We start from the raw sequence: 136,170 nt of genomic DNA, 5'->3' as shown, positions 1-136,170 counted from the left end.
TTGGGTGTATTCGTACCCGTGATGTATGAAATGCCCGTTTGAGCAAAAAAAAGAAAAAAAAAGCTCCCAGATAGCTATGTATGATCTCTAGAATTGAAAAAATCAACATCCAGAGCTAACATCCATATGAACACTAGCCCCACCAATGGTTATAAAGTTGGCATACGAAACATGAATCTATGTCGATTACGAATACTGGCCCTGTTGCGGGTATAAAGTGGCCATAGCACGAATATCTGTAAGCAATATTTTGAGCTATGATATGACTAAATGGCAGAAGAATGATTTATGCATTTATTTGCAAAATGAGCTTAGAGCTATGTTTAAAAAATATGAATGATTTATGCATGCATAATTGGCTTTATGATATATTTGAATATACTATGCTATGAAATGCTTTATTTTATAATTTCTGCTATTTTTTTAAATGATGCATTGACATGCAAAAACTTATGCTTGATCTTAAAAAGTAGTGAAAGATATACTTACTGAGCTGTGTTGCTCATATACCTCTATTTTTTTCTCTCTTCAGACAAATAGACTCGATAGAACTAAAAGATAGTCCAAGCTTGGAGTTTGTACTAACAGGCTTGGAGTTCGTGCTAGCAAGCGTGGCGATCTATATAGCAGAATAGAACTTTAGCTCTTCAGTTGATTGTGAATTTGTAGTTAGTAATTTTTTGAAAATATTATGGGTTTGGTATTTATAGTTGGATTTAGACACTTTGAACTAATATTGGTTTTATTTAATGGGTAATAAAATTAAATTTCTATTTATTCTGTTATATTTATAAGATGGGATTGAAAGCTAAATGTAATGTTGATTTCGTGTTATCATGAGCTTTACCCCTCGGTAGCATGGTCATGTCATGTTTCAAATCTGGGGCGTGACATCAAGTCGTAGAAATTGCTAGAAATAAAAAGCTGAAGGAAGAGAAAGGGGGAGAGCATGAGTACCTTGGAGGGCGAGCATGAAAGAGGGAGAACTAGAGACCATTCATTGAGAAGGGGTGTTCTTCCTTGCAGAGAAGGGGCACTCTTCCCTTGACCTAGAGCACTCTTCTTTCATCGGTAAATCCTAACTGTAACTTCAAAGAGCAATTGAGGAACTTGATCTTTCGAAAAGACTTTGGAACAGGCATTGGGCTACAGGTTTGATCCATTGTATGCCGATAAACTCGTCAGGTTATACATGTATGATTTGACCCAATCTAATTAAGTATACAGGTTAAATAGGTTGAACAAGTTATGATCCCAAAATCCAAACCCAATCCATCTAATAAATAAGTCAAGATAGGTCAACTCCTTTAATTTTTGAACTTGTTTGGCCCAAATCCAAACCTATTTATCGTAAGTTGTATACAGGATGGCTTGACAGGATGGGTCAGAATTTGCTAGCCCTAAGAGCAAGGAAATCTTTGTAGCATAGAAAGGGCTCTAGTTGCTTGCGGCAGAAACTCTTCCTAGTGTAAGCATTATTGGATTACACGTAACTCAGTTCTCCTACCATTCCTTCAAGATAATCCTAAAGCATGAATTAGCTAATCTAAACTACAATCCTTTGTTAGTAGATATCTTCCCATTAGGAGGAATCTGCACAAGTGGATGCTAGAAAGAAGTGTCCGTAACACATTGATTCCAGTTTTGTGTATATTTTTGGATGATGCAAAACAGAAATTCCTAACGCAGATATTCTCAACAAGTTAAAGATGGTACACTTTTCAGACACAACATACTTCCTCCTGCATGTCTTGGGCTTTCAATGATTAAGTAATCATATCTTTTTGCAGGTTTACCGTGGTTCTCTTGGAAGCCTTGAGGTTCTATAGCCCAATAATAATGATCAAGAGAATAGCTACTAAAGATATTATCTTAGGAAACCTGGTGATTCCCAAAGACACCGCATTAATGATAACAATTGTAGTGTTTCCTAGAAGGGAGCTGATGTGATGGTTCCAATCCACTTGTATTCAAGTATGGATATCGAAGTTACAAATCATCCCGAAGCAAAGACCATGATCCGCTCATTCTCTATCAAACTATATACATGCACTAAAGGACGTGCTTGTCTCGATCAAAAAGGACGGCACTCTTCCTATGGGTCTTGATGGGCTGATGGATACAATCCTGTTAAGGCCCGGGAGGAAGAAAGGTTGAGGAATGAAGCACATTCCTGTTGGCGTGAGTTGGCATTGGAGAGATTATAGGATGAGCCTTGAATGTAAATCCCTTGATTTAAGGGTCAACCTTTGTTCTAGCCATAAAATCCGTATAGCCGAGAATAGATAACAATTCTTCTGTTATATATACATTCCATCTCTGTAAAGAAAAAAGTGAATGAAAATATATTTTCCCAAAAGTTGTCATGGTATCAGAGCAAGACCGATCCTTTGCTCTCTGTTATCGCTAGCTTTTGAATCATCATTTTTGATGACCCAAAGATTGATTCATAGATTGATTTTGATGATCACAAAACCTTGAAGTATAGATACTAATGTTTATGTTGCAAGGAGAAAGATATTTATTTTGCAAGGAACATAGCAAGTTAGGAGAACACAAGAAGGCCTCCAAAGCTCTCAAGTTGGAAGAAAGCTACAATTTATTGGCCCAAGCTTAAAGTTCAAAGGATTCAAATTGGAGGAGTAAAATCAAAGAAAAAAATTCAAAAGAATAGTCTTCGAGTCGACTCCTGAGGAATTCGAGTCGACTCCAATGTTTACCGAGTCGACTCCGGGGAAGTATGAGTCGACTCCTAGGAGTCACAGGAAGAAAAGTCAGAGAGCAGTTTTCGGGTCTGAGATTCGAGTCGACTCCAGTGGAACGCGAGTCGACTCCGATGGTTGGTAGGTCGACTCCAAAGAAAGCAAGAGTCGACTCTCAGCGGAACACAAGGAAAAAGTCAGAGAGCATTTTTGGGACTCTGAGATTCGAGTCGACTCCCGCATTGCACGAGTCGACTCCGAGACTCCGCGACCATCAACAGACAGAAAACCAAGTTACTGCCTCTGAGATTCGAGTCGACTCCCAGACAGCTCGAGTCGACTCCAAGGCAGCGCTACACCAAGATGGCAGAAGGCTGTGTTTCGCAAACTGAGAGCCGAGTCGACTCCAAGAAAGTTCGAGTCGACTCCAAGACTGGACGAGCCAAAAGACAGAGGATCGGGAGTACGGGCTCTGAGATTCGAGTCGACTCCCAGGACAGTCGAGTCGACTCGAGAGGACAAAATTCAAAATTGGATCCACGGACTTCAGTGGATGAGCCGACTCCGAAATTGCCAGGTCAGCTCCAGAAGTTGGCGAGTCGACTCCAGGTTAAGCCGAGTCGACTCCCAGTCAAGGCATGCACTTTAATTCAAATTTGGAACAGTGGCCGAGTCGTCTCCAGTAAAGCACGAGCCGACTCCTGCAACAGGCGAGTCGACTCCTGATCGCGCGAGTCGACTCCGATCCCAACGGTAATATTGTCAGGAAGTGCAGACTGTGTCCAACGGCTCTATTTTTGTCTCTAACGGCTATATTCTTGTTTCCACGCCATCTAAAGCTATAAAAACAAGAAGAGAGCTAGGGGAGAAATCATGGAAGTGGGAGAGATCATCTAGGAAAGAGATCTCAAAGAGATTACAAAGGAAATCTCCCACAAGCACAAAAGGGCCATCCAAAACGAAATAGAGAGAAGAAGAGCATCCAAGTGAATCCGAAAGCTTCCTCTCCATCCGTGTGCTGCCTCGGGGATCCTCTACTTCATGCCAAATCAGAGGAGGATCAAGTAAAGAAGAAGCCGAGCTCCTCCATCTTCAAAACTCGTTTGAGGGCTTCTCTTTACTCTATTTGTTTATATTGTCATATCTGCTTGTTTAAGAAGCTTTGATTTGTTTTTATTCTTTGTTTTAATATCTTGTAACTTGATTCAATCAAGGGATTGAATCAAGGGGTTAAAGGTTTGTTGGTGAGCCAAAGGGAAAACCAACGGTGTAAGGTTTGTTGGTGAGCCAAAGGGAAAACCAACGGGATTAAGGTTTGTTGGTGAGCCAAAGGGAAAACCAACGGGGTTTAGGTTTGTTGGTGAGCCGAGGGTAAAACCAACGTGTAAGGGTTTGATTGTGAGCCCGGGAAAACAATCGGGGTTGGTTCTAGTCGGTGAGCCTGGGAAAACCGACCGAGTTCGTTGTGCGCTCGTAAAACAACAAGTTGGGTTGTGAGCTTGTAAAACAACCGGCTGTAATCGGTAGGATTATAGTGAAATTCCCAAGAGGTCTTGGGGAGTGGATGTAGGTGCTGGGGTGCACCGAACCACTATATGTCCTTTGTGTTTGTAATGCCTCTAGTTATTGTCTAACTAACACACTTACTTACTTAGATAAATTGCTTGCTTAATTCTTATCCGCACATCCTTTAGTTGCAAGCATATTTAATCAAGTCGAAGTCTATACATCAAACCCTTGCTAAGTTTAACTTTCACTGTGCATCTATACAACTTAGCATAGTTAATCATAAAGTTTTAGAAGTAGCATAAAAGTTTTAAAAGACCCAATTCACCCCCCCTCTTGGGTTGTATCTACTGGGCAACAAGTGGTATCAGAGCAGGTGCTCAAATATTATTTGTAGTCTTAACCGACTAGAGCCAAAGATCATGACAACTCAAATAGATAGTTTTCTAGGAGAAGGACAATCAATTGATACACCTCCACTGTTTAATGGTATAAACTACCCACATTGGAAAATACGCATGCGCATTTTCATTCAATCACAAAACTATTATCTATGGAAAATCATAATAAATGACCTTCACACACTCTCTCATATTAATGAGAAGGACTTAGCACAATTAAATGCTAATGCTATGAACATATTATATTGTGCTATTCAAGAAACAAAGTTTAATGAAATTTCTGCATGCCTATCTGCTAAGGAGATCTGGGATACTTTAGAAAATATTTATGATAAATCTCAGATTAGCTCTCATATGCTTCAATTATATACTAACAATGAGACTGCAGAAAAGGGTGATGAATCTCCCTCAGTCGAGTCGACTCCAAGTAGCTCAGAGTCGACTCCCAAGTTAGTCGAGTCGACTCCAATAAGGTCTGAGTCGACTCCGAGGCAAATCAGCTTCCTAAAGACAAAAAAGAAGAGGAAGCAAGAAGAAAGGAAGAAAGAGGTAAAGCGCAAGAAAGCCTTGACCAAGAGAAAGTCAGACAAGGAATTGAAAGTTAGGAGCAACAATGAACTACAAGAGGTAACTAACTTATGTCTTATGGTACAAGAAGATAAAGTAGAATCTGAATCTAATCTTACACCAAATGACTTTCATGAAAAATATTCTTATGATGAACTTTTAAATGCTTTTCATGATTTGTATAGTGAATGTAGAAAATTAGCTAGGAAAAATAAAAATCTTAAAAAGCTAAATTTGGAAATTTCAAAAGAAAGAAATTCTATTACTGAAATACAAGACAAACTAAATTCTGAAAATAAAAGTTTAAGGTCATTTTCAGAAGAATTGATTCAGAAAAATCATAGCTTAATTAAAGAAAATCAAAACTTAAGTAAAGAAATTAATCAATTAAAATCTTTTATTAACAAATTCACCGTAAGTTCAGAACGATTAAAAATGATGTTTGAAAGCCAATATGTTGCTTGTGATAAATCAAAACTTGGCTTGATTCCTTTACTTAACAATAAATCTCTAGAAAAAAAGGTTATCAATTCATCAAGCAAACCATTAAATAAGATAAGTTATTTCAAAAATGAAAAGGATGGGAATAACAACTTTACCTATCGTTTTAGTATAATTAAATCAAATGGTAAAGTTATTACTATTAAACAGATATGGGTTCCAAAAGGAACCATATGTCCTAACTCTCAAGGACTCAAGCAAGCTTGGGTACCCAAAATGAGAAAATGAGGATGTACACATAGGTGTACCAAGATACCCATGGAACAAAAGAAACTTAAAATATACTTATGAAAAGTTATTAACAAAAATCAGTAATCCTTGCATCTCATCATTATTTTTGCTTAGTATTTGATATGAATTGCTAGTAGTGATCAATTTTGTGATATAGAAAATACTTTTGGAAATATGATCAAATCACTTCATAGTATACTTTACTCACTATTGGATAAGTTGCAAAATGATTAATTTATTAAGAATAATTCTATGAATTCTCTATATGCTTGATTGAGAGTTTTTATCCATGACATTATTGTTTATTGATCATAGATATGATAATGTGTACTTGGTATGTTTTTAAATATATGCACTATGAATACCAAGATTAAAGAAACCATCTTTAGCATACAAAATCAACTCATGCTAGTATATACTTAATCTCAAAAGACCTTGCCATTGGCTTACTTAAATTATCTTCTTAAAGGTCAAAGTTTTGCTATGCATGCTAACTAAGGAAACAACCAAAAATCATTTCTAAATCTAAAGATGTTGTTTCCATCTCTAAGTTTTCAAAAGCTTACATTGGATTTGTTCTTGGAAAATAAACTTGAAAATATTTTCTGTATTTGCTGAATCTTGTAAAAGTGTTTCAAATGATAAAGGTTTCCTAACTGTGAAGATAAAGAGTATCATGGCACAGTGTTGAAAACCAAAATCCTGATAAAGTTTATGCAGAAATTAACTATTTCAGCACCAAGGACATCTTAAGTAAAATAGGGGTAATAGAATTCTTGAAGAAATGAAAAAGACAATTGTGTATGATAGTCATCTACTTAAATGATTTTTAAAAAGCTATCATCACTGCTTGTCATACATATGATTTCTATTAGATCTATTTTAGATGAAAACTCCTTTTGATCTTCTGAAAAATGGAAAATGAACCATTGCATATCTTTCATATTTTTCAGTCGTACATGTTATGCTTGATATGTTCTTATGAAAAATAATGCCAAATCTGATAGAGATATGTCTATCCTTGGATATCATTCATCAAGCAATGCATATAGAATATTCAATGAAAAGATTTTAGTTGCAAAAATATCAAGTCGTCTTATTCTCTATGAGACTAATGATTTACTGTCAAGATACTAAGATCAAATTATATATGGTTAATCTTTTACATATAACAATCTGAAAACTTGTTAATAATTATAACAAAATTGAGTTTTTCAGAAATGCACTTAATGAAGAAAAATTGATAACTACTAAAAGACTGAATCAAGAAAAGATGAAATAGATCTTGATTCTTGCATGATTAAAAGTAAAGATCACCACTATCATTTGCTTGACTCATGAGCTTTATATTCTGTCAAATGAATGTGTAGAATTCACTCCTATGTGGTTATTTCATTAAAAAGTAGATCTATGTTAAATAACCACCATATTTAAAAATTACACATTACATATATGATAAAGCAATATGTGATTTAAAACAAGCATCAAAAGCTTGATATATAAAAGCTTAGGTAACCTTGTTGATAGAAAGTAATAGTGATAAATCTATGCATCAAAAAGAAGAATCTATGATATCTTGCTTGCTCATAGCACACATTGATGGCATTATTTTTGTTCTACCAATGAAAATTTATATGAATAGTTATATTGCAAGGTGAGTTTGAAATATGATGAATGAATTAACATCTTCTCTCAAACTCCAAATTAAGACAAACAGGAAAGGGGATCTTCATTGACCAACGTTAGTCCACAAGAAAACTCTTATAGAAGATTGGCATGAAGAAGGTATATCTATGACCCCATCTTGTAGAATTCGAAAAAGATGAGAAAAGTAGATCTATTGTGTTAAAGCTGTATTGAAGCATGATAGAATAATTATTTTATCATACAGCTAGTAGACCAGATTGTACGCTCATTATGTGACCGTGTGCAAGACTTCAATCTAATTTTAATGAATCATATTTTATTAATAACCAATAAATCATAATCTGAATTTTGATAGAAACAAACGGTTAAGATAAATTGATTAAAACTTAGTTAACATATCTTACAGATAATTATCTTAAGCAAATAGAATCTAAACTAAATTGATTTGATCTTGATAAATCTATCTATTGCCTCACATGCTTGAACTATCTTTCTATCTCTTTAGTTCAAGTGATATGTGCTTGCTAATATTTAGGCAATCTCTTGAGTAAAGTGACTCAACATGCAACTATTGTCATATCTTATATTGAGTCATCTAATTAAAAAATATATATATGTTGGATGAATGCTTTGTATCTTAAAGAAACTAATGACCTTCCTTCAAGAAAGAAAAATGAGAAATTTCAACTTGAAGGATATCTTCATATAAGATACACTAAACATTCACATGCAAACAAGAGAGAGGATCTTCTTCAGCCAAAAGTTCACACATAAGAAATCTAGTTTGGCTTGAAGAACATATAATGAATAGGTAATTTTAGATACCTTTCTCACAAATTAATTGAGCAAAGTCAATAACTTAAATCCTATTATGGCATGATTAAATTCTTTAATTATTAATTTTTGATATCATGTCTATATGTGTATTGACTGACTTATACTTTTAGAAATTGTTTCATGGTTTGCTCAATCTAAAATATTTCTATGGCTGTATCATAACCATGAAATACACAAGTATATGATTAAAACTCTGATTTAGAATGACTTGTGAGAAGCTACGAATTCTTGGGCATAATGAAAATAGTGTTTGCATGATATACCTCTATACGATACATTTCATTATTTCTTTATTCTGCCCTTTTATGTAGATTACTTGAGAATAACAAAAAGAGAGAGAGATAAAGAAAAAAAAAGGGACATTGTTCAAGAGATGAAAAATCTGAGCAAAGGCAAGTACTTCAATCTTAAGGAAAAGCAAAACAAGCATAATATATTCGGCACATTTGGAAGGGATAAAATCTATAATTAATTACACTCAAACAGGGAGAGTTTGAAGTAAACATTTTAACCTTTCTATATTGCTCATCATAGGGATGGTGTCAATGGGGAGGCTAGTGGTAGTACCCGGCACTATTTGACCCAACTATTCGGTGTAGGGCATATTAGGGACGGCACAAGAGGGAGGCTAGTGGTAGTACCTCGTGCCCCTTCCCAACTCCACCGGATAGGGAGCAAATAGAGTATAGAGCATAAGAAAGTAAAAATGAAAGACAAAGTAAATGAAAGTATATAAGAAGAATCAAGTCTTTTTTATCACTTGAAAACATAATTTAAGGATGAAATCAATGCAAGATAATATTTAAATAGGAGGAGTTTATTTGAAAAGAATTGATTTTGATCCTTGACATGCTTGTTCTTATTATTTTAATGTATGACTTAACACTTAATATAGTGTGCATATGGTATGATGTTTTGAATTATGGGTTCTCAATATTTTGTAATGCTCCATGCTTAGATAATTTAATTGAATGTTTGAAATACTGCATAAATTTTTGGGTATTATTGAAAAGAAATTTCAGATTTGTCGTTCACAATCATCTTTAAAATCTGAAAGTTAAATAAATTTGTAAAAAGGAGAAGAGAAAGATATCTCTATTTAGGCAGAATGAATTAATCTTGATCTATCCTTCTACTTGCCTAACTTTGATACATAATATCCTAATACTTGTTAAAATATCCTCCATTTTGTATCAAAACTCAAAATTAAATACAAAGATTCTGAAAGTGCTCTAATGTTATTGAAATATGCGTTTTCAATCTTAATGATTTAAGATGAGCTATAATGTGGATGATACATATCTCAAATTATGATTTTGAAAGCCTCAATTGAAAATCCTATGTAATTCAGAATCTGATTTTGTATACAAGCTTAGACTCAATATGATTTCTAAATAAAATCTTAATGTAAGAAAAACAGAATTAATTCTGATGCCTTTGGTTGATTGCTCCGATACGCATCCGAAATATATCATTTCTTATCTTCAAAGTGTACTAATATTGGTCCAAATGATGTGTCTTTCGATGATCTTGATTGCAAACAAAAATTTCTAAATATATGATCTTATTTTGATATTAAAAAGATTTATTGTGCTTCATGTATCCATTGCAGAAAAACTATAATTAAGAAATTGAGTTCTATAAATAGATATACTTCAATGATCATCTATATATTTTTCTCTCCTACATTATTAAAGACTTCCATCAATAGAGTGAATGATCTTAAAACTAGAAATATTTCAGTTCACTCAAATGACTCTAAAAGAAAGAAAATGTAAATGCTTTTGAAAGAAATTGAGCTTCAAATGAATCATTTTCTGATTAATATTTCTATACATTTTCTCTAAGATTAAGAGAAAGCATAACTTGTTCGTAAAGGATTAGAAAGAGTAATTACTACAAATTTTGGAATAATACTAGATTACTCTACATTCTCGATATTACAGAATTTCAGTGTTATTCACGTTTATCACTAAAATCTGAAATTCAACAATTTAAAATGATTAAAGAAGAATGCATCTTTTGAGGGGGAGCTTTAGATATTCAGTATCCTATCCCAAAGACACTTTATTTTGATGCATACTTTGAATTTTATGGATTGATTTTGATGAACCTCCTTACATTGCAAGACATGCTTTAATTTCCTTGAGATGAGTTCTATAAAGGTTGTCTTATCTCAAACCTTGAGTCTTATGAAAATAAGCTGAAATATATTTTTGAGATTGACAATCTTATTGAACATTATCTTAGGATTCTAAACTCTTAAATGGAATGATCAATTGAGGGGGAGAAAGAAAATTTCAGAAGGAAAGGTCTTATGGAACTTAATCGCATAAATCTATAACTAAAGGAGAGAGAAAGAACACTAAATGAAAAGTGATTCTAATACTCTCCAATATGTATCATCTGAAATTTAAATCTGAAAATCTGTATGATACACCTTGAGGCGTGTTATTTGGTTAGTATATCTCATGCATCACTCTTGAACCAAATTGCAAATCTTAAGAGCCTCTAATTTAATGAAAAAGGGGGAGAATAATGTGTTAAATTTTCTTGAGTATCTCTTAGAAAATCTATTTTTGGAACTTCACTAATGAGCTCTAATTGGCTTGCTTTTTGGAACTTCAATTTTGTGCAAATTCATTATTTTATGTATCAAATTGTGCTTATTTTCTAAAGAAATAAAAGAAAGTCTTTAAAAGAGCTCTAAGATGTATCAAAAATTGCATGAATGTATATTTTGATATTTGTGCCCCAATGCTCCTATTATCATAAAAGAACTTTGAAGTCATTAAGAAAATTAATTAAATTGCTCTCATGGTTGATAAAATACTTAATAGATTGGGCAAAAGGTCTTAAACGAACAAGCTTTCATACTCAGTGAAGAGAGGTTAGATTTCCACTCATGTTTTTCCTTGAATATCATTTGTAGTACTTCTTGAATTAACCTAAGGAAGATTCCACCTACACTTGATTAGAAAACTATCTGTGGTATCAAATTAGAAAACCTCTTGAATTCACACTCGATGTGTTCTGCTCTGATCTTTGTGCTTAATGTTTCACTATCTTTTTGATGTTGTCAAAAAGGGGGAGAAATATCTAAGTATATGCTATATATACTCATAATGCTTTATTACTTTGAATTGAATACAAATCAGCTTAAAATTTAAATATGTTAATTGTGTTAAGCTGATTAAATCTAAAGCATTATCATGAAGTATGTTTTTACATATATATGTTTTCTACTTCATGCAACTTAGCTATGTATTACTTCTAGAAATCAATATCTTTTATATTGCATATACTCCAAGTTTTGTCATCATCAAAAAGGGAGAGATTGATGACCCAAAGATTGATTCATAGATTGATTTTGATGATCACAAAACCTTAAAGTATAGATACTAATGTTTATGTTGCAAGGAGAAAGATATTTATTTTGCAAGGAACATAGCAAGTTGGGAGAACACAAGAAGGCCTCCAAAGCTCTCAAGTTGGAAGAAAGCTACAATTTATTGGCCCAAGCTTAAAGTTCAAAGGATTCAAATTGGAGGAGTAAAATCAAAGAAAAAAATTCAAAAGAATAGTCTTCGAGTCGACTCCTGAGGAATTCGAGTCGACTCCAATGTTTACTGAGTCGACTCCGGGAAAGTATGAGTCGACTCCTAGGAGTCACAGGCAGAAAAGTCAGAGAGCAGTTTTCGGGTCTGAGATTCGAGTCGACTCCAGTGGAACGCGAGTCGACTCCAATGGTTGGTAGGTCGACTCCAAAGAAAGCAAGAGTCGACTCTCAGCGGAACACAAGGAAAAAGTCAGAGAGCATTTTTGGGACTCTGAGATTCGAGTCGACTCCCGCATTGCACGAGTCGACTCCGAGACTCCGCGACCATCAACAGACAGAAAACCAAGTTACTGCCTCTGAGATTCGAGTCGACTCCCAGACAGCTCGAGTCGACTCCAAGGCAGCGCTACACCAAGATGGCAGAAGGCTGTGTTTCGTAAACTGAGAGCCGAGTCGACTCCAAGGAAGTTCGAGTCGACTCCAAGACTGGACGAGCCAAAAGACAGAGGATCGGAAGTTCGGGCTCTGAGATTCGAGTCGACTCCCAGGACAGTCGAGTCGACTCGAGAGGACAAAATTCAAAATTGGATCCACGGACTTCAGTGGATAAGCCGACTCCGAAATTGCCAGGTCAGCTCCAGAAGTTGGCGAGTCGATTCCAGGTTAAGCCGAGTCGACTCCCAGTCAAGGCATGCACTTTAATTCAAATTTGGAACAGTGGCCGAGTCGTCTCCAGTAAAGCACGAGCCGACTCCTGCAACAGGCGAGTCGACTCCTGATCGCGCGAGTCGACTCCGATCCCAACGGTAATATTGTCAGGAAGTGCAGACTGTGTCCAACGGCTCTATTTTTGTCTCTAACGGCTATATTCTTGTTTCCACGCCATCTAAAGCTATAAAAACAAGAAGAGAGCTAGGGGAGAAATCATGGAAGTGGGAGAGATCATCTAGGAAAGAGATCTCAAAGAGATTACAAAGGAAATCTCCCACAAGCACAAAAGGGCCATCCAAAATGAAATAGAGAGAAGAAGAGCATCCAAGTGAATCCGAAAGCTTCCTCTCCATCCGTGTGCTGCCTCGGGGATCCTCTACTTCATGCCAAATCAGAGGAGGATCAAGTAAAGAAGAAGCCGAGCTCCTCCATCTTCAAAACTCGTTTGAGGGCTTCTCTTTACTCTATTTGTTTATATTGTCATATCTGCTTGTTTAAGAAGCTTTGATTTGTTTTTATTCTTTGTTTTAATATCTTGTAACTTGATTCAATCAAGGGATTGAATCAAGGGGTTAAAGGTTTGTTGGTGAGCCAAAGGGAAAACCAACGGTGTAAGGTTTGTTGGTGAGCCAAAGGGAAAACCAACGGGATTAAGGTTTGTTGGTGAGCCAAAGGAAAAACCAACGGGGTTTAGGTTTGTTGGTGAGCCGAGGGTAAAACCAACGTGTAAGGGTTTGATTGTGAGCCCGGGAAAACAATCGGGGTTGGTTCTAGTCGGTGAGCCTGGGAAAACCGACCGAGTTCGTTGTGCGCTCGTAAAACAACAAGTTGGGTTGTGAGCTTGTAAAACAACCGGCTGTAATCGGTAGGATTATAGTGAAATTCCCAAGAGGTCTTGGGGAGTGGATGTAGGTGCTGGGGTGCACCAAACCACTATATGTCCTTTGTGTTTGTAATGCCTCTAGTTATTGTCTAACTAACACACTTACTTACTTAGATAAATTACTTGCTTAATTCTTATCCGCACATCCTTTAGTTGCAAGCATATTTAATCAAGTCGAAGTCTATACATCAAACCCTTGCTAAGTTTAACTTTCACTGTGCATCTATACAACTTAGCATAGTTAATCATAAAGTTTTAGAAGTAGCATAAAAGTTTTAAAAGACCCAATTCACCCCCCCTCTTGGGTTGTATCTACTGGGCAACAATTTTTCTTTCTCCCACCTACTTCCATGGCGGACACTAGCGACTTAGACCTCTCCGGTGAACCCCAACCAGCATCTATCCTTACAGAATTGACCACCAGAATGACCGAAGCTTTGACCAAAACTTCGTTCCTGACCCCGACCACTGATACTTCTGCTGCTCTGATTGGCATTAAGTTGGACGGCACCAACTATGCTCTTTGGTCCCAAGTTGTTGAGATGTACATCTCTGGCAAAGACAAGTTGGGATATATTAACGGCGATTTTCCCCAGCCTCCTCAGACGGATCCATCCTTTCAAAAATGGCGCACGGACAATGCCATTGTCAAGGGATGGCTGATCAACTCCATGGACCCCTCGCTGATCGGTAACTTCATTCATTTTCCTACTACGAAACTGGTGTGGGATTCCATTACTCCTACCTACTTTGACGGCAGTGATACGTCTCGAGTATATGACCTCCGGCAGCATGTGACCCGTCTGAAACAAGCAGGTGGTTCCCTTGAAAGTACTACAATCATCTTCAAGGACTATGGCGTGAGATCGAATTTCGTCACCCAAACCCGATAGAGTGCACTGCTGATATTCAGCAATATAACAACCTACTTCAGGAAGACCGCGTGTATGTCTTCTTGGATGGCCTCGACGACCGGCTTGACAAAATTTGAGGTGATGTCCTACAGATGCGACCGTTTCCAATTGTTGAACAGGCGTATGCTCATGTTCACTGGGAAGCTATCCGGCAGGCAGTCCTGATTCCTAGTGGCATTGATGATACTCCGAGAGCTGTTCTGGCCTTGAAAGGCCTCAAGCCGGGACAGTGAACTCTGTCGTCTATCCGGTCTCTTTCTCTGGGCAGTGGGAAGTCCGGTATGTCCTCCAAGCCGCGAGCCTCCTCCGATGGAACTAAGTGTTCACATTGTGTTAATCTGAAACATACCTGTGAAAATTGCTTCAAACTACACGAGTATCCCGACTGGTGGAATGAACTTCAGGCCTGGAAATGTCGTGATGCTGCCGGAACTGATGGAGGGACGCGTAAGGCTGCAATGGCTGCAGCAGAGCCGCATCTTTCCCTCACACCCCTTGTCAAGACTTCCCAGGGAGTTTTGTCAGTCACAGATCTGGGTAAATATGGTAATGCCCTCTTTAGTTTTCATCGAGATACCTATAGCAGTGCTTGGATACTTGATTTTGGGGCCACCGACCACATGACATTTGATGCCGTAGATTTCTCACAGACTTCCCCACCACGGCGCACTAGTATTGCAAATGCCAATGGGTTATTTCTCTTGTCACAGGGGCTAGCACTGTGACGTTGTCACCTGCTTTGCTATTATCTAACACTCTGCTTGTTCCCTCTCTTTCCCATAAATTTCTATCTGTCAGCCAAGTTACCACAGACCTGAACTGTGTTGTACTTATTTATCCTACCTTTGTCATCTTCGGGATATTCTCACCAAGGAGATCATTGGGCGTGGTACTAAGAGAGGAGGGGGGGGGGGGCTATATTACATGGATGATTTCAGTGTGGGCCGAGCACATCACATGCATCATCCGATTGGCATCAAAGATCGACAGCTTTGGCTTTTGCATCATCAATTAGGGCATCCGTCATTTGGTTATATGAAGCATCTGTTTTCCTGTTTATTTTCACATGTGTCGAATTTTGACTTCAAATGTGATACTTGCATTTTGGCCAAAAGTTATAGAGTTACCTATTTTTTGAGTATGAATAAAAGTGATGTTCCCTTTGCTTTAATTCACTCAGATGTGTGGGGTCCTTTCCCAATTTCTACTTTATCTGGTATCCGCTGGTTTGTGATATTTGTAGATGATTGTACTCGCATGACTTGGCTCTACTTGCTGAAACATAAAGATGAAATACTGAATGTATTTCAGTCCTTCCATGCAATGGTTCAGACTCAATTCTCAGCTAAGATTCAGATTCTCAGATCAAATAATGGTAGTGAATATGTGAATCAGCGGTTCCATGATTATTTCCAACATCATGGACTTATTCATGAAACCTCATGCATACAGACTCCTTAGCAAAATGGTGTTGCTAAGAGAAAAAACCGCCATATCCTTGAAACTGCCCGGGCTTTGTTCCTTGGAGCTCATGTGCCCAACCAACATTGGGTTGATGCCATTGCCACGGCTGTGCATCTCCTCAACCGGATGCCATCCAAAGTCTTAAATTTTAAGACTCCACTACAGGCTCTTTCGACTTATGTTTTCTTGCCTATGGTGTTGATGATTTCTCCTCGGATCTTTGGATGTGTCGCATTTGTACATCTCCATAAGAACCAGCGCACGAAGCTTGATCCGTGTGCTATCCGATGTCTCTTCTTGGGGTATGCCTTACATCAAAAAGGATACCGATGCTATGATCCGGCCACGAAACGCACATATGTGACTATGGATGTCACTTTTTTGGAATCTGACACTTTTTTCTCTCCTTCATTATCCAATTTTCCTCTTCATGGGGAGACACAAGATGAAGAGCTGAATTGGTTAAGATTTGATTGGTCGGGGTTTAATGACACCAAAATTCTGGTCAATGAAGAACCTAATACAGGGCCGGATGTGTCTTTAGAAGTTGATATAGTTCCAAGAATGGTATCCACACCACCTAAAGCTGAAATAGAACCCCCTCACTCCTCAGTACCTGAAGATCCATCTCCTGAGAATATCCCTGAGGTAAGCTCTCCTATTACACCTCAAAATTCTAACAATATGGATACCCCTGTTGGTTATATTTTACCTTTCAGGCATAATCGTGGCAAACCACCAAATAGATTTTCTCCGGACATTGAGGAACGAAGGTCAAAGTATCCAATTGCCAACTATGTGTCCACAAAAAGGCTTTCCGAACCTCTTAAAACATTTATGCATGAACTTTCCTCATGCCATGTTCCCACAGGTGTTCATGAAGCCCTGACAGACCCTAAGTGGACTTAAGCTATGAAGGAAGAAATGGAGGCATTGCTGAAAAATGAAACATGGACTCTTGTTCCCTTACCCAAAAGGACAAAAGACAGTGGGGTGTAAATGGGTGTTCTCCATTAAACACAAAGCAGATGGATCGATCGAAAGATACAAATCAAGACTTGTAGCAAAGGGCTATACTCAGACATATGGCGTAGACTATCAAGAAACCTTCTCACCAGTGGCCAAGTTGAATACAGTTAGAGTTTTGTTATCTCTCGCAGCCAATCTCGATTGGCCACTGCACCAATTTGATGCAAAGAATGCCTTCCTCCATGGTGATCTTGAGGAGGAAGTCTACATGGATATTCCACCGAGCTACACGGCAGCTTCCGAGACTGAGGTTTTGTGCAAATTACAGCGAACACTGTATAGATTAAAGCAATCACCTCGAGCATGGTTCGGTTGATTCAGCTTAGCAATGAAGAAATATGGATTCCAACAAAGCAGCTCAGACCATACACTATTCCTAAAGCATCAACTGGGCAAGGTAACGGCTTTGATAGTCTGTGTAGATGACATGATTATTATAGGGGATGATCCAGAAGAAATATCAAGAGTCCAAGAGCAATTGGCAACTGAATTCGAGATGAAGAATTTGGGAAGACTTAAATATTTTTTGGAAATTGAAGTTGCTAGATCAAAGCAAGGTATATTTCTTTTCCAATGAAAATATATTCTAGATTTACTATCAGAGGTGGGACTACTGGAGTGTAAGCCTGCACACACCAATTGTCCAAAACCACAAACTTGGAGAATACCCAGATCAAGTGCCAACAGACAAAGAGAGGTCCCAGAGATTGGATGGGAAGCTCATTTATCTCTCACATACTCGCCTAAATATTGCTTATGCTGTGAGCGTAGTAAGTCAATTCATGCATCATCCGAGTGATGATCACATGGATGCAGTGATCCAAATTCTTCGATACTTAAAGTCCTCTCCTAGAAAAGGGCTTTTGTTTTCAAAGAATAATCATCTAAGGGTTAAGGGCTATACAGACACAAATTGGGCAAGAAATATCTCGAACAGGAAGTCCACCTTGGGGTACTTCACATTTGTTGGCCGGAACCTTGTTACATGGAGAAGTAAGAAGCAAAAGGTGGTGGCATTGTGAAGTGTTGAAGCTGAGTTCCATGGGATGGCTAAGGGTCTTTGTGAGCTTCTCTGGCTTAGAAGACTATTAACAGAAATTGGCTTTACCCCAAGCTGCGAGATGGACCTATTATGTGACAACAAGGCTACTATTGATATTTCTCACAACCCTGTCCAGCATGATCGGACCAAACATGTAGAGGTGGATCGACATTTCATAAAACAAAATTTTGAGACTAAGATAATTTGATTTTCTTTTGTTAAGTCCGAAGACCAGCTGGCATACATACTTACGAAAGCTGTATGCAGTAAGAACTTCTACAACTCACTTGACAAGTTGGGCATCAGAGATCTGTATGCACCAACTTGAGGGGAAGTGTCGGCGTGAGTTGGCATTGGAGAGATTATAGGATGAGCCTTGAATGTAAATCCCTTAGATCAAGGGATCCCTTAATTTAACGGTCAACCTTTATTCTAGCCATGAAATCCGTATAGCCGAGAATAGGTAGCAATTCTTCTATTATATATACATTCCATCTTTGTAAAGAAAAAAGTGAATGAAAATATGTTTTTCCAAAAGTTGTCAATTCCTTCCGATGGCAAGGTATTACTGCCCTTCGGTGCCATCCATCTGGACTGGACCTTGGACGGAACCCCAACACCATCCTGCCTCTCTTGCAAATAATTCCTGTAGGTAATATTGAATTTTGTTAGCATAATTTTAGGGATCATGTAACAACCTGTATTGTCCATAACATTTTTTTTATTAGCATGATTCTATATCAACCTATATTATTTTTTTTTATTAGCATGATCTTGTTAGAGTGATTTTAGGGTCGCATAACAACTTGATATTTTTTATTGTTAGTATAATCCTAAATCAGTCTATATTATTTTACTTGTATTGAGTCTGTCCACAAGTATATATAACTCCTGAGATGTACTGAATATGATGGAATAGAGAAATAAAATCACTTTTTTTCTTTTTTTTTGTTTTTCTCTTCTTTTGTAAATGTTTTAACATGGTATCAGAGCCACCGATCACCTAACTTACTATCATCATCTCTTTCGTTTTTGCTGTGGCCATCGTTACTATGTCTAGAAGCTTTGAAGACCCCATTGCCGATCTATCAATGTCTGTTTCCGGATGAATCAACACCCAAAAATTTTCTAATTTTTGGTGGATCCATAGATTTTCTGATCCTCCGCAGATCTATTTTCTAAAGAATCAATATTGATCTCATTTGTAGATATGCATACCCTCTATTTCTAGTAGATTATTACCCAAAGATCTTTTGTTTTCTATAGATCTACAGCTCCTCTCCACCGCTTTTCTCCTTAGGTTCAGATCTTTAGTCGTCTCTCCTCACTGTTGCTTGGCCCCATTTTCTCCATCTCTGATTTTATTTGCTGCCTTCGGCTTCTTCACCCTCCAGTTCGAAGCCAATTTCTCCTCTTTCATGGTGCCTCCATCTATGAGGATCGTCGACCTTCGGTTGCCTTATCTTTGAGCTCTGTCCTCACTGCAACTATCATTTTATGTGTGTCTTCTCGTTGCCACATCATCAGACAAGTCAATTAGCCACATCGACAGGCATGTCAGTCAGTCATGTCAGTCAGACACATCAGTTTATCATTTCAGTTTCTGAGTTGTTATGTCAACTTCTAATCTGCTACATCAGCTTTTGAGTTGTTATAATAGCTCGAATTCTGTCACATCAGGCTCTATGCTGCCATGTCAACTTTTGATCTACCACCATATCAGTTTCTGAGCTACTATGTCAATCTCTAGTCCATCACATTAGCTTCTAAGTTACTACTCCAGCTCTTTATTTAGTATGTCAGTTTTTCGGTACCTTCGTGATCCAATTTTCAAACTTAAGTTGGTACCTATAGTACCATCTTGAGTTTGAATAGAGATGTTAGCATAATTTTAGAGATACGTAACAACCTGCATCGCCTATAATATTTTTTTTATTAGCTTGATTCTATAACAACCTATATTATTTTTTTTTATTAGCATGATCTTGTTAGAGTAATTTTAGGGATTACATAATAACTTGTATCAGTCGGTAATATTTTTCATTATTAGTGTGATCCTAAATCAGCCTTTATTATTTTTCTTGTATGGATTCTGTACACAAGTATATATTGTAAGAACTAGAGAATGAAAAAGTAAGAAAGGAAAACGCTCTAAGGCACGTTATAACGTCGTTTTCCTTAAACAATATTTGTCCCCACCACTTGTGTGCACAAGGGATCAGCAAATTTATCTCCAAGATACAATGGAGCCTAGAAAAATCTGTTTGTTTGATAACATTTTGTCAGAAAACTCTAAGTGTTTGGCTACAATAGCAAGACTAAAAGAGACAAAATTTGAGAAGGAAATAATGAATTTGTTTTTGTCTTTTTTTTTCTACAATAGAAAGGCCTTTTTTATAGTGTTCTTGGTGTCTCTTCAAATAGTCACAATACTTGTTTGAATAGTCACCACTTTTCAGACCATAGATAAAGTCACCTCCTTTTAGCTTGAAGAGTCACCTCTTTTCAGACAGCCACCATTTGTGTCTGTTCAAAGAGTCATCTTTTTTCACCCTTAACTACCTTTTTAGAGTCATATCTTTTCACCTTCTTTCCTTCAGGAAAAACAACACCCAAAACATACATATATATAGATATATAATTTTGAAAATTTTTCAACATTTATAACTTCTGAGATGTACCGAATATGATGGAACACAGAAATAAAATTACTTTTCTCTCTCGTTTTCTTTTGTCATCCTCTTCTTTTGCAAATATTTTAACAAATTCTGCCCCCAAGAAAAAGAGAAAGAGGTCAATAAGATGGAGCATAATTCAGATCTATAATTCCACAAGCACATAATCTAACATTAAAATTATAGAAGTAAATGAGAGGGGGTAGAGCTCGAGTAACCTTCTAGGGTGTAGAAAGGTAGCAACCAAGCCCTACAAATTGCTAGAAATGAAGTGTGCATTCAACTAGGGAAACCAAGCCCTAGAAATCACTAAAAATCAGAGGCCATAGGAGGAGAGTGGGGAGAGCTCGACTTTTTTGGAGGGTGAGCGTGAGAGAGGGGGAACCAGAGAGCTTTCGCCAAGTGGGGGCTCTCTTCCTTTCTCCAAGAGTGCTCTTTCTATCACCAAGAAACCCTAACCCTAACCACAAATTGGAACTAAGGAAATCTCGATTGCTCGAAAGGACTTTGGAACTCTCCAGAACTCTGAATCCATTCTGCTATAGATGACTAAATGGGTAGCGAGCATGGGCATAAGGACAGAGGAACAGTTTAATCCATTTTAAGTAGGTAAATAGTTTGGGTTATACTTGTATGACCCGACTCGACCTAATTAATTAAATAGTTTAAACTAGTTAAAATGAGTTATGATACTAGAATTCGAACCCAACCCATTTAATAAATAGGTCAACTTGTTTATGACCTGAAGTTATTTAGCCCAAATACAAACATGTTTATTGCAAGCCGGATACGGGTCGAGTTGATTAGTCAGGTCAAAATTTGCCCGTCCTAAGAGCAAGAAAATCTTTCAGGCAAAAAAAGAGCTCCAGATGCATGCAATTGAAACTCTTCTTAGTGTTAGCATTCCTAGATTACAAGTAACTGGGCTCTCCTTTTATTCTTTCAAGACAATCATAAACCAAGGATTAGCTAATCCAAACTTCAATCATATTCTTTGTTAGTAGATATCTTCCCACTCGGAGGAATGTGCACAACTGGATGCTAGAAAGAAGTATGAGATTTGGAGAACGTGAAATGGAAATTCCCAATGCAGATACTCTCTGCAAGTTAAAATTGGTACAACATACTTTCTTCTGCATGTTATGTGTTCTCAATGATTACATAGTCATATCTTTTTGCAGGTTACCATTTGAAGGCTCAGAGGCTCTACAACCCAATAGTAATGATCAAGAGAATGGATGCTAAAGATATCATCTTAAGAAACCTGGTGACTCAAAAGAACACCGCAGTTATGACACAAACCGCAGTGATTCACCGAAAGAAAGAGGTTTATATAGGGAGCTAATCCAGATGGTTTTGATCCATTTACATTCACGAATGGATATTAAAAAGCTGCAAAGTATCCTAAAGTAAAGATCATGATCCACACATTCTCTCTCAAGTCTCAAACAATATACACATGCCAATGGACCTGCTAATTACGTTGCATCCTCATTATGGGCTTCCTATGTTGAGATTATGCATGTGGACAGCAAGAACTGGAGCACATTCTCCAAGCTCACTGAAAACCATAGTGATAGCCAACATGATTGCCTTCACCTATTTTGAGGGGACTCCCTCCATGTCCAACCTCCTAACCTACAAAACATCAAACAACCTAAGTGCGTCAAAAAAACATTCTTGTCATGCTATTACACCAAAAAATTGAACATCATTAGGCAAACTAACTAGTAACTACCAGCACCAAGGTGTCAACAAGGAAGGGCTACTTCCCATGGGTCTTAAACAGAAGACACCTCCTTGGACAGCCCTGGAAATAGAAACTAATCCAAACAGAAGACAAAATTCTTCAAGGAAAAAGAAGCTAATTGTATTACTGGTATTCTGCCAATTACATATAAAAGACTTATGTTTATAGACTAGAACTTATAGACTTATATTAAATCATACTTGAAAATCAAGGGACCTAATTAGAGATTTTTAAACTATAAGGACCATGAAAAAATATTTGTGGAATTTAGAAGATAAAAAATATTATTTATGGTTTATAGATGATAATGTGGCACTCAACAACTGAAAACTTTTGGGCAGAAAATCTTATATCATACGCCACATCATCACCCACATGCTATGTCATCACCTATATACCATATCATCACCAATTGACCATGTAATCATTTATCTAAGCTATTTCTGCCACGTAATCATGGGTTAATGCCAACCTGGATTTTTGGTGAAAAAAGGTGGCTGGAGTCGAAGGGAAGGATGATATTAAAATAGTTGTGAAATAATAGGGGCCAATTTAAGCTCTTTGAAGTTTAGGAACTTATTAAAAAACTGACCTAAACTTAGAGGACTAGAAGCATAATTAACCTCGTTAAAGAAAGATTCAACATCTTTCTAAATTGCCAATTTGTCATGTTTGACATGTTGAGGAAACAATATGCTCCGCACGAAAAGAAGCACTTAAACTATTTGTTATTACATTTCTGCTTAAGATTAATTGTTATAAGCCGCTCCTCCCCGCCCTCAATTGGAAGTCCTGACTGCCAATTAGATCTTAATATCTACACAGAATCAGGGATGGAAGCTCTAGCTGATATAGGATAAATCAAGTTTTTGCGTAATGTTGTCTTATGAGAATTTTATGCCTTTCTCAAACCAAAATCTCACTATGTAAGTAGGTGATATTAAATGTATAGCTGCAGCATGATTGAACATAATGATAACAAATTAATGCACTTTATATCTCTGAGGATTGCATATTGCTATGAAGATTAATATTGAAAATTTTGAGTAGCCCCATTCTTTTGTCAATTGCCAATTTTTTAATCTTTAGTGATGCCCTTTTGTATTTAAGTTGCTAAACCTTAATGAAGTACTTTATGTTTTTGATGACTCAGCCCGATTAGATCATTCAAAGTTTTAGTGGCAATATCCATGTTAATCCCAGAGTATTGAGACCTTCAACTCAAATGATGTGCTTTATGTCATTAAACATCTGAGTATGAAATATACTTTTGTGCAACTTATATGCCTTCTACATTTCTTGATATGGAAGAAATTTAGGAATGATTTTTTGACTTTCTGGTAGGATTTAAGAGTTTCTCATCATTTAGATGAAGGTTTTTCATCTTTTGCTGGTGTATATCTATTTTGGTCTTGCGCTAAGAAGGTCAACCATCCAAGTTAATTCTTTCATAGGCAATTAATGTAAAGATTATATAGAAAACAAGGAGTTTAACATGGTGATTACAAATAATATATGAAGTATCAAGAACAGTAATTTTTTGTGCATTTGGTAAAAGGGTTTGCATGGAAAGCACATTGAAATTGTCAAAGACATATATGTCGGTCTAGTACAAGTATTGGAAGTAATTGCGGCAGGACAAGTTCCACTTCAGCTGGCCTACATCAAGGTTCTAAAGTGAGCTAATACTTTCGTAGAATGGGTAAAATATTGCTAATACTCAAGAAGATGCATGTTTTGATTGAATGGGACAAGTTGGAGGTCTAAATGAGAATAAAAATAGGGTGTATCATGTGTAGAATACCTAAATTACGAAGTATAACCACAAAAAGTGATCATATAGTAGAATAAAAATTGGGTGTATCGCGTGCATGATCTAGGTACTAGTCAAAATTTATAGCCAAGATACATGTAATTGGTTTCATTACATTGGATTTATTATATACGAGATTAAAAAAAGATAGGATGTGTTTTGTTTTATAGCACTATACTTAGAGAATGAACTTGAAAGACAATTAGGCCCTCAATGTGGTAGGTTTCAAAATGTTGAGCAAGTATGGCAGTCCAAGCAAACAAAATGAATGAGCTAGATATTTCAATATTGGGTTCACACTTTCATAAACTAGTTTTTTTTTATTACTATTTTTATGTGAAAAAGGTAGACATTGTCTTCTAGATAACCCCTTAGGTTTGCTCATATGGTTTTTTTTTTAATGAAATGTAGGAGTCTTATTTTTACCGAAAAGCTTTTTTTCCATCTATCTTTTTTGAAAACTCGAATTGAACATAAAGTATTTATCTATTTTTCTATTTACGACACTTTTTCCATCTTCTTTGTGCGAATGAGTTCTTAGTTGATTTGGCTATGATGGTTTTGGCATGCTAAAATGGAATGGCCAGGGGATCCAATAGGGCGAACCGCCGTAGGAGTATTTAGGTCCAATGAGGCATAGCCTGATGGTTGTCCATTCCTGAGCCATAGCCTTTCCTCATGCTCGCGAAGTACTTGAGTCCCACATCAACCAAGCCAGTATGGCCATTACCAAAAAAAACAAGCCAGAATGGCTGCAATCTAATAGAACACGTAGGAATGTGATCAAACGGAGCGTGGATCACCCGGCCCCTCTTCAGTTCCGAATTATTGCTGCAGCTCTTCAGAAGGTTGGTGAAGTTACAGACAAACAGAGAGGAGGAGTTCAGCGTGCTTCATGGTGCAGGAAAAAATGAGAGCTTTGTCGAGAGGGGAGTGCTGGGTGGCCTTTGAGCATGGAATCATATAGCGCGTCGGTCTTCTTGGCAGGGCTGCTTCCTGGACGAGCGGCGGAGAAAAGCCAGAGGAGGAGGGAGGAGATGTGGGAAGAGATTTGAGGGGAGCCAGACAGTGAGAGAGAGGGAGTGGAAGGAGGTGTTGGTCTTGGTCTTTTAGAGGAGGAAGAGAGGGTGGAGTAGAAGGGCATATTCTTGATTTCTCTTGGGGTGTCGAGCTGAAAGGACTTAGGGAGCATTTGCTTGGCTACATGCAAATGGATTTTCACTAAATAATAAAAATTCCAATCCAAGTCATTAAATATGATCTACTATTTTTAGACTATTTATATATCAAAAAATTATTTAATTTAGAGATTCATAGCCTATACATCAGGTGGCCAAATATACATACATATATACAGACACATTTATGTGTGTAATTTAATATTATTTAGACTGCCCAATTTTTGATCTTTTGATGCATGTCTTCAGCTCACATAAATTTTTGTATGTAGGTAGTTTAGACATAGTGGATTACATTCAATAAGTCAAATCAAAATTTTATATTGTGATAAATATTTTGCTCCTTGCCCCCACCCCCCACCCCCTTTGTGCCCCTTCCTCTGGTTCATAGTGGATGGCATTCAGCTTTGCATATGACATGAGAAGGCTTTTATCGGACCTCAGAAAAGTAGATTAGAAGCAACAAGTAGGTGGCTGCTAATATGGCACCAAGATCGAACCATTTTGAATCAACACAGTTTCATACTTGGCATTTAGAGTTTGTCAAGCAAATCATCGCCTTCATTTCCTTTTGATATTGTATTTCCAGCTTAATTTTCATTTTAAGGGGCTTGCTTTGTCTCTTTGTAAGGGAACTTGACATTTCTATGTTCATTTAAGAGACAGAAGGAATGAGCATAATCCAGTTACATAAATATGCTAGAAGCCAAAAAAAATCACCTCTCTCACATGCCATGGGGAAATTGGATAATTCAAGTGGAGATTTGACCAATACACCTTAAAATGCCTCCATGCAGAAGTGACACCTGTGTGCATGCCTCAAAGCTTTATTCGATTTTAAAAGAAATAATTTGTTTAACTGACAATGAAACCAAAAGAGTGAATAATGAAAACCATTCCATTTCAACTAATCCCAGGTTTAACTCTAATATTTTCTGACAAGCAATAGAAATTCCACAAGCCTATTACTTTTTCTTGAGTTCCCATGATCGAATGCACATATTTAATACATTTATTTTTTCAGATACCAAAGAAGAGTATCCTTTTTTCATCACCCAAGTCCACATGTCCCCAAACATATATACACACAATGCTAGTTAAGAATAAGCCCTCATATCCACAGGAAGTAGAACACACTCCTCTCCTGTTCTAATTTGCTGAAAAGATAAGGTTCTCGAATTAAAAAGGAAGAAAAGTTTTGGTGATTAAAAGAGTCTATCAGTTCATTTTGCCGAAGCTTCAATCTAACAGAGAAGAAACATGATCTCCAAATCAATCTCAAGTTCACCATTGGCTTAGCACCAGAAGTGCATTTTTGAAATGCCTCCAATTGAGCAATCAAGAGTCAGCAGGAGAAATTCGTGTGATTTGGCAAAAGCACCACGCATGTCTCTTTTCTTTTCTACTCAACTAACAATAAGGAGCTGATGGTCAGAGCCTGATCTTGGCTCATGGTCATCCCAAACTGTTGAACATAACTTGTGTTTACTTTCACATCTATACGGGAGCATTTAGAACCTTTTCTGATGAACAAGTTATAAGATGAATGTCCTATTTTATGCATTTCGCTGCAGTGATCAAGAGAAGCTTTCTGAAGTTGGAGCACACTTTGCTGCAAAGATTGAGCTATCAAGAGTAAATGTTCTTAATTGCTTCCTCAACAGGAAAAATCCTCTCCTCAAACAGTTATTTTCACTGCTTTGACACAATTTCTTCAGCTGAACTTCATATTAATATGGAAAAATCAGATCAATATTTTCAACCGTTCCGAGATAATAAATTGGATAATGATATGAGCTGCTTGACTGAATCCGAAATGAAATTGTTGTTTACAACAAAAACTCTCGCGAATTTTTCTGATAGAAGTATAAGACCACCTGCGCTATGATCAAGCAGACATAAATAAAGAATCTGCTAATTGGATTACTTTATTATGTAAGCATCGGCAAAAATCACGAAAAACCAATGCTTACAAGCTGGGAAGATGGTAATAAAACCAAATGATAAACACTTGTCATTGTAATGTACTACTTCTGACCACTTTCAATCGAATCTACTGTACCACTTGTTAACCTTAACCTTGAAGCCAAGTCATTTATCAGCATATAGATCTCCTCCATCTTTGGTTGTGACCTTTCTTCAACTTTAAAATTGCAAACAATCTCATTTAGATCAACAAGCCTATGACCAGGGATTAATCTCACCCCTCTTTCCTTGAACGTCTGCTTCATTTTATGAACATCTCCCCATTTACCAGCTGCCACATATATGTTACATAGCAAAGCATAGTGAGAAACATTAGAAGGTTCCAACTCTATTAACCGTTCTACCATGCTTTCGCCCAACTCCAAGCCTCCATGAAACCGACACAACCCAAGCAAACCACCCAGCACCCGCGATCCTGTTTCCTCTGGAGTGCTTCTTAACACTTCTACCGCTTCTTGAACAAGGCCAAGACTGCCATAGAGGTTAGCCATGCACCAATAATGAGCAAAATTAGGCATAATCTTATACAAGCTTGTCATTTCATTGAAGTATTTCTTCCCCTCAGCCAACAGACCAGCACGGGCACAAGCACATAGGACTCCGGCAAAGGTAATTTCATCTGGTAAGATCCTAGTCGGTTCATTCTCTAAGCCATCATTCGTTCCACCATCTTCAGAACCCTCCCCTATAAGAAAAATAAAATCAAGAAAGTGAATACTAAAGCTCAAACTGAAAATATGAAAAATAATGTTACACAAATGATAAAATAAGGTGTTCAAAGACCAAGTGCGTCATTAAGCATTCTGTTGCAATATCACAACAGCTACTCTCTAGTAAGGCTACACCTAAGTTATTACAGGTAACATTCACATGGCGCTAAGTTTTCATCAGCTAGCATAATTCCTTGGCAACCAATTGCCAAAACCCCAGATAAAAACAATTCATTTCCTACCTATATTAAATAACCTATGTTAAACCAACTATGCACAGAAATCATGATTCCTTTCTTTTTTCTAATTATATTCCAATTCATTCGGTTAATGATGCTTAAACATACATAGTAGTCTTGCCTGCATCTATTTATTTGTTTATTTTTTAAGATAGACAAGGAAAATTCTAAGACTAAGAAGCCTGAAGATTAGCTAAACATGTAATTCTTGTGTAAAAGGAATGCCGGAAAAAGTGAATGCTGTGCAATAGTATAAAAGTCACACTCATAAGTGATATATTTCCATGACAAAGGAACCACGCAAGCAAGAAACAAGATGCCCACCTCTTCCAACCATCTTTTGGAACAAAGCTAGCCCATCTTCTGGATTCCCAAAAATGCTATGCCCTGTAACCATCGCATTCCAGCACACCAAATTCCTCATAGACATCCTATCAAACACCCTCCTTGCAATCTCCACCCTCCAGCACTTGCAGTACATATCCACCAGTGCCGTCCCAAATATCAAATTCTCCTCCGCAAAGTTCCTGATATAGTAACCGTGCACAGACCTCCCCTCTTTAAGCAGGCCCAGTCTTCCACATGACGTGACCACACTCACCATCGTATTCACATTCCCCCTCAGCCCCGTCTCCCCCATCTCCCTAAAGATCTCCAACCCGCATTCTGGGCTTTTCCCCTTCAAATACCCACTGATCATAACATTCCAAGACACCACATTTCTCTCCGGCATCATGTCGAACAACTCGCGAGCAGCGTCCAGGTCACCAGCTTCCGCATAGCCATCGACCATGGAATTCCATGAGATCACATCTCGGTGGGGCATCTCGTCGAACAAGACGCGAGCGTATTCCAAAAGGCCGCAGACAGAGTACACATGGATGAGGGAATTGCGGACATGAAGGACCGCGTCGACGCCGCGCTTGAGGGCCTGAGCGTGGCACTTCTCGCTGGCGTGGAGAGAGGTGGCGCGGCCGCAGGCGGCGAGGAGAGGGGGGAAGGAGAAGGAATTGGGGGCAAAGCCGGTGCGGAGGTTGGCGAAGAAGAATTGGAGGGCGAGGAGGGGCTCGGGGGAGAGGGAGAGGGCTCGGATGACGGTGTTGGCGCAGAAGGGGTCGGGGGCGGGCAGGTGGCGGAAGAGGAGGAGGGTGTGGGGGAGGGGAGCGGCGGCGGCCGAGGCGCGGAGGAGGAGGCCAGCGCCGAGGGGGTGACGGAGGAGGCCGGAGGCGACGAGCTGGGCGTGGGCTTGGAGGAGCGCGGGGAGGGAGCGGAGGGAGGGGAGGAGGCGGAGCGAGGGGTGGTAGATGGAGAGGCGGCGGAAGGGGGGTGGCGGCTGCGGCGGGGAGAAGGGATTGGGGTTTAGGCGAAGGACGTCGGCGACGGAGACGGCGGCGGAAGTGGGGAGGGGCGGCGGCCGGGCCATTCACCGGGGGGTTTCCGCCGCCATAGATCCTGGCGACTCAATGGCGCCGTCCTATAACAAAGTTGAGACGTAGGATATCATTCTCTTTTGTAATATTTGTATATGATAGGGGCTTCAATGTAAAAATCTTGGGCTAAAACCATCGTCTGCAGTTGTTAACTCTCCAGTTTTTTCCGACAGAACTCCCTACACGATGTAAAATATTTTTTCCATTACCCTACACAAGTTTAAGCTTAATATGCATATTTTCAGGAAGGAACCCCTAGGAGATGTAAATATACGAGGAAAGTCAAACTTAGCTATAGCCTACAGGTCAGCGAACAACTCGTTAGAGCCATTTGTATGTAAATCATAAATATTATGTGGATTTATATGTAGATTTTTTCGCTTTCATGATCCCACAAAAAGTATCACATACTGGCCATGGATTCGAAGAAGGATCCTTGAGTACTCTATGAAGTTTATCCAGCGAACGAAGTGCTTTTAGAGGAGGATTAGACATTTTAGGTTCTTGAAATGTGCTTATAGCTATGAAGAAGTTAGCACATTGTATCTATAAGATTGCTAAGGTGGATAGTGACTTGGTGGAGGTTCTTTTTCACCGAGATAAAATCTCACACCAGCACCCAAGTGTATAATTCTACTGAACGATACACTAACAATTCACCTTATGAAACATTCTTATGTATAGAGGTGTGAATAGCATTGATAGCTTGCAAATGAGAAATAATAGACTACCAAGAAACAATGCAACCTAACTGAGCACATGACAAATAAGAAATAATAGACTACAAAGAAACATATGGCTCTCACATTAGATAGCAAAAGAGTTTGAATCTTTTGTCTTGACTCATGATTAAACACATTGATACATGCTACATGTCGTCTAACATGAAATCCTAGCTGCCTCTAGCTAGATCCCTTTGGGGCTACATATCAGCTCGAAATTGTAGAACATTTTTTGTGTGTATGTGTTTGTAGTTTGTGTTTTAGCATCAGTTGAGATTGTTGCATGGTATCATGGTAGCATAGTGCTACGCAATTATTGAGCTAGAACAAGCAACAAGTATAGTTCGTAAACTAAAATAATTTTTTGTGTAATTAAAATAGATACCCTCAGCTATTCTTCACTAATTGCAACTCAACTGATTATGGCAAGGTTGAATTAATAGAAAAGACATAGTTAGATGGTCTGATATAAATTTGTAATTGTGATTATCAAATACCAAAATAGAACTTGTTGAAGAAAATGAACTTGTATGAGGCAATTATGCTACAATTCTCACATTCTTTTCTTTTATTTAAAATTTTAGATTCTCTTGGTTATTTATTTATCGCTCTCATTTTCCTTCTCTCTCGTGGAAATAACAAAAAGACAAGCAAGTCTTGTAAAAATATTTTTTTAGTGGTTGCTTGTATCAAATAATGTTCCGTGTTCACATAGGACTAGATGATTTCTACTGCATGCCTCTTTGTGACGAGAACAACACATAAACAAGATCATGTCTAAAAAATTGTTATTAAACTCTCAGATTAACGGGGCCATACGAGTAGAGGTAAAAATGGATCGGATATTATCTATCTAGATCTATTTTTATATCCAAATCTATCTAGATATGGATAGCAATTTGAATATCCAACTAAGATTTGTATTGTATTCATATCCGTCAAAGAAAAATAAATATAAATGTGGATAGACAACTACCTGATCTGTGTTGAAATATTCAATTATATTTGTAAGAAAAATAAATGACCATATTAACATACTATTAACTTAATTTATCTTTTAGTTACTAATAGCTTTAATTTTGTATTTATAATCCATATTTATATCTATACTCTAGTATCCGATTTGTATTTGTATCAATTTAAAATAAATATAGATATAAATTGTTGTATTTGACTAACATCCTATTTGTATGTAGATTCATCAAACAAAATATATATGGACATAGACATATTGATATCTGATATCCGATATGTGTCCAATCCGATTTCAGCCCTATATGCAAGTCTACCCATTTACCACCCGAGGAGAAAGGCTGAAAAATTAAAAAAGATGCTATGACAGCTTTTCGAGCATATAGACTGATAGGGGGCAGAATGTATCGTCCTGCTCAAGATAGAAGACCACCCCATTCTAGCTAAGCAGACCTCGGCGTCGACCAGGCAGGACCTTGATCTCGCTAAGAGCTAGTCCGATCTCGGACCTCGCCAAAGGCGCAGCCGACCTCGGCCAGATCTCTCTGCTGCTACGACCTACAGCAACCTCTTCTGGTATTCATAATGACGTCCCGAGCTCGAGCTCGAGGCGCCCTACTACGTTGATCGCAAGTCAAAGAGCTCCCTCGACTGCAGGGATATACGACGATATGCCTCGGCCCAAGCTCGGGGCGCCCTATACGACGACGCGCCCCAGCCAAGTTCAAGGTGCCCTATGTAACGACGCGCCCCGACCCAAGCTCGGGGCGCCTTGCTGGGCAAACCTCAAGATCAAGGAGGCTAAGCCGATCTCAGAACCTGCCAAGCCGACCTCACTGAATATTTGTCGTGGCCCCTATGTCGGCTCGACCTCAGCTCCCTGCCAAGTGGGCAAGGCCGACCTTGGCCCCCGTCGAAGACCGAGCCAACCTCGGCCCCCATTGAAGACCGAGCCGACCTCGGCCTCCGCCAAAGGCCGAGCTAATCTCGCCCAGTATGCGCCGCGGCCATGCCCTATAGCAACCTCACCGCACCATGCTTCGCTTAATGGCCACGCCAAGACACGTCAACAAAGGACTACGCCTTGCCATTCCAACCATACTTGCTGACAAGGGCCATACCCCACGGCACGCACCAGCACCATACCACGCGCAAGAAGAGCTCAAACTGTGTGCCTCAAGCAAGCCGTGGCCGTGCGCCACTTAGCCAGCGCTATCTCTTCCGATGATGAGGACGAGTCATATCTCCGCCACCTGGGCACCTCTACGGGGACTATAAATAGCCCCATCTGGTAACGCCTAAGGACTTTTTGGTCAACATAAACTCCACGCTAACTTAAGCATCGGAAGGCCCTCATCGGAATCACCGGTGAGGCTTTGTGCAGGTATGCTGGCGCACGAAAAGTAGCGTCCTTTCTTTGTCTCGACCGGCTGCTCCCCCGACTCTTCCGGCATGGTCACCCTCAGGCCAAATTTGAACCACAACATGGACGTATGATGTGTTGAAATAGAAGGTTTAAGAGATTTTGTTTTTGTTTTTTTTCCACCATATGATTGGATGAGCCAAGTCTGGATCTAAGCTAGATTGACCCGACCTCAACAAATGGATCCGATCCATTCTAAACTCAATGACCAAACTGAACCCAATGACTCGGTCCTACCCGAACCTAATGATCCAACTCTGACTAGATCTAATGCGAGCCTAATGACCTGATCCAATCTGATCCGACTCGATCCTACTCAATCCGACTCGATCGAGTCGTTTGGCCTGACCTAATCTGAACGTGATGGCTTGATAGGGTCCGAACCAACGACCCAACGCAAGCATGATGAGCCCACACGATAATTTGGGTCATCCCACTGGAGATGATTTGTTCTCCACCGCCTCCCCCTCCCCCTCCCCCTCCGCCACCATCTCTTCTCTATCAACCTCTTCTTCGCCCTCCGGCCGGCGCTCGGCTCCTTCTCGCTCTTCGGCTGGCGTTCAGTTCCATCTCGCTCTCCGACCTATTACAAGAGATGAAGGATGCCCTCTCCATCTATCCAGGATTCTTCTAGATGCCCAGCGATGTCTCGATGCTGCTTTCTGTCGCTTTCGAGTTCGTGGCGGGCAAACTCATCGCCGATCTCAGCAGCAGAGATGGTGGCGACGGTCGCCGCCACTTCAAAAGGGGTCCACTGGCGTCGCCACCGCCATGTCCGCTCTTGGCATGGTCGCAAGAGGAGTGGAGGCAAATGCTGAATCCAGTTGTTTTGGGTATAATAATGCTCCTCCTCCCAGGTCTCCTCCAGTTGGCAAGGCAAACATGAGGCTCAAAACACGAGACTTATTATTTCTTCAGTCCCGCATGCACGAGCTCTTCGAATAATCTCACGTTTTCATGCAATAGAATAAGGTTATTTCCCCTATCTGTACCTAAGATATTGATTACTTGAATCTAGGGCACGATCTAGGTACTCGGAAGGTTCAATGGAAGGAGGCACTCTATCCGCTTCAAACATCTGAGCGTCAAGTAAGCACTTTGGTACAACATGCCATTCTATATATATTAATTTGCACCCCTCTTGTGAATTATACATCCTTGAAAAAGTATCACTACTCCTTGGACATTGTTTCTTTTCGAGTTTGTAAGCTATTTAATAAAATGAAAGGGTGGATGGATTATGAACTCCTTGTGCCAAGGGAGACCAATCTAGGCACCTTTGAACACCTCCTTTAGCTCAGAAGATTCTTCTTTCCAACAGTGGCATTCTATTGAAGGTGACACGACTGCTATCTGAAACACCTCTTTGATCCTATCGAACTAGTTTTCTGTATCTCATTGTCAAGGACAATTCAAATTTATCACATTACTTTGCAAGAGCCTAGGATTCCCTCGGACGTTTCGATGCCATCCAAGTGATCCTTTCTTGGAGATCAATATTTATTCAAATTTGTCACAGATGTATAATTAATCAATAACAAATAGTTGATCGAGCTATGGTACATGTTGAATACCAAATTATATTTACATTGATGAGCATGACAGACAAACTCATATAATCGTCGTCCATCAATGAATTCATCACTACAACTTCTGTCCTTTTTCTCGGTCATCATTTGAGTAATATAAATCAACATTTACCACCTTGGTGATGGTCAAATAGTAATAAATTTTAAACTTCTATTTTTACATTTGAATTGCGAAGTTATTTGTGCCAATTGACATTTTTGATCACCATGATTCCTCTTGAGCTTTCCTTTTTTTTTTTCGTTTTTTTCTGTTTTCCTGGAGGCATGTGAATCGATCAACTATGCACACTTATAAAATAATAAAGATAAATTTTGATAAAACGAGGTAATGATATTTTTGGTTACCAATACTTACACATGAAGTCGTAGATGGCGTAGAATTATAATTCCAAAATACATACACAATAATAATTATCACTTATAAGCACACATTAAAAAAAAAAATCAACCTGTGAATGCAAACAAAAAAATGACATGCTAGAGATCTATTGCCATCACTAGAAAGCAATATTGTTGCAGAGATGCAACCAACCCATAAAACCAAAGTAATGCGGCTAAGGCAAGGGAGCAAGCAGTAGTAAATGATTCCCTATAATTTTCATCATGTGACCTAGGGCACCTATGACTGATGGTACGTGAACCCCAGGGGAGTACGAGACAAGCTGTGGGTCCCGTATAAACTCACTGCGTTTTTGACGTGAGTAGAAGGCTGTGTGCTATTCTGGACAGACAGCTGACCAAAAGATCCCTCCCGTCCCCTCTTGCTTCGACGGTTCGACCCCCTGCATGCTAATGTTGTCTTACTTGGGGGTCTCGTGCATGGGTGAGAGTATGTGGCCACGTGAAGCGGAAGCTCTTGTGCCGTGTCCAAAAGTTGCAGTCTTTCTCACCCATCCTCCCTACAAGCTATCTACCAACTTTCTTCTGCATTGCCAATCGCTCTCTCTCTCTGAGCTACAAAACAAATGTATACAGCCCGATTAATAAATGAAAGCAAAACTTTCTAGCTCACCACCTTTTTTTTTTTTTTTTTGGGGCCAATCTCTCTCTCTCTCTCTGAGCTACAAAACAAATGAATACAGCCCGATTATTAAATGAAAGCAAAGCTTCCTGGCTCACCACCACCTTTTTTTTTTTTTTCAGAGAGAAGAGAGAGAGAGAGTGAGAGTGAGAGAGAGAGAGAGAGAGGGCTTCAAACTCTAGAATCCCAAAGCCACATCCAGGAATCCAGACTCAAAAGCAGAAGGCCCACAGCTCAACTCAGTAGAGAGAGAGAGAGAGAGAGGGAGGGAGAGAGAGGAAAAGTAACTAGAGTCCTGCACTATTTCTTATCTATCCAAAATCTAAACCCGAAGAGAAGGATAAGAGGGGAAGAAGATCTGCGCTTTCTCCAACCCTAAAACCCTCTTCCAAGGTCGTGTCTCTTTCACTCTCTGTTCTACATCCATGCCATGGATAGATAGATGCCAGCAAGGCTGCTCCAGCTGCTCTGTTTTCCATTTTTAGGTCCTCTCTGTCCCCCTCAGAAACTATAGACAGTGTTCAAGATCACTCCCTTCTCCAGCCCAATAGGAGAGTAACTTCCCCATCTTCCAAGCCTTTAGAGCTGATCTCTCCGTTTTGGCTGCTTAAAACCCTAGTAAACCCCTAAAGACATCAGTTTTCCAAAGAAAGGTGGCTCCTTTACGCTCACACTGAATTCCTCTTTGAATCCCATTTCTGGAACCTCTTTATCAGAAGAAAACGCTTTAGATTTTGGTCACCGCGGCTAAAGGGTAAGGGGGAGAAGGTGCAATTTTTGTGCTGGATTTTCCTTGCCGAGTCCTGTTTTCATATGAAAATTCTTCTCTGTCAATGAGTTGGATCGATCTCGATGCTACTGGGGTGCTCGGTTTCGAGTCTGGCGGCGAAATTCGCATTCTTCCCGCCCGAGCCGCCTACCTACACCGTCAAGAAGGACGACAATGGGCGGCTGGTGGCCTCCGGGATCCCACGGGATCATTCACTGGATGTGCTGGTCCTGGACACCAAGCGTGGGAACAAGGTTGTAGCCTTCTACCTGAGGAACCCCTATGCCCGGCTCACGGTGCTATACTCGCACGGCAATGCCGCTGATCTAGGGCAGCTCTATGATCTCTTTGTACAGCTCAAGGTCAACCTCAGAGTTAATCTGATGGGGTGAGTTGATTTTGTTTCTCATCAGTTAGTTTCAGCATTTCCTCCGAATTTTCTGCAGTTCTTGTTGGTGCCTCACTTCATCTAGGTCGTTGGAATTTTTTAATCTAATTGTTTTTTTTATCCATTAACATAATAACAGTTCAGAATGTCTGTTTTGGTTTTTTCTTCTTGATATAAACATATGATAATATCTTCATTCAGATTTTTCATGGACTAAATCTTTGTTTGAATTAAACTTTGGTTTTTGTGATGTTGAATACATCATGTGAACTTTGTGTTGCAAACGCAGAATTTTTTTAAAAAAGAAAAAAAAAAGTGAAGTACAGAGAGTATGAAACACATTGCCCCGAAAACTTGCATCGAAATTGAATTTTATCTGACTTCTGTGTATATTGGGAAGCATATGTGCAGCACATAATAACATGGAGAAAACTAGATGCAGTTGAATATATGAAAGAAAAGATGAGGGAACTGTTAACAGGGTTTCCTTGCAGTTTCTTTATGATTTCTAGTTTGTTTCTCATGTACATTTCCATTAGTGCCTCCCGCACCCGGCACTAGAGCACATCTACAAATTGTTTCTGATTCCTTTTCACTTAGAGTTAATTTCACAAATTTCTCAACTTGGTAATTATGCTGTGATTACCAAATTAATATCTGGCCAAAGAAATGTCTTCAGCATAGGGAAAAAGGGGGGGGGGGGGATCTCTTGCTTTTTTAAAGTGACCATATGATGTCGATGACTGTTGTCATGTCCAATGCTGACAGCATTCTGGTTCCCATATCAATTTATAATGAATTTGCACGCTTGGAATAGGATTGGATTTAGTTTCCAATGCCACGTTTGAGTTTGAATTAGATTGGAATTCAAGCTTTGAGTTCCAGCAAAGTAGCCGAACTAGCTTATTGGTTATTATATGTCATCAGCAGATAGGTGCAGAGTCGAGCTGAAGTCTTGTCCTATTAGAATTACAGTGGGTCTTAGTTTAAAGCATAACAGTTTGAGATTGACTCCACATCTAGTAGCATTTTCCATATTGATTGGGTGTTAGAAGAAGTTACAGTAAAGTGGTATGTTAGTGTCTGGATAGGAGCCAAGCTTCATGGCTCTGAGTTTTGCAGCTTCCTGTGTGGTTTTACCTTAGGGAGCCCTTTAGTTTCTGCGTTGGTGGAATAACAATCCTCAAGTCCGTAAAGGACAGGGAATACATAGTAAACAGTGGTATGACTGGATATCCTCTTAATGTTTTTGCATCATGGGCAAGCAGGGGACATGGCTCTTTGATATTCCAAGTTAGTGTAAGCAGCATGCTGGTCTTGGAGAGAAGGATTGAGAATAGTGGTGTTCCACTCTTTCAGTTTCTTGTAATTTTTTATTTCAGTAGGAAATTTTCTTTTTCACTCTAATTTGTTTTTCTCCTTTTTGGTGCTTATGTTCTATGATCCTAGGTGAGGATCAATTCCCCGACAAAGTGTCAATGTTTTCTACATGGTATATTTCAAGTGTGCTGGTTCGCGAAGTTCATGAATTTGTGTGGTTCTAGAGTTTCCAATAATTAATCATGCTTTCTACAACCATGTTGGCTCTATTTATGATTCCATAAGTGGATCGTGATGGCTAAGGCTACCACCACACTCCCTCTCCATATGTTGAAATGCACTAGTTATTTCTATTGAAAGTTTATCATCAAGTTGTATATAATTGATTAAAACGTATGAGCAAGGATTGTTGTGCTGGTACCAGGGCCCATGGCGGTTGCTCGGTGGCATGGTTTAGTTTGCCCTTAGGCTGTTCCATGCCAAGCCCATACCGACATAGAGAGGGAGGGAGGGAGAGGGAGGGTGGCAGACCGGTGACGAAGGCCGGTGGAGGGCCAAGGAGGGGCAGAGGAAGGGCTCCGCCTTTCGGTTTTCTTGTTTCGTTCAAAATAGAGGTTCTTGAGGGGGCCCCCTTTTTTATTTGGAAGAATTTAAGTGAAGTATGCAACCTTCTTGCCGACTTCATTTAATTTTTTCAAAATAAAAAAGACCTCCATTGGCCATCCACCATCCTTCCTTTCTCTCCCTCCTCCCTCCCTCCCCACCTCTCTCTCTTTTCCTCTCTTTCTTTCTCCCTCTCCCCTCCTCATCGGTTTCTCGATGTGAAGGACAGAACCATTCTGGTTCGCCGCTGATATGGCTCAATATACCTCAAACTAGGCGATTCGGGATGGTCCCGCCAATGTTGCTTATGAGGGTTTGTGAATGAGTTAGAGATGGTGATGACCATTAGATACTACAACACAAAAATGAGAAAACATGTGGTTTAGGTTTTAGGGTTGAGGTGGAAGGAAATACCATTTGCATATCTAGAATATGAAGAAGGCAAAGAAAGCATGGATACTCTTGTTCTTATCCATTGGAGATGGTGCAACTTCAAAGTTTCCTTGAGCAAAATTTGTGGAGTGCCTAGGTCTTGTTGCTAGGCTTCTCTAGTATTGAAGGAGAGGCACAAGATTAGAACAAAGTATTAATATGTGCGGCAAGTGGAGTGTCATGCCCAATTCTATAAGCACAAACCAAACATATAACAGATGGTCACACATCCATAGGTTTTGACCCCACGGGACATGCTCGGTGTTTACACCCTATCTCAACAACCTAGCTGAAGGCTGTGCATAAGCACCACATGGACAAGGTTAAATGGAGTAAAGGCAATTGAAAGTTATGTGACTATTGTTGGGCTAGATAGAGTTCGGCCATGATAAATGCTACTTGTGTATGGAGGTATAGGCTAAAAAGGAAGAATTCAACAATGATGCTGATGAGCAGGCCGCAAAATCAAGACTTAGCTATGATCAACCCTAATATAAGGTGTATGAAGTCAGATGGTTAGTAGAAGGAATAGATCAAAGTCATTAGTGTATGAAGTCTCAAAGATATTCCCAAATATAAAAGACCGTTAGTGTAATGTAACCATGCTAACAAATATGAAGTAGTGGAAGGATAACCGATATCGGTTATCAAAGCCGTCAGAAGTAGAGGCCAAACATGGGTAGCAACTATCAGAATAAGCAATTATTATTATTTTAGTATAAGTAAATGTAATTGTACTCTATAAAAATTTTTTTCCAACAATCCAAATCGATGAATCTTATCTTATCTTAGTTTACTAGTAGTTTTCTTAAGAGTAGTGTTAACTTAACTTAGATCTCTACTTTTTTCGTAGTTTAGGCTACACCCTTATCCCTATCCATATCCTTTGAATGGTGGTATGATGGCAGCGAAAGTTTTTGAAGCTCAAGATATCTAGACCTATGCTACTCTTGTATCCTTCGATCACCATTTTCTCAACTGCTCTAATGCTGGTGGCATGCCCATGTATACATCTATCCTTTGCTATCTAGCTTGTCACCCTTTCTGTCCACCATTGAGTTCTTTGGCACACCCATATGAAACAAGGAAAAGAGCTAAACAAGTTCTTTGGCACACTCGGTGGGGCACTACGTAGCTGCCATCATGTCGTGAAAGAAAATTAATAAAACGGTTGCAGAGAAAGTGGCCTCTATGCTAAAGCCATTTTTGGAGCAATATGCAGTATCTTCAGCTTCCATATTGAAACAGGTTAGAAGATTTATTTCTATGGTTGAGAGTCGATATGTTCAACCATAGTACATTACAACATATCTTGTGGAAGAGGAAATCGATTTCATTTTCATGGTGGATGAATCGCCTTATTAATCTTTGCATAGAAATGTCAAGGGCTTCGAGGAATTTGACTTTGGAATTTCGGCCTATCAAAGGGAAGAGGCCAAAGATTATCTTGAGGAGTCCTTGGGATGCACCGACTGAGGAAATAAGGAAGAGATTTTGTAGGCAAATGCAGAAGCAGATAAGACCGATCAGACAATCAACTATGCTTCGGTCAACATTAGACTGATATTCAAGCCTAAGATAGGTTTCAGCCATCTTGATCTTCAAATGGCTGTTAGGAGAAATGTTGGTGGAATCGCACTCACATCGGTCCCTTTTACCAAAGTCAAACATCCTCCAGTGGTAGCGGATGGTGGACAATAGTTCAACCATCTTGGGATGAAGCCTACTCTTGTTTCGAGGGCTAGGGGGGAACCACCCACCTCCTCTTCATTAGCAATCATGCACATAAAAGCTATATGCCGAAGGGCGTCAGCCATATCATTAGGCACCTTCTCCTTCAAATCAGCCATATTTGCTGTTCTAATGGGCTAGGAGGCAAGCACGGCGATGGATCTCACCTCCACCAAATCCTTTAGAGTTTCTAACCATTGCTCAAGTTTTAGTCTTACCACTATCAAATTTTCCATAATCTTCAAATTGGCAAGTTGAATGACATCCAAGTCTAAAATTAGGTTGATGGATGTGGTGTTAGGATGCATCCTATCATCCTCTTAACCGTCAACTAATGGAATGTGAGGGCATTATTTATACCACATCCAGATCGATTGTGATCTAAAGGCCGATACAACAAGGGAGGTGTATGCTGAAACACCAAGGATGCACGCTGAATGATTGTGGTATAGATCCAAGGGAGTGAGAGTTATTGGCCTATGACAAGATCTTAGTAGAGTAGAGTCCAAAGATGGTAGTGACACCCATCTTACCACTACTTATAACATGGAAGGAGTGAGATAGTTATATTTATCTTCGAACAACTCATGTGGGAGGAGTGGGGTAATTACGCCTATCTTTCCACTTTTCATGATGTAAGTGGAATGGTAGCACTACCTACCACTCTTGGCAATAATGACCGATGTGCCTAGGGGTGCAAATGGGTTGTGTCGGATCGGATCGGGTCCTGAGTGACCCTGACCCGACCCGGTTTCTTGATCGGGTCACCCATCTTACCACTACTTATAACATGGAAGGAATGGGATAGTTATATTTATCTTCGAACTTCTCATGTGGGAGGAGTGGGGTAATTACACCTATCTTTCCACTTTCCATGATATAAGTGGGATAGTGCACTACCTATCACTCTTGGCAATAATGATCGATGTGCCTAGGGGTGCAAATGGGTTGGATCGGATCGGATCCTGAGTGACCTCGACCTGACCCGGTTTCTTGTTCGAGTCCTAATTTTGGACTCAGACCCGACCCAATAGAAAATCGGGTCGGATCGGGTCGGGTCTACAGTAGATTCAACAGATCATTCGGGTTGGGTCGGGTCTATGTATAACTCGGTCCCAACCCAAAAAAATTGGGTCCACTTGTTTGGTCCGGTGCATCACTCAGCCATATCCCTCGCCTCTTCAAGAATTCGCACTTTGGGAGTGCTGGACGAGCTCCCCATCTGGAACTCCCCGAGGCACACGGAGCAGTCGGCGGTGCCGAGGAGCCCGCCGCCAGCCTTGTATTCGGCGACGGCGATGGACTCGATGATCGCCTCATCCAGCTCGATGGTCCGGATGTACCACACATGGTGTGGCCCCTCCCCTTCCTTGGCGGCCCTGTCATCATCGGAGGGGGGAGAGGCAGTGCTGGAGCCGACAGGGACGTCAGCGGGGGGAAGGAGGGGGTGGCGGCGGCGCCAGTGGCAGCGGAGGACGGAGTAGTAGATGAGGGAGAGGAAGAAGAGGGTGGTGATTACGGAGACGACAATGATGACGAGGTTGTGGTGGGTGCTTTGGGATAGCGGGACGGTGTTGCTGCGAGGGCCTTCGTCGCCGGGTAAGAGATTCGACGGTGGAAATCCATCGGGGGTTGGGTCTAAGATGGATCGGACAGTGGAGGAGAGTCGGAGGCCGGGACTCTTTTCATGTCTCTGTCCACCGCTCGGGAATGGAAGGGAAGGAGGGAGGAAGTCGGTTTTCTAATCTGTAGGTCAATGGATGAGCGGGTGGTTTTGCCCTTTTTGTTTTAAAAGGAAACACACACCCACTATTGGGACACTTAACCCACGAATTTATTGGCCCACTCATTGGTGGAGTCGGTGTGGGTCCTGTTGTAGTTGCGTTGAGGTATATTGCTGGGTGTTCATGGAGGTGGGTGCTGTGCGCAATGGGGCTTGATCTTTTTTTGTTTGGATGGGGGTGGATTGGATCAGCGACCATAGGATTGGTAACCCCACTTGCAAAAAGGCCAATTTATTTATTATTTATAGTAATACTTTAATATTTATATGCGGGTCGGGTTGGGTCGGGTCTGAATTTAGTAAACTCAGACTCGACCCAAAAATAGAATGGGTCCAATTTTAGGATCCGACCCAGCCCCACGGGTCCTCCAAAACAAGTCAAGTCGGGTCGGGTTGGGTCAGGTCACGGGTCAACCCTTAGATGTGCCACACAATAGCAAGGACAAGTATCAAGGTTGTTAATGAGGTTCACTTATAAATATCATGTTCTAATGCTAAAAAGGGATCCTTCGACAATCCAAATCAATGCATGTTATCCTATCTTAGTTTACCAGTAGCTTTCTTAGTTTAAATTAACTTAGATCTCTACTACATAGCTTAGGGTACACCCTTATCCCTATCTATCTTTTTTGAACAGGGATGTGACAGCGGTGAAGGTCCTTGAAGATCAAAGCACTTGGACCCATACTACTCTCGTATGCTCTGTTTCAATCACCATCTTTTCGGCTGCTTTAATGCCAGTTGCATGCCCACGCACACACCTACCGCTTGCCATCTGATTTGTCAACCTTTCCATTTGCTAATAAACCTTTGGCAGACCCGGATGGGACGAGGAAAAGGGCCAAACAAGATTGAAATGGGGATGGTAATTCTCGGAGGCTCTTGTGCATTCATGGCCTCAATCTCTTCCAAGAAGACAATAATGAACTCTAGAATCACCATTATAGGAAGGGATAAATACCTCAAACTTGCGTGAATGCATACTTATGTGAAAATATCATGTGTTCATGGTCTAAAATTCCGCTGAAAGTACATTGATAATCCTCAGGATTCCATCATTGTAAGAGAAAGAAATGAGAGAAAGGAAACTAGGATAGTCCAAGGAGCTTCAAAGAATGTCTTGGTAGGCATTCATGACGTCATAAGGTAATGACTTAATGCACTACAAAATATAAACAGAGGCATGGAGAGTGCTCAAAGGAAGGTAGGTGCTTGAAATTCTATAGTGGGATGAGAAAGGGATAAGATGAAAGGAGTCAAGGAGCTTGGACAAATTTTATTTTATTAGTAGGTATTTATTTTTGGGAGTTGATATGGGAAGCTGATGTTATTAAAACTATTTAATTAGGCATTTGAGTTGATAAGGTGAAGATTTATGTTCAACAATGGGTTAAGTGTTGTCAAACCTTTTTTTATATTCTAAAAAAACTTAAGTTATCAGTTTAAATCAAGATATGTCTCTCTATACCGGGCTCCAAACCGGTGCCATCCGATAACTATGTTGGTATGCCTGGTATGTGGCCAATTCGGCATACTGAATGTTGGTACGCCTTCCGTACCATGTATCGGTACCAAACCAGTATGGTACGTATGCTCCGTACCATCCGATATGGTGTGATACGCCCCATACCATTCGGTTCAGTATGGCACGCCTTGTACCGCTCAGTTTGGTACTATATGGCATACTATGGTTTGAACAATGAATTCATTAGCAAATTTTGTTAAATTTACATAAAAAATTGAACTAATGCTTTTTCTTGTACTTCATAATTGTATCAGGAAAAGCCCTTATGCAATTTAAGAAAAAAAAGGAATATATATTGATGGTTCAGAGGAATTTAATGACAATTTTTTAACATCTTTTCATGGTTTGATGTGTTTTCTACTTTTTTTTCATGTTGCTTTAAAATTTTTATTTTGAGTGTCGACTAGTTAATCTTTTTTATCTGATCTATGTTCTATTTATTTCACCATCCTTCAAAGACATTATATTTTTGTTATTTAACTTATTTATTTTTCATCAAAAAAACTTATTTATGTTTTTTGATTTTCCCCATACTCATCCTAACATCCCTCCAACAATCCTCCCTCCTCTCTGTCTCTCCCCCTCTCATGCGCACATGCAGAGAAACACACAAAGACATGCACACATGTGCATGTGTGTGCACACAACAATTGCATTTGCTTCTATCATTCTAATGAAGTTAATGCTTATATCTTTAAATTTGCAGATACGACTACTCTGGTTATGGAGCCTCAACTGGTAAGGTAGGCTGTTTGCTTGTACTTATTAATATCTCTTCTTTTTTTGAGAATATGGTTGCACACTGGTTGTAACTTAAATGGTATTAACTATTAACTGTGAGGTGTATATTTTTATCGAGTTTGCAGAAACCTCTGATAATACCATAAGCTCTTTTGAAATTATTCTACCTAAACTTTCAACAAAATTGCATGAGTGCTGCTAGAAATCTATGTCAAACATCAGCACAAATGTTGGATTTAATCGCTAAACAGTCGGCTGATATTGCAGATAAGGCCATATATACAATCATGTATACATATCGTGAGTGTTATACAAAATAAAAGTGCAAAAGTGAAAAGGTAATTCAGGTTCAACATGATAATTGTGCCTAATTTAGACAAGCAAAGAAAAATTAAGCATCGTATGTTTATTAGGATGTCCTTTGTGATGAATATTAGTATGGTTTGATGACAAATCCGGCAACTCCAATGCTGCTACTTGGGCTGTTGCTCTATTACCTTATCTAGCTTTGTCTTTGCATTTCTGTAGCACTATGTTGAAGCAACATGAATTAATATTTTGTTGATCAACACCTCTCTAACAAGCAGTAGCGTACACGACTGAATATATGTTTATTAGGATGTCCTTTGTGATGAATATTAGTATGGGTTGATGACAAATCCAACAACTCCAACACTGCTACTTGGGCTGTTGCTCTATTACCTTCTCTAGCTCTGTCTTTGCATTTCTGTAGCACTATGTTGAAGCAAAATGCATTAATATTTTCTTGATCAGCACCTCTCTAACAAGCAGTAACGTACACGACTGAATATTAATTATTTCTTCAGAGGCATCTTTCAAAATGTGGATCCTTTTTTTACTAAAGAAACATTCCTCAACATGTAAAATAAGCCTTCTCACACAATTCAAATAACAAGTGGGTCTATTAACAACCTGCAAGTTAATGCCATCTGGTTGGTGTAAATGTCACTGGGCTCGCAGCACGCAAATGTTACCTTTATTTTTAGTCTTATGTTGAAAAGTCTACATGTCGGATGAAGTGACCAACTAAGTTTTCTGTTTGTGGTGTCTAGCCAAGCGAATACAACACTTATGCAGATATTGAGGCTGTATACCGATGCCTGGAAACTGAATATGGAGTCGGTCAGGAAGACTTGATCTTATATGGGCAGTCTGTTGGTAGCGGTCCCACACTGCACTTGGCAGCTCGCTTGCCAAGATTGCGCGGTGTAGTGCTTCACAGTGCTATATTGTCAGGCCTACGTGTGGTCTGCCATGTGAACTTCAATTTCTGCTTTGACATATATAAAGTAAGTCTCATAGGTTGAGGGTTGTCTTTCTTACTGGCTTGTGTATCAGTTGGTAATTTAAGCTAATATTGGTCTACTTGCTTATGCAGAACATTAACAAAATTAAAAAGGTGAAGTGCCCGGTTCTTGTGATTCATGTAAGTCGTCCTTCAAGATTTATGCCATTTGGATATCATTTGCTTGTGTTGACATATCATCTATATATTGAAATGAAATTTGAAGCTCACTGTGTGATTTTTCTGTCACATTTGAATCCTTAGGCACATGATTTATTAAAATATTCAGAATTTAGAATTGACTTGTGTTTGTAGTTGATAAGGTAAAACAACAAATGACAACAACCCATGACTTATTAGCAATTAAAACAACTAGTTACCACCTTGAAGTCCTAATTGATGCAGTATTCCAATACATGATGATAAGGCAGACACCTCTGTTAGAGAAGAGATGACTGCAATAATTAACCTGATAGAAAACCTGATGGAGAAAACCACCGAAAAACACCACTATAAGAAAGAACTTATTCCTTCCCTTGCATAAATAGTACAGCCTTGCCCTGTAGCCTCTTTTAAAGCTTCGTTGGTTGGATGCAAGTTCTAGGCTTCTCAAAGAGTTTCCGACAGACCTAGGTTGATGTTGCCCTTTCTCAGTCGCAAGTTTCAGGATCAATGCCTGAAAGTGGAGTATGGAGTCACCAGCTTGCTGAACTGTGCTCCTAAAACCTTAATCTATCTTCATCTCAAGCTATTGTCTCTATGATATGAATAGAGTACAAGCTTCTTTTGTAAGTTAGTTACAACTTAGTAGAAAAATCTTTGGGCCGGTATGGAGTTATTTTGTAAGCCGCAATTTGATAGAACAGTGCCCAGAGTAGGAGTCCCACAGCAAGCAGTTTGGTAACTTAGATCTAGTAGGTTCATCATTTACTGTTAAAATAGAACATTGACGCAACAGCTCCTGCTCGAACTTTGTTATGCTTTTTTATGAGAAGCTAGATTGTCTAGAAGAATAAAGGCAAGAAATTTTTCCGAGCTTGACTAACTTGTTCAAACTGTGGGAATGGTATCTGATTAGGGAACCGAGGATGATGTAGTGAATTGGCTTCATGGCAATGGGCTATGGAAACTAGCTAGGGATCCGTACGAGCCCTTGTGGATCAAAGGAGGTGGTCACTGCAATCTGGAGCTGTACCCGGACTACATTCACCATCTATGCAAGTTTATCAAGGAAATGGAGAGCATCACCACTGCAACCCGGCTCAAAAAGATCCGACAGAGCCTCCGACTCCCTAGAAAATCTTCTAAGGTGTGCTCCTCCACAACCACTACTTTCACTACTAACTGCTGCTGCCCAATTAGAATCCAGAAGCCTACTTGCTCAGGCTGTTCGCAAACAGGATGTCTAAATTTGCGATGCTGCAAGGGGTCAGTGTACTTCTGCAGCCTGTGCTGCGGTGGAGATGGGCAGTGATATTGGAGTCTGTATAGAAACTTGCTTACATATCTAACCCCTTCCAGTGTAATGCAACAAGTGATCAAGCTTATGTTGTCCAAGAGGATAGAACACATCTAGTTGTTTATTTGACTCTGAGTTGCAGTTCTCCATGCCTTTGTTAAAATATTATTTGATTTGTACTGCGTAATGCTTGGGATTTGTTTCCAGATGCTGCTAATTGGGATCTTGATGCCACAAAAAATGAAGTGACCACTTGGTGCTATCAATGTAATTTGCATACATTTGGCATGTGGCAAGTGCTTGGTAAATTATGCTATGGTAATCAAGGGGAAAAAAGCACTTGCGATGAATAGTAGATATCAGCACTAGTATAATCCTCTGTCCCCTTATGTTGTTATATCCTTTATTTGTACTTTGTTTATTTCGACATATTACCTTAAGGTCTTTTAAATGTTTTGCCTATTCTATTTGCTCCCTTTGATGTGTGTTAGTTGGTGTTAGAGGTGCCTGCAGCCATTAGAATTTCTTAGTGTAGGAAGCTGGCATGCATTTCTTTTATTCACTGGCTGGCGACTGTCCATAGCAGTGGCAGTCACTTGGTGATTGGTCAAATAGTCGGTGAAGGGTGGATGCCATAGGTCACCTAAAACCAACATAGCACCAACCTAATATTGGATCCTCAACTCGTCTCATTCAGTGAGTGGCTCATATGACTAATAAAAATTGCGGCACACGGTAGGCTAGCTGTGGTATTACTTGTTATAGACTCGCAGTCTAAAAGTTTAAGCTGCTGAGAGTAGGACCGACCCAGCCTAATAAACTCATATGGCATTATTTTTGTTAGTCAACATAGAATTATGGCAATATACACTCCCAAACTAGTTTTGAAGTTGTATTGGATGGACATAGCAAAGGATCATCAGGGGGCATATTTAAGGATGAAAGTGCAGTGTGCGTGGAGTTTGAGATAGCAATTTTAGATGAAGTATGATGACCTACACATTAGCTCCACAGTAACATCCATAAAGCTGCTATTCTATGGTCAGTCACTTGCTTCATGATAACTAGGAGGTCCTAGAGTTGGGAAAAAAAAAAAGAAAGAAAGGAAACCATTGGAAAGAAATAAAGGATGAACAAACGAATGGAATGATGGCATTCCGCGCGGAAATGCTCTCCGTTTCCCCTCCATTCACGCAGCGGCCATGTGCATTCTGTGGGTCCCGCACGCGTGCGGGCCCGCTCACACCTCGCCGCACAGTGTCCATCACGTGTGCGCCGTACGGGAACACGACCAAGCCACTTTCGCGGGTGGTTCTATATACACCCCCCCTATTGCTCAGGACACCCCCCAAAAATTAAAAAAAAATTAAATACTCTCTACACCCCCCCATTTGCTAAGGACACCCCTAAAAAATTAAAAATTCCTAAATTACCCCCCACCCTCCCCACCCCCTCACCTAAATTGCTCTCTACACCCCCCAAACCCCCCCCCCTCTTCCCCTCCAAAACACCTCGCCAACGCCCAAAACCCCCCCGTTCCCCCTTCTCCCTCTCGTCGCCGGCATTCTCCCGATCTCCGACCACCTCGCCGGCTTCTCCCGGAACCACCTCGCCGGCTTCTCCCGAAATTTTTTTTTTCACGGTTCGTGCTCCGTTCGGCACTGGATCGCCGAACAAAAGGCTTCTGTTCGGCTGAACAGTGCCGGACAGAAGCCTTCTGTTCGGCACTGTGCAGCCGAACAGATCTGTTCGGTTGAGGGTTGCCGAACAGAAGGCTTCTGTTCGGCACTGTTCAGCCGAACAGAAGCCTTTTGTTCGGCGATCCAGTGCCGAACGGAGCACGAACCGTGAAAAAAAAAAAATTTCGAAACAAGGTGGAACACGTACCTTTGCGGCCGATTCTTCGTCCCAAATCACTAGTTGCTTGTCCATGCTTCGAATGGGGCTTAAATCTCCTTCAAAGATCGCCTAAACGATGTAAATGGATCGAGGGGTTTAAGGGGGGTTTGAGGGGTGTTTTTTTTTTTTTTCTTTTCAAAACGAAACGGAGGAGGAGGAGGGGGGGGTGTATGAGAAAATTTCAAGGGCAATATGGTAATTACACTAAAGGTTAGTTTGGGTATTTTTTTTTTTGGTTTTTGGGGGGTGTCCTGAGCAATAGGGGGGTGTATATAGAACTACCCCACTTTCGCCCTTGGTCCACGGGTAGTTCTATATACACCCCCCCTATTGCTCAGGACACCCCCCAAAAACCAAAAAAAAAATACCCAAACTAATCTTTAGTGTAATTACCATATTGCCCTTGAAATTTTCTCATACACCCCCCCTTCCTCCTCCTCCGTTTCGTTTTGAAAAGAAAAAAAAAACACCCCTCAAACCCCCCTTAAACCCCTCCTCCCCCGTTCCCCCTTCTCCCTCTCGTCGCCGGCATTCTCCCGATCTCCGACCACCTCGCCGGCTTCTCCCGGAACCACCTCGCCGGCTTCTCCCGAAATTTTTTTTTTCACGGTTCGTGCTCCGTTCGGCACTGGATCGCCGAACAAAAGGCTTCTGTTCGGCTGAACAGTGCCGAACAGAAGCCTTCTGTTCGGCAACCCTCAACCGAACAGATCTGTTCGGCTGCTTGGTGCCGAACAGAAGGCTTCTGTCCGGCACTGTTCAGCCGAACAGAAGCCTTTTGTTCGGCGATCCAGTGCCGAACGGAGCACGAACCGTGAAAAAAAAAAATTTTGGGAGAAGCCGGCGAGGTGGTTCCGGGAGAAGCCGGCGAGGTGGTCGGAGATCGGGAGAATGCCGGCGACGAGAGGGAGAAGGGGGAACGGGGGGTTTTGGGCGTTGGCGAGGTGTTTTGGAGGGGAAGAGCGGGGTGGGGGGGGTTTGGGGGGTGTAGAGAGCAATTTAGGTGAGGGGGTGGGGAGGGTGGGGGGTAATTTAGGAATTTTTAATTTTTTAGGGGTGTCCTTAGCAAATGGGGGGGTGTAGAGAGTATTTAATTTTTTTTTAATTTTTGGGGGGTGTCCTGAGCAATAGGGGGGGTGTATATAGAACCACCCGCCCCTCGACGACCCCCGCCCCCAAAATTTGCGCCTCGTTGTCCCCATAAATTACGAGAATACCCTCCTGCGTGTCTAGTGGATTAGGCACTTGCGTGGACGCACGACTGCGACCCATCCGGATAATACATTATTTTATTATTTGTTTATAGTTGGCATTTTCATTTTTTTATTTTCTATCACTATTTTTTATATGACATTTTCCTTATGTGTTTGTAACCCATTTTTGATTTTTTTTACTATTTTATAAGATGACATTTTTGTATATTTATTGCTAGAATCGTAATTAAGAAAGAATTTTACTTGGCTAAAATCAGGTTTTAATTTTGTTCCCTTATTGAGATATATATATATATATATATATATATATATATATATATATCAAGGATGCTTGTGTGGTTAAGAAAAAAATACTAAAAAAAAGAAAAGGGGAGAAAGGGAAAGAAGCACCCCTTATTCTGTAGAACTCAAACTGATTGGAAAACCAAAAGAATATAAAAAGTAAAAGTTTTTCTTGGTAGAAGAAAATAGCAAAATTTAAAAATAATATCAACTCTAACATGGATGCTATATAGAAATCTAACAGGATATCATGGTGAAAAAATAATTTCCTTATTTGACTAGGATTTGGAGTATATTTATTTCGAACAAGTTGGATCACAAAAAAAAAAAAAAATGGGATACAATGAGAAAGGGAAAAAAAATAAAAAAATAAGATGATTGGACTGCGGCTTGAAAAAGCATCCCAAATTAGAGAAATTATTACATAGATCATGTTCAATGGACCAATCCAAATTTTGGGGCACAAATATGGTGGGTAACTAGCACCCATAATTTGATCTCAAATTATTTAAATAAAAAAAAGTAATATGGCGAGTGACTATTGCATTAGTACACTAGATCTAGTTCATCTAATAATTAGACCTAGAGGTGAGAGTTACCTAAATATATTGATTTACCAAAAAAAACTAAAATGAGGAAGAAAGGAACAACAAATGAGAAAAGAAAAACATTTAATGAGAATGATTTTTTAAGAATAAAATATACTTTTGTGAATATAATAGGACATATTCTTTTCTTTTTTTCGCTAAAACGGGCATTTCATACATCACGGGTACGAATACACCCAATAGAATTAGAAAACAAAAGGTCCCGAAGTGCTCTGGATAGCTCTCTCTTCCTAGATCATAGGGTACCTCCTGAGTGGCTCGCAACATATGCTACCCCTTAGTTGGCCTCGCAATATACATACATGGTCTGGAATATAACACTCTCCCTCGCCATCTCCCAAATGTCGAAGAGCAGGGGGTGAACCCCTCATAGCTTCTTGAGCCCTTTTGGACCCAGCTAATCACAGTAACCGAATCTCCCCCTAGTAGGATTGAACTCGCCTGAAGCACTCGCCACGCGTAACACATACCCATCCAGGCCGCCCGCAGCTCTGCCCAGGAATCGAGGTGTCAAAAATCTAACAGCCCCCTGATGACGAATCCAGCCCCTCCTCTCCTACCTCCATCCAAGATTGAGCCATCAAAATTGACCTTGAGAAAAATCGAGGGTGGGGGCTCCCAGGTAAAGAATACCCTATGTGGAGCAGCCGAAGCAGTATGGGAGCTCCAGATATCCTAAGCTGTCAAAGGTCTGTGGGCTAAATCTATATGTATAATCTCTGTTGCCTGAGGTCGAGCTCGCTCCATCACGAACTGCGGTGATAGGCTGCTCTCGCCAAAAACCCGAACGTTGCTGGCCAGCCATACCTAATAAGCTATACAAGACGCCCGAATAGCTATACTGCGCATCTGAGAGATACTAGCCCATTGCTGAACCACCTCCAAAAAATAATACCTCGGGCTTCAAGCGTCCTTCGGAATCCCAGTCAGACTCCAAGCACCCCACGCCCAGTCACACTGGAAGAGCACATGATCCACTGACTCGTCCATCCGACAATCCGGGCATAAGGGGGGAAGACTCACTTCTCATTTACTCAACACTGAGCACATCGGCAGACGCTCCCAGGCCACCTTCTAGGGGAAGAAAGCGTCCCTCTGGTGTAGCCCAAACCTCCACACCCAGCCACAGTCTAAGCCCGGCTCTGACACCCGCTGAATAGCTCGGAAAACATCAACGATTCCGACACTCGCTCTGCAAGTAGTGCTCCAAACCCTAACATCCGGACCTGCAGATCTCGGAATGGGGAGCGCCCGAACCCGCTCTGCCAAATGCTCTCCAAATAGCTGGCCTAGTCTGTCACCATCCCACTCCGCCGCCTCCGACCTGAGAAGGTCCGAAACCCAGAGACCCTCTGCCTCCTTACCACTAAATATCGTCAGCCATAATCTTAATGGGAGTGCATCCACCCACGGATCCTCTATCATATTAATGCTCCGTCCGTTGCTGATCAACCATCTGGAATGCGCCAAGACCATCGGCAAGTACCTCCCAATCTCTCTCCACATAAAAAAACACCTCCGGTCCTACCGCCTGTGCAGTAAATCGGGTTCGACCATATCTAGCCATCATGATCTGGCTCCAAAATCCATGCGGCTCCAAAACAACTTGCATTGCCCGTTGTGCTAGAAGAGCCTCGCGCCGTGCCTAGAGTGACTGTACTCCTAAGCCACCCTCACGCAAAGGCAAGCATACTCTTCCGAGGCCATCAGATGTACTCCATGACCTCCCCCACGAGAGCCCCGTAGGAAACTCCTCATAGCCTCTCAATCCCCTCCAGGACCGTCTTCGACATAACAGTATGTGCCATCAGATAAATAGGCATAGAACATAAAACTGACCTGATCAGCGTCAATTTGCCATCATAGAGAGTGATGATGCTCTCCAACCCTCTAGTGTGCTCCGCACCCTCTCCAACAAGGTAGAGCACTCCGTCACCTGCAATTTCCTCCCTGTAAGGGGGATCCTTAGGTAAACCAGGGCCCCCTTCTCCTCATGCATCTCCAGAATTGTCCTGACCTCCTGTTGCACCCTCCGTTCTGTGCTCGGACTGAAGTGTATGGCTGATTTTTGAAGGTTGACTCTCTACCCGGACATCTCACAGTACTCTGTCAAAACCCTCCGAAGGGCTCTTGCATCAGTCTCTCTCGTCCTGGTGAGTAAGAGGCGGTCGTCTGCAAAAAGTAAGTGGGAAATGGAGCGGGCGCTAAGGGCTGAACTATAGGCTAGACATATTCTTTTCTTCCCACTGTAGTATTTACCCCCGATCTAAATATTTTTTTCAAACAATGGATTTCTTTGTAAGCTGGATGTCCTTTTTTTCATGACATTTTAAATATTATCTCTTGCCTTTCTCCATGCTAGATGAGGGGCATGTTTCCTCTTCCCGATGCATCATGTTTCTCATATCTCGATGCATGCATCCTTCCTTATCTTTTCTGATTCTCCATGAACAATTTGTTGACAACTTTTCCTCTCCAAGTTCTTTGATCGAATAGAAAAACAAATAATTTTTTCAATTTATAGGTTGGACCACATCAGAATAAAATAATAAAAAATACTATTTTTTTTAAAAAAAATTAAAACTATTATGCAAGTTCTCTATTTAAACTAGTGATGTTTGTTCTTATAGAATTAGGGTCAGATTTATCTTTTAGTGTAAAAAAACAAAAAAGTAGAATGCAGGTAAAACTCTTTTTTATGTTCTTCCAACCAATATGTACGGAACTATAATACAAGATCTTTATTTATTCCCTTAAGATCTTTATTATTAGGATCAAGTTAGATTCTATTCTTGGTAATGGTTCATTTTTTTAAAAAAAAATATTATAAAAAATTATGAATTTAGAAATAAGCTAGGTCTCAACTCCGTGCCGACTTTACATCCTAGCGCGTTACCAAATTCCTTTTAGGTTAGAAGTTATGATTTTTGAAAATTTTGTATACGGTCGAATCCTAGATGTAATGGATCGTATAACTTGCAACCACGTCCAATTCCGCACAAATTGGCTAAAATGGTCCATGGTGGATCCTATGATCTTCCTGGATCATCCTCGATCTTCATATGATTTCCATGTATCAAAATTTGGTATATGTGTGCATGTGTCTGTGTAGTTCTAACTCTATTAATGTGCTTGGACGTGTTACCTGTTGGACCACCATTCATGTTTCCCACATGTCTTTCTTCAAACCACATACCTCATTCTTTTATATTCCATGTTTCATTTTTGCAAGTCTAGTTATTTAGAATGTACGATTATTAACCAAAAAATTCTTTCGCTAATATTATTTACTCTAGGATGTGCATTAACATCGGAAGGCATCTAAAGTTCGGTCCATATCATTGAGAATTTAGATTAGACTCTTTCTACATAAGTATGAGTCAAAATCCTTGATAGTATGCAAACAAGCAAAGTTTCCATCTCGGTTAAGATCTTAATTTTTAACTACATTGGGCATCTCATGATACATAAATCTTGTTCAGATGTAAACCAATAAAATTTGAAGCGTTGTCTAATAATACATTCTTATAGATCAATATATTTAATCACTTTTTTATTTTCTTAAATAAATTCTTTGTTAATATCCCAAGACTAATAACATTTTTTAAATAAATTTTAATCTTAGCCAGATGTAAATCGATGATCTAAGCCACCGAATATAAAAATCATGTAATCAGAAAATTTTTAGCAGATACGTCGAATGATCAAAAATTAGACAGTTTGAATACAAAAAAAAGTACATTTTTTTATCAATTGGTATTGAGGCTATAAATCTCCAAATTATATGATTTTTTGTATGTAAGTAGTTTAGAGGTGGTATATCACATACAATAACTCGAATCATCGATACAGGATTCTCAACAATTACACCCATATAGCTTGATTCTGACCTCAACATTAATATATAAACACAATTTTTAAATTGTAAATTTTTCATATTGATTGAAATTTTAATATCTTAAAAAAAATTTAATCTTTCTGAATTTTTATGTATCACATTGACCGAGATAGATCTAAATATCAATTTATCAGTTTTGGTCGGGATAAGTGATATATCAAGACTTGAGAAGCTTGCAAACAAGCAAGAAGAGGTGGTAAACATGTACAAAGTCAAGAAAGCAAAAAGTTAGGAACAAAGGACCACAAAATGAGCAGATAGTCAACAGTAAATTTTCCACCCAATTAGATCATGGTGGGCGAGACAAAATCTTTGCTTAAGCCGGATGTAATGACTTTTAACACGCTCATACGCGGGCTCTGCAAGAAAGGACGCGTTGATCAGGCCTTGGATCTCCCGAGAGTGATGGTAGATAGAGGGCATCCATGCAATTTGGTGACATACAATCTGCTTATTGAGGGGCCTTTTAAGGCTCACAAAGCCGATAAGGCAATGCAGCTTAAGAAGAAGATGAATTGCATCGGTTTGAAGCCGAACTCCTTTACATATAGTGTCATGATAAATGGGCTTTGTAAAATGAGACAAATTGATGCTGTGGAAAGGCTTTTGAGTGAGATGAGGACCCAAGGAATCAGGCCTAGTTTATTTGATTACAATACATCGATGGCTGTGATGTGCAAGAAACCGTGGATGGACAAGGCGATGGCTATATTTCGTGAAATGGGAAGTGACTGCAACCCTGATGTGGTATCTTTTACAACACTGATTGATGGAGCCTGGAAATCTGGTGACATTGGCACTGCAAAGAAATTGCTTGTAGATATGCTTCAAAGGGGGTTGGTTCCAGATTCTATTACTTATTCCACATTGATAAATAGATTTACAAAATCAGGACTCTTGGAGGAAGCTAAAAAAGTGCTTCAGCAGATTATTGCTAGTGGCTTTGAAGGTACCTCCCCGGCCTGCGTGGATGTATCCGTCGGCCTCTTCTCCACTTCAGAACTCCGTTCCCTGAGAACCTCCTCTGCCTCAGCTCCTGCCGCCGTAGGGGGAGGGACACAATCCGCCTCCCCATGACCAATGCGACCGCATTTGAAGCGATAGGTTGACAAGTTTTCATAAACGAACCTCTGCCAGAATTTCCCTTTCACCCTATCTTTGAATCCCTTCACGAAAATGCCCAGCTTGAGAGGAGCTCCGACATCTGGCTCAACCTTCACCCTCGCGAAGCCTCGCTTGTTGTGCTGATCAGTAGCGCCATCCAATGCCAGAGGGATTCTGGCCACCATGGCAATCTAGAGAATAGTCTCCTTCTCCCAGAAATCCAGTGGCAATCGAGGGAGGCGTAGCCAAACCACCACCTTCCCCACTGCATCAGGGCCGGTAATGAAATTGGGCCTCCACCGTTCCATGGCAAAGAGTTGACCGCCTATCATCCATGGGCCTTTCATCAGAGCAGCCTCCCGATCCTTCTCTCCGGCAAAGCGAACCGCTAGGACGTCGTCTGCCAATGTAAAACATTCGACATCATAGTTCAAGTTCCTAGCTCGGCGTACCTCTCTTGCAACCCAATCCGCCGAAACCCTCTTCCCCACACTCCGCATAAACACAGTAGAGCTCTGCCAGACCAATCTAGTCTTCTCCAGCCTCTCCGCCGGCACCTCCAAGACATCTGTGAAGCGGCTTTGCAGTGCTCCCAATTCCCTGTCAGAAATCCGGTGACATGTCCACGCCGCCTGCCTCGTCGGGCCCTTGGCCACCGCCGCCCACGTCGGACTCTTCGTCACTCCCTCGGGAGAGAGAGGCCTCGATCCCTCCGACCTCCCTTCCGTCGGCTGCTCCGTCGCCTGAAGCCCGCTATCGGCCATCTCCATGCACACCACCCACTCGAGGAAATCCCCGAGAGACCGCACGACTATTGGTGCGGCTCTCTCTCTCACTCTCCCGCTCTCTCTCTCTCTTCAGGGCACACCAGAGTATCAACTTTCTTATTCTAGGCATGTTGCTCAACCAAGTCCTCGGAATCCCCTATTCTACTCCCCCGTTCTGCCATTTATCTTTCTCCATTCTAAACTGCTAATGTCTTAAGTTGTAAAAATAGTGTTTTATAAAGATATATAGACAAATATCAATTTTGTAAGGACGTTAATATAAATTTTAATGTTCAGGGTATACATATTAAACAAAATCTAAAAAGAAAAAAATCTCTATAAATCCTAGCATCCCATTGCCTCCCTTCGCCGGATCTTAGTTGGGCGCGGTCTTGCCGGTTCTCCTTAAACCCAAACACCATCAGTTCCGGATTTCCCTCATCCTTGCCCTGATGGGTCTTGCATAACCTTCCTTGCCCATGCCCCATCTTAGGCCTGTTAACGAGCTGAGTTGTTCAGGCTCGGTCCGATAAAAATTCGGCTCGAGCTCGGCTCGTTAATCAAATGAGCTCGAGCCTGAGCTTAAAATGAGATCCGTTTAAGTCTGAGTTTGAGCTCGAACAGCTCACGAGCCAAAACAAAGTGGGTGACTTAACAGAGCCCGCGCCCGTAGTCCAAATACTAACCATTGTACCCAGCCTAGGCTTTAAAAAATTAAAAGGTTCAGCGGCTGGTACGGTGGTATCAACACTCGGTGGTCTTCCCCTCCTCTGCCGGCAACCCCAACGTCCCCTGGCAGCGCCGCCCTTCCAGCCCTCCCGCCCGGCCGCTGCCTCCTTCGCCGGCGGCCCCTCCAACCCCTTCCTCCCTTCTTGTCCTTCGACATCGGCTTCGCCCCCTCCAGTTCATCCTTTTCCGCCCTCGTCTTCGCCTCCGCTGCCGGCGGCCCCCTCTCCGCCGGCGCTGCCTCCTTCGACGACGAGCCCCCTCTCCTCCATCATCCATGCCTCGCCGAAACTCCCCCAACTTCCCTTTCCTTTCCCATGCCTTCTCCCACAGTCGCAACACGGAATTCGCATCCAAGCACACTGCCTCGCCTCCACTCCTCAACCTTCCGTCCTCCGATCCCCGCTCTCCTACCACGTTTTCCGCCTGGAACTCCCGCATCCACTCCCTCTTTAAGTCCGGGGATCAACCCTCCTTCTTCTCAGCATACCGAACAATGACCCGAATGGGAATTCCACCAAGTCACCGCACTCTCCTAGCTCTAATAGACCAATTCTCGCATACCAAGAGCACCAAGTCCGCGTTCTCTACCGTTGGTTTGGTGCTAAAGAGCGGCCACCCTATGAATACCCTTCTCTTGAATCTCCTGATGAAGGGGTTCTGCAAAAGCCTCGGAGTCTCGAAAGCCGTGGAGTTGTTTCGAGAGATTGGGAAGAAGTGGATTCCTCCTGATGTCGTTACCTACAATACTCTCATCAATGGTCTCTGCAAGGAAAAGAAGATAGAAGCAGCAAGGGAGTTGTGGTCAGAGATGGCCCGAGAAGACGGCGGTTCCGATGGTTGCTCTCCTAACGTGGTAACTTACACGACTTTAATGGATGGCCTCTGCAAGAATGGTAGGGTGGAGGAGGCCATGGCCTTGTTGGATGACATGAGGAGGAGAGGCCTGGAAGCTGATGTCTTTGTCTACAGTGCCCTTATAAGCGGATTGTCTGGTACGGGTTCTGTAGTAAAGGGTATGGAGCTCTTCCATGAGATGAACCAGAGGGGAATTTCCCCAAATGTGGTCACTTACAGTAGTTTAATCCACGGGCTTTGCAAGTTGGGCTATTGGGACAGAGTGACTGAGATGATGGATCGCATGGCGAAGCAAGGGATCCGTCCCGACGTGTATACCTACACTGGTTTGATTGATGGGCTCTGTAAAGACGGCAAGAGCAAGGAAGCGATGAGGTTGTTGGGTTTTATGGTGGAGAAGGGCGAAGAGCCGAGCACTGTGACATATAATGTTTTGATCAATCAGTTATGCGAGGAAGGGCTGATTCCGGATGCACTTGAGTTCATGGAGAGGATGATCGAGAATGGAAAAGAGCCGGATGTGGTGACTTACAATACACTGATGCTGGGGCTTTGTGATGTGCAGAAGATTGATGATGCTAAGGAGTTGCTCGACGAAATGCTTGATGGCAGGTGTAGCGTTAAGCCGGATGTAATGACTTTTAACACGCTCATACGCGGGCTCTGCAAGAAAGGACGCGTTGATCAGGCCTTGGATTTCCAGAGAGTGATGGTAGATAGAGGGTATCCATGCAATTTGGTGACATACAATCTGCTTATTGAGGGGCTTTTCAAGGCCCACAAGGCCGATAAGGCAATGCAGCTTAAGAAGGAGATGAATTGCATCGGTTTGAAGCCGAACTCCTTTACATATAGTGTCATGATAAATGGGCTTTGTAAAATGAGACAAATTGATGCTGCGGAAAGGCTTTTGAGTGAGATGAGGACCCAAGAAATCAGGCCTAGTTTATTTGATTACAATACATTGATGGCAGTGATGTGCAAGAAACAGTGGATGGACAAGGCGATGGCTATATTTTGTGAAATGGGAAGTGAGTGCAAGCCTGATGTGGTATCTTTTACAACACTGATTGATGGAGCTTGCAAATCTGGTGACATTGGCACTGCAAAGGAATTGCTTGTAGATATGCTTCAAAGGGGGTTGGTTCCAGATTCTATAACTTATTCCACATTGATAAATAGATTTGCAAAATCAGGACTCTTGGAGGAAGCTAAAAAAGTGCTTCAGCAGATGATTGCTAGTGGCTTTTCTCCAGATGTTGTTGTATATGATTCACTGATTCGTGGGTTTCAAGCTAAAGGTGAAATGGATCAAGTCATTGATGTGCTTCGTGAAATGGCAGATAATGATGTGGCTCTTGATGCAAAAATTATCTCTACTATTTTGGATTCTCTGTGCTTTGATGGAAATGATAAAATCCTCTTAGAATATTTGCCTACCTTTTCAAAAGAGATATCAAAGCGAACAGGTTTTTCATGCCATGAGCTGATGACAAAGCTCCAAAAGTCTTGTTAACTGCTTGTCTCGAATTAAAACTCCTCCATGAGAGTCGATGGGGCTATCCTGCTGGTTCTTGTTAACTGTTTTCGTTGGTAAGTTACCAGACTCATATTTTTCTATCTTTCCCTTGTTCTGTATGTTTACATCTATTCTTTATATTACTTCATTAATATTTAAAGCTGTAATTTTGACTGCCATGCACCATTATTAGCCTATGACATGTATACTTGGATGCTTTATTTTTCTCTCTCTTTGTTTGTTCCTATTGCATATTTCAGTTGTATAGCTGCAAGTTCAACAAGAAACAACTAGTACTTGAAGAACATAGTTGAGTTCTTTAGATACTCAAATTTCTGGGTATTTGAAAATATTATGATAGAAAGTGGTTTCTTTTATTTATGTTCATGATGATGTTGCAGAACAAACTCGCAAAGGAGATGAAATTATGGACAGGAGTTGCAATTTTTGTGGAACTATACATTTTTTTTATTTTATTTTTATAATTTCAAGCTGGTTGTACCTATCTGATGGCAAGAAATGCAAAGTCATATTAGCAGTATAGCTTAGCAAATCAGTGATCATAGAATGAAACTTTAATTATTGATCGATGTCTCGTTTTTCAGAGAACATCTATTGTGAATTGATGGGGAATTGGAGTTGCTGATTTTAGTTCACAAGATTCTTGTTGTATGTGGTAATGGGTACTTGGGGTTGGAATTGAATGCTCTCTATTGTCCTTACAGTCAACTACAACATTTGGTTCAATTCCTCTTATTTTATTTGTAAGAGACTGTTGAGAAAAGAAACTAGTTGTTTGGAAAGCATTAGACCTGCTCAACGGACGGGCCGAGCCTGCTACTTATCAGGCTTCAGGTTTTTGGGCCGAGCCACGGACTTTGCTAAAGAATCTTTCTCTTTCACAAAGAGGCACTCAGTCGAACTTCACACTACCGCCCATCCCTTAGTAGGGCTGACGCTTCCTTTGCCAGTGCCGGCACTCGCCCAGAGGGCATCATCCGGAAGCCCAACAAGGACATCCTCGAGCACAACTGCAAGTGTCAGATCTAGCTCTAACTCCTTGTCCTCCAGGAAACCCTAGCCGACCATGGCAAGTACGTTCTTGCTGGCGATCCACTCTTCCTTTGTTCTTGTATTGCGAACTTGATGAGTAGGATGGGGGTTGGCCAGACTGGTGGGGAGGAGGGGAGGGGTAGGAGGGAGGAGGGGAGGGCGTGGGAGTCATCATCAGCATCAAAGCCCTCGAAGTCGACAGCAGCGAGGGCAGAGTGGTGCTAGTAGGAGGAGGGCTTCGACTTTGAGGCAAGAGGAGGGAGCACGGTAGATTGACGATCAATGCTTCCCTCTTACTGGATTAGCGGAACTGCAGCCATATGATCGGGCTCACCTTCGCCCTTTGGGCATGGGCTATTAGAGGAAGAGAGACAGGCATTTTTGTATATTTATTGCTAGAATCGTAATTAAGAAAAAAAATTTACTTGTAATGAGGTTCACTTATAAATGTCATGTTCTAATGCTAAAAAGGGATCCTTCGACAATCCAAATCAATGCATGTTACATTAACTTAGATCTCTACTACATAGCCTAGGGCACATCCTTATCCCTATCTATCTTTTTTGAACAGGGATGTGGCAACGGTGAAGGTCCTTGAAGATCAAAGCACTTGGACCCATACTACCCTCGTATGCTCCCTTCAATCACCATCTTTTCGGCTACTTTAATGCCAGTTGCATGCCCACGCACACATCTACCACTTGCCATCTGACTTGTCAACCTTTCCATTTGCTAATAAACCCTTTGGCAGACCCGGATGAGACGAGGAAAAGGGCCAAACAAGATTGAAATGAGGATGGTAATTCTCAGAGGCTCTTGCGCATTCATGGCCTCAATCTCTTCCAAGAAGACAATAATGAACTCTAGAATCACCATTATAGGAAGGGATAAATATCTCAAACTTGTGTGAATGGATACTTATGTGAAAATATCATGAGTTCATGGTCTAAAATTCCGCTGAAAGTACACTGATAATCCTCAGGATTCCATCGTTGTAAGAGAAAGAAATGAGAGAAAGGAAACTAGGATAGTCCAAGGAGCTTCAAAGAATGTCTTGGTAAGCATTCATGATGTCATAAGGTAATGACTTAATGCACTACAAAATACAAACAGAGGCATGGAGAGTGCTCAAAGGAAGGTAGGTGCTTGAAATTCTATAGTGGGATGAGAAAGGGATAAGATGAAAGGAGTTAAGGAGCTTGGACAAATTTTATTTTATTAGGAGGATATTTATTTTTGGGAGTTGATATGGGAAACTGATGTTATTAAAACTATTTTAATTAGGCATTTGAGTTGATAAGGTGAAGATTTATGTTCAACAATGGGTTAAGTGTTGTCAAACCTTTTTTATATTTTGAAAAAACTTAAATTTTCAGTTTAAATCAAGGTATGTCTCTCTATACCGGGCTCCAAACCGGTGCCACCCGATCACTATGTTGGTACGCTCGGTATGTGGCCAATTCGGCATACTGAATGTTGGTACGCCTTTCGTACCATGTACCGGTACCAAACCAGCATGGTACGTACGCTCCGTACCATCCGGTATGGTGTGATATACCCCATACCATTCGGTTCAGTATGGCATGCCTCGTACCGCTCAGTTCGGTACCATATGGCATACTATGGTTTGATCAATGAATTCGCAAATTTTGTTAAATTTACATAAAAAATTGATCTAATGCTTTTTCTTGTACTTCATAATAGTATCAGGAAAAGCCCTTATGCAATTTAAGAAAAAAAAGGAATTTTTATTAATGGCTCAGAGGAATTTAATAACAATTTTTTAACATCTTTTCATGGTTTGATGTGTTTTCTACTTTTTTTTCATGTTGCTTTGAAATTTTTATTTTGAGTGTCCACTAGTTAATCTTTTTTATCTGATCTATGTTCTATCTATTTCACCATCCTTCAAAGACATTATATTTTTGTTATTTAACTTATTTATGTTTTCTTCGTCAAAAAACTTTTTTATGTTTTTTAATTTTCCCCATACTCATCCTAACATCCCTCCAACAATCCTCTCTCCTCTCTGTCTCTCTCTCTCTCACACACATGCAGAGAAACACACAAAGACATGCACACATGTGCATGTGTGCACACACAACAATTGCATTTGCTTCTATAATTCTAATGAAGTTAATGCTTATATCTTTAAATTTGCAGATACGACTACTCTGGTTATGGAGCCTCAACTGGTAAGGTAGGCTGTTTGCTTGTACTCATTAACATCTCTTCTTTTTTTGAGAATATGGTTGCACACTGGTTGTAACTTAAATGGTATTAACTATTAACTCTCAGGTGTGTATTTTTGTCGAGTTTGCAGAAACCTTTGATAATAACATAAGCTCTTTTGAAATTATTCTACCTAAACTTTCAACAAAATTGCATGAGTTCTGCTAGAAATCTATGTCAAACATCAGCACAAATGTTGGATTTAATCGCTAAACAGTCGGCTGATATTGCAGATAAGGCCATATATACAATCATGTATGCATAACATGAGTTTTTTACAAAATAAAAGTGCAAAAGTGAAAAGGTGATTCAGGTTCAACATGATAATTGTGCCTAATTTAGACAAGCAAAGAAAAATTAAGCATCATATGTTTATTGGGATGTCCTTTGTGATGAATATTAGTATGGTTTGATGACAAATCCGGCAACTCCAACGCTGCTACTTGGGCTGTTGCTCTATTACCTTATCTAGCTTTGTCTTTGCATTTCTGTAGCACTATGTTGAAGCAAAATGCATTAATATTTTCTTGATCAGCACCTCTCTAACAAGCAGTAGTGTACATGACTGAATGTATGTTTATTAGGATGTCCTTTGTGATGAATATTAGTATGGTTTGATGGCAAATCCAGCAACTCCACTGCTACTTGGGCTGTTGCTCTATTACCTTATCTAGCTCTGTCTTTGCATTGCTGTAGCACTATGTTGAAGCAAAATGCGTTAATATTTTCTTGATCAGCACCTCTCTAACAAGAAGTAGCGTACACGGCTGAATATTAATTATTTGTTCAGAGGCATCTTTCAAAATGTGGACCCTTTTTTTACTAAAGAAACATTCATCAACATGTAAAATCAGCCTTATCACACAATTCAAATAACAAGTGGGTCTATTAACAACCTGCAAGTTAATGCCATCTGGTTGGTGTAATTGTCACGGGGCTCGCAGCACATAAATGTTACCTTTATTTTTAGTTTTATGTTGAAAAGTCTACATGTCGGATGAAGTGACCAACTAAGTTTTCTGTTTGTGGTGTCTAGCCAAGCGAATACAACACTTATGCAGCCATTGAGGCTGTATACCAATGCCTGGAAAGTGAATATGGAGTCGGTCAGGAAGACTTGATCTTATATGGGCAGTCTATTGGTAGTGGTCCCACAATGCACTTGGCAGCTCGCTTGCCAAGATTGCGCGGTGTAGTGCTTCACAGTGCTATATTGTCAGGCCTACGTGTGGTCTGCCATGTGAATTTCAATTTCTGCTTTGACATTTATAAAGTAAGTCTCATAGGTTGATGGTTGTCTTTCTTACTGGCTTGTGTATCAGTTGGTAATTTAAGCTAATATTGGTCTACTTGCTTGTGCAGAACATTAACAAAATTAAAAAGGTGAAGTGCCCGGTTCTTGTGATTCATGTAAGTCGTCCTTCAAGATTTATGCCATTTGGATATCATTTGATTGTGTTGACATATCATCCATATATTGAAATGAAATTTGAAGCTCACTGTGTGATTTTTCTGTCACATTTGAATCCTTAGGCACATGATTTATTAAAATATTCAGAATTTAGAATTGACTTGTGTTTGTAGTTGATAAGGTAAAACAACAAATGACAACAACCCATGACTTATTAGCAATTAAAACAACTAGTTACCACCTTGAAGTCCTAATTGATGCATTATTCCAATACATGATGATGAGGCAGACACATCTGTTGGAGAAGAGATGATTGCAATAATTAACCTGATAGAAAACCTGATGGAGAAAACCACCGAAAAACACCACTATAAGAAAGAACTTATTCCTTACCTTGCATAAGTAGTACAGCCTTGCCCTGTAGCCTCTTTTAAAGCTTCGTTGGTTGGATGCAAGTTCTAGGCTTCTCCAAGAGTTTCCGACAGACCTAGGTTGATGTTGCCCTTTCTCAGTCGCAAGTTTCAGGATCAATGCCTGAAAGTGGAGTATGGAGTCACCAGCTTCCTGAACTGTGCTCCTAAAACCTTAATCTATCTTCATCTCAAGCTATTGTATCTATCTTCATCTCAAGCTATTGTCTCTACGATATGAATCGAGTACAAGCTTCTTTTGTAAGTTATTTACAACTTAGTAGAAAAATCTTTGGGCCGGTATGGAGTTGTTTATCAGATCTATACCCGGCATGGATTTTGTAAGCCGCAATTTGATAGAACAGTGCCCAGAGTAGGAGTCCCACAGCAAGCAGTTTGGTAACTTAGATCTAGTAGGTTCATCATTTACTGTTAAAATAAAACCTTGACACAACAGCTCCTGCTCGAACTTTGTTATGCTTTTTTATGAGAAGCTAGATTGTCTACTAGAATAAAGGCAAGAAATTTTTCTGAGCTTGACTAACTTGTTCAAACTGTGGGAATGGTATCTGATTAGGGAACCAAGGATGATGTAGTGAATTGGCTTCATGGCAATGGGCTATGGAAACTAGCTAGGGATCCGTACGAGCCCTTGTGGATCAAAGGAGGTGGTCACTGCAACCAGGAACTGTACCTGGACTACATTCGCCATCTATGCTAGTTTATCAAGGAAATGGAGAGCATCACCACTGCAACCCGGCTCAGAAAGACCTGATAGAGCCTCCGATCCCTAGAAAATCTTCTAATGTGTGCTCCTCCACCACCACTACTTTCACTACTAACTGCTGCTGCCCAATTAGAATCCGGAAGCCTACTTGCTTAGGCTGTTCGCAAACAGGATGTCTAAATTTACGATGTTGCAAGGGGTCAGTGTACTTCTGCAACCTGTGCTGCGGTGGAGATGGGCAGTGATATTGGTGTCTGTATAGAAACTTGCTTACATGTCTAACCCCTTCCAGTGTAATGCAACAAGTGATCAAGCTTATGTTGTCCAAGAGGATAGAACACATCTAGTTGTTTATTTTTACTTGTGACTCTTGAGTTGCAGTTCTCCATGCCTTTGTTAAAATATTATTTGATTTGTTCTGAGTAATGCTTGGGATTTGTTTCCAGATGCTGTTAATTGTGATCTTGATGCCACAAAAAATGAAGTGACCACTTGGTGCTATCAATGTAATTTGCATACATTTGGCATGTGGCAAGTGCTTGGTAAATTATGCTATGGTAATCAAGGGGAAAAAAACACTTGCGATTAATAGTAGATATCAGCACTAGTATAATCCTCTGCCCCCTTATGTTGTTATATCCTTTATTTGTACTTTGTTTATTTCGACATATTACCTTAAGGTCTTTTAAATGTTTTGCCTATTCTATTTGCTCCCTTTGATGTGTGTTAGTTGGTGTTAGAGGTGCCTGCCGCCATTAGAATTTCTTAGTGTAGGAAGCTGGCATGCATTTCTTTTATTTACTGGCTGGCGACTGTCCATGGCAGTGGCAGTCACTTGGTGATTGGTCAAATAGTCGGTGAAGGGTGGATGCTATAGGTCACCTAAAACCAACATAGCACCAACCTAATATTGAATCCTCAACTCGTCTCATTCAGTGAGAGGCTCATATGACTAATAAAAATTGCGGCGCATGGTAGGCTAGCTGCGATATCACACTTGCAGTTTAAAAGTTTAAGTTGCTGAGAGACCCAGCCTAATAAACTCATTATTTTTATTAGTCAACATAGGATCATGGCAATATACACTCCAAAAATAGTTTTGAAGTTGTATTGGATAGACATAGTAAAGGATCATCATAGGGCATATATAAGGATGAAAGTGCAGTATGTGTGGAGTTTGAGATAGCAATTTTAGATGAAGATGATGACCTACACATTAGCACCACAGTAACATCCATAAAGCTGCTATTCTATGGACAGTCGCTTCATGATAACTAGGAGGTCCTAGAGTTGAAAAAAAAAAAATGAAAGGAAGCCATTGGAAAGAAATAGAGGAATGAACAAACGAATGGAATGATGGCATTCCGTGTGGAAATGCTCTCCGTTTCCCCTCCATTCACGCGGCGGCCATGTGCATTCTGTGGGTCCCGCACGCGTGCGGGCCCGCTCACCAACTCGCCGCACAGCGTCCGTCACGTGTGACCCGTACGGGAACACGACCAACCCACTTTCGCGGGTAGTTCTATATACACCCCCCCTATTGCTTAGGACACCCCCAAAAACCAAAAAGAAAATACCCAAACTAACCTTTAGTGTAATTACCATATTGCCCTTGAAATTTTCTCATACACCCCCCCCCCCCCCCTCCTCCTCCGTTTCGTTTTGAAAAGAAAAAAAAAAAAACACCCCTCAAACCCCCCTTAAACCCCTCGATCCATTTACATCGTTTAGGCGATCTTTGAAGGAGATTTAAGCCCCATTCGAAGCATGGACAAGCAACTAGTGATTTGGGACGAAGAATCGGCCGCAAAGGTACGTGTTCCACCTTGTTTCGAAATTTTTTTTTTTTTCACGGTTCGTGCTCCGTTCGGCACTAGATCGCCGAACAAAAGGCTTCTGTTCGGCTGAACAGTGCCGAACAGAAGCCTTCTGTTCGGCAACCCTCAACCGAACAGATCTGTTCGGCTGCACAGTGCCGAACAGAAGGCTTCTGTCCGGCACTGTTCAGCCGAATAGAAGCCTTTTGTTCGGCGATCCAGTGCCGAACGGAGCACGAACCGTGAAAAAAAAAAATTTCGGGAGAAGCCGGCGAGGTGGTTCCGGGAGAAGCCGGCGAGGTGGTCGGAGATCGGGAGAATGCCGGCGACGAGAGGGAGAAGGGGGAACGGGGGGGTTTTGGGCGTTGGCGAGGTGTTTTGGAGGGGAAGAGCGGGGTGGGGGGGGGTTTGGGGGGTGTAGAGAGCAATTTAGGTGAGGGGGTGGGGAGGGTGGGGGGTAATTTAGGAATTTTAAATTTTTTAGGGGTGTCCTTAGCAAATGGGGGGGGGGTGTAGAGAGTATTTAATTTTTTTTTAATTTTTGGGGGGTGTCCTGAGCAATAGGGGGGGTGTATATAGAACCACCCTGGACCTACACCCCCCCTATTGCTCAGGACAACCCCCAAAAATTAAAAAAAAATTAAATACTCTCTACACCCCCCCCCCCCCCCATTTGCTAAGGACACCCCTAAAAAATTAAAAATTCCTAAATTACCCCCCACCCTCCCCACCCCCTCACCTAAATTGCTCTCTACACCCCCCAAACCCCCCCCCCACCCCGCTCTTCCCCTCCAAAACACCTCGCCAACGCCCAAAACCCCCCCCGTTCCCCCTTCTCCCTCTCGTCGCCGGCATTCTCCCGATCTCCGACCACCTCGCCGGCTTCTCCCGGAACCACCTCGCCGGCTTCTTCCGAAATATTTTTTTTTCACGGTTCGTGCTCCGTTCGGCACTGGATCGCCGAACAAAAGGCTTCTGTTCGGCTGAACAGTGCCGGACAGAAGCCTTCTGTTCGGCAACCCTCAACCGAACAGATCTGTTCGGTTGAGGGTTGCCGAACAGAAGGCTTCTGTCCGGCACTGTTCAGCCGAACAGAAGCCTTTTGTTCGGCGATCCAGTGCCGAACGGAGCACGAACCGTGAAAAAAAAATATTTCGGGAGAAGCCGGCGAGGTGGTTCCGGGAGAAGCCGGCGAGGTGGTCGGAGATCGGGAGAATGCCGGCGACGAGAGGGAGAAGGGGGAACGGGGGAGGAGGGGTTTAAGGGGGGTTTGAGGGGTGTTTTTTTTTTCTTTTCAAAACGAAACGGAGGAGGAGGAAGGGGGGGTGTATGAGAAAATTTCAAGGGCAATATGGTAATTACACTAAAGGTTAGTTTGGGTATTTTTTTTTTTGGTTTTTGGGGGGTGTCCTGAGCAATAGGGGGGTGTATATAGAACTACCCCTAGGTCCACCTCTCGACAACCCCCGCCCCCAAAAATTGGGCCTCGTTGTCCCCATAAATTACGAGAACACCCTCCTACGTACCTAGTGGATCAGGCACTTGCGTGGACGCACGACTGCGACCCATCCGGACATTTTTTTATTATTTGTTTATAGTTAGCATTTTTTTATGACATTTTCCTTACGTGTTTGTAACCCATTTTTGATTATTTTTTACTATTTTATAAGATGACATTTTTGTATATTTATTGCTAGAATCGTAATTAAGAAATTTTTTTTACTTGGCTAAAATCAGGTTTTAATTTTGTTCCCTTATTGATATTATATATATATATATATATATATATATATATATATATATATATATATATATATATATATATATATATATATATCAAGGATGCTTGTGTGGTTAAGAAAAAAATACTAAAAAGAAAACATGTGGGGAAAAAAAGAAGGAAAAAAGCACCCCTTATTCTCCATAACTCAAACTGATTGGAAAACCAAAAGAATATAAAAAATAAAAGATTTTTTGGTAGAAGTAAATAGCAAAAGTTAAAAACAATATCAACTCTAACTTGGACGCTATATACAAATCCAACAGGATATCATGGTAAAAATAATAATTTTCTTATTTGACTAGGATTTGGAGTATATTTATTTCAAACAAGTTGGATCACAAAAAAAAAAAAAAAAGGGATATGATGAGAAAGGGAAAAAAATCAGAAAAATAAGAAGATTGGAGTGCGGCTTGAAAAAACATCCCAAGTTAGAGAAATTATTACATGATCATGACCAATCCAAATTTTGGGCACAAATATGGTGGGTAACTGGCACCCGTAATTTGATTTTAAATTATTTAAATATAAAAGAGTAATATGGTGAGAGTCCAAGTTTTTTCAAAAAAAACAATCCAAATATATTGGTTTACCAAAAAAAACTAGCATGACGAATAAAGAAACAACAAATGAGAAAAGAAAAGTAATTAATGAGAATGATTTTTTAAGAAAAACATATACTTTTGTGAATATAATAGGACATATTCTTTTCTTCCCACTGCAGGTTCCCCCCCAAGACGCGATCTAAATATTTTTTTCAAACAATGGATTTCATTATATGCTGGATGTCCTTTTTTCATTACATTTTATTTATTATTTCTTGCGTTTCTCCATGCTAGATGAGGGGCATGTTTCCTCTTCCCCATGCATCATGTTTCCAATATCTCGATGCATGCGTACTTCCTTATCTTTCCTCATTCTCCATGAACAATTTGTTATCAACTTTTCCTCTCCAAGTTCTTTGATCGAATAGAAAAACAAATAATTTCTTCAATTTATAGGTTGGACCACATCAGAATAAAATAATAAAAAATATTATTTTTTAAAAAAAAATAAAACTATTATGCAAGTTCTCTATTTAAATTAGTGATGTTTATTCTTATAGAATTAGGGTCAGATTTATCTTTTAGTGTAAAAAAACAAAAAAGTAGAATGCAGGTAAAACTCTTTTTATGTTCTTCCAACCAATATGTATAGAACTATAATACAAGATCTTTATTTATTCTTATAAGATCTGTATTATTAGGATCAAGTTAGATTCTTTTCTTGGTAATGGCTCATTTTTTTTAAAAAAAATATATTATAAAAAATTATGAATTTAGAAAGAAGCTATATCTCAACTCTTCATCGACTTTATATTCTATCGCGTTGCCAAATTCCTTTCTGAGTTAGAAGTTATGATTTTTGAAAATTATGTATGGCCGAATCCTAGATGTAATGGATCGTACTTCCAACCACGTCCAATTCTACACAAATTGTCTAAAATGGTCCATTGTGGATCTGATGATCTTCCTGGATCATCCTCCATCTTCATATGATTTCCATGTATCAAAATCTGGTATATGTGTGCATGTGTCCGTGTAGTTCTAACTCCATTAATGTGCTCGGACGGGTTACATGTTGGGCCATTCATGTTTCCAGCATGTCTTTCTTCATACCACAGTCTAGCTTTTTTTTTTTTTTTTTTTTTTTGCTAAGACGGATAGATCATATCAGACGAGTACGAATGCACTCAATAAAATTAAAAAACAAAATACCTCGGAGTGAGAGAAGCAACTCCCCATCTTCAGCCCACAAGGTACTATCCGAGTGATTGGCTACAAAAGCAGCCACCCAGTCCACGGCCTCATTAGCTTCATGGAAGACATGCTTGGCCTGAAAAGTTCTTTCACTAATATTATTATTTACTTAGATAAAATTAATTATTTTTAATAAAAATAAAATATATGTGCTTTTTATGCACTATACTCTAGTATGTATATAAACATAGGAAGGCATCTAAAGTTCGGTCCATATCATCGAGAATTTAGATTAGACTCTGTGTACACAAGTATGAGACAAAATCTTTGATAGTATGTAAACAAGCAAATTTCCATCTTGGTTGAGATCTTAATTTTTAACTACATTGGGCATCTTGCGATATATAAATCTTGTTCAGATGTAAACCAATAAAACTTGAAGCATTGTCTAATAATACATTCTTATTGATCAATATGTTCAATCACTTTTTTATTTTCTTAAATAAATTCCTTGTCAATAGATCAAGACTAATAAAAATTTTTAAATAAATTTTAATCTTATCCAGATGTAAATCGATGATCTGAGCCATTGAATATAAAAATAATGTGATTTGAAAATCTTTAGCGGATACGTCGAATGATCAAAAATTGGACAGTTAGAATAAAAAAAGTACATTTTTTTATCAGTTGGTATCGAGGCTACAGATCTCTAAATTATATGATTTTTTGTATGCAAGTAGTTTAGAGGTAGTAGATTACATGGAATAACTCGAAGCATCGATGTGGGATTCTCAACAATTACACCCATATAACTTGATTCTGACCTCAATATTAATATATAAACATAATTTTTTAATTTTAAATTTATCATATTTATAGAAATTTTAATATCTTAAAAAAATTAGTCTTTCAGAATTTTTATGCATCACATTGACCAAGATAGATCTAAATATCGATTTATCAGTCTTGGCCGAGATAAGTGATATATCAAGACTTGAGAAGCTTGCAAACAAGCAAGAAGAGGTGGTAAACATATACAAAGTTAAGAAAGCAAAAAGTTAGGAACAAAGGACCACAAAATGAGCAGATAGTCAACAGTAAATTTCCCACCTAATTAGATCATGGTGGGCAAGATGAAATTTTTGCTTTCTAGCATTATCTGCCAGAAATAGAGGGTGTTCGTCGGAGTTGAAGCATCACTAACAATGTCCTGATTGCCCAGAAGATGATATGAGATTTGCAGCATTCCCCGAGGCGGCAGAATTACATGACTGTGAAGATGGATATGGAGAGAGCCTATGACAGAGTCCGCTAAAGCTTCCTTAGGTTCGAGTTGGAGAGCTTTGGCTTCCACGAGACTTGAATAGCTTGGGTTCTTGGCTGTGTTCCGAGATCATCCTTCTCCATCTTGATCAACAGGATGTTGCCGCCAAGGTTGTTCCTTGTCCCCTTACTTGTTTATCATTTGTGCAGATGTGTTATCCCGTGCTCTGCGAGTCGTGTGTTGGGAGTGGGTGCTGGACGCCTATGTGCCGGCTCCCGGTGCCCGACCAATCTCCCATTTGTTGTTTGCAGATGATTGCCTCCTTCTAGCCAGGGCGAGGTTGAGGGATGCACTAGCCCTCAAAGGAGTCCTAGAGGACTACTACAAGGCATCAGGGCAGACGGTGAACCTCCACAAGTCTATAATTTGCTGTAGCCCGAAGACCGAGTTCCGGATGAAGCAGAAGATCAAGGGAGAGAGCAGGAGGGGCAGTGGAGCTACCTGAGTGTCCCCATTATAGGGAGATGACAATGAGTGTCGGAGTGTCTCAGCATGGTGCAACGCATATAGGAGCGGCTGGAGGGTTCTCGTTATCCATAATGGGTCAATTGACACCGGTCAGATCGGTCCTAAGCTCCTTGTTGATTTATCTCATGTCCAATATTGTAGTTCTGAAGACAGTGTTGACAAGGATAGAGCGACTCCTCCGGGACTTTTTCTAGGGCTCACATGGTGGCAGTCACGGAGTCGACTTGCTGGCCTGGGAGATGGTCTGCTAGCCGATCTGTGAGGGAGAGCTAGGTGTCCAGTCTCTCCACCTAAGGAGGGAGGCATTGCTCGTTCGGCATGCTGAGATTGGTTTTTGAGTTGTAGTGCTTATGGAGTCAGGTGATGATAGCCCGCTACGGTCTGGTGGTGGCAGGTGGGGTCGCTTAGAGAGGTCGGAGGTGCTCTTTCCTCTGGCGGGAGATATGCAAGTATGTGTCTGCTGCCTTGGCGAACACCATATGTCTTATTAGCGATGGGTGCAGTGTCGATGTGGAGAAAGACCTCTAGGTGGACTCTCTCTAGGTGAGGCTCTGGCTGACTATGGTCAACATTGAGGCTAAAGGCAGACTTTGGGGTTGTGATCTTCTCTGCCCTGAGGGGGCAGAGTTGGATTCCATCCAAATCAGCAACCAATTTGGGGAGCACCTCGTAGGGAGAGTCTAATCGCTGCCTGTTTTTGGGTGTGCTTGTCTAGATATTAGGGTTTGGAGCTCATCTGGCAGCCATAGAGTCAGAGTAGGTGACGTCTATCGCATTCTTTGGAGCGAGCAGCACCTGAAGTTGGACTGCGCTTGGAGCTGGAGGTTCGGCCTCCACCCTCGGATAGTCCTATTCCTCTGGAAGGTGGTTTGGAGCCGGTTGCCGACGAGAGCAGTATTGTGCAGGGGGGACTAAGCATCTAATCTTAGTGCCCTAGGTGCCAGTTAGATGAGACCGTGGACCACACACCGTTTTAGTGTAAGCATGCTAGGAGGGTCTGGGAGCTTGTCAGCATCTTGCCGGACGTTCAGAGCAATTCGGGTCCCTTCTTGCTAGCGTTCAGATGGTGGGTTGTCACCCCTCAGACTCGACATGTGGGTATTATGGCGACTTACATTGTTTACCACATCTAGTTGGCCAAGAATGACTGGATCTTTAGAGAAAGCAGTCCTTCACCCAAGTTTATTGTGGAGCGGGCCTAGGTTCAGGCGACGAATGTTGCCCAGATATGCAACCCAAGAGGAGGGTGAATTGGGTATTAAAAAATTAAAAAATAAACTTAACAATTTTAAAGTTAAGTGCAGTGGAATGAAATCTTGCTAAAGCAATTGCTCTAAAGAAAAATAGTAAATGCACAATTGTAAGAAGGTAAAACAAGCAATCACAAACACAAGTTTTTATAGTAGTTCGGCGCCAACATTGCACCTACATCCACTCCCAAAGGCCTCTTCGAAATTCCACTATAATCCTACGGATTACAGTTCGGTTGTTTTACAACATCACAACAAACCCGGTCAGTTTTACGGGATCACAACAAATCCGGTCGGTTTTACAGGATCACAACAAACCCGATCGATTTTACGGGATCACCGACTATAACCTTTACATAGTCCAATTAAGGTTTGGACAAGAACTTCCCCCAAGTTTCAGGACCCTCTGAAACTTGAACAAGTAAGATGGAAAGAATTTAAGCACACTAATGCTTAGACAATAAAGAGTAAATGCAAACAGCGATAGGAGCAATAGAGAAATTGTTAGTGTAGAAGGATGTCTTGAATGCTTCACCAACTTCCAGAAATGAGGATTGATATGGAATGATTGAACTTGATGCCTTCCTTGGTTTCCTCACTTCAATATTCTGGATTTTGGGCTCTCAAATTGATGTCTTCAAGTTTGGTCGTTGAGCTCACTTTTAATCCATTTTGTTCCCTTGTATTTATAGCTTAGAGATCCTTAGGAACTGTTCTGGAACCGTTGGAGGCAAAATAGAGCTGTTGGAGGTGAAAACAAACTAGTCGTTGCCGTGAAAAACTAGCCGTTGCAGCTTTATCCCGTCGCCTGGGGTCGACTCCTGATTTCAGAGGTCGACTGGTGTTCCTCACGAGTCGACTCGATAAGTTCCGGAGTCGGCTCTGGCTTGCCTGCAACTTTAGCTGCTCTCTGGAATTCTCTGAGACTCTTAAGGGGTCGACTCCCTTAGTATTGGGGTCGACTCGAGCTGTTCAGAGGTCTACTCATGTCATCATGGGGTCGACTCTAAGGCTCGACTGTTTTCGGCTATTTTTTGTCTTTGCCCTGAGATGCTTCTGGGGTCGACTCGTGTTCTTCTCGAGTCGGCTCGTCTCGGTCGGATAGAAACCATCTCTTCTGTCTCCTTCTTTGCAGGTTGTCTGGGGTCGACTCGTCTTTTGCTGGGATCGACTCTGGCTCAATTGGAGTCGACTGTTGAGAACCTTGAGTCGACTCATCCGCCGTTCTTGGCTCTTCTTTTCTTTAACTCTGGCCACTTGGGGTCGACTCATGGATGATGGGGTCGACTCTTCTTCTGTGTTTTTGTGGTTCTTTCTTGGCCATACTCCCTGCAAAATACTTGGATCTTTTTTTCTTGCAAAACACAATCATTAGTCATTATAATTCATAGTTTTGTGATCATCAAAATCAAACCTAGGGTCAACAACGAAGATTACTCATGCAGGTCTATCGGATGGTCCTTGATAGCTCGGGATACTTGAGGCTCTACTTCTACTCGTGTAGCATATCGGCTAGTGTTCTTTACCTAGGAGTCCCGACCTCCAAATTTACTCAAAGTTAACTTTGATGGGCGAGTGCTTGATGGCGGTAAGAAGGATGGTGCAGCCTTTGTCATTCGTAGCTCTGATTCCAAGGTGGTTGCTGCTAAAGGGTGCCAGATCTTTGACACCTCCATTCCAAAGGCGGAGCTGAGGGCGGCGTGGGCTGATTTGGGCTATACACGACGTGTTTTGCGGGCTAGAGCAGTCTTTCTTGAAGGTGATTCGACCACGATGATTTGCCGGGTCCGGAGGGGCACTGGTGGTGCAAGAGGTTGCCACCCCCTGTTCTGGGACATTCGGGCCATGGTAAGTGGCAATATTGCTTTGCAGGCCAAATATGTTTACAGGAATGCTAATGGGGCGCGGATTGGGTGACTCATATGTGACTAACTATGCAAAGAGAGGGAGCCTATGGGTTGAAAAAAAGGAGTACCTAGAGCATTCTGAAATTTACTGTATTCTAATTGTTTTTGGTACAACCATAGTGGATGTGTATAAGCCACCAGTCCTAGCACCGAAAAAAAAAGAAAAAGAAAAAAGAACGCCTGTTTTAAGCAAAAAAAAAAAAAAAAAAAGTACAGAGTATGGGAACTTTAATGAAAAGCCGCCTGTAACGGGCACGAATAAAAGCTTAAAGACCCAACGGTGGCCGCGTGATGATGGTGAGAGAGGGTGTTACGCTACGGCTATGCATGTATATCGTGAGGCCAATGGGGCGGCCGATTGGGTGGCCGCGTTTGTTGCGAGCCACTCTGGAGGTACCCTATGGGCTGGGGAGAGAGAGATGCCCGGAGCACTTCGGGACATTTTGTATTCTGACTCTTTAGGGTGTACTCGTACCCGTGATGTATGAAATGCCCGTTTAAGGGGAAAAAAAAAAAAAAACCCAACGGTGGGCCCTCCACAACGGTCACCCAGCAAACGGTCCGTTCCACTTCGCTAAATCCCTCTCCCGTAATTCCGAGCAAATCTAGGGCATTCTCCGCACATCGCGCCGCAAGGGAACCCGAAGCCAAGACATCGGAACCCTCCAGCCATCTCCGCGTCCCCCACCACCTGTCCCTTCCAAACACCATACATCGTTTCTCTGTGACGTGTCCTCCTCCAAATGGAAGAACTCTACGGGACCTACTGAATCAGCAATCCCGTGTCATCTACCATGCCTGTTTGCCGAATGCATTCAACCATCCGATCCAAGACCCTCCTCTGATCCCTTCGCTTCCGCCACTCTCACCGGCTCCTTCCCGTAATTAAAAAGAAGAACAAAAGTAATTAAGTAAATAAAAATCTCCTCTCCTTTCCCTTCCATTTAAAAGAAGAACACTCCTTTAGGCTCCAAGCTTTCTTCTCGCTCTCAAAAAACCTGATAAACCTAATCCTAGAGAAAAAAAAAGGCTCACAATCTCTGAGAGAAAGAAGAAATCCATCACCCAAGCTAAGTTCCCACCTTTTCGAGAGCTCTCGACCTTATCTCCTCTCATCGTCGCCTCCACGGCACGAAGACTGCCGAGTTTTTTTTTTCTTTTTCGAGTAAAGAAATGGCCCCCGGTGGCTTCTAGGTCTTGGACGCTTGAGCCGCTTGGATCTATCTGGTTCGCAGCTCTCCTCCGGTTGTCCACCGTCTGCTTGAGCTCGTATTTGGTCAAGTCTCCTCGTCGTCGAGTGAAAGTGAAAGATCGGTCGTGATGTGGCCTCTGCTCTTTGGATCCGGTTGTATGCTCTGATTCGATGGAGAATTAGTTCGGATTCCTGATTCGGAGATCCTAAGGGTGGCGGTGATCGACATTCCTTCCCTGTGTACTTGTAATGATCTTGGAAAGCCAAAAAAGATCTATTTTTTTTGCAATTTCCTCGATCTTCTTCATCGGTTCTGAAATCTTTAGATCGGTGATCTATCACCCAATGCTAACGATATTACTCTTATATCTTTATGTTTCTTGCTAAAAGAGGGAACTTTAAGCTATGTGATGCTTCCCAGTTGTTATCTCTCTTAGAAAGTTAGAAAATTCTGTAATCTTAGGATTTTTTTTCATTTTGATTTGCCCATAAAAGCTGTGATCTTTGTATGAAGCAGGTTGTGACTTTTATTTGTGGAATTCTAGACGCGGTGACCGAGAGAGAGAGAGATGGCTTCAAACGGTGCTCTCAGGACCAGCCGATCCGCCCGGATGCCTTCGTCAGGGGTCGAGCTGCAGCAGGGCGGCAACAAGCCGCCGGCAGCGCCCACTGTGACCTTTTGCCGGAGGACTCCATCCGGCCGCTTCGTGAACTACTCCCGAGATGATCTTGACAGTGAGCTGAGCGGTGAATTCTCCAGGGAGTTTCTGAACTACCATGTCACCATCCCGCCGACCCCCGACAACCAGCCGATGGACCCGACGATCTCTGCCAAGGTGGAGGAGCAGTACGTGTCGAATTCCCTCTTCACCGGCGGATTCAACAGCGTCACCCGTGCTCATCTGATGGATAAGGTGTTCGAGTCGGAGGCGATGCACCCCCAGATGGCCGGCGCCAAGGGATCATCTTGCGCGATCCCGGGGTGCGACTCCAAGGTCATGAGCGACGAGCGTGGAAACGACATTCTCCCTTGTGAGTGCGACTTCAAGATCTGTGCTGACTGCTTCAACGATTCGGTGAAGGCTGGTGGAGCGGTCTGCCCGGGATGCAAGGAGCCGTATAAAGCTACCGAGTTGGAGGAGGTGTGGAACGATGCTGGGGCCGCCCGGCGGCTCTCACTGCCGCGGCCACCCCCTGGGGTGTCGAGGATGGAGAGGAGGCTGTCATTGATGAAGTCGGCGAAGATGACCCGGTGCCAGACCGGTGACTGGGATCACAACCGATGGTTGTTCGAGACAAAGGGAACGTACGGCTATGGGAATGCAATCTGGCCCAAGGAGACTGGGGGTGACGGTGGGAATGGAGACGCCGGACAACCATCGGAGCTGACGAGCAAGCCTTGGAGGCCTCTCACCCGCAAATTGAAGATCCCTGCAGCAGTCCTCAGCCCATATAGGTAAAAGCACTTGCTGCCCCTGCTTTGGATGGCAATATGATCATCACAATAATTTTCCAAGTGCTTCTTTGTTTGATATTGAAGTGATTCTAGAGTCAGCAATTTTTTTCTTTTTTTTCCTCATTTGGAACATACATTGAAGCATTCATTAATTGCGTTGACTGCTGTGGCCATGAAACCCGAATAGACAGAGCATCTCGGTACTCCGTTGAAACAAAGATGCGAGCCGGAAACTAATTTATCCATTGGAGAAGGGATGGAAAGGAGTTGTCGCAACTTCCCTCTGGTTAAGGAGTCCGAATGTTGGAGCACATCTATAAGAGATGGACTCAAGGTCGAGTGGCTAAGCGAACTAGAGAGATCCCCTGTCTTGCAATGCCGGTGGCGATTCTGTTCCTCCCCTTTTCCTCTATTTTATTTTAACATCAAATTGTCAGCTAGATCTCTGCAATGTTGTGATTCTTCCGTATTAAGTCTCATGCATCCATTGTAGTTCATTAGCATGCTAGTAGAATTCCCTTCTCCAGGGGAACTTTAGCAAGTAATTTTGCTGATCCCATGTAGATTCATAATATAGAAAATGTAGGGAATCAGGAAGTCTTGACATGGTATGAACTTGGGAGGTGAAAAACAAGGTAACCTGTTTACCATGTCAAAGAAGCTTCATGGAGCATCATAAAGATTATTAGCTTGGACTTGTGACTTTAAGATAGAGAGACATAAATATCTGAATCCGAGAAAGTGAGTGGTTACTCTAGTGCTTGAGAAAGACCCACGGGTCAAAGTTTGCAGGTCCCTCCCCTCTTTTTCATTAGAGAACCTATTCTCTGAATTACTTCTCCATTGATCAGCTTGATCGAATTTTCTAATATGACAATTTAGAGATCATAATGTGGAATTTTAAAGTAGTTTTATTTGAATGTTAATGGTGATAAACTTCTTTATACATGTATGTATGTGTTTTATTACTAGTTTTTAATTTATAAAATATAATGCCTCTTAAAGATAAAGAACTTTATGTTATTCCGAAGAAATTTATATTTTTGATCTCATTTGTGAGTTCTAAAAGTACATCACATCTACTTACCAAAAAAATCACATCTGTGTACTTCAAAAGAAGAGAAATAATGTTGTAAGTCTTACAATAACTCTGGTAGTTTTATTAAAGCATTGATGATTTTGTGATCAACACTATCGCAGGCTCCTTATTGTTATCCGCATGGCTGCCCTCGGACTGTTCCTTGCTTGGAGAATCAAGCACAAAAATGAGGATGCAGTATGGCTATGGGGGATGTCTGTTGTGTGTGAGCTGTGGTTTGCTTTGTCTTGGCTCTTGGACCAGCTCCCGAAGCTTTGTCCTGTCAACCGTGCCACCGACCTTGCAGTGTTGAAAGACAAGTTTGAAACTCCTACACCCAACAATCCTACTGGGAAGTCTGATCTTCCTGGCATCGATGTCTTTGTTTCTACTGCTGACCCAGAAAAAGAGCCACCTTTGGTCACTGCGAACACCATACTCTCCATCCTTGCTGCTGATTACCCTGTGGATAAACTCTCCTGCTATGTTTCTGATGATGGAGGTGCCCTACTGACTTTTGAAGCAATGGCAGAAGCTGCAAGCTTTGCTAATACATGGGTTCCTTTCTGTCGTAAACATGACATTGAGCCAAGAAACCCAGAGAGTTACTTCAATTTGAAGAAGGATCCTTATAAGAACAAGGTGCGCTCTGACTTTGTCAAGGACCGGAGACGGGCGAAGAGAGAGTACGATGAGTTCAAGGTCCGCATCAATGGATTGCCAGATTCTATTCGCCGGCGATCTGATGCATATCATGCTCGCGAGGAGATTAAAGCCATGAAGCGAGAGCGAGAAACAGCTGCTGATGATGTTGTGGAACCTGTTAAGATCCCCAAAGCCACTTGGATGGCCGATGGTACTCATTGGCCAGGCACTTGGATTAACCCCTCCTCAGAGCATACTCGTGGTGATCATGCTGGAATAATACAGGTAATGGTTCACTATGATCCTGGTTAATATTCGTAAATGTTTTATTCTATTTTATGGGCATCTGCTTTTGTTATCTTCCAAAGTACTGAATTGTATTTAGTTAGTTCTTAATCTATACAGAATCCTAATTTTATCGCCGCTCACCACGGATTCCATATTTAATGGCAAATGGTGTTTGGTTATTACCTAATATGATTTTTGTTCATGGCAGTTATGGCTTATATGCTGTTACCTCAATATCAACTATTTCTACCACAATAACATTGACCTTGTGATCAACCTATGCACTATTAGTGAATCATCCTATGCGATTCGAAATTTCTTATCTGCCATTCATGCCATACAATTGTTTCATTTCTACTTAGGCCATTACATTTTTTGTTTTAAACATTTTATTCCTATTTTGCTATCTTTCATGACATACAACCTGGTCTTACTCTAAGATCAGTCATTCTTCTCTTCTCCCTGAACTTCTTCCATTGAGCAAATATTCTAACAACATCGATGGATTCATAAACTAGAAAAAATAAGAGAAAAAACATGCTGGCATGAGATGAATTTATCTGTCTTCTTTTGTAGGTAATGCTGAAGCCTCCAAGTGATGACTCACTGTTTGGGGACAAAGAAGAAGGAAAGCCCCTTGACCTTACCGATGTTGACATCCGTCTGCCCATGCTGGTCTATGTCTCACGCGAGAAACGCCCGGGCTATGACCATAACAAAAAGGCAGGCGCTATGAATGCCCTTGTCCGTGCCTCTGCCATCATGTCTAATGGCCCCTTCATCCTGAATCTTGATTGTGACCACTACATCTACAACTCCCAGGCCCTCCGGGAGGGCATGTGCTTCATGATGGATCGTGGCGGCGACCGCATCTGCTATGTCCAGTTCCCGCAGCGGTTTGAGGGTATCGACCCCTCTGACCGTTATGCCAATCACAACACTGTCTTCTTTGATGTCAATATGAGAGCCCTTGATGGTCTTCAGGGCCCGGTATATGTGGGTACTGGTTGCCTCTTCCGCCGCGTTGCACTCTATGGCTTTGACCCTCCTCGTGCCAAAGAACACCAACCTGGCTGCTGCAGCTGTTGCTTCCCTCAGCGCAAGAGTCCTGTTGCTGTTGCCTCTGAGGAGACCCGTGCTCTTCGAATGGGAGACTCTGATGATGAGGAAATGAACCTTTCAACATTCCCCAAGAAGTTTGGAAACTCAAGTTTCCTCGTTGATTCAATCCCGGTGGCCGAGTATCAAGGCCGGCCTCTTGCTGATCACCCTGCCGTCAAGAATGGTCGCCCGCCTGGTGCCCTCACCATTCCACGCGACCTTCTTGATGCATCCACTGTCGCCGAGGCCATCAGTGTCATCTCATGCTGGTACGAGGACAAAACCGAATGGGGCCAGCGTGTTGGATGGATCTATGGGTCTGTTACTGAAGATGTTGTCACGGGCTATAGGATGCACAACAGAGGGTGGAAGTCTGTCTACTGTGTCACCAAGCGTGATGCCTTCCGTGGGACTGCTCCAATTAACCTCACTGACCGGCTCCACCAGGTCCTTCGGTGGGCCACGGGCTCTGTCGAGATCTTCTTCTCTCGCAACAATGCCCTGCTTGCCAGCTCCAGGATGAAGCTCCTCCAGAGGATTGCTTACCTCAATGTTGGCATCTATCCATTTACCTCCATCTTCCTCCTTGTCTACTGCTTCCTTCCGGCTCTCTCCCTCTTCTCAGGGCAGTTCATTGTGCAGACTCTCAATGTGACATTCCTCACCTACCTTCTCATGATCACTTTGACACTTTGCATGATTGCCATGCTTGAGATAAAGTGGTCAGGGGTTTCACTTGAAGAGTGGTGGCGAAATGAACAGTTTTGGCTGATTGGAGGAACCAGTGCTCACCTTGCTGCTGTGCTCCAGGGGTTACTGAAAGTGATTGCAGGGATCGAAATCTCATTCACCCTCACTTCGAAATCAGCCGGTGATGATGTGGATGATGAGTTTGCTGACCTCTACATTGTGAAATGGACATCATTGATGATACCTCCCATCACAATCATGATGGTCAATTTGATAGCGATCGCAGTTGGTGTCAGTCGAACTATATATAGTGTGTTGCCGCAGTGGAGCAAGCTGCTAGGAGGGGTGTTCTTCAGCTTCTGGGTCTTGGCACATCTCTACCCATTCGCAAAAGGGCTGATGGGGAGGAGAGGAAGGACACCAACCATTGTATTTGTGTGGTCTGGACTCATTGCTATCACTATATCACTGCTTTGGGTTGCAATTAATCCCCCATCGGCGAATTCCCAGATTGGTGGCTCCTTCACATTCCCTTAAGCCATTCCATTTTGGTAGTTCAATAGAGTTCATGGCGAGGTAGAGTGAAATGCATCGAGCTCATAAGCTGATTTGATTGCCAATTGTTGTGATACTTCGCAGCTTCTGTTTTCAGACTCCTTCCGTGATCCCCAGAATGCGAGCAACTTTTAAATCTGAAGCAGTGGATTCCTGTGCTTTTCAACTTACTTGCTGAGGCTCTCTTTTTGTCAGCTATATATATATTCAGTTTGCTGCCACTCTAATTATTTGTTCAGGGACTGCAGGAGGGGGAAGGGAAGGAGTGAAATATGTTAAAAAGTATATTTGATCATTTTATGTTATGTTAGTATCATTTGTTTGTAGATGGATGATAAGAATCATTTGTTTTTTTTTCTCCTTTTTTTGCATAGTTGTCAGATTTGGATACAGCATTCTTCAGTTTTTTGATCAATTGTCAGACTTGAAGAAAGAATGTGTTTACTTGTAAAATAGGTGAAATGCAGGCTCGTATTCCTAAACTGTGAGCAGGATTTAACAATCCTCTCAATAGAGTTGCAGGCAGACTCATTTATGAGAACTCTTAGAAGCTTGGAGTGGTTTGGTCCCCTTTTAAGGGGGTATTGAGGTTTTTTGTCTGTAGCCTCAATAGGCTATGAGTTTTTACAAGGGAGTATGGTCACATATCAACCCACAATTGTTATTTTGTCTAACTAGTGGCTAAGGCTAGACTTAATCTTGAAGGGCTCAGCGAAATTACATGGACTGCTAGGTTTGAGACATCTATTTATGACAATTGATAGGGTTTTAGCGTCAGCAACACGCACAAAGAAAAGGAGAGGACCACGAAGACTAAATGTTTTTAGAGGAAGCTCAAACATATTTTAAGTTTTTTTACAGAACATTGCTAATTTTTAAATTTTGTTTGACAGCTTTTTTTTCCCTTTCATCGGTTTTGCAGTTAGAAATTATAGCCTTGATGATGTTGGAAGAAGAATGATTCAGCACCTATGTATATGCATGTATATATTTACATGACTTGGCACCTAGATTATTTTGCTAAAAAAGCCGCTATATCTTTACTTTTTATCGTATTAACCCAAGTTTATTCGTATTTGCGCAACCGGTGTTTTTATTTTTCTAATATTAAATTTTTTTGCCATATTAGCCATTTTACCTTTGAATATGAGGAGAATGAGATGAAAATAATAGGTGCATATGAAATAAAATACAGAGAAAGAAGATAGCTTAAGAGAGAAGAAAGAGAGAGAATCCTCCTCTCTCACCATCACCGCCACCCTCCATTCTACAGCCATCCACCCCCATTGGAGATCCCTCTATCTCCATCCATCATCATTGTTCATGCTCATCATCGCTTACTACCTCCAATTTCCATCACTATCTACTATTATCAGCGATCTCCCAACCAGCCACCATCGCTAGTGATCTCCACGACCATCGACTACCGGTGACAATCTCTATCATTATCTACCATCATTGACGATCTTCATCATAGCTACCACCGCCAATGATCTCTAGCATTGCTAATCATTAATAATGATCACCAATATTCACCTACTATGTAATCTTTGTCACCGCCCATCATAATCCACGATCTCAAAAATCACCCACCATCACCATTGACATCTTTCATAACTTATCACATATAATAATCTCCTCATCATAAATAACAATATTAAGTGGCTCTCACCACCACTACAATCTCTACTATTGCCCACAATCATTGATGATCTCCATAATCACCCACTATGGATGCTATCCACTACTACCTACCACCACCAATGATCTTCACTACCTTTCACAACCATTAATGATAAGCACAGGAGATTACCATAAAAAATAATGCACATATTTAAAAAAAGTAATACATATCTTGTAAACTGTTGATGCACATCTATTGAAGTAAAAGGATATTTATTTTTCTAGAGAAATAGATAAAATATTCAGGGTCAGTGAATCGCAGATGATCTCCATCATAGCTTACTACCATCAAAGATCTCCATCATCTCTCATGATTGCCAACAATCTCCTCTACCATCTATGGCCAACCAAGTAGATGATTGCTTATCATTAGTGATGATATTCACCATCATCGACGATCTTCACCATATCCCACCACCACCAACAATATCCACTACCGTCTACCATTATTGATGATCATTGCCATTACCTGTAATTGTTGATGATGGTGGTGGAGATTGTTTATGTATATGTCTTAAAAAGATGATGCACATAATAAATGGCAGCTAAGGAACATGTTTCGAATTGGTTATTTATATATCTAAAATAGCTGATGCATTGGATTTCAATGCATGGATTTTAGAAAGGTGATGCATGCATGTAATCTTTTATGGCACATTTGAAAGAGATGATTCAAACATGCTAATTATTTGTATGTAGATTTTAAATTGGGGAAGAATACATTTTAGACAATTGATGCACTTCTTGAGCAGTGACAATAGATGCACACACTATAACCAATTAAAAATTTATAAGTACATATTGTAAATAATCGACACACATGTTTTAAAAAGATGATACATATATTATAATTTTTTATGAACATATTTGAAATGGACAATCCACACATGCTCAATCATTGGTGCATATACTGTAAACAAGTGATAGATACATTTTAAACAAGTGATGAATATACTGGATGATGACAATCAATATACATATTATAAGCAACTGATGCACATAATTTGTAAATGTGATGCACGCACTGTAAACTTCGGCTGAATAATATTTGAAATGGATAATCTGTAGGATGTTCATTGTTGGTGCATATTTTTTTAATATGTGATAAAATTTTAAAAAGATGATGTACTCATTGGAGTATGACAAAAAGTTGCATGCATATATTTAAATAATTGATGCACATATTTCCAATTGCTGATGCATACAACTTAAGAAGCCCATACACTAGAATCTAATGTATACATTTTAAAAAGATGATATGCATATTATTTTTTGAGCAATAAGATTTGAATTCTGAACATCCTGAATGGCAAGCCCTTAACATAGAGATGCCAACTAATTCTGCTAATAGTTGTTGGCAACGATAAACACATTTAAAATAGGCAAGCTATACATGCTCAATTATTGATGTATCACATTTTAAATAGGTGATACACACATCTTAAACAGATAATGCTCATTAGACAACAAGTGACACATTATTATAAGATATTAAAAAGTTATACATTGTACATTTCAGCTAGTGCCAACATTTTAACTTGGTGATGCATATAGCTTAAATAGATGATGCACATGAATATTGTGCATATGTTCCAAAAGATGCACACATTATAAACTATTGATGCATACATTTAAAATGAGGGACACATACATGCTCAACTACTATGCACATATTTTAGTAGGGATAAGGTCACCTATACAATTATAAGCATGCCGAATAAATCGTATTACAAAGTTGAGAATGTGTAGTTTTTAGATTCAATTGGAGATTCAAGATAAATATTAGCTTGGCTCATTATTGCCATGATAATAGCTTCATCACATCCATCACATCCAATTTTTAATTTTTCTAATTTCTAGAATTTTTTTTGTTCCTAGCAGTATTGTAGTACCACTATGCCTAGATAATTTAACTATTTTCCTGAAAAATGAATATCACTAAAAAGGATTTTTAGTTCAATATGTGTACATCAGTAGTTTATAATGTGTTCATCACTTTGGTTGTATATGTACATCATCTCCAATATTGATCGACGACTACACACAATCAATTATGGCCAATTGTGGAGATCATTGGTAGTGGTAGATAGTCGTGAATATCACTAGTAGTAGGTGGAGATAGTTCACGATAGTGGGCAATGGTGGAGATTATTGTAATTAGTTGGAGATACTGAAAATCATCATTAATGGTAGGTGATGTTAGAGATTGTCGACGATAAAGGATAGTGATCAAGATCATTCTCGATGGTAGATAGTAGTGAAGATCTTCATTGATGGTGGACGATAGTAGAGATTATTTATAGTGATAGCTATGCTTGACATCATTGGCATTGATGGATATGGTGAAGATCATTATTGATGGTTGGTAGAGATAAGGATCATCAATGATAGTGGGTGGTTGTGGAGATTATTAGTGGTGGTAGAGATAATTCCTTGTGGTGGGCAATGATGAAGATCCTTGATGATGGTGGGTGGCCTGGACATCAACGGCAATGTTGGATGAATGTAGGAGCCTCGATGGTGGTGGACGATAGTGGAGATCGTTGGAGGTGGCAGGCAGCCATAGAATGGCAGATGGTGATGGGTGTAGGTAATGATGAGAGAGAAGAGGGTTTTCTTTCTTTATCCCTTTTTTCTTTCTTGAGCTATCTCTATATTTTATTTCATATACATCATATTTTTTTATTGCATTCCATCTCTACTTTGAGGGTAAAAATGAGTTGATTTGGCAAGGGACATTCCAATACAGAAAAGTGAAAGCAATCAATTTTGCAAAAACAAAAAAATCTAGTTGATGTTATCAAGAGTAAATATACGGTAGTCATTTCCACAAAATACCCAATGGCACATGTTGAATTATAGGTTGGTAACAAGGATTATGTCATTGTTATGATTTCAACAACACCATGTATGAAATATTGGTCCAATTGTGGCAATATGATACCAATATACTAGAAAAGATTCTTAATCTAATTTTAATATCTTTAATTGGTTTTCTTAATACTAAAATTATAATTGGAGTCCAAAATGATAGCTAATTACTTTGAACTTTAAAAGTGTATTTTGCTATGTTGTTTGTAACAAATTAGCCAAGATATTCTAATGTTTTGATCTCCTCTGAATTTCTTTAACCTTCTATATCAACTTCCTTTTTTTTATGATAATAATTAGGATGGGAGAAAATCTAAACAAAATGAGGTGGAGACAAGACTATAGCCCAGGTCATCGACACCAATCTCTTACTCACTGTGATAAACCATTATCTCATGTATGGGTGGCAAAAGATTTAATTGTCCATCCAAATTGCTCCAACTTTTTTGAAACAAATTGGATGGGTTTTCTTATAGGCAAGTTAGTTTTATATCATCCAAGACTAGCACAAATATAAGTGGATTGATTTGTTTTAGCCCCCAGACATAGTAGCCAATAATAGGTGAACTTGCCAAAAACTCAGATGATCTTATCTCCATTCTACATATCATATAATGTGGTCTACAAAGATCTAGTTGGGGGTAGATGCAATAAAAAAGAATAGATGATCAAGTGGATTAAAAAAAAGTGGGTTAGCTAATTCTTGTCCCTCAAAACCCTTCAAGATTATCTATTCTTGAGCTAGGAAAAAGTATTTTTGGTTGAGTTTGTGGGATTAGGGGGGAAAAATAAGAGGAAGAAGAAGGAAAACAATTATGCAGGATAAGCTATTTTATATAAAAGTTAGGCTATTTTTAAAATTATAGTTGAAATATTTTTAAATAAAAAATCGGGGTTTTAGTTAAAGGGACTTTGAAAGTAAGATGATTTAAAGGTATTTTATGATTTTTCTTTTTTTGATAGAATAGACTTAAACACAAAATTGAGGGTATCCTATTCCAAAGTATCCTTGACCCTCCAAACCTTGATAGATTCCCTATAGGCCCTGCCCAGGGTGAACTTTGGTATTTTCTTTCATGAATCTTTTTCGGTGCCCAATCATGTTTAATGCATGTGCAAAATTCTAGTGTGAAAAATACACCCTCATCGTACTTTTTATATAATGAGTTTATTTTATATCTAACAATGTTTCATAAAGTTTTGATAGAAATGGTATGATATGATTGTTGAGATATTGGAAGAAAACAAAATTATGGCATTTTGTTGGTTTGTTAGGCTCTGCCTCTTTTCTTCGAGGTGGCAAGAAACACTAATTTAGACACCGTTGGATCTTATTTTGATGAATACTGCCATGGAGCTCTAGTTTTGCGCATATAAATATCTCCTACTACATGTCATATAATGTAATTGGTACAACCAATAAATTTGTTACAATTCATAGTTTAATAAGAGAACTTATGTTCTACACGGCATGCACTACATAGCCATAGATGTTGCCAATTATAGTGGCTTGTTCCTATGCAGTATGCATGGCCACATGATCATAATTGTCGTCCCCATCCTTCGTTTATTATCTCTCGATCTCTATCTCAATCTTTGCTGATTGCCACCATGCATCACTGTTGTCGGCTACCTCATCGCCATTCTCTCTCATCTATCGATTGCCATTGGATGTGGAACAAATCTCGCCGCCATCTTCTTCCGCTTCCGTTGTGGCCGACCTTGCCATAGAATACACACGCATGCATTCTTGCTTTCTCAAGCTAAATATCTTTTATACGATAAAGTATTTTTATGATTTTTCTAGATGAATTTTAGAGAGGGTAGAATTTTCTCTCTATTATCTATTTTTAATAGGTACGGAAATAGAGATATGAGAGAGAAAATATATATTATATGCAAATTTTGAAAGCAACTCTAATTCTTAAATGAATTATGCCGTGACGCTCTAGGTGTATATTCTTACCATACATCATATAATGTAAAGTGTAACCAATAAAGTTGTTGCAATCCATATCATACATAGGAGTTCAATAAGAGAAATTATTTCTATTGTGGCGGCTCATAGAGCATTGGTATTTCTCCATTACTTAATTATTAATTACAAATTTTGGTTTCGCCCAGACTAGAGTTGGGCAACGGGCCGTGCCGGGCCGGCCCGGCCCAGGCCCCCCGGGCCCAAATTCTAAGCGGGCCGTGCCTGGCACGGCCCTCTTATGAAGCGGGCCGTGCCTGGCACGGCCCGTGAGGCACGGAAGGCCAGCCCGGCCCGGCCCCCGGCCCCTCTATTGGTGGGCCGGGCCGGGCACGGCACGGCACGGGCCGTGCCAGGCACGGCCCGTAACGGGCGCAAACGGGCCGTGCCAGGCACGGCCCGCAACGTCTCTAAACGGGCCGTGCCTGGCACGGCCCGTAACGGCTCCAGCACGGCCCGTCTGGAGAGGGGGAGGGAAAATAGCCGTTTCCAACGGCTATTTTCGGGAAAAAGTCGATTTTACCCCTCCCAACAGTCCAATAACGGCTGAATGGAGGGGTATTTTGGGAAAAAAAATTTTTTGGGCTTCTATAAATAGCCCATTCCTCCCTCATTCTCACCACACCAAACCTCTCATTCTCTCCTTCTCTACTGCTATTATTTCTCTCCTCTAAAGTGCTCTTCTAGCAATTTAATTTTTAGTTTGTTCAAGTGCTACACAAGAGGAGGTTCCTGTTGAGAAGAGAAGGTCGCTTCTGTTGAGAGCACAAGAGGAAGCTCGGAATCTCGGCTCTGCCTCTGCCCTCCGACCCTCTACTCAATTCCTCCTTGCGGTTAGTTTTTATTTTTTGAATTAATCATAGATATGTCATCTTTTGAGGAAAGTCAGTTTGGCATTCCTGTTTCTGAGGGAGAAGAAACTAATCCCCAACCCCCTGTTCCTAGTTCCTCTAGAACTGGTGAACCGAGTGAAGGTCAAACCTCTTCTCGTAAGAGGACTAGTACTGTATGGAATGAATTTGATAGAGTTATGGTTGAGGGAGTCTGGAAAGCTAAATGTAAAAAATGTGCCAAACTTTATAGTTGTAGTAGTAGTGGGGGAACAGGGCATTTAAAAAGACATCAAGAGAGTCATAGGATGCATGATTCTCATGCTCAAACTCAAAGTAGCCTTAATATACAAGGGGGATTACTTGTAGGTAATTTTGCATATAATCATGAAAATCAAAGAAAAGCACTTGTAAAATGGATAGTTAAGGATGAATTACCTTTTAGTTTATGTGAATCTTTTAATTTTGAAGAATATGTTCAATTAAACCTACAACCTGCTTACAAAAGAACTAGTAGGCGTACATTTAGAAGAGTAGCTATGACCAATTTTTTAGCAATGAAACAAAATTTAATTGAAACACTTTCTACTTTAAATGTAAAAATTTCATTAACTTCTGATATTTGGTCAGCATCTGTAGGTAGTAATTGTTTTATTGCCATTACTGCTCATTATATTGATAATGATTGGCAATTAAATAAACGTATTCTTGCTTTTCGTGCTTTTGATTTTCCACATTCTGGGCAACAAATTTCAAATATAATTTATCAAACTGCATGTTCATATAATATTAATGATAAAATTATGTCTATTACTTTTGATAATGCATCTAATAATAATTCTGCTGTTGTATTATTAAAAGACTCATTGCATCCCATATTAGATGGAAATTTACTGCATATTAGATGTGCATGTCATATCTTAAATCTTTCTGTTCAAGCTGGCATGGGCATGATTCAAGATGTGATTTCAAAAATTAGAAATGCAGTTTCTTTTATTCATGCTTCTAGATCAAGACTTCAAGAATTTAAGGAATTATGCATAAATCATGGTAAACGTTTTAAAAAATTTAAACTTGATGTAATTACTCGTTGGAACTCCACATATAGCATGATACATGATGCATACCCATATAAAAATTTATTAAGTGCATATATTAATGATCGTGGATTAGGATTTACATTGACTGAAATTGATTGGAATAAAGGAAAAATTTTGGAAGATTTTTTGCTTAGTTTTTATAATGCTACCAATGTTCTTTCTGGTATTTATTACCCTACTTCATGTTCATTTTTACAACAAGCATATATAATTAGTCAAAAATTTGCAGAACATAGATATGATGATGTTTTAATGCCTATTATTCACCTAATGGAATCTAAATGGAATGAGTATTGGGACAGGATATGTCCTATGCATAACTTAGCTGCTGTATTTGATCCTAGAGTTAAATTAAATGGCGTGCTAATTTTACTTGATGCATATGCTGAAAATATGAATCAAGATGCTGAATCTGCTAAAGATGAGGTAAGATAACTTCTTTATGATATTTATGCTATATATGATGAAAAAATTCGTGGATCTAGAACACAAATACAAACCTCTATTCCTCCTTCTAGTAGTTCTCGTTCGTCATCTATTTTTTCATTCATTGCACAGAGAAGACACACACATGCTTCAAGTTCCTCTTCATCTTCTTCATCTTTAAGTAGTGAACTAGAATTTTATTTACGAAATGATCTTCAGTCTGCATATGATGAAAATCAAATAGAGAATCTAGATGTATTATCTTGGTGGAAGAGTGTTAGAAATCAATATCCTGTTATGTCTGCAATTGCACGCGATATTTTAGCTGTGCCGATGTCCACGGTAGCATCGGAATCCGCTTTTAGTACAGGTCGGCGTGTTCTTGACGAAAAGAGAAGTAGGATGACGGGCGAAACGGTGGAGATGCTTCTCTGCTTCAAGGATTGGCTGGATGCTGAGGCAAGACTTCAAGATAAAGGTGGACATAATACAACCTCCTCTGATGATGATGATACAAACACTACTGAAGACTGAAGACTGAAGACTGAAGACTGAAGACTGAAGAGTGAATACTGATTCACTGAATCACTGATGATTAGTAAGATTTCTTAATTTTTTATAATTGTACATTTTTATTGTATTCTGGAGGTCAGACCAAGTTCCAAACCTCGGCCCTTTCTTAGTTTCTTATTGTATTCTAGAATCTAGAGGTCAGACCAAGGTCCAAACCTCCCTTCATGTACCATTTTGATTTAAATTAATAAACTGGTAGGGGTCTATGCCAAACCCCCCACCATTAACGTGGCTTTATATTCATAAATCAAGATTTCTTAGTGTTCAATATTTATTAATTTATTAAAAAAATTTTATCGGGCCGAGCCGGGCCCAGGCCCGGACCGTGCCAGGCTCGCGTGCCAGCCCGGCCCAGGCCCTTATGGGCCGTGCCGTGCTGGCCCGCGGGCCGTGCCGTGCTTGGCCCGCGGGCCTAGACCGGGCCGTGCCGGCCCAGGCCCGAAGCGGGCCGTGCCTGGCACGGCCCGCTGGCCAGGAACCTCTAGCCCAGCACGGCCCTATCAAAGGCTGGCACGGCCCGCTTCGTGCCGTGCCAGGCCGGGCACGGCCCAGTGCCCATCTCTAGCCCAGACCTCAGTTTCTTATCTCTCGATCTCTGCGGATAGCCGCCGTGGATCACCATCATCGGCCACCTCGTCACCATTCTCTCTCCTTCACTAATCGCCACCAGACGTGGAAGCCGCCAGCCATCTCCTTCCGCCTCGCCACCGGACGTGGCCGGCGTTGCCGTGGTTTGAAGCTTCGAAGGTCTCCGTAAATCTCTCACCTCTTTTGTTTTCCAGCCAGCCATCCACAGGCTGAGGCAAGCGCTTTTGCCCGGCCCTCAGGTATTGTCCCATACCCAAACCCCTCGACCTTTCCTTTTCCCCTTCTCTTGTTTTCCTTGTTTCCATCCTTATAACTGATAAAAGTTTGATTTTTTGCCCATTATTTTATGTCCGGGATCGAATTTTGCCTTTCCTCTAGTTCCATGAACAAATTTCAATGGTAGGATTTCCGTAAATCTTTCTTTGTAGTTGACAGGAACAGTTTGTGCTCTTTCGAATCCCGTGCTGTTTGTCCGCTAATAGTTTGTGGAAATGACTGGAATTTTTTTGGGTGTTATTGTTTGCCTGATATTTGGGAGTTTTAGGATGTTTTTTCTGTAATGGTGTTAACTGAAATTCTGTAACTTGATAGTGGGCGAAGAAAGTGATAAAATGTTCTAGTCTATAGTAATGCTGGTAACTGAGAAGTCCAGGAATTATTGCGGGAAAAAAACCTAGAAATAGTCATCCATCGGAGGAAGGAGCTACTATAACCAGATTATTGCTATTGTGTCTGAAAGGTAAAATAGTTAAGTTTAATCAGGTTGGTGATCCTACATGTCTTATGAGGAGTATCACAATGCCTGGAAGGGAATCTGAGATTATATAGACTGGTTGTTGAACAAGTTCATTTGAGGTCTAAGGAAACTCAGAGACCTTGGGTATAAAAATGATAATTATATGTTAAGAGAATAACTTTGCAGGGAAAATTTCCGGTTCACTGGAATAATGAGGATAACTAGAAGGATAACTAGAATGACTTTGCATCGAGGAATTTAAGCATGACTGTTATGGGTATGGGACTATGCGAGTTTTTAAAAAATTTAGGCTTTTATATATAATATTGGTCATATTCCACCTCTCTGTAGGCGTTGGTAGCGAAAGTTTTCTTTTGGGGATATCTGGAAGAATCTCATTCTTAACCACATTGGGAATCTGTTTTGGGTTGATTGGCCATATCGACATGGAAGATGAACAAAATGGAATGCATGGGTGTCTGTATACGAGGAAATAGGCCTTTGCTTTTACCAAAATGATTGATGTGCTAAGTTGATCTGTCATCTTCTTTGATATAAAACGATCATGATCTGATTCTGAAATGTTTGGCCCTTCTTGCATCGAATCTGAATGGCTAGAGCCTTCAAGTTTGGATGATTCTCTCCCAAGGATTTATTTGCATTTCACATTCAGTTGTTTTGTGATGGTGAATGTTTCCTATCATGCTACAGAAGAAATGAAACAAAGAAGGTTTGCAGGGATTCTCATTTGTATTCATAAATGGTTGATATTGGATGTCATGTGCTTCTGAAGGGTTAATTTGATGTATAATTGTTATACATTTTTGTGGGTTAGATTCAAATGCTCGAATCCAGATGGAGCAAAATAGCTTCCTTTCAGGTTAGGCAGGATCTGAATTCAAACTTGATAAATTGATCACATGCAAATTGGAAGTTAGGATCGTATGTTGAGTAGATGGAAAGAACCTTTCTATCTTTATGATCGAGCCAAGTTGGAACCGGCCCCTACTAGTCCTGGTATATGATCCATCCCTGCAAGCAGTATAAGCAAATCAGAGAAAAGTTGTTGGTGCTTGAATTATATCAAAGGAACAAAGATGAGGATTACTTCTATCTTGCTGGAATATGACATGAAGCTTTGTCTCAATCAATTGGTAGAGAAAATTATACAACTCACAGAGCTTGTAACTTGACTAGTACCTTTAGCTTCAACATCTGTAACTCTAGTCACAAACTGTCTCCAACATTTGGTAATGATGAGAAGTTTGTTAGCTAACTCTCAAAGAGATAAGTACATCACAATATTGGATGAATTTCAAATTAGAAAGCTAAAAGGTTTAGCCACATGATGGGAAAACAATCATTTTTCCAAGTTTTCATTTAATAGCAGCTACATTTTGCAAGCAAAGAGAGATCTGGTCTAAAAGGAGCACCTAACTTGCATGAACCATTTTTCTGATTCAAGTAGGTCTAGACAAGAGGTGGGAGCAAGATCTACCACAACTGGGACTTAATCATGAAGAGAAATATTAGGAAGTCATAAACTTTAGTACAGGATAAATTTGGTAATATGATAGAAGGACAAATTGATGTAGGAGTCAAGTCTAGATTCTTTCAAAAGTTAAACATACTTTTGTTTTGAAAAATCGGTCTCATTTAGGAGAGGAATCCAACTTGGAAAATGGTAGACTTCACTAGTATAAATAGAGAGATTGGACCATAATATTGAGGAGAATAAAGTAAAAGAAATTTAACTTTCTTTCTACTCAATTCCTCTTTTTAACTAGAAGAGGAATCCAACCCAAATTCAAAAAGGTGGAACTTGCTAGTGTTAAAAGAGGCTTGGTGTATCAAAATCCTACTTTTATAAATTATCTTAGTTTATTATTATTATTTTGAGAGGTTTGAGTTAAGTAGATTAAAAAGAAAATTTCTTCTCTATTTGATCAAATTACAATACTTCTGCTCTTTTTCTCCAAAAAAGCTGTTTAGATTTCTGGTAAAGCTAAAACAACTTTCTGAAACTTTTACCAAACACCTTTATTTATCTAAAAGTGCTTTTTGGCCCTTCAAAAGCTCTGCCAAATGGGGCCTTAATCAATAATATTAAGTTGAGACATAAATATTCAAGTTTAAGTTCAATCTCTTAGCATATTAATACAACTTAGATCACTATCTTTAAAACTTCACCTGACAGCTTAGTCCGCTGAATCAAATGATGATACTTGTCTAATGAACTCAACGACCCATCAAATCTCCAAATAGGTTACAACTTGATGTGATCTCAATCTGCCTCAAAATGAATATCTTAACCAACTAATAGATAACGAAAGCGCTTAATCACAGCACACCTGAAAAAGAATATACTCATTACCCCGATCAGCGAATATGGAAAGAGCTCAACTGCTCATCCGCAAATCTAGAAAAGCATTTTCTCATCCTCTTCTCTAATAATATCAGGCTTAGGGATCCCCAGGTATGATGAAGGAAACTTCATCACCATATTCTAAAGCTTCTACTTCTCTTTGATCTCTTCTATTTTCTCTCAAAACTTTGCCTGACTTAACCATCGAAGGGTCCCTAGCCGAATATGTTTCGACAATCTCCTGATCATTTTCTATAGTTATAGATAGCTCTAGCGTCGTACTTCACTTCTCCAACTGCATCGAGCAAAGCAGTTCATCTGTCAGTTTGTCCGTCAGTCAGATCGAGTTTTAACCAGCAACACATATAACTTAGATTACTTTGCCATATTGTTTTACTACATATGTGCAAAGTCATGTAGGAATTTTTTTTTCTATTTTTCCAAGATATATGATCCAAGATGTTTGGCCCATTGGTTCTTTTAATGCATAGTTGTTCATACATTTAATATTTTCTTTTAAACTTATGAGTTTAACTTAGGGTTTAGTTGTATGTCCAAGAATTTTATGGGTTTTTTAATTTTCCTCACTAAATAGGATTAAAGATTTAACATGTGATTAATGGGTGCAACCATAATGCGTATTAATTTGATCTCCAGACATTTTATTTTTTTGGTCCATAATTTGATATCATCTTTTCATATACTCTTTTAAATGGTAAGGCATGGCTCTAAATAATTGTAACATGATTTAATATTATTTATAGACTTAAAAAGAATCTAAAAGCATAGTAGTTGAAAGATAACAACATGAAAATGAAATAAGAAACTTCATGAGATGGAGAAGCCCTCTCTGATGCAAAATTCTAAGTCATAGCTTGTGTTAGATGTTGTTGCACAAAGGTTTTTCATCTGATAGCCATCTCCAGTATTTATAGAGAGATTTATTGGTAATTTTATTTCCACGAATAGCTAACTTTAGGTAATTTTTTTAGCAAAAACTACTTTCAGATCATTATATTCGGCAAAACCTACCCTTGCTATATTTCTTAGTAGTAACTCCATATTTGAATTATTTAGATAGTTTTCTTAAAGAGAATCTTTATGGATAGCTTTTTTGCATCCATAAATTTACACCCTAATATTGTCAACCGATCAACCAAACAATTTATTGATCATAGATTGAAAATATTCTGATTGACTATATTGTTCATTGATTAGTTTATCATTTATCTGGATGATCCATTTATGTGACAAGTGTCATTTCTAGAGTTTGAGAAGCAGTCTACACGTAAAAAAGATATTTTTGGAAATTTTCTACTAGAGATTTTTTTCATAAAACCTTAATAAATTATTGAAATAATAATATATGTTTACAATATGGTTGTTATAAATAATTTTGTTATATTACTATAATAAATATGTTTGATGATTACTATGCAATATTATTATATAATAGTTATTGCAATATAATTTTGAACTTTCATAATATTATATTCAGATTATAAGAAGGATCACTATGATGTAATAATAATTTTATTAGTATATTATAATCATAATAACCATATTTGTATTATTATATGATTATTTTAGTAAATATATTTTTATATTAATATGACTATAATAGTTAATTGATATCTAACATATCAATATTTTATAAATTTAAATTATAACTTTCATCTTCTCTTTTTTAGCAAAAGTATTGAGAATTTATTTTGCAAGTGCAAGGAGAAATGAATAGGAGAAAGAAAAACATTAGCCAGTACCAGTACCTGAATAAGCAGTAGTTGTTTTGACAGCTTGGATTGGAATCTCAAATTCTCAACGGTAATCCCCCTCTATTTTCATCTCGACATGAAAAGTCGGAGGGACTGAAAGCGGAATCCATCGGCCAATTAACATTGCCGCAGATGAAGAATCTTTCATTCCGTGCTTTGTCCCTCGAGGTACCTGCTAATGCTTATGGATGGAAACTAGCCTTTCGGTAAGCTTGGTAATTGAGGGAGGAGAATCCACTCTTTACGTTACGGCTAGCAGTATCTGTTTCTGTATCGGCTTTATCTAGCGAGTGGATAGGAGTTACAATTGGGAAAGATAAGTTGGTGAAAGAGTGAGAGCATATAAGATGGATAGGACAGGATTTACAACTTAAGTTTGAATTGAATTGGAGGCAACCAAATAGTTGTATTAGCTACTTTCAATTGTAATTGCTGCAATTGAAATTGCAATTTGTCTAATTGCAAAAAGCCAACCAACCCTAAATGATATATATTTGAGGCTAAGTAATTTGGAATAGTGAATGGCATTAGATAAGTTACTTTGTCTTTATTTATTTGAATGAAAATTTACAAACTATCTAATTATAAGATGCGTAAATATGTCAAATCTCAATGTCTAAAAGAAAGAAGTATGGCTTACCATAGTTGTTATGCCCCTCTACTTAAGAACCAGAGATTTTGGTTAAATTCTCGAATGGTCCACATAGAAAAAATAGACAGGTAATATTTAGGGGTGGCAATTTTAAACCGTACCTATCTAGTCAGCCAACCTAACTGTAACCCAACTTGTTTGGTTAGTAGGTCAAGTAACCCTGACCCACTTATAGGTTAGGTTGGGTTCAAGTCAAGACCATTCAGCATGTCGAGTTAGGAGATATTTGTATATTATAACTTAAGTACTGAGTAAATATGAGCCATTTGGGAGAGAGATTAGTTTAAACATTGGATCGACATATAATATTAACTTAGGAGTATGTAGTTTATATTATCGTTTTGCTTGATTTGTTAAATTACTAGTTCATGTAATTAGTTGTTAACTACCAAATGATTTTCCTATCTTAGTTTTGTCACCCCTATTAATAATTATAGTCCATGTGGGTCTTCCTCTATTTCTCAACAAAAGATAAAGTTACAGGAGCGCTCTCTCTACTTTGACAATTTATACTCTTATTGCCGTTTGGCTTTAAAAATTTTTAATTAGATCCTTTGAGTTATCATATCGACACATTGTGACCCAGTATGATCTAGCAGCCCATCCATCACTAAACATTGATAGTGTCTCATCCCAAAAAATGAAATTACCATCCTCAGCTTATTCGAAGTCCTTTCCATTTTTCCTTAACTATCCCATTCTATTTTGATCCTTCGCTCACATCTTTTATTCTCCAAATCATCCAATGTTTATTCACATTCATCCTGCCAAATGTCTGACAATTTGTAGTGATCTTCCAACTAATCATATGGCCATCCCAAGAGGCCATATGACCCCCTCTTCAAGATGTGAAGAGCGTGACACCATGCCTTCTTTGGGATAGAGGCAGTGGTGTTTCTTCAAGGCCTTTCTTCTCTTCTTCCTCTCTCTATCTTCCTTTTCTCTCACAAAATCATGAGACTTTCTCGCTTGCTTATAGGGAATGTCTCCTTGCTTGCCTTGTCCTAAAACTTTCCTACTATTTCTAGTGCTCCAGCACCGGAAGAAAGTGTCGTTTATGGTACCAGAGCGGTGGTTGGGGTTGCAGTGGCCTTCAAGGGATAGAAGATAAGTAATTTATATGCTATCTTTGGTCTCCAGAAGAAGTGCTCTGACATTGAGCTCCAAAATGCTTACAAGAAGTACATCATCGTATGATCTTAAACTCCAAAAATAAAATCTCTTTTTCCCCCTCTATCTTTCTTTCGACCTTTGCAGATCAAAGTTAAGAAAGGTCATAACTTTTGAAGAAATGGGTGGATTTGATTCATGGGTCCCCAAAATTTTCAATTTTTTTCTTGTTTTCGAAGTATTTCTTTTGATTGCTTTTAATAATTATTCCCTTCTGGAGGAATGTCATCCAAGTTGCCCTTTCTTAGATAAAAATTGAAAAAATTGAAATATTGTTGCTTTTCTTCCAATATCATTTTCTTGGATTCCTCAGCTTGTGAAAGCTCTCTCTCTTTTTTTTTCTCTAGAATATTCTCATTTTTGGCCTTTTTTTTTTGTAAACAATCACTCATTTTTTATGGAAGTTTCTCAATTTTTATTCCTATTTGTTACTTATATGAATGATGAAGATGCCATCCTCGTAAGTGTTTGTCACTAGGCAACGCCTGATAGCTGAGGAAGAGGGCATGGGGGTTATGGTGACGAGGTCCTTGGATTGGAGGATGAGTGGACTTCAAGGTTGGTGACATTAAAGAGGAAGGATATGAAGGAGAGCCATTAGACTAGGGGTTGAGGGCCAGAACCATGGCATCGGCGACAATGGTTCAACCACCCATTTTGAGGAAGAGGGTGTGGGGGTTAGGGAAGCTGGCATGGGCAAAGATAGAGAAGGGACCGCATTGCATCAATTGAGTGCCAGGAAGCCATTGACCTTATCAGAGGCATGTTGCTGCCCTATCCATCCCATTTTAAGTGAGCCTAAGAACTCAAGTTTCTAGGGAATTCAGTTAGTTCATAGAAGGCGTGTTGCTAAGCTTGTTTGGGCAGGGGGTAGGTGCATGCGCTAGCATGCTATCGGCGTTGAACTAGCCGAAATAATGTTGATTGAAAGAAAAAATAAAGAGTAGTATGGATCCAGATGCCTTGACCTCCAAGAACATTCGCCACCTTCATACTACCATTTAAAGAAGATAGAATTGGATAGGGGTGCAGCGCTAGATCACGGTAGAAGGATGTCTCGTTGGGCTATGGTAGAAAATATGAGTAACATCTACTCTTAGGATAAAAGATTGAGATAAAAATAAAGTAATTTGAATGGATTGATTATCGAAGAGTCTTTTTATAGAGAATCCATTTTTTTTTGCTGGCATGGATCGTCCCTTTGACCCTTCTTCTCCCTTCTTTGTTTTGGGTCCCATGGACATCATCATTGTCTTGATTAAGATCAGCAAGTCGTCGGATTATTCTTGAACAGGGCTCCCCTATTTTGGCTTATATTCCATGTTTTCTTTTTGTTTCTTCCACCACCAGTGATCACTACTTGTTGCTGAGGCTACGACCACCCTCGACTGCTCCTTAACGACACGGCAAGGTATTGGCTGCCGGTCATTGAGCTGACTGTGAGCATAGATGATTTCCATCCATCCCCTATTTTTCTACTTTTCTGTTTCACTTCCGCAGACCAATCACTATCACTAGTGATGCTACGGCCAAACGCCGCTCTAAGCCACTGCCATCAACAAACCGAAACTCCCATGCCCTTCCTCTCTATTTGAGAAGGAGAGAGACTCCATGGTCTTCCCTCTATTTGATTCTCTCTTCTCTCTTTCTCTCTCCTCTTTCTCTAGTTGATCCAAAGGATTTGTGGACAGAGATTTAGGGGGATCAATGGTGGACCCCTGGTGGATTTTAGTAGAAGGTTTTAGGTTGTTGATTTCCACTTTATGATTTTTTGTGTGATTCTATAGGGCAGCAACAATTTGAGTAAGAAGGTGTTGAGTAGGTTTCAGAGTACTCTGCACCATAGTTTGTGGATCAAGGTATAGTAGGTACTTATTGTGTGTCTGAATTTATCGTTTGGTAGAGATAAGAATTCTTGTACACTATCACCTATATTAATAATATGTATTTTGTAACATATGTCTATGATTTTGAGTTTCGCATCATTTACCGCATGACCGCTGATTGATTTCTGATATGAATATATAAATATATGTTTCTTTATTGTATAGACATATCAAATATTGAGTGATAAAGTTATTAGTTAGAGAGCTGATTTTTCTTCCTGATACCAAATGAATATTTGAATTTTGTAATTGACTAAACTTTTTTAATGATGGATCTATTTACTTAGGCTATTATGGTTAAATTTTTTAATTAATTTAATTATTTTGGAGCTATTAGCAACTTCATTCATCTTATTGGCCTTGCATGATCTCTAGGGCTTTGCTCTAGAGTTTATGCGGCCGTGTCATGTGATCAACCTGGGTGTTGTGTTTGAGGTATGACAAGTATAAGTATAATTCTTATATTTATATTAGAGACATAACAACTGAAGCATAACTGAAATGAAATAAATACAGTATAATCATTGATCCCTGTAACCATCCCTATCGCCACGATTTTCAATAGTTTCGACAGTTCGCTTCCATGATCTCTAATGTGATGTAACTGCAAAATGAGTTATTCCATGCCCTTCGACTTGCTACTTGTACGGATATCTAATTTTATGCCTTTAGCCTGCTTGTCCATATTTTGGCCGAATCCTATTTATTCGATCTTCATCTCCATGCTATGCGCAATTCGCCACAACCGAACTCCATTCTGTTTGGCAAAGGTCACGTAACTTTTGCTTGCCTAGTTACATCAAATCTAATCCACATGATGATTGCTATTATTCACAATCTCGATTATTATGATGGGGTCTAAAAAAAGTGGTGGATGCTCCTCCAACTCAAGTTGGGGAGGTTCGAACTTAGGATCTCCATACAATGGATGCCAAGGATATTTTAGTTTTAAAAAATTAAATTATTAGGTCGGTATGGCAACTCAAAGGATCTAATTAGAAAATTTTGAAGCTGAGACATGTAAGTTCAAATCGATGGAAGTAAAGAGGTGTTCCCATAAATTTTAAAAATAAATAAAAACAAAGCCCTTATTTTAATAAAGCTCTAGGACCTCTCGGTAAACCCTCGATTCATCCGAACCATTAGGTTTCGACTCTCTCCACCCCAAGGCGGCTGTTGACACCAGGTAGGCGATCTCTCTCCCCCTCTCCCTCACTCTTTTCCACTCTTTTGATTTTTAGTTCTCTTTGGATCCCCATTGGGGTTTCTCTAAATTATCGAGATGCTTTCTCTTCCCTTCACTCTGCTATCTTAGGATTTTGATTTGATATTTTCCTCTCTTCTACCCTTTACATTAGCAAGGTAACACTGTTCATGAAATGATGAAATGAGGATGTCTTTCATTATTTGTGAGCGATCAAGCAAGGAGTATAGAGATTTCCCGGGTTATTTCATCATCACTCATTTGTTTCATGCAAGACTAGTTTCGAGGACCTCCGATCTATGGTTTTCATGCACATTGGATGAGTTTTGCAAACTGCTACCTTCCTAAACTTCTTGGAGAAATGTTGTTGACAACTTGACCAGCTACGCCCGTCTAGACATTACAAAGACCTTTATGGCTGCGTTTGGTTGGAGAAAAGAAAAATTGGAATAGCGAAAGTTATGTCTGTTGGGATAGTTATTCCACAAGTTATGCCTTTTTTTTGCTATAATTCTTATTCTTATCTGTCATAAGTAATTGCGCCATTTGGTTGTAGTATGAGGAATGAGATTGCTTTTTGGCATAACATAGGTTGATGACATTTCTACCCTGATCATCTATTGCTCTCCTACGTATTTTTCTAGGTATTTTGTTCCAATAAATAAACATGCAATCATTGAATGTGCTAATAATATGGATGTAGAAGAATGAAAAATTATGCAATGCTCACTGTTCAACTGAAAATATTAAATGACAATTACCTTTACGCAATCCCAAACTAAACTAGTGACGTTACTCTAATAGGATGGGTAAATGACATGATCACCTTTGTTGCTTGTGTTTTTTCACAAATTTATAAGACAAATTTGGAAGGTGTTCAGGGGAGACTGAATCAAATACACCTTCAGCAAAAAAAAAAATCAAATTCACCTTTGTCATAAGAAAATATACTATTGCTTTAGGCCAATTAGAAATAACAATTGTTTTATGTATTGCCAAAAACCTAAAAGTAGTCTAATTAGAAGGAGAGGAGTGAAGGATACTTTTGTTCGTTGCAATACATAGGGCTGGCATAAATTGAAGTATTTCTGGCAGGAATAGCTTATGACAAAGTTCTTTTGGAGTAGTTATACCTATCGTAAGGATCTTTGACCGGCATATCTACTCCTCATCTATGCTATTTTTTTTAAAGGTTGTTTGGCAGGCTTTATGCCTTATTCTGGGCTTTAGGACTGCCTTATGCCTCAACAATACACAGCCTATAGGAAATTTGTTTTTCATAGTGTCATTCTCCTGATTTTTCAAATGTTAGTAATTGAATAAATGCCCTGCAGGACTTCTCTATATCACATCTGACTGCTAGCCGTTTATTTTCTATCAGTTGCAAGGATAGCAAAAGCAGAAAGATAATAACTTAGGGTTTTTTTTTAACGATCAATATACATATATAAATAAACACATTTTTATTTATTATGTCAACCTTCTCTTTTCATGTTCTCTCGGCGAAATATTTCATTTAGTTCTTTTATGTGCATTTTTGCTACTAGGTTTTCCTTCGGGGTTAAAAGCTTAGCTAGTATTGTTATGGGTATATCTAGATATGCTTCAGACTTTCAGCTGTATGTTGTATGATACCATCTGACAATTCCAAACAATTATATCTAAATTTTAGCCTATAATCATATTTTGATAAGTTTTCTGCCTACAACTCACAATGCCCAAAGTCCGCTTTATGGCTGGGTGTGTCAAAAGCCCCTTCTTAGCTTTTGTCCATGTTGTAGACTATCAGAACAACTCTAGGAAACGAATACTTTAGGTGCTGTGCTTGGTAGAATCTAGGTTTTCTATTTCTTCAACTATTGAAGAAAATTTCCACATGTCTCAATGCTGATAAGTTATTTGATTACATCACTTTTGGCCTGTAGCCTCTACCAAGTTCACCTGTTCGTATAATAAAAATTCAATATTATTGTTAACTTTTATGAATTTTGGGGGTTTTTATACTTCATTTTTGCTGGGTATGTCATTTGGTAAAGTTTTATATTTGGGTTGGCATGTTCGAGAACATAACATCTCACCTGCTCTTTTAAATAATTCTTGTCTTTTGCTTAAAAAAATCTCGGTCATTTTTATCTCATTACTTCTACTGGTTTTATCAAAAACAGAAAAAGGTTGAGAATGGCAAAGTCCACGTCTAGTGATGCTCAGATGCTCATTCGTTCTTTGCGTACTGCTTATGCTGCCACGCCAACTAATCTCAAAGTATGTATTTCTGTTTCTATACGTAAATTTGTGTCATTTGATGTTTTGCCTGTTGTAATTTATCTTGCTTTTCCTTTTTGTTTCATTAAGATAGAGGATTTGACTTGCATCTTCTCTCTTCATTTATAAACAATGCAGATCATTGATCTTTATGTGGTTTATGCTATTGTTACAGCTGTAATTCAGGTATGAGCGGATACCATTCCACCATATATGATATGAAAAGTTAGGCTTTGCTCTTCATTTCTCTCAAATCTAGGTCTTGCTTATCATTCTTTCCAAAATGGAAAAAGGAAAAAATGAAAACAAATCTTGATTCTAGTGTTGTATATTATTTCAAACTTAATAGAATTATCTCAGAATATTAAAATCAGATATGGTACATGATGCTGAGGTTCCTGTCAATAATCCCATTGAACTCATAAGGAAGTGTATACTATTTATGGTTCACAAGATTCATGAAAAATAATATTCAGTACTAGTTCTGCAATGAGGTTTTGAATGCCATGATAGTGGTACTCTTTTTACTTTTCTATACCAGTTTGTCGATACAAAGAGCAGCACCTGACCATTGAAGGCGACATCTTTTTATATGTTTCAGGTAGTCCAAAATGACTATCTTCATCAAATAACATGATCCCTTTGTATGTTAATCATGGGAAACCAAGTAGGAAATTGCTGCTTTTATGAATAGGTTAGTATTCTTCAACGTACAAGAATATATGAGAGTAAGAATTATGGTAGGTACTAATTCCCTTGGAAAAGAAAGAAATAGCTTGTTTTCAGCCATGTTCAAAAGTTGTTAGTGAGAGATATCTACCTATTATTAAATGACTTTGAAAGCTAACACGAGAATAGTTTAGTGAAGATGTGATGTCATTAAGAAGATTAAGCACTTCTCTATTGGTTGACTTCTGCATAATTTTAACAGGCCAAGTTCCTTAAGTTTAGATCTGTGAATTATTGAAGATCATTTTTAACTCTCTGAGAAAAGATTTGCCCGTTGTGATGAAAAAGACAAAATCTAGTGGCAGAGTAAATGATGCAGAACCAAATCCGGGAACAACAGCTGCAGCGGCGATGATGCACTCTTGAAATTATTGCCGTGAGTTGTAACTTTAAAATGGAAGCAAAAGAAGAGGGGGAAGAGAAGGAGGAAGAAGAGAAGGAGAAGGAAAGAGGAAGAAAGGAGAGGAAAACGTGGGGGAAAGAAATTCTTAATTATTCGTTAAAATCCTAATCATGAAAATAGTCCCCTATATATAGGGCCAAATACACAATTTGCATAAATTCCCTTACACAGAAATAAATCCTAATAAGCCCACAAATAACACAAATAACCCACAAATAAACCCTAAAATGCAAACAAGCCCAGAAATAAAATAATAAAATAAATATACAAATAAACGGGTCTGACTCAATCCGGGGGCCCAGGATCATCTGGATGAAGGGCTCTGATGTCCCCATCAACTTCTTCCGGGTGAGAAAAACTCGATCCCGTCGAGTACAGGTCTGGCTGGCTGTCGTACTGCTGCAGAAGATCGGGGTCAAGGCGCTGTAACTGTGCTCTGGAAATCCACGTCACATCAGACTTTGGTCGACCTTTCCACCGAACAAGGTAACATTGGTAACCACCGTTCCTGGTTGAAATAAATTGCTAATGCAATATATGTTCTATTTGTTCTCTGCGTGCATGAAATTTGGGAGGTGGTGACTCAACAGCAGGTAATAGGTCAGGGTGTCCAACATGGGCAGGTATATCAATAAAGGGATCAGAAGGCATGAATATTATCTTTTTGTATGGGACTAAATCTTCAATATTAAATGTCGCACTAATCCCATAGTCATCAGGAAGATCCACAACATATGCATTCGAACTGATTTTCTTTAAGATTTTGAACGGTTCTGCACTACAAATTTGCAATTTCTTAAACATATCTGAAGAAAATCGTTCAAGCCTAATTCTTATCATGACGTAATCTTTTTCATTTCTCTTTATAACGTCTGTGTAAATCAGCAAGGGATTTATATTTTAAGTTATTATAGTAACTACAAGTACTGATTTCTTGATGCAATGAATGTGGATGTGATGCAATTGATTGTGCAGACTCAAAGACTCTATACTGATGAGACATGAAAAACAGGTCTATGTATTGCCTAGGTTTGTAATCATGCACCACTTCGAATGGACTCATACCTATGGATTTGTTAACCGAACTATTACATACAAACTCAACTGTCGGTAACATTAAATTCCAGGTCATAGCAAATGCATTCGGTCTGAGCCTATGATGTAGAAGGTTGGGTAGAGATGCTCCGGGAACTAGATCAATTGTACGTTGGATATCACGCATTGGAGAAAGTGCATCCGAAAGATCATCAGGGACTACATCATGAAACTCCTCTAGAAGGAAAACTACTATAGGGGAATGTTCAAGATTGGACGCCACATGGATATCTTTAGCTACAAGTGCCAATTCAGGTGACTGGGTCTCAATATCTGTCACTACCTCTTCGATAGTAGTGATGTGAAGTGGCTTGGTTGTACTTAGATCAATAGTCTCCTTTTGGGAATCATTTTGGACAAAGTCTAATTCTGTGGGTTCGTCTTCAAAGTCTTCTTCATAGTCTTCTATATTTGGTTCATAGACTTCTTCGACATATTCGACCTCTTGGCTCCTAACTTCTGGTTCAGTAATCAGGTAGGTTCTAATGGAACATTGGGATGCTATGTGGTCGAATTGTTGACACCTTGAGTATTGGGTTTGATGCCCAAGAAAATGGGGAAGGATTACAGGTGGTGCAACCAAACCGATTTTAGGTTGGGCTGCAATAGGGGTTGGCGGCGTAGGGGTCCTAGAATTTTGAATGAGCTCACGGATCTCTTGTTTGAATTCCTTGTATCCAGCCCGCGTGGCAACGATCTGTTCTAGAAGAGACCTCAAAATGTCGGAATTCATGGTGGCTACAGGGGTTTTAAGTTAATTGAGATAGTGCTCCATATCACTACAGGTTGGCTTGCAATAATGACACTGAGTGATGATGTAAAATGCAGTGTCACTAATAAAACCCTTATTAGTATGATACAGGACCAGATTTGATGCAGGACAACCTACTAATGTAATCTATTATGATTTCAGAGATCAGCAAGTCTTCACAAGAATAACTTAAAGTTTAAATGTTGCTGATTTTTACTTCGGTTATTCAGAATTAAGGATTATGATTATTCAATTTAAGAAATTAGATTGCAATCAAGTAGTACAGTTGTTCTGATCCTAAAGTAATCTGATTGGATAATATTGAGAAACGTCCTGTTACTAAGGTGTGCTAATTTAATATCAAGATTTAATGGGTAATAGGGCGGGTTCGGAAGTGAAAGGTTCAATATTCTGAATTCTGACAGCAATATAAGTTTTCAAAATATGGCTATCATGCAAGAGAACTAGAATATAATTAAATGAACAAACCCAAGAAAAGTGGAAACCTATCACCTGTCGTGAAGTAGACGACCAGAGTCGTTCGCTCGTGGGCGATGATCAGGAGTGCGGTTGTAGCTGATGGATCCTTCAAAGAGCTCTAATTGGTTTTGTGCGCAGCAACTCGTCGGGCTTGCTGTGAAAATGGGCCTGTCGAACCCAAAATAAAGAACGGCTGTGGTGGGGCCGGATGGGCCTGATGGGTCTTCGGCCCAACAAGAAAGAGGGAAGAGGGGGGGGGGAATCGGGGAATGAGCCAGATGAGTGTGGAGAAGGTTTCACTGTTGGAACCCTTGATGAAAAGAAAGAGGGAGGGAGAGTTGATGGGCAAAGTGCCGTGAGGAGTGCTCGGGACAGATGAAGAGGGGGGGGGGGAAGAGAAGGCGACGGCGGCGGGGGGAAGAGAAGGCGACGGGGCGGTCGGACTTAGGCGGCAGCAGAGGAGACGGAAGCGGTGAGCGGCGACGGAGGAAGAGGAAGGGGCGGAGCGCGGCGGCGGAGAGACAAGGCGGCGCTGCAGTGGAGGCGGAGGCGGTCGCAGCATGGGGGCGGCGCTGCGTGCGGGTGGCAGAGGAAGAGAGTGGCGCTGCGTGCGGGCGGAGGGGCAGCGAGCAAGTGCATGAGGCGGCGACGATGAGTGCGGGGCGGCGGAGGCGGGAATGGCGACGGCGAAGCAGCGATGACAGCGGCGGCACGGGCGGCGTGCGGTTGGGGAAGATGAACAGAGGTAATGTTTTTATTTTTTTTTGTCTTTTTTTTTAACTTAGATCCGTTAGGATTCGGGTTATCGGGTTTGACCCGACCCGATATCCGTACGACCCGCACGTGCAACTCACGTGCACTGCTTTTTTTTTCGGTGGCGGATCCGGGCTACCGAGTTGTGGGTTAACGGGTTTAGGCCTTACCCGTTAATCCTTTCTTCAACCTCCCGATGGGTTCGGGAGGATACGCCGATCTCCACGGCGGTGGCTGCGGGCAGGGGCGGAGGTCGCGGCGGCTGTACTGGCGACGGGGGACTCCGGCAGACGGCGGCGTCCGGTGGTGAGCCAACGGCTAGGCGGTCACGGCTCCGGCAGCGGCCCCTCTGCGGATCCGACGCAGGTGGCTGATGGTGGTGGTGGGCGCAGCGACGGAGGACCTGAGGCGACGGGCTGCGGCGATGGGAAGGAACGGCGGCGTTGCCCCTTCGGGTCCGGCCACTGGCGGTGGTCACAGAGGCGCGGCCGATGGCTCTCATGGGGTCGCGGCATCTTTTGTTGGCGGGCCAACGGCGGGACGGCGCTGCGAGGTGGAGGCAGTTGGCGCAGACACGGCGACAGGCAGAAGGGGAAATCTTCCGGCGGAGCCCTTCCTTTGTTCTCTGTGACAACCGAGAGGGAGGGAGGGACCTTCTCTCTTCTTTTTTTTTGAAGTATGTGTGTGTTCTTCTGGTGAGCACCGAGGGGAAGAGACAGAAATGAAGTCTCGGGTGGGATTTTGGTGGAGTGAATGACTAGGGCAGTGGACCGTGGGAGGTTGAGAGAGAAAATGCTCGATCGTGGCTTTGGCAACGGGGGCAAAGCCGGGGCTCTGATACCAAGTTGATGCAGAACCAAATCCGGGAACAACAGCTGCAGCGGCGATGATGCACTCTCGAAATTATTGCCGTGAGTTGTAACTTTAAAATGGAAGCAGAAGAAGAGGGGGAAGAGAAGGAGGAAGAAGAAGAGAAGGAGAAGGGAGGAGGAAGAAAGGAGAGGAAAACGTGGGGGAAAGAAATTCTTAATTCTTCATTAAAATCCTAATCATGAAAATAGTCCCCTATATATAGGGCCAAATACACAATTTGCATAAATTTTCTTGCACAAAAATAAATCCTAATAAGCCCACAAATAAATCCTAAAATGCAAACAAGCCCAAAAATAAAATAATAAAATAAATATGCAAATAAACGGGTCTGATTCAATCCGGGGGCTCAGGATTATCTGGATGAAGGGCTCTGATGTCCCCATCAGTAAATCTCAAACTGGATTGGCCTTTTCTGGGAAATCTTTGTCCTTCTGATTTCCGTGAAGTTATCTGAGATGCTAATGGGGGCGATTTATGTTGCTTTCTTTGTCCTAGTTGAAAATTGAAAAGAAAAATCAAAAAGTGGATTATTCATTAAAGACATGGACTGCTTTTGTGATAGGTTTTTTCAATCATATATGGACATTGTGTGTCTAAAGTTCTACTCATGAAATGTTGATAGTAGTACTTTGTTCATGATTGATCAATAAATTGTAGATGCCATGGTTGAGTCATGTCAAAATTCTACTCATGCAGTTTTAATAATGGTGTTTTATGCATAAATTGGTCAATAAATTGTAAATGGCATTATTTTTTCAAGTGATTATTGATTTATGACATTTGCTAAACTTTTGTTGTGTATTCAGAACCAGGGCTTGAAAGTTAGAACAATACATTTGTAGTTAGCTTTGCTGCTACTTCTAAGTTCTCTATCCTAGGCATTCAATACTAGTGCTGCTGTGCTTGTGATTTTATTTACACTTGTCGGTAAGGTCCATAATAAAAATTCTTTCCTTTTAAAAGAAGAGGAAGGTTAGGTCATGGTACCTAATTGTTCATGTATTAAATGCGGGATTTTCATGACTTTTTTCCATAAAAAAGAAAAACCTTTTACTAACTGTGCTAGTTACCTTTAGTTGTCTACCACCCGTCTCCTCGCTTCCTATTCCTTTGATGTATCTTTTGGACCACTTGGTGTAGTTGCCTACCAATGCGTTTCCTCTTGCCTTTCCTTTTATCCATCTGCTGGCTGCACGCCCAACCTGAGGTTAAACATATTGAATTAGGTCTGAATTGAGTGGGGCCTGATTCAATCCCAGTTGACCTCTTGGATCTTTTGTGTTCCAACGACACCACCTTAACTCTTCGTCATTAAATGGATTGGGTTTGGCCCAGATACATGGATCTGTATCTCAAAAGGCGCTGGTTAGGTGCCTGATCTTGACTTAGCATTTCTTTTTTGGTCTCATTCATTTTTTTCTAGGGACGCATAATCCTGCAAACATGTTGAACATGACATACACTTCCGAACATAGAACATCAGACTGAATTTCAATATTCATCTTTCCTCCATATTTTGATTTTGGACTAACCGAATTATTCTTCAAAAGCCTATGTGAATTAAGCCCACTAAGGGTAACCCATTCGTGTTGGACAATGAGTCATTCTTAGGTACCTTGGCAATCTAGGATTGTAGAATTGATGCATAACAGACAACTGGTACTGATAAGGCAAAGCAATCATCTGTGACAGATCATGCACTTCATCTTTTATAGGCTTTTCCCATGTATGATGACCCGTTTTCCATGTTCAAATAAAGGGCGCAATGAAGTTTTAATAATTATCAACCATGAATTCATTGATCACACTTGGATTATCAAAACAAATGTACTGCATGATAGTAATGCTGACCGGTTCAATTCATATGACTGCTTATTATGGTGCTCTGTGATGCAATAGGTTGTCTACATGGGAATAGTTGGATCATTTCCATTTAACTCTTTCCTCTCTGGAGTTCTCTCTTGTGTAGGTACAACGGTTCTTGCAGGTATGAAGTGTAACTCGGATACCTTCTTTCTTGCTACTCTATTTAAGATAATTAATTGTTCGAGCATTCTCGTATGTGATGATGCAGTCTGTCTCCGCATTCAAGTCAACAAAGAGAATAAGGAGTTTAAGGTAACTACTGCTGGTAACTTAAAACTTTCACTTTAAGCTTCACATCACTCTATTGACTAATCGGTAACGATCCATCTCAGGATCTACCACCAGAGCGAGCTTTTGCTGATTTTGTTCTCTGTAATCTGGTGCTTCATCTGGTCATCATGAACTTCCTTGGGTAGGAGAAACCATGCCTTGGTGCACCGAAGCATAGAATTATGTTTCTGGCGCTTCCTATTGAACTTCAAAGTGATAGCACAACTTACAGTTTTGCCATGTATAAACCGAATGATCTACATGCTCTATAGTTTGCACCTTTTGTTTCATGAATTGATCATCGCTGCCTTCGAGAGGCTGTCCTTTTTGGGAGGCGTTCTTGCATCAAAGTGGCGTCATGTGACTGCTTATTTATTCTGCTTTCAGGTGTTTTTACTAGAGTGAAGATACTTGAAAAGTTTGCATAATGTTGCTTAGCTTTGGAGATGATAATTGTGGAATCCATCAACAGATTTTGCTATGCAAAATATGAATCATGGATATCAACTAATAAGCTTTGACTGATTTAAGTGAAAGAGGAAGGGAAAGGGGTGATCTCCCTTGAGAGTTTGAGGACAGGAGAAGCAGAGAAGAGAGGAAGATGAAGGGACTTGCTTTCTGTTTCCAAGCTTCAGAGATCTCCCCTTTCTCTGTATCAATCTATCCACTGGGTATCCATGCAAGCATTGCCATCTCAACTGTCCCACTAAACTGTCCCATGAATTGGTTCAGCTAGCAGTGCTTGTTTATAATGGACAATAACCTTGTACATGCTGGTTAGCTGCATACAGAATATTTCTAACAAAAAAAAAGGATAAATTGGTAAAGTTATCCCAAATTATTTCTAAAGTGTGGTGCCTTCGATGATAATGTTCAACTCAAAAACTCGAGTTGATAGGTGGATGGGCTCATGAGTATTTAAAGGATCCCTACCACTTCCTATATGGGATTATGCTTCAGCTTCTCAAAAATTCGAGTTGATAGGTAGATGGGCTTGTGACTGCTTAAACACCATAAGGATCCCTATCATTTTTGGTATAGTTTTTCAATCATATACATGTATGTTCCCCGTACTCAAGTGTGCTTGCGCTAACCAACATACATGATCCCCATTACCAAGCACTAATCTAAGTGCGAACCGAACATGGAGAGGAATCAATATATGATGCAGTGCAATGCTATTGGGAGAACTTAGTTTGCCACCGCATTGTTAGTGACTAATTCTTTGGTTCAGTCCACCTTATGACTATTGTTAGTCCCAAGAGTTTGGTTTGGTGGATCTTTGAAAAGTCATAAGATTTAATAAAGATATGCCACTGGCTTTTTACAAAAATAAACTAAAACATACATTTAGTCAAAAATAATTAACCAACAATTAAAGACAGAAAGATGATAGGTTTATGGTTTGTACACCTTATTTTTTTTTTTTACTCAAGCTAAAAACTACAGAGTTTGACAAGTAAAACACCTTACAATTATTACTCTTATGAACGGCCTACACTCCACACAAGAAGACTGGCAAGAATTACATGATGGCAGCTATTTATAGTGGCAACATCTCAGCACGGTAAGCTGTTACAACGGCGGAGGGCATGATCAGTTTTTCCTTCATTGGTACTTTCTTGCTGGTCCATAGATTTTTGGAGCTGCTAGCAAAAGCATGAGAGTAGTGAGTTACTAATTTTGGGAACTAAAAATTGGTCAGAAAGGCAATAACTTAAATTCATAAGGAAAGATTTAGAGAAACAACCAAGATCCTCTATGGTGCGGTTGTGCATCCTTGCATGGCCGCTATCAGGAGATGGACGACCATCAAAAAACGTAAGCCCTATATGACATAATATGTGTTTGTGGACTGTCTTGTTTGATGGCCATTCATCTTTTGATAGTAGCCATCTAGGGGTGCATAGCACCCTTTGGTACTGCATGTGAACCGCAAAGGATCCGTGCTCTTGAAGAAAAGGGATGGTGGTAAAAATCATACCGTTCCTGTTCTTAGCTCCTCGAGATCCCTCTTTAATTGGGTATTCTCATTATTAAGTTGATTAACCCTCCATTCCAAATCCATCTTGTAAGCCTACGTACATTTCGCAAAGTGAAGGTCAAAAACAAATAAAAAAAAGTACACAATTTTACTACAAAAAGAAAGCTTCTTAAGAAGCAGGCAGTCCCATAAGCCCTCTTGAAGAGCTTACATTCGATAAATTGTTACTCCAAAAACTAAAGATATCTCGACACTTACCTTTCCTTCGAAACTGTTGGAATGAAGTATATGATGCAACAACTCTAACAACTAATGATTAAAATATATACAACATACTATTTCCTGTATTTTTTTTGCTCCCTTAATTAAGACTCTAAAAGGAGAAAGAAACCTCTTCTATTTCCTCATGAATATCATCACATGAAGCCACGTCATACAAATTATTTTTGGAGTAGCTATGCATTTGGAGACTCGTTCCACCAATGGGAGAGTGACCGCGCACAAAACAATTGGAGTGCATTGGCATTATATGTAGCTTATAGAACTAAGAACGGCGAGCAAGAGAACAAGATGGAGATCAAGGAAGAAAGCTTCAAAATTATAGATATGATAATGGGAGCTAGGGATATTCATAGTTGGGAGTTTTCTAAATATAGTGTAGTTTTGAGAAGAGAATTCATCTGGTTTGGTCTTGAATACATCCCATATTATTGACTGTGATATGAATAGAAGATGGCAAATGGGATAATGGTCAAGGAATGCTATGTGCTAAAATCTTTTAGACTTATTTAGGTTATAACCTTTAAATGCTTTCAAATATAATAGATTTAGGAAGGTTAATGGATTCAAACCCCCTGGTTTGCTTTTCACATACATTCTTAATGCAAGTAGGACAGATTAGCTTCTCGTCAAGCCCCTCACTTTTTTCTGGAAAGAAAGATAAGAGATATATATGCTTTTAATTTAAGCACCCCATAAGATAAGTCTTCATTCTTGCCCAAAAATGGCAGTAAGAAAACACAATCCCATTTCAAAAGCTGGGCTTTGGTAGGTATTTAATACTTCTCCCTAGAAATATTAGATTTGGTCAATATATGCTAGGTCTCATGCTTGACAAGTAGGGGCATAATATATTCTAAGAATAGAGGAATCCGTATCTTATATATTATGAGTTTGATTTTAGAATCCAAATGCAAGTCCTTTCGAAATTAAATCTACTTCACTACTTGAGAGAATAATAATTTTCACTAGTAATGGTGTCATTGAACCCACCTTGAGATGCATCCTAGGAGGCATATAATCCATGCTAGTACTCTAATATAACAAACATGCATCTCAAAGTGTATCTACATCTCAAAATGAGCTAGGTAGCAATTATTTGTAGCAAGAAATTATTGATGTTATTTGTTGGCCAAATCAACCATATCTTTTCATTTAATTGAACAAGTATGGATGCCGAACAAAAATTCTTGAAAATCTATTATAAACCACAGGGTTTGAGAAATTATGTTGGAAGTATGATCATGCAACAACATTATGTATTATTAAACTGCATCAAGAAAAGAAATGTATTATTTTCTTGACTTATTAAAGAATAAGCTCATACCTCCTTTCTAGCGCGAGAGCGGGAAGCAGACTCCCGATTCTTGATTTTGTCTTTCATCTTTTTCTCCATCTCATTCTTTTTTGTTTTGTACACCATGCGCTTTCGTTTGCCACTCCTATCCCGTTCCATTCCCTTATCATCATATGTTTTAGGCTCAATAATTAAACTATCTATTGATATCGGGGTCACTGATGATCCCATACCCAATTGTTGTTCCTCGATTCTTTTGGTCCCTATACTCCCTACCCCACTAAAGCACATCTCTTCTAGAGATATCCCTCTTATGGCACTTTCAAGATGGCCTCCATTCTCCATCTTAGTTTGTTGTGCTCCAATCCCTGTGATCCCCATCATTCCTCCTGTATTATAGCACATTTTTGTTGGGCATGCCTTAGTCGTGATGTTTTCAAGATTTTGATGGTCCACATCCCCCACCCTTTGCTCATGCCCTTCGATCTTCATCATGCCCATCCACCCTTTCTCATAAAATATCCCTCCTGGGCCCACACCACTCATAACACTTCCTGGGCCCCAATGGTCTCCATATGCCACCGTCTCTACTTGGCCAAAAACTGTCCCTTCTAGACCCATTTGGAGGCTAGATGTATCATATATAGTTGGTGTTGATGGATGAAAAGAGGTTTTACAAGAGCTTTTCCCTTCTAGAATTATCCCGAATTTCATAAGAAAATCCTCAAATGTTATCTCTTCAGAAGAGGATCGATAAGAGCTATTATGAGCATTCTCACGGTGTTGTCTCCATAAAGATTGTTGATCACCCTGATTTTCTACTAACAGTTCACCCATTTGATGAATTGGAAAGCTAGATATATTGTGCATATTTGGTGCTGATGATTGGCAAGAGATTGAGCAAGAGCTATGCCCTTTCTTAACTACCCCCCAACTCACAAGGAGATCCTCTAAGGTGATCTCATCAGGGGAGGATCGATTGGAGCTGTTCTGAGCATTCTCATGGTGTTGTTGCCATAAAGGTTGTTGATTACTCCAATTTTCCTCCAATTTTTCATTCATAGTTTGTTGAGTTGGGAGGGTGAGTGAGCCATGGTGATGGAGCGGTGATGGGATAAAGTTGCTAATGGTGGTAATAGCAGAGACTTCTTTATTAGACCAAAGGTTCGTGGAGAATTTGTTCATGTTCATTGAATTGAAGGTCTTGCCAAGTATAAGTATGGTAATATCTAAATCACATCAAATGTATGGGAGAAGATGAATGATTATATCTTTAGACTCAGCACTTGTTTATGCACCTAGTCCTCTCTTTAGTTTCTCACTCTTTACTCTTTCAATGTTGCGAGGGCTTAGTCTTTTTATGCTGGGATGATGCCTTTACCTTATCCAATGTGATTGTATTGATACATTGCTAAATCAAAAGAAAGTGCGTGTGGGCTTCTACCGATCTTTTTTCTTAAGTACCTCCTTTTCTTAAGACAGAGAATTTGGTTTTTGCTGCAAAAAAAGATGAAAGGAGAAAAGTATAAGTTAGTTTTAGGAGAAGCATAATTTTGGGGCAAATAAATGAGAGTAACTAGTTTGAAAAGCTATCATTATAACTTTCATTGTTGGTCAAATTTTCATTAGAGTAAAACTTTTAACAACCAAAAAGTAAAAGAAAAAAGCTAAATACTCACACTCTTTCTCTTTCTATGAAATATCCATTTAGTATGAATTAGGGAAGATCCATACATGAGCACTGAAGGTGAGAAAATACATACACATATTAGACTTGCACAATCTACCAATTTCATGATGATATTTATAAAACAACCATAACGTTTGATATTGGACTCCAGCACAAGATAGTGCATACCAAAAGATTGATAAAACTGGGGGACATAAGAATGGAAAACTTATATTACTATACTAGTTACATGAACTATACTCAAAGTACCTTGAAACTTAGACTAGCTAAGACATTCATAAATGTATGTATAGAAATATTTTTTTATCTTATATATTGATAAATTATACGTGCAATCAATAATGTATACTTTATATTATCCAAAATCATGCATCATCCTCTTATACAGAATGTCAAGCCTAAAAAGTAACATTTATAAAGTCTAAAAATTATCTCAAATGGATGGAAAACATGTGGAGATCGGAGGACTGGCCATATTCTCATGAGAAAATGCTATTTGCATTCTTGTGTAGATATTTTAGATAAAATAATTATTTTTGGAATGGTTTAAAGGCGTAAAAAATACTAATATTTGAAAAATAAATAAATATAATATATCATAAGGAAGTTTAATCTTGTACATATATTTGTGCTCTAAGAAGGCCATGACCCTAATTTTTCTGGGTTTTTTTTCTCTCTACATTTTTTCGCTATAGAAAAGATAGTTGAATTGTTATAATGAAATATATGTTCTTGAACATAATAAAGCTTACAAATAAAAATAGCCTCTCTATTTCTGATTCTAGTAGAAGATAATCATAATATAACAAAAAATTTTGATCACTTCCTAAATGATTTGACATACTTTAGTTAACCAACCAATAATTGATGTGAAAAATTAAATTCAGGAATGCTCAAAATTGGAAAATCAATCATTCATTTCAAAAAGATTAAAATAATACGAGTGACAAAAATGTTATATGAAATTTAAAAATATGAATTGTACAATATATAGCATGAAATTTCGGACTTGTATGGATGAAGAAAAAAAATTCCATTGATTCACAAAAATAAACAAAATAGAAGACCTTAAAAGTTTAAGATAACAATAGTAGAAAGGGGTAACAAACTCTTGAAAAGTAGTACAAAACCTTGAATCCTAAATCTATAGATCCACATTTAAGAAATTTTGGAAAGCCCCATATGATTATTTGGGATTGCGTTTTTAGATCTAAAATTCAAACTACGCATGCAAAACTATAATCAATTGAAATAAAAATCAAACCTGTTAAATAGCCTTCATTGCCTCATGTTGAACTTTCTTTGAAGAGAGTAGCATGAGATAGAGGTTAGTAGAAGAATGGAGGAAGGAAGTCATAGGTGGGGTGTGGGAGAGAGGATGGGGAGAGAGAGAGAGATAGAGCAGCTCTTACCTATACCTTTTTTGTTCACTCCCACATCGCTCCTTACCACGTATATATAAGATTTAATTCATTAATTGTCTTATTAGTTTAATTTTACTTTAATGAAACTGCCATTATTGTCATCATCTCTAATAGGACTACCCACAGATTGGAGCTCAACTTAACTGCTTTGAACAGATTTTTGAAGTCCGTGTGTGAAGCTGTTGGATATAAGTATGTATATGATTTAAGAGCTCAAGTGTCATCTTGTGCATATCTCTTCTAGTTAATACATGCTATATTAGGCTAGGCCGTTGCAAAGTTCATGTCAGTTTTGTTCTATACGTACTAACCTAATATTTCAACTAGTGGTGTTTTGGCACAGTATTTTCAAATTAACACCATATATATGCAAAGTTTAGGCCGTTACTTCTTGTGAGAAATACTTGAAGTTTTAACAATATCTATCAGTGTGATTTTTCTTCTACACTTAGATTTAATTTATGGACTCTCTTGCTTTGTATTATTCTATTCAACTTTATCTTCATTAAATATTTTTCAGAATTAAGATTTTATTGTTCTATTAATAAAAGTCTATTTCTTTATTATTTTCTTCTTTGGTATGAAAGGTATTGATGGTATTAGATGAATCAGAGAAATTACTACTACCAATTAGAAAAAGATAATAAAATTCTTCTCTTTCAACCAAAAAGATGCATATGTCATATACGGGAAGATAAGCTATATATATAAACCTATTATTGAGAGCTCCTACATTGAAAGGTAATCGTTTGCTTCCTGTACTACTATTATATCAATATTATAAGGTAATCTATAATTAGTGTTATAAAATAAAAAGCCCAAGTTATTTTACTTGCTTTGATTTCTAGTGATTAAAAATTGAAGGGGACTTTACACATGCTTCTACTTATTTATCCTCAAGTTGTTGACTGTTATATATTACTAATATAGCATTAATCTTTTACAATTAATATATTCAACATTTATTAGAAATAAGAAGTAAAAATATAAATTATCAACCGAAAAATCAAAAATTGGAGAGCTAACAACATTGTTATTAATAATTAGCAAGAAAATATTTTGATGGGATATAGATGCTAGTATTAAATATCCGTGAATTTTTTTTCTAAAGATGACAATCAAATAGGTAACACACTTGTCATAGTAATATCCTAGTAAAAATGTGTTATCCATTCATGATAAGGGCAATTTATAAAAAATATAAATTTTTTGTATGACAAGAGAAAAAGTAATGAAATTGAATTTAAAATGACTATTTAGTTTATTTTTCATTTGATTATACAATCATACATATCTTTTTTAACTCATGACAAAAAATCTAGTACTATATGGATGTGGTACGTTTTTAAAATATTGAGTCCTAAGATTTGTTTATGACCATACTATGCCACTCCATATAAAAATTAATTTCTTTGGTCGAGTGAATCGCCCTTAACAAATGCTAATGCATTGGTGCTAAATTAATAGGTTGATCAAATTTAGGGTCTTATATATATGTAGATCATTAATTTTAAAACAAAAAATAATCTAGTTGAAGGAGAATTAATTGAGTCAAAATATTTAATAAATGTAATAAATATTTGTCGGTCGTCTTTTTTATAGGTACTGAATGTAATCTAAGAGTTCCAAGAAAATAAAAAGTTAAAATTTAGATAATTATCTTTAATGAATATCTTAATTCTTTCTACAAAATTTTGACTTAGAACCACGACTTATAAATTGACCACGAATTGGTATTACGTGTTACATTCAACAATGTTTATTTTTTTCACTATCTTAAATAAGAGGAACTTGTAGTGTGAGGACAAAGAATAAACACTTTTGATGATTTCTAATACGATTTTTATATTTAAATGTTACTTGCATTATTAAAGAGAACATATACTTAATCAATTTACTCAAATGAATTCTCTAAGAAGTCCTTGGTTGATAAATATACAAGTTGAATTTGGCTATTATGCATCTAAAGAAAGAAGAGAATATTTGTTGGCTTATTTGTAAAGCAACATATAATGTCTATATTTGTGCGGTTAAGTTTAATAATTTCTCCTTTATATGCAAAATTTATGTAGGGCGTTGGTTATCTTTAATAGAAGACTATTCCATTTATGGTAGCAAAGTAACTTGATATTTTTTATATTTTTCTAATTCTATAAAAAAATACTTCTATTATTGAATGTGTTAATTATATATGTTGTTTCTTTATTTTTATAATATAATAGTTGATATTATAATATAAGATATTTGAAATTTTCTTATTCAGGGTGCGTATTGATGGCATTAATTTTTTCCCTTAATGAAAAAGAAACATAGAACCTCTAATTTATTTTTGATACAAATAACCTAGAACTCTATACATAATTAAACTATCTATTAAGGATGTGTACACAATTTATATTTAATCCATTCTACATGGAGACTACATTTGTGGTCTTTACATGAAACTTTTAGTTTTAAAATGTAGTATATTATTAGATTCTTAATTAAAGATTGTTGCCCAAATATACAACCCAAGAGAGGGGGGGGGGGGGGGGGGTAAATTGGGTTTTGAATAAAGACTTTGGTTTCTTTTCGAAATATCAAATGAGTTTATAAAAGCTTTCTTGATTATAATCTAAGTGATGAATCTTAACTATAAAGAAAGCAATGTAAACGAGTATATGCCTTTTGCTTGGGATCTTACCTTGATATAAATTTTGGGTTGAGATAAAACAAAAATCTTCCTAGATTCAGGATTATTATGGCTTTATTGGTTCTGCCTACATCTAAGTAACATAACCACATCTACCATCAATATGAAAGAATATGAAAGATTATATTTTCCCAAAGCACAAAGAAAGTGGTAACATCTGACCCAGACCCGACTCGGACCCGGACCTGGACCCGACTCGGAGTCGGACCCGGACCTAACTCAGACCCAGACCCGGACCTGACTCGAACCTGACCCGATCCGAACCGAACTAGATTCGACCCGATCCGAATGACCCATTGGGTCAAAAATTGTAGGCATGGACCCAACCCGATCCGATCTTCAACCGGATCGGGTTTGGGTCCAAAATTAGGATCCGAACAAAAAATCGGATCGAGTCGGGTTCACTCAGGATCCGACCCATTTGCACCCCTAGAGGGAGTGGCGAGCGATGGAGGACAATCTGAGTCATGGATAAGTTAGGCAGAAAGGGTGACTCAAGTTTGCAGCTTGTGATATGGTCATTTCTACCGCGATACGAGTTATAGAATTTTGTACTCGAGTTGTATAGATCCTACAACTCGACCTGTTGGCTTTAAAAGTGTTCAATGGGATTTCCCTACAACTCAACCTGCAAATCGATTAAGTTGTCAAAATTCAAATAACATATAGAAAGCTTTGCAATCCACTTTCAAATTAGACATTTACAAATAATTAAATACTCTAGTAAGGACCTAGAGGTAATTTTCTACCAACTTATCCTTATAGTGTTTATAGGCTATCTATTGTATCTATATGGAACTTGCAATCTAACACTTAATTAAGTACCTCTAGTTAAATTTTTTCTTAATTCACACCATATAGAGACTACAAAAATTTTGCCATTTGTATATAAAACTTGTAAGCTAGAAGCTTATAAATATTTAGTGATTTGATGAACTTTTCCCCTTAACTTACTCAATTATTATATATATTATAACTTATCCAATAATAGTTTGCTCTTGTATTCAAGTAGGCCCTTTATCATCACATAGGACAAGCATTGATAAAGACTAGAGTTAAATTCAATTTCCTCAAAAATGGATCCGAGTTCAAAGATGAGTTAATAATTGGATTTAATCTCAAAGTTAAGTTCAATTATTAGTTTGTAATGATTGTTAAATAATTCCAGTCTCTCGACCAACCAATGCAAAATGCACTATAGTGGTGGTCAAATTAGAAAACTTTTTGTGAAAACTTTGGACTGATTTAGATGGAATAGCGCAATGCACAAGTGGCATGACATTATAAATCCAAGTTGTGGCTCGTTAGATCTAGTTGTAGTTTAGAAAGACTTACTTTTTGTGTTTCAAATTCCCGAGTTAGTAAGAGGCTTTTTGGATGGCCAATTTGCCATTTCTTGTTAACTTATGGTCAAAGTTTATCTCTATTTGAAGAAGGTGAAAGAATCTTACACCAAGTTAAAAAAAAAAAAAGAATGAACTAGTGAACCGGAAGAAGAGTCCAGCTAATTTGGAATTCCTGACATGGTTTATTTTTATAATTTTTTTAAATAAATTTTAGGGGCGCAGAGCTTTCTCACTCCTATCTATTTTTAATAGGTTAAGAAATAGAGATCTGGGAGAGGGCCCCCGTCTCCTTCCGCCTCTGCTGTGGTCGACGTTGCCGTGGCTTGAGGCCTCGAAGGTCTCCGTAAATCTCTCTCCTCCTTTGTTTTCCAGCCAACCACAGGCTGGACGAAGGCAAACCCTTCCGCGCGGCCCTCAGGTCTTCTCCCATACCCAACCCCCTCGACCTTTCTTCTTCCCCCTGTCTTGTTTTCCTTATTTCCATCCTTATAGCTGCTAAAATTTTGATTTTTTTCCCGTTATTTTATGTCTGAGATCGAATTTTTGCATTTCCTTTTGTTCTATGAACAAATTTCAATGGTTGGATTTCCGAAAGTCTTTCTTTGTAGTCGATAGGAGTTTAATTATGGGATATGTGCTCTTTGGAATTCCGTGCTGTTTGTCCACTAACAGTTTGTGGAAATGACTGGAATTTCTTGGGGCGTTATTGTTTGGCTGACATTTGGGATTTTTAGGATGTTATTTCTGTAATGTTGTTAACTAAAATTCTATAGCTTGATAGTGTTGAAGAAAGTGATAAAATGTTCTAGTCTATAGTAATGCTGGTAACTGAGAAGTCGAGGAATTATTGCAAAAAAAAAAAAAAAAACTAGAAATAGTCATCCATAGGAGGAAGGAGTTGCTATAACCGGATTACTGCTATTGTGTTTGAAAGGTAAAATAGTTGAGTTTAATCAGGGCAGGGGTGGCCCAAGCCTTAGGCGACCGAGGCGGTCGCCTAAGGCCTCGGCCCAAAGAAAGGCCTCCGGGAGTCTCCTACGAGCCAGCATAGCTGCCTACGAACCGAGTCGAAGTCGGAACTCGGAAGCTTACGAGCTGCTCCAGCATGGCAGCATAGCTGCCTGCTGCCTACGAAGCTACGATCCAGACGTCTTAGCCCGTTCTCTGTCCTCCTGCCGGCTGCCGTCCATAGCCCGTAGGACCACCATAGCCCGTCTTCTCCATCCGCCGTAGTCACCAGAATCCCAGCTTCCCAGATAACCAGAGTCCAAGGCCCTCTAAAGTTCTAAACTCTTCTTCTTCAATCTTCGGTTCTTCCTTCCTGTTCCTACTATCTAGTTCTTCGGTTCACAGTTCACTTCCTCCTCCATCCTCCTTAGTTCTTCACTTCTTCCGTCCTTCGCCCGTTCGCCGTCCTCTCCAGCCTCTAGGTGGCAGGTGCTCTTCAGATATTTCCCTGTAAAGACTTCAGTACATGCTTTCCTTATTGTGCTACAGTAACCCAAGTTCCTTGATTAACTTGTTTCATGTTTATGAAGTTCAAAGTTTTTTTTTTTTTTTTGTTTGAATTTCATATGCATGTACTGGTGGTATCGGAATGCCTGTTGGACTTTTTTGGAGCTTGTTATCTGTTAAGTTGTTGTCCCCGTTTAGTAGTTTTGATGGCACGCCATATGTTTGATAGTTTGACTGTGAGGATTTGGAGCTTGTTATCTATTAAGCTGTTATCCCCATTCAGTAGTTTTGATGCCACGCCATCTGTTTGACAGTTTGACTGTGAGGATTTGGAGCTTGTTATCTGTTAAGCTGTTATCCCTGTTTAGTAGTTTTGAAGGCACGCCATCTGTTTGACAGTTTGACTGTGAGGATTTGGAGCTTGTATGAACATGTGAATGTGATGTTATCCTCGCTGTTCTTTATGAACCAAAAAATAGAATGCTAGCTTTGGAGAAAGTAAAGAGCTTCATAGGTTATGATGTTGGTTTTTCGTCATAATATAAATTGCTACTGCCACTCAGGCAATACTAATGCCGATCCAACAAGAAGGTCCTTGCTGATTGAGAAGCTAGCTAAAGCTCCCAAAGTTCCTAATTACTCTAGATTTCACTTAGAAATTAGGACCTTAATCTTCATCCACACATTAGCAGCTTCAGCCATTATTTGACACTATGATTATTGTCATATATTCAATAGGTTCTGCAATTGCAGTTAAAACAATTCTTCTAGGTTATAGCAAAATATTTGTTCCAGTTTTGGTTTGTAGTTCTGACTTGCTTATCTTGTTTAGGTTTCTTTAAGGCCCAGTACTTTGTCATCTAAATTTGGATTGTGGTGCACTGTTATTTACTAACTTCTAGTTATGAAAGCCTGCTATCATTTAATGACTTCACATTTTGTTAATGAATCCTCTCATTTGTTAAGGTTCAAATATCATCAATATTGTAAGATTCTTCTGTTGCACTTACAATCTGTTAAAAATTCTTCAAATATCATCAATATTGTAAGGTTCAAACAATCTGTTAATTTCTTCTAGAGTGCTAGTCTGCTCTTTCTTTCAAAGAATGTTATCCTTTCTATGTTACAGTTATAACGGGTTGTAAATGTGCTTGTAACTCGTATTGCCAAATTTTGTAGAATTAAGTGTAGTTGGTAGAATTAAGTTTGGTTAGTAATTTTGCATCTCAAAAAGAATTATTTTTAAATAAGATTTTAAAGTATTTTACACTTATTAAAAAAATTTATTATTTTTTTAAAAAAGGCCTTTCTTAATGAGTTCGCCTTAGGCCTCCAAATGCATTGGGCCGCCCTTGAATCAGGGTGGTGATCCTGCATGTCTTATGAGGAGTATCACAATGCCTGGAAAGGAATCTGAAATTATATAGACTGGTTGTTGAACAAGTTCATTTGAGGTCTAAGGCAACTCAGAGACCATGGGTATAAAAATGATAATTATATGTTAAGAGAATAACTTTGCAGGGAAATTTCCCGTTCACTGAAATAATTAGGATAACTAGAATGACTTTGCATCGAGGAATTTGAGCATGACTGTTATGGGTATGTGACTATGCGGGTTTTTCAAAAATTTAGGCTTTTATATATAATATTGGTCAAATTCCACCTCTCTGTAGGCGATGGTAGTGAAAGTTTTCTTTTGAGGATATCTGGAAGAATCTCATTCTTCACGGCATTGGGAAACTGTTTTGGGTTGATTAGCCATATCGACATGGAAGATGAACAAAATGGAATGCTTGGGTGTCTGGCTATGAGGAAATAAGCCCTTGCTTTTACCCAAATGATTGATGTGCTAAGTTGATTTGTTATCTTCTTTGATATAAAACAATCACGAACTGATTCTGAAATGTTTGGCCCTTCTTGCATGAAATCTGAATGGCTAGAGTCTTCAAGTTTGGATGATTCTCTCCCTAGGATTTATTTGTATTTCACATTCAGTTGTTTTGTGATGGTGACTGTTTCCTATCATGCTACAGATGAAATGAAACAAAGAAGGTTTGCAGGGATTCTCATTTGTGTTCATAAATGATTGATATTGGATGTCATGTGCTTCCGAATGGTTAATTTGGTGTATAATTATTATACATTTTTGTGGGTTAGATTCAAATGCTCGAACCAGATGGAGCAAAATAGCTTCCTTTCAGGTTAGGCAGGATCTGAATTCAAACTTGATAAATTGATCATGTGCAAATTGGAAGTTAGGATTGTATGTTCTTTATGAATTCAAAATGCATGACTGATATTTAGTGCCGCGGTTATAGGAATGTCCCACTGGTAAATAGATAGGCAGTTGAATCCAGTTTTCTGCATTCCCAGAAGTGTCTCAAAACCTTAGTCATCTACCTTCTATATTAATGATCATAGGTAGCAAGATGCATAACCGAAGAAGAAACTGCTAGTTTTCTTGATTACCCTAGGTACGCTGCCATAAATATTACCTTCTACAGCATCTGAAAACCACCTATGAACAAGTTAAGTGATGTTTTTGTGCCATGTAAGATGGAATATATCAAGGCAAGTGAGGAAGATACACGTATCAATGGTAGGGATTATTTATCTTGCCATTGGAGGTTGTATTCATTAGCTAATAAAGTTGTATCTCATATGAAAGTAATAGCTGTCATAGCCGGCAATCAATGCCATCATATGCTGCTTTCTTTGATGTCAGAATCTGTGAAGAAAGGTATCATAACTCCTGCTGGCTTCCTTGTCTTTTGAGTGCTCTGCTGTGGGTTTAGATTGAGGTCTTGGAGATAAGTGGAGGCAATATTCTATAATGAAGTTGATGCTCGAAGGGATGCTCCTCGTGAGATCTTTGCTGAGAATTGAGGAGGGTATGCCAACTTTTGTGATGGGAGGATCAGGGTGCTGTTTACGAACTATTGACCTTATGTTTGCAAACAAAAGCAATATTCTTTTAAGCTTTTGTTTAGTTTACGGAGTAGATTGAAGAGGCTGATGTAATCTTTTGCTTTTGTTTCTTTGAGGGGGGGCTCTACCACTAATTTTCTTTTGTTCTAGACTTCCAACTATGCCCAGACAAGTGGTATCCTTTCATGGAGTTTTTGAACCTCAATTATGGTAACAAACAAAGCTTTGGACATTGGTGCACCCAAAAATTCAGTGTAGAGACAAAAAGTATCTGAGTTTATCATGAAACCTAGGTTAAAATACTTTCTGATTTTATGATGACTGTTAACCAAATGTACTACCAGATATAGTCTACACGAAAACATAAAGTTTTGAATTTCCAACATGTGCATTTATATAATAAAAATCAAGTTAGACAAATGAGAACTATGACAAACCGAAGGAAACTTGTCTAACGGCCCTTGACCACATACCCTGGTTATAGTTGAATTAAATATCATGCTGGTCTACATACACACCATGATAAGTAAAAACCAAGTAAACCAAACAATGAGGGAGAGAACTTGAGGAGACAAGAAAAATGTACCAAGAGATGACAAAATCACAAGGTGGCAAGATCATAAATTTGCTAAAACATTTGAAACAATAAACATGAATTATACAAAGTTGAGTACCAGACACCTCATTTGCTCATATTCATTATACAAATTGGCTAGTAATAAATAAAAATGGTGAGTAGGAAAGATAATTATTGATCGAAAATCTTAATAGTAGCGGAAGATAAGATTTATGAAACCATTGTTGAACAAAAGTTTTAGATTGATGATATATTTGATATTTTTTTTTGAATAAGATGTATATTTGATGATGTACATTTGTATATTTATATGGGTCTATTTGAGCTATGCTGAATGATAAGTATGACGTTTTATGTTTTTTTCCTACATTTTGATATGGTTTATAGTTAATCTTTATTTTAAATTTACTTTATGTATATTGGTGTGAGTATGGGGGATTCTTGTTGGGCTGTAAAGCTCACACCACCTGTTTACTTTTTTCTTTCAAAGTTGTAGGACACTTAGTCTTGGATGGGTTGGGCATGGAGTTCGAGTGATAAAGTTATTAGTTAGAGAGCTTATGTTTCTTCCTGATACCAAATAAACATTTGAATTTTGTAATTGAGTAAACTTTTCTAATGATGGATCTATTTGGGCTAGAGCTCAAGGCTTGGAAGACTCTTCGCTAGCGAGGTATGGTTTAATTTTATAATTAATTTAATTACTCTGGAGCTATTAGAAACTTTGTTCATCTTAATGGCCTTGCATTATCTCTAGGGCATTGCTCTATGGTTTATGCTGCCTTGTCATGTGATCAATCTGGGTGTTGCATTTGAGGTATGACAAGTATAATTCTTATATTTATATTAGAGACATTATTACATAACGTAAAGAAATAAATGTAGTATAACCATTTATCCCTATAACCATCCCTATCGCCTCAATTTCCAACATTTTCGATAGTTCGCTTCCGTGGTCTTTGATGTGAGGTAACCGCAAAATGGGTCATTTCATGCCCTTCGACTTGCTACCTATACCAATATATAATTTTAAGCCTTTAGCCTTCTTGTCCATATTTTGGCCAAATCCTATCTATTCGATCTTCATCTCCATACTATGCGCAATTCGCCACAACCAAACTCCATTCTATTTAGCAAAGATCACGTAACTTTTGCTTGTCTAGTTCCATCAAATCTAATCCACATGGCGTTTGCTAATATTCACCATCTGGATTATTAAGATGGGGTGTAAAAAAAGTGGTGGATGCTCCTCCAACTCAAGTTGGAGAAGTTCGAACTTACGATCTCCGTACAATGGATACCAAGGATATTTTAGTTTAAAAAAGATTAAATTATCATGTGATGGGTATGTGATACCACTCTATTGATGGAGACAAGCGACAAGATTATATTAGGTCGGTATGGCAACTCAAAGGATCTAATTAGAAATTTTTAAAGCTGAGACATATAAGTTCGATGGAAGTAGAGAGGTGTTCCCCTAATTTTTTTTTTATAAAAAAATGAAGCCCTTATTTTACTAAAGCTCTAGGACCTCACGGTAAACCATTAATTCATCCAAACCATTACGTTTCGACTCTCTCCACCCTAAAGGCGACCGCTGACACCAGGTAGGCCATCTCTCTCCCCCTCTCCCTCTCGCTTTCTTCCCCTCTTTTGATTTTTGGTTCTCTTTGGATCCCTCTTGGGGTTTCTCTAAATTATCTAGATGCTTTCTCTTCCCTTCACTATGCTATCTTTGAATTTTGATTTGATCTTTTTTCTCTTCTATCCTTTAGATTAGCGGAGAGAACACCAGTGGGGGCTCATTCTCTTCTTCCTCCTCTCCTCTTCTTTCTATCATTTGGATGATTTGCTTGTAAAGGACGAGATCTTGGAACGTCTAGTAACTGAAAGCCTGAATTTTGCTCAAGATACCCACCTGATCTGTGGCCTCCCTCATTTGTATTTGCTGAATCCAATGCAAAACAAACTGGCGAAGAGATTTGCCCCCCCATCTCGATCTATATGCTTACAACTAACTCCTGCGTGTGGATTTCTTGCTTGGATTGAGTAAATAGCATTAATTTCTTGAGAAAGATAATTTCTTTGAAAAGAAATGCAAATTTAGACCTGAAATTTTCAATAATTTTCTTTTTCCAGATGCAATAAAAAGAAATGAGCATAGAAAAATTTTGTTTGAGCTAGAATTTCTGTTCTTTAGCTGGTAGCTTGGATGTTCGATATGAGAATTGAAGCTATGATGGGACGAGGAATTGAATGAGATGTAGATATCTCTATCGTCTAGGTAACAATGTTCATGAAACGATATAATGGGGATGTCTTTCATTATTTGTTAGCCATCAAGCAAGGAATATAGAGATTTCCTGGGTCATTTCATTGTCACTCATTTGTTTCATGCAAGACTAGTTTTGAGCACCTCCCATCTATGGTTTTTATGCACATTGGATGAGTTTTCCTTTGCAAACTTCTATCTTCCTAACCTTCTTCGAGAAATGTTATTGACAAGCTGACTAGCTACGCTCGTCTAGAGAGCACAAAGACCTTGTGGCTGCGTTTGGTTGGAGAAAGAAAAATTAGAATAGTAAAAGTTTTTTCTGTTGGCATAGCTATTCCACAAGTTATGCCTTTTTTTTTGGCTAAAAATACTTATTCTTATCTGTCATAAGTAATTACGCCATTTGGTTGCAGTATGAGGAATGAGATTGTTTTTTGGCTTAAGATGGGTAGATGACAGTTCTACCCTGATCAACTATCACTCTCCTATGTATTTTTCTAGGTATTTTGTTCCAATAAATAATCATGCAATCACTAAATGTGCTAATAATATGGATGTAGAAGAATGAAAAATTATGTAACGCTCACCATTCAACTGAAAATATTAAATGACAGTTACCTTTACGCAACCCCAAACTACACTAGTGACATGTTACTCTAATAGGATGGGTAAATGACATGATCACTTTTGTCGGTTGTCTTTTTTCACAAATTTATAAGACAAAATTTGGAAGGTGTTCGGGGGAGACTGAATCAAATTCACCTGTCATAAGAAAATATACCATTTCTTATAGTCCAATTAGAAATAACAATTGTTTTCTTTATTGCCAAAAAACTAAAAGTAGTCCAATTAGAAGGAGAGGAGTGAAGGATACTTTTGTTTGTCGCAAAACATAGGGCTGGCATAAATTGAAGTGTTTCTGGTAGGAATAGCTTATGACAAAGTTCTCTTGGAATAGTTATACATACCGTATGGAGCTTTGACCGTTATATCTACTCATCTTTGCTATTTTTTTAAAGGTTGTTTGGCAGACATAAGCCTTATTCTGGGCTTTAGGACTGCCTTATGAGTTATGATCCAACCATGCACATCCTATAGGAAATTTGTTTTTCATTGCACTGTCATTCTCCTGATTTTTCAAATGTCAGTAATTAAATAAATGCCCTGCAGGACTTTTCTATATCACATCTGACTGGTAGCCGTTTATTCTTACCAAGTTCACCTAATTCAATATTGTTGTTAACTTTATGAATTTTGGGGGTTTTTATACTTCAATTTTGCTGGGCATGTCATTTGGTAAAGTTTTATATTTGGGTTTGCATGTTCGAGAACATAACATCTCACCTGCTCTTTTAAATAATTCCTATCTTTTGCATAAAAAATCTGTCCTTTTTATCTCGTTACTTCTGCTGGTATTATCAAAAACCAGAAAAAGGTTGAGAATGGCAAAGTCCACCTCTAGTGATGCTCATATGCTCATTCGTTCTTTGCGTACTGCTTATGCTGCCACGCCAACTAATCTCAAAGTATGTATTTCTGTTTCTATACGTAAATTTGTGTCATTTGACGTTTTATCCATTGTAATTTATATTGCTTTTCCTTTTCGTTTCATTAAGATAGAGGATTTGACTTGCATCTTCTCTCTTCATTTATAAACAATGCAGATCATTGATCTTTACGTGGTTTATGCTATTGTTACAGCTGTAATTCAGGTATGAGCAGATACCATTTTCGCCATATATGATATGAAAAGTTGGGCTTTGCTCTTCATTTCTCTCAAACCTAGGTCTTGCTTATCATTCTTTCCAAAATTAAAAAAAAAAAGAAAAAATGAAAACAAATATTGATTCTAGTGTTGTATATTATTTCAAACTTAATAGAATTATCTCAGAATATTAAAATCAGATGTGGTACATGATGCTGAGGTTCCCGTCGATAATCCCATTGAACTCATGAGGAAGTGTATGTCATCCTACATTTTAAAGCAATGTCTCCTATTTATGGTTCACAAGATTCATAAAAAAATAATATTCAGTATTAGTTCTGCAATGAGGTTTTGAATGCCATGATAGTGGTACTCTTCTTACTTGTCTATACCAGTTTGTCGATACAAAGAGCAGCACCTGACCATTGAAGGCAACATCTTTTTATATGGTTCAGGTAGTCCAAAATGACTATCTTCATCAAATAACATGATCTCTTTGTATGTTAATCAGGGGAAACCAAGAAGGAAACTGCTGTTTTTATGAATAGGTTAGTATTCTTCAATCTACAAGAATATATGAGAGTAAGAATTAAGGTAGTTACTAATTCCCTTGGAAAAGAAAGAAATAGCTTGTTTTCAGCCATGTTCTAGCAATCAAGATAACAACTAAAAGGTGTTAGTGAGAGATATCTACCTATTATTTAATATCTTTGAAAGCTAACACGAGAGTAGCTTAGTGAAGATGTGATGTCATCAAGAAGATTAAGCACTTCATTATGGGTTGGCTTCTGCATATTTTAAAAGGCCAAGTTCCTTAAGTTTAGATCTATGAATTATTGAAGGTCATTGTTAACTCTGTGAGAAAAGATTTGCCTGCTGTGATGAAAAAGACAAAATCTAGTAGCAGAGTAAATCTCAAACTAGATGGGCCTTTTCTGAGAATTCTTTGTCCTTCTGATTTTCGTGAAGTAATTTGAGATGCTGATGGGGGTGATTTATGTTGCTTTCTTTGTCCTAGTTGAAAATTGAAAAGAAAAATCAATAAGTGGATTATTCATTGGAGACATGGACTGCTTTTATGACAGGTTTTTTTCAATCATATATGGACATTGTTTGTCTAAAGTTCTACTCACGGAATGTTGATAGTGGTACTTGGTGCATGATTGATCAGTAAATTGTAGATGCCATGGTTGAGTCATGTCAAAATTCTACTCATGCAGTTTAATAATGGTGTTTTGTCTATAAATTGGTCAATAAATTGTAAACGACATTATTGATTCAAGTCATTATTGATTTATAACATTTGCTAAACTTTTGTCGTGTATTCAGAACCAGGGCTTGAAAGTTAGAACAATACATTTGTAGTAAGCTTTGCTGCTATTTCTAAGTTCTCTATCCTAGGCATTCAATACTAGTGGTGCTGTGCTTCTGATTTTGGTTACATTTTAGTGGACTATATTATTTGAAATAGGCTAGCTATCACAGGTGTAGCCCAGTTAAATTCATGAGACTAGGAAACTTAAACCTATCGGTAAGGTCCATAATAAAATTCTTTCCTTTTAAAAGAAGAGGAAGGTTAGGTCATGTTACTTAACTGTTCATCGATTAAATGCAGGATTTTCCTTGCTTTTTTCCTTAAAAAAGAAAAATCTTTTACTAACTGTGCTAGTTACCTATAGTTGTCTGCTACCCAAGTCTCCTCACTTTCTGTTCCTTTGATGTGTCTTTTGGACCACTTGGCGTAGTTGCCTACCAATATGTTTCCTCTTGTCTTTCCTTTTAGCCATCTGCTGGCTGCACACCCAACTTGCGGTTAAACATATTGAATTGGGTCTGAATTGAGTGGGGCCTGATTCAATCCCGGTTGACCTCTTGGACCTTTTATGTTCCAACGACACCACCTTACTTAACTCTCGGTCATTAAATGGATAGGGTTTGGCCCAGACACATGGATCTGTATCTCAAAAGGTGCTGGTTAGGTGCCTGATCTTGACTTAGCATTTCTTTTTTGGTCTCATTCATTTTTTTCTGGGGACGCATAGTCCCACAAACATGTTGAACATGACATATGCTTCCGAACATAGATCATCAGACTGAATTTCAATATTCATCTTTCCTCCATATATTGATTTTGGACTAACTGAAATGTTCCTCAAAAGCCTTTGTGAATTAAGCCCACTAAAGGTAACCCATTCGTGTTGGACAACGAGTCATTCCTAGGTACCTTGACAATCTAGGATCGTAGAATTGATGCGTAACAAACAACTGTTACTGAGAGGGCAAAGTAATCATCGTTTATAGGCTTTTCCCAAGTCTGATGATCCATTTTCCATGTTCAAATAAAGGGCACGGTGAAGTTTTAATAATTATCAACTATGAATTCATTGACGGCACTTGGATTATCAGAACAAATGTACTGCATAATAGTAATGCTGATCGGTTCTCAATTCATATGACTGCTTATTATGGTGTTCTGTGCTACAACAGGTTGTCTACATGGGAATAGTTGGATCATTTCCATTTAACTCTTTCCTCTCTGGAGTTATCTCCTGTGTAGGTACAGCGGGTACTTGCAGGTATGAAGTTTAACTCAGATACCTTCTTTCCTGATACTCTTTTTAAGATAATTAATTGTTCGAGCATTCTCATATGTGATGATGCAGTCTGTCTCCGCATTCAAGTCAACAAAGAGAATAAGGAGTTTAAGGTAACTACTGCTGGAACTTAAAACTTTCACTTTAAGCTTCGCATCACTCTATGGATTAACCGATAATGATCCATCTCAGGATCTACCACCAGAACGAGCTTATGCTGATTTTGTTCTCTGCAATCTGGTGCTCCATCTGGTCATAATGAACTTCCTTGGGTAGGAGAAATTGTGCCTTGGTGCACCGAGGCATAGAATTATGTTTCTGGAGCTTTCTATCGGACTTTAAAGTGATATCACAACTTACAGTTGCGCCATGTATAAACCGAATGATCTGGTTTGCACCTTTTGTTTCGTGAATTGATCATCGCCACCTTCGAGAGGCTGTTCTTTTGGGAGATGTTCTTGCAACAAAGTGGCGTCATGTGATAGCTTATTTGTTCTGGTTTCAGGTGTTTTTACCAAAGTGATTATAACTGAAATGTTTGCTTAATGTTGCTTAGCTTTGGAGATGATAATTGTGGAATCCGTCAACAGACTTTGCTATGCAAAATAAATCGTGGATATCAACCAATAACCTTGGGGTGATTTAATCGGAAGAGGAAGGAAAAGGGGTGAGGATCTCCCTTGAGAGTTTGAGGACGGGGGATGCAGAGAAGTGAGGAAGATGAGGGGACTTGCTTTCTGTTTCCTAGCTTCAACGATCCCCCCTTTTTTCTGTTTCAAGTTATCCACTGGGTATCCATGCTAGCATTGCCATATCGGCTGTCCCACTAAGCTGTCTGATGAAATGGTTTAGCTAGTTGTGCTTGTTTATAATGGACAATGACCATGTACATGCTGGTTGGCTGCATACAGAATATTTCTAACAAAAAAATGATAAAATTATTAAGTTATCACAAATTATTTCTAAAGTGTGGTGTCTTTGGTGATAATGTTCCACTCAAAAATACGAGTTGATAGGTGGATGGGTTCATGAGTGTTTAAAGGATCCCTAC

General features: G+C 39.4%; 8 protein-coding genes across 22 annotated transcripts in view; 5 read left to right on the top strand and 3 right to left on the bottom strand.

Annotated features, from left to right (window-relative positions):
• Nucleotides 1-27,276: 27,276 nt before the first annotated feature.
• On the bottom strand, nucleotides 27,277-29,958 carry LOC103707217 (pentatricopeptide repeat-containing protein At3g51320-like). Its single transcript, XM_008791620.4, has 2 exons — nucleotides 28,670-29,958; nucleotides 27,277-28,081 (listed from the first exon to the last, which is right to left on the bottom strand). Exons 1-2 carry the CDS (start codon nucleotides 29,766-29,768, stop codon nucleotides 27,438-27,440), a joined length of 1,743 nt encoding a protein of 580 aa, XP_008789842.4. The 5' UTR covers nucleotides 29,769-29,958; the 3' UTR covers nucleotides 27,277-27,437.
• A 5,664-nt stretch (nucleotides 29,959-35,622) lies between these two features.
• On the top strand, nucleotides 35,623-47,765 carry LOC113460922 (alpha/beta hydrolase domain-containing protein 17C). The gene is made up of 5 exons (XM_026804668.2): nucleotides 35,623-36,659; nucleotides 44,760-44,796; nucleotides 45,868-46,104; nucleotides 46,194-46,241; nucleotides 47,179-47,765. Exons 1-5 carry the CDS (start codon nucleotides 36,355-36,357, stop codon nucleotides 47,572-47,574), a joined length of 1,023 nt encoding a protein of 340 aa, XP_026660469.2. The 5' UTR covers nucleotides 35,623-36,354; the 3' UTR covers nucleotides 47,575-47,765.
• Nucleotides 47,766-57,918: 10,153 nt separating this feature from the next.
• LOC103707179 (pentatricopeptide repeat-containing protein At4g28010) lies at nucleotides 57,919-66,712 on the top strand. 6 transcript variants are annotated; one of them, XM_039114728.1, is made up of 6 exons: nucleotides 57,919-60,508; nucleotides 62,059-62,116; nucleotides 63,651-63,682; nucleotides 64,756-64,992; nucleotides 65,082-65,129; nucleotides 66,118-66,712. In XM_039114728.1, the coding sequence occupies exon 1, from the start codon at nucleotides 58,335-58,337 to the stop codon at nucleotides 60,429-60,431; it is 2,097 nt and encodes a 698-aa protein (XP_038970656.1). In that variant the 5' UTR covers nucleotides 57,919-58,334; the 3' UTR covers nucleotides 60,432-60,508; nucleotides 62,059-62,116; nucleotides 63,651-63,682; nucleotides 64,756-64,992; nucleotides 65,082-65,129; nucleotides 66,118-66,712. The 6 variants fall into 6 exon arrangements, with proteins under 6 accessions (XP_038970656.1, XP_038970655.1, XP_038970657.1 ...); XM_039114727.1 differs by having other exon boundaries at nucleotides 63,651-63,687; XM_039114729.1 differs by lacking the exon at nucleotides 62,059-62,116.
• Nucleotides 66,713-77,495: 10,783 nt separating this feature from the next.
• On the top strand, nucleotides 77,496-84,034 carry LOC103704780 (cellulose synthase-like protein D2). Of its 3 annotated transcripts, none has more exons than XM_017842218.3 (4): nucleotides 77,496-77,990; nucleotides 78,290-79,200; nucleotides 80,401-81,208; nucleotides 81,788-84,034. In XM_017842218.3, the coding sequence occupies exons 2-4, from the start codon at nucleotides 78,314-78,316 to the stop codon at nucleotides 83,537-83,539; spliced, it is 3,447 nt and encodes a 1,148-aa protein (XP_017697707.2). In that variant the 5' UTR covers nucleotides 77,496-77,990; nucleotides 78,290-78,313; the 3' UTR covers nucleotides 83,540-84,034. The 3 variants fall into 3 exon arrangements, with proteins under 3 accessions (XP_017697707.2, XP_008786434.2, XP_008786433.2); XM_008788212.4 differs by having other exon boundaries at nucleotides 77,496-78,074; nucleotides 78,262-79,200; XM_008788211.4 differs by having other exon boundaries at nucleotides 77,497-77,990; nucleotides 78,262-79,200.
• A 6,133-nt stretch (nucleotides 84,035-90,167) lies between these two features.
• On the top strand, nucleotides 90,168-113,338 carry LOC103704778 (dolichyl-diphosphooligosaccharide--protein glycosyltransferase subunit DAD1). Its single transcript, XM_008788203.4, has 7 exons — nucleotides 90,168-90,186; nucleotides 93,621-93,842; nucleotides 105,557-105,653; nucleotides 105,792-105,839; nucleotides 112,637-112,724; nucleotides 112,812-112,855; nucleotides 112,936-113,338. The coding sequence occupies exons 3-7, from the start codon at nucleotides 105,570-105,572 to the stop codon at nucleotides 113,017-113,019; spliced, it is 348 nt and encodes a 115-aa protein (XP_008786425.2). The 5' UTR covers nucleotides 90,168-90,186; nucleotides 93,621-93,842; nucleotides 105,557-105,569; the 3' UTR covers nucleotides 113,020-113,338.
• Nucleotides 113,339-116,457: 3,119 nt separating this feature from the next.
• LOC120104332 lies at nucleotides 116,458-119,607 on the bottom strand. Its single transcript, XM_039115254.1, has 2 exons — nucleotides 119,388-119,607; nucleotides 116,458-117,930 (listed from the first exon to the last, which is right to left on the bottom strand). Exon 2 carries the CDS (start codon nucleotides 117,622-117,624, stop codon nucleotides 116,458-116,460), a length of 1,167 nt encoding a protein of 388 aa, XP_038971182.1. The 5' UTR covers nucleotides 117,625-117,930; nucleotides 119,388-119,607.
• Nucleotides 119,608-123,660: 4,053 nt separating this feature from the next.
• On the top strand, nucleotides 123,661-135,623 carry LOC103723966 (dolichyl-diphosphooligosaccharide--protein glycosyltransferase subunit DAD1). Of its 8 annotated transcripts, XR_005506617.1 has the most exons (9): nucleotides 123,661-123,675; nucleotides 123,838-124,003; nucleotides 129,186-129,218; nucleotides 129,303-129,362; nucleotides 132,250-132,346; nucleotides 132,485-132,532; nucleotides 135,013-135,101; nucleotides 135,189-135,232; nucleotides 135,312-135,623. XR_005506617.1 is itself a non-coding variant. In XM_039114722.1 (8 exons), exons 4-7 carry the CDS (start codon nucleotides 132,263-132,265, stop codon nucleotides 135,220-135,222), a joined length of 255 nt encoding a protein of 84 aa, XP_038970650.1. In that variant the 5' UTR covers nucleotides 123,838-124,003; nucleotides 129,186-129,218; nucleotides 129,303-129,362; nucleotides 132,250-132,262; the 3' UTR covers nucleotides 135,223-135,232; nucleotides 135,312-135,623. The 8 variants fall into 8 exon arrangements, 6 of the variants coding, with proteins under 6 accessions (XP_038970650.1, XP_038970653.1, XP_038970652.1 ...); XR_005506616.1 differs by lacking the exon at nucleotides 129,303-129,362; XM_039114722.1 differs by lacking the exon at nucleotides 123,661-123,675.
• LOC120104162 (ABSCISIC ACID-INSENSITIVE 5-like protein 5) overlaps nucleotides 135,356-136,170 on the bottom strand; it is a 4,167-nt gene continuing 3,352 nt past the window's right edge. The window contains exon 3 of the mRNA XM_039114719.1: nucleotides 135,356-136,170. This exon is cut by the window's right edge and continues 714 nt beyond it. The gene's annotated coding sequence lies outside the window, so the exon portion shown is untranslated.

Source organism: Phoenix dactylifera, chromosome 17 (assembly GCF_009389715.1).
Source record: "Phoenix dactylifera cultivar Barhee BC4 chromosome 17, palm_55x_up_171113_PBpolish2nd_filt_p, whole genome shotgun sequence".
NCBI classification, from domain to species: Eukaryota; Viridiplantae; Streptophyta; class Magnoliopsida; order Arecales; family Arecaceae; genus Phoenix; species Phoenix dactylifera.
Note: the sequence above shows the minus strand (reverse complement) of the source record. Positions and strands in the feature narration are given on the sequence as shown.

Coding starts and splice junctions, on each gene's coding strand:
- LOC103704778 (XM_008788203.4), top strand. CDS start 105,570: ATGGCAAAGTCCACGTCTAGTGATGCTCAGATGCTCATTCGTTCTTTG. Junction 105,840..112,636: donor TTGTTACAGCTGTAATTCAG/GTATGAGCGGAT, acceptor GTGATGCAATAG/GTTGTCTACATGGGAATAGT. Junction 112,725..112,811: donor AGGTACAACGGTTCTTGCAG/GTATGAAGTGTA, acceptor GTGATGATGCAG/TCTGTCTCCGCATTCAAGTC.
- LOC103704780 (XM_017842218.3), top strand. CDS start 78,314: ATGGCTTCAAACGGTGCTCTCAGGACCAGCCGATCCGCCCGGATGCCT. Junction 79,201..80,400: donor GCAGTCCTCAGCCCATATAG/GTAAAAGCACTT, acceptor ACACTATCGCAG/GCTCCTTATTGTTATCCGCA. Junction 81,209..81,787: donor ATCATGCTGGAATAATACAG/GTAATGGTTCAC, acceptor CTTCTTTTGTAG/GTAATGCTGAAGCCTCCAAG.
- LOC113460922 (XM_026804668.2), top strand. CDS start 36,355: ATGCTACTGGGGTGCTCGGTTTCGAGTCTGGCGGCGAAATTCGCATTC. Junction 44,797..45,867: donor ATGGAGCCTCAACTGGTAAG/GTAGGCTGTTTG, acceptor TGTGGTGTCTAG/CCAAGCGAATACAACACTTA. Junction 46,242..47,178: donor GCCCGGTTCTTGTGATTCAT/GTAAGTCGTCCT, acceptor GTATCTGATTAG/GGAACCGAGGATGATGTAGT.
- LOC103707217 (XM_008791620.4), bottom strand. CDS start 29,768: ATGGCCCGGCCGCCGCCCCTCCCCACTTCCGCCGCCGTCTCCGTCGCC. Junction 28,082..28,669: donor CCAAAAGATGGTTGGAAGAG/GTGGGCATCTTG, acceptor TTTTTCTTATAG/GGGAGGGTTCTGAAGATGGT.
- LOC120104332 (XM_039115254.1), bottom strand. CDS start 117,624: ATGAACATGAACAAATTCTCCACGAACCTTTGGTCTAATAAAGAAGTC.
- LOC103707179 (XM_039114729.1), top strand. CDS start 58,335: ATGCCTCGCCGAAACTCCCCCAACTTCCCTTTCCTTTCCCATGCCTTC.
- LOC103723966 (XM_039114723.1), top strand. CDS start 132,263: ATGGCAAAGTCCACCTCTAGTGATGCTCATATGCTCATTCGTTCTTTG. Junction 132,347..132,484: donor CCACGCCAACTAATCTCAAA/GTATGTATTTCT, acceptor TAAACAATGCAG/ATCATTGATCTTTACGTGGT. Junction 132,533..135,012: donor TTGTTACAGCTGTAATTCAG/GTATGAGCAGAT, acceptor GTGCTACAACAG/GTTGTCTACATGGGAATAGT.